The sequence below is a fragment of the Amblyomma mixtum genome, chromosome 10, assembly GCF_055824585.1.
Source record: "Amblyomma mixtum isolate Tamu chromosome 10, ASM5582458v1, whole genome shotgun sequence".
NCBI lineage: Eukaryota > Metazoa > Arthropoda > Arachnida > Ixodida > Ixodidae > Amblyomma > Amblyomma mixtum.
In genome coordinates this window covers 150506564-150650742 of record NC_143021.1, presented here as the reverse complement: position 1 = coordinate 150650742, position 144179 = coordinate 150506564, and the positions used below count along the sequence as shown (strand labels likewise).

General features: G+C 46.6%; 2 protein-coding genes across 2 annotated transcripts; both read left to right on the top strand.

Annotated features, from left to right (window-relative positions):
- Positions 1–38759: 38759 nt before the first annotated feature.
- LOC149327359 (synaptotagmin-5-like) lies at positions 38760–112538 on the top strand. Its single transcript, XM_089563815.1, has 7 exons — positions 38760–38863; positions 65954–66272; positions 79642–79815; positions 82555–82763; positions 88595–88714; positions 94535–94655; positions 102757–112538. Exons 1-7 carry the CDS (start codon positions 38804–38806, stop codon positions 103077–103079), a joined length of 1326 nt encoding a protein of 441 aa, XP_089419941.1. The 5' UTR covers positions 38760–38803; the 3' UTR covers positions 103080–112538.
- Positions 112539–126316: 13778 nt separating this feature from the next.
- On the top strand, positions 126317–138838 carry LOC149327358 (PI-stichotoxin-She2a-like). The gene is made up of 3 exons (XM_089563758.1): positions 126317–126406; positions 126917–127135; positions 138721–138838. The coding sequence occupies exons 1-3, from the start codon at positions 126361–126363 to the stop codon at positions 138723–138725; spliced, it is 270 nt and encodes an 89-aa protein (XP_089419884.1). The 5' UTR covers positions 126317–126360; the 3' UTR covers positions 138726–138838.
- The last annotated feature ends 5341 nt before the right edge of the window (positions 138839–144179 follow it).

Genomic DNA, 144179 nt, shown 5'->3' with positions numbered 1-144179 from the left:
CTAGTAATCTGTGTCAGTCGCCCCGAATGAGCAATAACAGTGGAACAGGTTCTGTTATGTCTTTCTGTCGCTTATTTCTTGGACTGAAGTTTTGCGCATACTTTTAAAGTGGTAGCTTCACTCTGCTTGGAAAAGCCGGTCATCGCCGTGTGTGGAACATGACCTTCGGGAGAGCTGGCCGGTGGCCCCTAAAAAGCAACCTAGGAGGTAGGTGGGAGCATAGAGTTTCGTACTGTTACCTAGAGGGAAAACTGGCGACCCGTCTATGGGAGTTTACATGGAGACCCCTCAATACCGCTTCAGCCACCATGAGCGCTCAATGCATCATGGGGCGGTGAGCTACCGACTGCAGAACTACAACTCTTGGCGAAAAAATAATAGAAAAATAAAGCTGTTCGATGACCACAAATATCCTAACATTCAATATCTTGTCTAATGATATCAACAAATGAGCAGGAAAACATTTAAGTGCAAAGTTTGTACAAAATAAGAGATGGCCAGCTCTCCTATTGGCCAAGTAATGAACAGTACAAAAACTAATATTTTGTAATTAACAGGCGCACTTTTAAAAGTAAATATGTTTTCAAAAAAAAAATGTTGCTTAAACACTTTAAGAGGATTTTAAAGGGATATCAGAAAAGTGAAACCTTTTATTGGCGTCGTGTGCTGTTGCGTTTTTATTACTATGCCTTTTGCACACTACGTTCGCGCGAAAGTCGTCTGCGCACACGCGAACAGCGTTTTTGGAATGAAATATCTTAGTAGTGCCACTCCGTGCTCCCCAAAAACAACGACTGTTCCGCAACAAGTAGCTCACCGGACCATGATCCTTTGAGCGTCCATGGTGGCGGAAGTGCAGCGCCGCCAGCTTTCCCGCTAGGTAATAGTAAGAAACTCTATGGGTGGTCCACCTCGGTCACGTGACCTTCCGGCGTCATGACAACCTGCCCACCGAATAGTGAGCATGTCCTCCGTGGCAGGTGACAGTTAATGATTGGTCTCAAGGGAAGAGCAAGCTGGGTCGCTCAAGGCTCACCGCTTGGAGCACCTGCCATCACATGGCTGTGGCGCACCGCTTACCCGGTGCACCACTGCCCCAGGAGAGATATGAGGGCTCCAAGGGATGTATGAATGTTAAGTAGACAATGACCTTCCGCATATATGGGAATTAGCCCATCACTCTATCGCGTCAGACCCTGAAGATGCAGCTATCTCTTTTTTTCTTCACATAAACAATGGTACAGCAGCAAAGATACAACTCACTGACTCACCAACAAAAGTAAAATGCAATCTTCTTCTTTATTCAATACTGCAAACCTTTTACAGGTCCAAGCAAGGTGGGTAAAATGGCAAAGAAAACCATAATAACAAAGTAAGTAAACATCAAAGTGTGGCGAAGGTAATAAAGAATCATTCCAGTCGGCTACAATGCAAGAAAAAAATGAAAACTTGAATAAATCTGTTCGTGCAAAATACGGCGTCAGAGAATTAGGATGATGGTGGCGTGTATACCTCGACGTTGAAAGCGACAGATATGGGGCAGGGTTAATAGCTAATTCTTGTTTTTAAAGCAAGTAAAGAAATTCCAAGCGCAAGTTTTTTCTTCTTTGTGCAAGACATTGAATACCATTAACCTGCACTATTTTAGAGGGTGAGTCATACGAGGGAAAACTGGATAACTGGAAACATTTCAAAAAATTATTTTAACCTATGCAGTTGAACCTTGTTAGATGAAACTGAAGGGGCCCGGCGATTACTTCGTCATAGTAGTATATTCATTCCGAGGGGAATCTTCCAAGGAGAATCTTCATTCCTTCGTTATATACATTATTTCGTCATAACGAAGTTCGACAGTAATTTAAACAAGTGATTAGAACTTGACCACGATTTCTATTTCAGTCGGTGTCAATTTCATCTGCTCCCCAGAAGTCAATAAGTGGTCCGCGTACTTATTAACCTTTTACTTGCCAATGTTACGATTTTTATAAGAAACTCCAATTTTATTTCCATTCAAAATACACCCTTCTTCACCAGGACGGCAAGCTTATGGTAGGGCGAGAGCGAACTTGCTACATACTTACAACATAAGACTTAAAACATGAGGGATAACTTACAACATACAATTTTAATTGGAGTGTTGCCTTAATTGTAAGACTGCTTAGAACGCATTGAATTTCCTTCCTATACTGGCGTGGGGTTTTGAAATAAAACCAAAGTTTAGAACTGCGTTCATCGTTTTTGTCGGCGTTGTTATCGAGGAGCTCTCTAACTCGTCATTCCTGGCATAATCATAATCTCCAGGCGACTCAAATACCAACCCATTTACCTTGCTGAAATATAATAATCCCCCGAACCTCTGTACCATATCCGCTGTGTGGACGAGTGACTCGAGGCGCGAGTTCACGCTGCGGTAGGCTGTGGGTTCCGGTCCCGGAATGGGGTGGTCGGCAACCGTGAGGATGTTAACCTGACGGCTGTCCCCACTTCCCCCGGGAACTCAGGTCCACGCCGGTGAGACACGCGTTGACGCCGGTCGGGTGCATAGCTCCAATGCGACCCCGGTTGGTCGCAGCTGGCACCCGACGGCTGAAACTCGGCACACTGTTGGTCGGCAGTGGTTGGCTGGGGAGAGGAGAGAAGTGTGCGGTGGAGGTGGAATGCGGTTCTGTTGTCTGTTTGTATTTCTTTTTGATGGCAGTTGCGAATCATGAGCGGTTATGGCTATGAAGCGCCAGCCGCCTAAGGGTAATGATACACATTATGACACATAACACCCCGTATATACAGCTATAGTAAATACAGTAAGTGTTTTGGTAGACTGGTAAATAGGTTTTTGACGAAAGGAAATGGCGTAGTATCTGTCTCACATATATCGGTGGACACCTGAACCGCGCCGTAAGGCAAGGGAGTAAGGTGGGCGTGGAAGAAGAAAGAGAGAAAGAGTGCCGTAGTGGAGGTCCCCGGAATAGTTTCGACCACCTGGGGATCTTTAACGAGCACTGACATCGCACAGCACACGGCCGCCTCTTGCGTTGCGCTTCCATCGAAACGCTGCCGCCGTGGTTGGGTTCGGACCCGGGTACTCCGGCTCGTTAGACGAGAGCCTTACCAGGAAGTGTTTTCAAATGCTATATTTTGATAAAAAAATTTCTTCGTTAAGAGCGTGAAATGAGTTGGCGCTAGTAGTCTGTGTCAGGCGCCCCGGATGAGCGATAACAGTGGAGCAGGTTCTGTTATGTCTTTCTGTCGCTTATTTCTTTGACTAAAGTTTTGCGCATGCTTTTAAAGCGATAGCTTAACTCTGCTGGGTAACGCCGGGCATCGCCGTGTGTGGAACATGGCCTTCGGGAGAGCAGGCCGGTGGCCCCTAAAGAGCAATCTAGGAGGCAGGTGGGAGACCCAGGCCACGTCACCTTCCGGTGTCATGACAACCTGCCCACCGAATAGTGAGCATGTCCACCGCGGCAGGTGACAGTTGATGATTGGTCTCAAGGGATGAGCAACCTGGGTCGCACAAGGCTCACCGCTGGGAGCACCTGCCATCACATGGCTGTGGCGCATCGATATCCGGTGCACCACTGCCCCAGGAGGTATATGAGGGCTCCAAGTGATGTATGAATGTAAAGTAGACAATGACCTTCTGCATATATGGGAATCAGACTATCACGCTATCGCGTCAGACCCTGAAGGTGTAGCTCTGTCTTTTTTTTCTTCACATAAACAATGTTACACCACAAAGATACAACGGATTGACTCACCAACAAAAGTAAAATGAAATCTTGGATAACAGGAAACATTAAAAAAAAATTATTTTAACAAATGCAGTTGAACCTCGTTTTCATGAAACTGAAGGGGCCCGGCGACTACTTCGTCATAGTAGTATATTCATTCCAAGAGGAATCTTCGAAGGAGAATCTTTATTCTTTAGTTATAACGAAGTTCGACAGTGATTTAAACGAGTAATTAGAAGTTGACTACGATTTCTATTTTAGTGGGTATTAATTTCATTTGCTCCCCAGTAGTGAATAAGTGGTCCCCGTACTCATTAAATTTTACTTCTCAATGTTACAAATTTTATAAGAAACTCTAATTTTGTTTCCATTCAGAATACACCCTTCTTCAATTTTTTTTATTTTCCAATACTGAATGTTGATTGTGGAAAAGATCGCGTTCACAATATTTACTATCGTGTTGTTGAAACAGTAAATTATTACTGGTAAACGGACATATACTTCCAACCAAAGTTGCTTGTAAGTTGCTTGTAAAAAATGTAAAAAAAAAGTGCTGTTATTGTTACTGTGCTTTATTGGGGCCCGTTATTTGGACCTTTAAGGTGACAAGAGAAAATTATATATTTGGTCCCCGTCACAGACGCCCGTTTGTGCAGCTGTTTCGCAGGCAGAAGAAGTAATGACATCAACCAAAAGAAAAAAGTAATGACAAATAGTTTATTGCCTTTGTCTCTTTCACTGACAGTGAGTTTCAGACAAGTGTTCCTGGGACAATGGCGTTTTGCAGTAGCGAAATCCATAAAGTGACGATACTCTTATCATAGTGTCCCCCTCTTCACGTCGGGTGGTGTAAACGCTGTCCAAGAAATGTGTTGGGCGCAGATTTGCGGATGATATGGGGTAGCGCATTCGTGGGTATTGTCCCAAGCTCCTGCAAGGTATGTGGGACACGCCGAATGTCTTCAGGCTTTCACCTCCAGCCTACGTGTGGCGTCTCAGAGGCGTTTCGAAGCGTATGGGGAGCTTCACGACCACGTGTCCCACCCAGATGACAGGAAATATTTTCCGAAGCAAGAGGTGGGGTGCATAGGGGCCCCCATACCCCCCACCTCCCACCCCCCTCCCCTGCGCCCACACTACCTGAAGACAAAGGAATAGCAAGGCACGTGCAGAGGGTAATCACGTGGTTAAGGAACGAAGGCACGCGTGGTCGCCTTAGAATGTGCGTTATCATATCTTTGCTGCAAAAAGCCATTGCTCAAGAAATGCATTCTTGCCTGCTTTTTCTTCCGAAGCACTGCGCGATGCAGCTCGCTTAATGATAGAAACATCATTCAAGCATAGTGGTCTTGTCCTTAATTTGCTAGCCATAGTATGCGAAGAGGGCGAAGGTTGTTTTTCATTAGCAGGAAGAAATTCACACTGCACAGACCAGAAGAAGTTAGTACTTTGTATTGGACAACCAACAACATTTCAAAAATCCACAGACTGCGACATGTTACTAGCGTTAAAATACACGCAAACAGAGAGCAGAAACAAATAGGACAGATCACAAGTCTGTCCAGAGAGACACAGGTCTGTCCTGTGCGTTTCTGCTCTCTGTCCTTTTTGTATATTTAAACGCTAGTAATGTGTCGCAGTCTGTGATTAAAAACACCAACTAGCCCAACTTTATTCTTTGATCACGTTTCAAAAATGCAACATGCTAGAAGCAATGCTTAGTCATTGTAATCTTGACCGCTTTTCCTTTCATCGTTATTTTAAAAAGTGCATGTGAATAATAAACATGATTTTTGTCTTTGAAACATTAGTTATTAGTGCGGCATTTAAAAATTTTAATTTATGCTCAGAAATAAAGCGCCGCCTTGTCTCGAGCTAGCTCCAACGCGCGCGAGCTCGAGCAAGTTGGCTTCCAGGAGCGGCAAAGACCAGACGGCTGGTTTTGTCCCTGCCCTTGTTTTGTAATGCAGACAACCGGCAATGCGGAAAATCAGCGCCAGTTAGCATGCGACAATGTCTACGCGCTGAATATCCCTGTTTACTACAGATCGATAGCTTCGGGTCGAGACGGGAGTCGTACTGACCAAGGTCAACCAACTCGACGACTGCATGTTTACATGCACTCGATTTTAGCGAGTCGAGATCGGTTCAAAAGCAGCGACACAAAGCTTTGAGCACCGCAATACGTGTGAGAAGTGGGCAGCCGCCCGGCCGGCCACCTCTGTCTCGGAGGCGCGACGGCGCAAACTACAAATAGGCTTTCATTTATCCTCTCCACTCCCGCTAGTCCCACTCTTCGACTCGACAGCGTTTACAAGTATGCACATCTAAGCAAGATCGAGTTGAGTCAACCTACCCCTAGCGGCGGAATTGACAGGGTCCGACTTGACTCTGGGGCCTTTACATGAACCCAGTAACCGACTTTTGACCCGATAAGTAGACTGAATCCGGCCCTGTCAAGTTCAGGTAAACGCCGCTAAAGATGCAGCCTGTTCGGGATGCCCGTGCAGTGTCCCTACGCCCCCTGCCGCTCTCCCATGGGCTCACTCGGCTGCAAGGGCAAGAAATGACTAAGAACATAAACACGCATTTCTAAGGAAGAAAGCAGTGCAAATAAGGACGGACAAAAAAAAGATGTCAGTATTTCTTCTTGTCCGTCGTATTTTTTGCACTCCTTTCTCTTTGCACTGCACAGTACGGGGGCTAACTCCCAACTAAGACTTTATTGACAAAGCTTAGCGTTTATGACGGAAGAATCGAAGGCATGACACAAGATCGTAGTAAAAACACACAAAGATTAAATGGGAAAAAGGTGCGCGCGATGCTTAAAAGCCTCGAGGAAACACGAGGCTAATGTACAATTTATTGACGCTGTTTGTTGATCCTCTGCGTTATGAAAGGCGTTTGAAAGTTCCCTCCTGGTCTTTAATTTGGGGTGTAAATTACCTGTGTGAGAACCCCCCCCCCCCCTCGGTCACGCTTTGGTGCCCAAATTTTTTAATACTACGACCATGATGACGGTAAGCAGGCTTCGCCCAGGAACCTGGTGCTACAAAAGTCTCTTCTTTATACCGGAGTCCTAAACGCGCTGCGGAACGTGGTTCCACGGTTAGTGTACGCAGCCGACGGTCCGTGTTTCTGCTTCGGCCGCGGCGGCCGCGTTTCAGTGGCGGAGATGCTTAAAAGGCGCCCGCGTGAAGTGCGATGTTAGCGCACGTTGAATCCCCAGGTGGTCTAAATTAATCCGTACACCTTCACTACGGCGTTCCTCATGGCGCCGTTTAGGACGTTACTAAATACCTTACAAAATACAATTTTTAACTGGAATGCTACCTTTATTGTAAGGCTTAGAACGCATTGAATGACATTCCTATACTGGCTTGGGGTTTCGAACAAAAAGCTGAGTTTAAAACTGCGTTTCTTGTTTTTGTCGGTGTTGTGATCGTGGCGTTCCCTAACTCGTCAATTCTGGCATAATCATAGATCTCCAGGCGACTCAAATATCAACCCATTTACCTTGCAGAAATATAATAACCCCTGAACCCCTGTACCATAACCACGGAGTGGACTAGTGACTCGAGGCGCGAGTGCACGCTGCGGTAGGCTGTGGGTTCCGGTCCCAGAGTGGGGTGGTCGGCAACCGTGAGGATGTTCACCTGACGGCTGTCCTCACTTCCCCCGGGAACTCAGGTCCACGCCGGTGGGACACGCGTTGACGCCGGTCGGGTGCATAGTTCTAATGCGGCCCCAGTTGGTCGCACCTGGCACCCGACGGCCGAAACTCGGCACACTGTCCGTCGGCAGTGGCTGGCTGGGGAGAGAAGTGTGCGGTGGAGGTGGAATGCGGTTCTACTTGTCTATTTGTATTTCTTTTTGATGGCAGTTGCGAATCATGAGCAGTTATGGCTAAGAAGCGCCAGCCGCCCAAGGGTAATGATACACATTATGGTACATAACGCCCCGTATATACAGTTATAGTAAATGTAGTAAGTGTTTCGGTAGATTGATAAATTGGTTGTTGTGGAAAGGAAATGGCGCAGTATCTGTCTCACATATATCGGTGGACACCTGAACCGCGCCGTAAGGTGAGAGTGGAAGAAGAAAGAGAGAAAGAGGTGCCGTAGTGGTGGTCTCCGGAATAATTTCGACCTCCTGGGGATCTTTAACGTGCACTGACATCGCACAGCAAACGGGCGCCGCATGCGTTTCGCCTCCATCGAAACGCGGCCGCCGCAGTGGGGTTCGAACCCGGGTACTCCGGCTCGGTAGACGAGCGCCTTACCAGTAAGTGTTTTCAAATGCTATATTTGGCTAAAAGATTTGCTTCGTTAAGAGCGTGAAATGTGTTGGCGCTAGTAATCTGTGTCAGTCGCCCCGAATGAGCGATAACGGTGGAACAGGTTCTTATATGTCTTTCTGTCGCTTATTTCATGGACTAAAGTTTTGAGCATACTTTTGAAGCGATAGCTTCACTCTGCTAGGTAAAGCCGGGCTTCGCCGTGTGTGGAACATGACCTTCGAAAAAGCTGGCCGGTGGTGCCTAAAGAGCAATCTAGGAGGCAGCTGGGATACCTCGGTCACGTGACCTTGCGGCGTCATGACAACCTGCCCACCGAATAGTGAGCACGTCTACCGTGGCAGGTGACAGTTAATGATCGGTCTCAAGGGAAGAGCAAACTGGGTCGCTCAAGGCTCACCGCTGGGAGCTCCTGCCATCACATGGCTGTGGCGCATCGCTTATCCGGTGCACCACTGCCCCAGGAGAGATATGAGGGCTCCAAGGGATGTATGAATGTAAAGTAGACAATGACTTTGGGCATATATGGGAATTAGCCCATCACACTATCGCGTCAGACCCTGAAGGTGTAGCTCTCTCTTTTTTTCTGCACATAAACAATGTTACAGCAGCAAAGATACAACGCATTGACTCACCAACAAAGTGAAATGCAATCTTGGATAACTGTAAATATTGAAAAAAATTATTTTAACAAATACAGTTGAACCTTGTTATGATGAAACTGAAGGGGCCCGGCGATTACTTCGTCATAGTAGTATATTCATTCCAAAGTGAATCTCCTTTCCTTCGTTATATCCATTATTTCGTTATAACGAAGTTCGACAGTAATTTAAACAAACAATGAAAAGTTGACCACGATTTCTATTTCAGTCGGTATTAATTTCATTTGCTTCCCAGAAGTGAATAAGTGGTTCCCGCACTCATTAACCTTTTACTTGCCAATGTTACGAATTTTATAAGAAACTCCATTTTTATTTCCGTTCAAAATACACCCTTATTCGATTTGTTTATTTTCGCATACTGAATGATGATTGTGGAAAAGATCGCGATCACGATATTTGGAATCGTGTTGTTGAAACAGTACATTATTACTGGTAAACGGACATATCCTACCAAGAAACGTTGCTATGGTCACGTGCTTATCAAAATTGATTGAAAATGTAAAAATAGTCCTGTTATTGTTGCTATGCTTTATTGGGGCCCGTTATTTGGGCTTTTGAGGTGATGAAACAAAATTGTATTTTTATTCCCTGTCACAGTCGCCCGTTTGTGGAGCTTTTTTGCAGGCAGGAGAAATAACGACATGAAGCAAGAGAAAAAAGTAATGAAAAATAGTTTATGCTTTCGTGAAAGAAAAATAAAGAACCATTGCCTTTGTGGCTTTACTGACAGTGAGTTTTAGACAAGTGTTCCTGGGACAATTGCGTTCTGTAGTAGCGAAATCCATAAAGTGACGATACTCCTATCATAGTGTCCCCCTATTCACGTCGGGTGGTGTAAACGCTGTCCAAGAAATGTGTTGGGCGCAGATTTGCGGATGATATGGGGTAGCGCATTCGTGGGTAGTGTCCCAAGCTCCTGCAAGGTATGTGGGACACGCCGAATGTCTTCAGGCTCTCACCTCCAGTCTACGTGTGGCGTCTGAGAGGCTTTTCGAAGCGTATAGGGAGCTTCACGACCACGTGTCCCACCCAGATGACAGCACATTTTTCGCGAAGCAAGAGGTGGGGTGCATAGGGGACCCCCATGCCACCCACCTCTCACCCTCCTCCCCAGCGCGCACACTACCTGAAGACAAAGGAATAGCAAGGCACGTGCAGAGGGTAGTCACGTGGTTAAGGAACGAAGGCACGCGTGGTCGCCTTAGAATGTGCGTTATCATATCTTTGCTGCAAAAAGCCATTGCTCAAGAAATGCTTTCTTGCCTACTATGGCTTCCGAAGCACTGCGCGATGCAGCTCGCTCAATGAAAGAAACATCATTCAAGCATAGTGGTCTTGTCTGTAATTTGCTAGGCATAGTATGCGAAGTGGGCGCAGGTTGTTTTCCAATAGTAGGAAGAAATGCACACTGCACAGACCAGAATACATTAGCACTTTGTATTGGACAACCGACAACATTTGAAAAATCCACAGACTGCGAAATATTACTAGCGTTAAAATAGAGACAAACGACAGAGAGCAGAAACAAATAGGACAGATCACAGGTCTGTCCTGTGTGTTTCTGCTCTGTGTCCTTTGGGTCTATTTTAACGCTAGTAATATATCGCAGTCTGTGGATTAAAAGCACCAACTAGCCCAACTTTATTCTTTAATCACGTTTCAAAAATGCAACATGCGAGAAGTTATGCTTAGTCATTGTAAACTTGACCGCTTTTCCATTCATGGTTATTTTGTAAAGTACATGTGAATAATAAACATGAATTTTTGTCTTTGAAACATTAGTTATTAGTGCGGCATTTAAAAATTTTAATTTATGCTGAGAAATAAAGCGAGGCCTTGTCTGGAGCTACCACCGACAGCGCGCGAGCTCGATCAAGTTGGTTTCCAGGAGCGGCAAAGAACAAACGGCTGGTTTTGTCCCTGGCCTTGATTTGCAATGCAGACAACTGGCAAAGCGGAAAATCAGTGCCAGTTAGCATGCGACAATGTCTACGCGCTGAACAGCCCTGTTTACAAGGGCCCAATAGCTTCGGTTCGAGACGGGGGTCAGGCTAAGCAAGGTCAACCGAACTCGACGACTGCATGTTTACATGAACTCGATTTTCGCGAGTCGAGATCGGTTCAAAAGCAGCGACACAAAGCTTTGAGCAGCGCAATAGGTGTGAGCAGTGGACATCCGCCCGGCCGGCCACCTCTGTCTCGGGGGCGCGACGGCGCAAACTACAAATAGGCTTTCATTTATCCTCTCCACTCCTGCAAGCCCGAGTCTTCGACTCGACAGCGTTTACAAGAATGCACATCTAAGCAGGATGGAGTTCAGTCAACCTACCCCTTGCGGCGGAATTTACGGGATCCGACCTGACTCTGCTGCCTTTACATGGACCCAGTAACCGACTTTCGACCCGATAAGTAGACTGAATCCGGCCCTGTCGAGTTCAGGTAAACCCCGCTAAAGATGCAGCCTGTTCGGGATGCCCGTGCAGTGTCCCTACACCCCCTTCCGCTCTCCCATGGACTCACTCGGCTGCAAGGGCAAGAAATGACTAAGAATATAAACACGCGTTTCTAAGGAAGAAAGCAGCGCAAAAAACGACGAACAAGAAAAGAGATGTCTGTATTTCTTCTTGTCCGTCGTTTGTTTGAACTGCTTTCTCTTTGCACTGCACAGTACGGGGGCTAGCTCCCAACTAAGACTTTATTGACAAAGCTTAGCGTTTATAAACAAAGAATCGAAGGCATGACACAAGATCGTAGTAAAAACATACAAAGATTAAATAGAACAAAGGTGCGCGCGATGCTTAAAAACGTCGAGGAAACACGAGGCTATTGTATAGTTTATTGACGCTGTTTGTTGATCCTCTGCGTTATGAAAGGCTTTTGCAAGTTCCCTCCTGGTCTTTAATTTGGGGGTGTAAATTACCTGTCTGAGAATCCCCCCCTCCCCTCCGGTCACGCTTAGGTGCCCAAATTTTTTATTACTACAACCATGATGACGGGAACCAGGCTTCGCCCAGGAACCTGGTGCTACTAAAGTTTCTTCTTTATACCGGAGTCCTAAACGCGCTGCGGAACGTGGTTCAACGGTGAATGTACAGAGCCGACGGTCCCTGTTTCTACTTCGGCCGCGGCGGGCGCGTTTTAGTGGCGGAGAAGCTTAAAAGCCGCCCGCGTGCAGTGCGATGTCAGCGCACGTTGAATCCCCAGGTGGTCTAAATTAATCCGTACACCTTCACTACGACGTTCCTCATAGCGCCGTTTAGGACGTTACTAGATATCTTACAACATACAATTTTTAACTGGAATGCTACCTTTATTGTCAGGCTTAGAACGCACTTAATTCCATTCCCATACTGGCGTGGGGTTTCGAATAAAAACCTGAATTTAAAACTGTGTCCTTGTTTTTTTCGGTGTTGTCATCGCGGCGTTCTATAACTAATCATTCCTGACACAATCATAGATCAGCAGGTGACTTCGATATCAACCCATTTACCTTGCAGAAAAATAATAACCCCTGAACCCCTGTAACATAACCGCGGAGTGGACTAGTGACTCGAGGCGCGAGGTCACGCTGCGGTAGGCTGTGGGTCCCGATCCCGGAATGGGGTGGTCGGCAACCGTGAGGATGTTCCCCTGACGGCTGTCCCCACTTCCCCCGGGAACTGAGGTCCACGCCGGTGGGACACGCGTTGACGCCGGTCGGGTGCATAGCTCTAATGCGGCCCCAGTTGGTCGCAGCTGGCACCCGACGGCCGAAACTCGGCACACTGTTGGTCGGCAGTGGTTGGCTGGGGAGAGGAGAGAAGTGCGCGGAGGAGGCGGAATGCGGTTCCGCTTCTTTTTATCTTTCTTTTTGATGGCAGTTGCGAATCATTAGCGGTTATGGCTAAGTGGCGCCAGCCGCCTGAAGGTAATGATTCACATTAGCATATATAACACTCTGTATATGCAGTGTTTTGAAATGCTATGTTTGGCTGAAACATTTTCTTCGTGAAGAGCGTGGAATGTGTTGGCGCAAGTAATCTGTGTCAGTCGCCACCGAATGAGCGATAACAGTGGGACAGGTTCTGTTATGTCTTTCTGTCGTTTATTTCTTTGACTAAAGCTTTGCGCATAAACTAAAGCGGTAGCTTCACTTTGGTGGGTAAAGCCGGGCATGGCCGTGTGTGGAACATGACCTTCGGGAGAGCTGACCGGTGGCCCCAGGTCATGTGACCTTGCGGAGTAATCACAACGTTCCCACCGGATAGCGAGCATGTCCACCGTGGCAGGTGACAGTTAAAGATGATTTTTCTCAAGAGAAGATAAACCTGTGTCGCATAAGGCTTAACGCTGGGAGCGCCTGCCAACGCAGGGCAGTGGCGCATCGCTTAACCGCTGCACCACTGCGCTATAGCAGGTGTATGAGGACTCCCAGGGATGTATGAATGTCAAGGAGACAATAACCTTTTGCATATGTGGGAATTATCCCATTACGCAATCGCGTCATACCCTTAAAGTGTAGCTATCTGGTTTTTTCCTCACATAAACAGTGCTACAGCAGCAAAGATACAAACGCACTGACTCACCAACAAAAGTAAGATGCAAGCTTGGATAACTGGAAACGTTTAAAAAAAATAAATCTTTTAACAAATACAGTTGAACCTCGTTATAACGTAGTTGAAGGGGCCCGACGGTTACTTCGTTATAGTAGTAGATTCATTATAGCCCGTGTTGACCGAGCTTCCAAAGGGAATCGTCATTTCTTCGTTATATACTTTATTTCGTTACAACGAAGTTCGACAGTAATAAAAAAAGTAATTAGAAGTTGACCACGATTTTTATTTCAGTTGGTATTAATTTCATCGCTCCTCAGAAGTGAATAAGTGGTCCCCGTACTCATTAACCTTTCACTTGCCAATGTTACGAAGTTTATAAAAAACTCCATTTTTATTTCCGTTCAGAATACACCCTTCTTCGGAATTTTTCCTTTCGCATACTGAACGATGATTGCTGAAAACATCGCGATCATGGTACTTATTATCGTTTTGTGAAACAGTAAATTATTACTGGTAAACAGACATATCCTTCCAAGCAACGTTGCTGTGGTCACGTACTTATTACAACCCGTTGAAAACGTAAAGGAAGCCCTATTACTGTTGCTATGCTTTATTGGGGCCCGTTATTTGGGCCTTTAATCTGATAAAACGTTATCATATATTTGGTCCCTGTCACCGACGACCGTTTGTGGAGCTTTTTCGCAGGCAGAAGAAATAATGGCATGAACCAAACAAAAAAAATTAATGACAAATAGTTTATGCTTTCGTGAATGAAAAATCAAGAATTATTGCCTTGGCGTCTTTAACTGACAGTGAGTTTTAGACATGTGTTCCTGGGACAATGGCGTTTTGCAGTAGCAAAATTCATAAAGTGACGATACTCCTATCATATTGCCACGTATCATTGTAGTGTTTGTTCGTTCACTGTCAAGGCTGCAGGAAAGGGTTGTTATCACTTTTGTTCGTGACGCGAGAAGCGACCGGACTAATCTCGATTGTTCACAGCCATGAACAGCTGCATCTACTTGTTTCTAGATTACTCTAGATGATCTCGACCTGTTATCTCGAAGTTTCCTTGCTGGCATTAAATTGAACGATGCCGCGAGCAGCGGGCATTCGTAGATCGACGATTGACAAGCACGCTTGTTGCTTACGCCGCCACCGAGTGATTCAGTTCTTTTGCGGGCGAAAGTCAGCCCTAATAAAGAGCTTCGTTTGCAAGTATTTCTGGTGTCTTCCTGACCGCTGGACTGCCGTCACTAAAACGTGACATCTGGTGGAGGTGCTGGGTTGCCTTCCATGTACCGGATACCCCCTACAAGCCGTGACGCCAGCCCTCTGAGTCATCAACCGCAGGACCTGAGTCCAGTCCACCGCGCTAGCCGACGCCTGCAAGGGGACGCACCAGAGTTTGGGAATCGTCCGGGCCCTACCCGGAAGCGGAAGCCAGCCGAAACGTCTACCATGAGCTTGCCCCAGACGACGACTCCAATCATTCTCCACCAGCCCCTGGTGCCACCAACCTTCGACGCTTCGCCTGGCGCCGACCCCGAAGAATGGCTGGAGCAGTTCGACCGTGTGGCTATCTTCAAGAACTGGGACGATGCCACGAAACTTAGGTACGTCTTCTTCGCCTTGGAGGGACCAGCAAAAGTCTGGTTTGAGAATGAGGAAGCTAACCTCACGAACTGGGAAACCTTCAAGGAGCAGCTTCTAAAGACCTTCACGAACGTCGTGCGAAAGGAGAGAGCCCAGCAGCTGCTACAGTCTCGCATACAACACCCTAACGAGACCGTTGCTGTGTACACTGAGGAAATGAAGCGTCTCTTCCGGCGTGCCGACGCGAGCATGAAGGAAGAAGAGAAGGTGAAGTTGCTTATGCGAGGAGTTAAAGAGCAACTATTTGCCGGCCTCGTTCGCAACCCACCGAAAACCGTCGCGGAATTCGTAGAAGAGGCATCCACAATGGAGAAAACTCTTGACGCCCGAGCCCGCCAGTATGACCGCCAGCAGCGCTTTTTGTCAGCAAGCTGCATGGACACCGCTAACAACGATAACCTGCGGGAGGTTATACGTGAAGTTGTGCGAGAGGAGCTCCGACGATTGCTGCCAACGGGAACGCAGCCGCACCTTTCATCGCTCACTGACGTCATCCGGGACGAGGTTCAACAGGCCTTGGGTGTGACGCCGACACCCACGCAGCCTCTGCAGCCCCCAGCCATGACAGTCCAGCGGCAGTCCAGCGGTCAGGAAGACACCAGAAATACTTGCAAACGAAGCTCTTTATTAGGGCTGACTTGCGCCCGGAAAAGAACTGAATCACTCGGTGGCGGCGTAAGCAAGAAGCGTGCTCATCAATCGTCGATCTACGAATGCCCGCTGCTCGCGGCATCGTTCAATTTAATGCCAGCAAGGAAACTTCGAGATAACAGGTCGAGATCATCTAGAGTAATCTAGAAACAAGTAGATGCAGCTGTTCATGGCTGTGAACAATCGAAATTAGTCCGGTCGCTTCTCGCGTCACGAACAAAAATAACAACCCTTTCCTGCAGCCTTGACAGTGAACGAACAAACACTACAATGATACGTGGCAATATCCTCTTTACGTCGGATGGTGTAAACGCTTTCCATGAAATGTTTTGGGCGTAGATTTGCGGATGATATCGGTTAAAGCGTTCGTGGACGGTGTCCGAAGCTTCTGCAAGGCATGTGGGAGCCGCCGAAAGTCTTCAAGGTCTCACCTCCAGTCTACGTGTGGCGTCTGAGAAGTGTTTCTAAGCGTATGGGGAGCTTCACTGCCACGTGTCCCACCCAGATGACAGCAAATATTTCACGAAGCGAGAGGTGTGGTGCATAGGGGACCCCCATTACCGCCCCCTCCCCTACGCGACCACTACCTCAAGACAAAGGAAGAGCAAGGCACGTGCAGAGGGTAGTCACGTGGTTAAGGAACGAAGACACGCGTGGTCGCCTAATACCCCTGTCAAGCACGTATGTTATGCGCACTTACGGGGAATGCGCTTCGGCATCCTGAGTGACACTTAAGGCTACGCGGTGCTAAACGGGAAATCAAAGTGCGGTCGTAGTGAAAAAAAATGGCGGCAGAAAATGACGGCAATTTCTGAAGAGTTCGATGGACAAGGAAAAGGACTCATAATAATTGATTGCTTAACGGGATAGCGCAAATATAACGAGGTTCAATAGTTTCTAACGATTAAAAAAAAAACGGAAATACAAGAAAAGCCAAGACTATCGAAAACTGTTCAGAATTTCGACAACAAACGATATGGTGGTGGGCAGCGATGTTGCGTCTCTTCGCGTTCCATTGTTTTGTTGCTTCGCCTGCAGCTATAACGAACGAATTTTTTCTAAAAACAGTGTTCTAGCATGTAAAATGAAGTTGTATGTACTTTTTATGCACTCTGCATATTTTGCCTTTGAAGTCGCTGCTGGCGAGGCTACGCACTCTCAGACTTCGAAGTGAATTATGTGAACGCACTCTAACTTGAATGCGCACTTTGGCGAGTGCACTTACGTTACGCCGTTTAGCTGTGCTAGAGTGCACTTTGAGCAAGTCACACTCTTTGTAAATGCACTTTATTTTGCGCGATTGACAGGGTATTAGAATGTGCGTTACCATAGCTTTGCTGCAAATAGCCATTGCTCAAGAAATGCTTTCTTGCCTACTTTGGCTTACGAAGCACTGGGCGATGGAGCTCGCACAATGAAAGAAACATTATTCAAGCATGTGGGTCTTGTCTGTAATTTGCTATCCATAGTATGCGAAGAGAGCACAGGTTGTTTTCAATTAGTAGGAAGAAATTCACACTGCACAGACCACAAGACATCCGCACTTTGTATATGACGACCGACAACTTTTCAAAAATTTAACATGTGAGAAACTATGCTTAGTCATTGTAAACTTGACTGCTTTTATTTTCATGGTTAATTCATAAAGTACATGCGAATGATAAACATCAATTTTTGTCTTTGAAACATTAGTTATTCGCGCGGCGTTTAAAAGCTTTAATTGTACTAAAGCACGTTTAAATCTAAAGCAGTCGAAAATATCCTCGCTAGCTCGTATTTCATCGCTTTCAAAGTTGTTTGTGCTTCGGTTGCTTAGCCGGACAGGGGCGTCAGGATTTCCCGATACACAAGTGCTCGTCTCATAATGGTAGGCTTTGTTTGAGCGAATAACATGTGCGCCTCTGTTGAAAAGAGGAGAGAGTTATCAGTGTTTTTAGCAAGGCCAGTGGAGCTGTATCGTGTTCAAGGCGTTTATGGTGTCCGTCTCTCTTCTGTCCTTGTCTTTAGCGCTAGTTACCATGTGCATTGCATCTAAAGACCACCAACTAGCGTAGCTTTCCGCTTCAAATGCTTTAAAAAAAAAGTATATTCTGAAGAAAAAAAGAAACTAGCTATAGAACAACCAGCCAGGTTCTACCTACAAAAGTTAGCGCAAAAGACGAGACAATCGCAAAAAAGGTGCACAAGACAACGCGCTGCGATGGCTGACACTTGTGAGAAAGGTGATGAAACACATAGAAAAGGGTTCATAGCATTGGAATAGTACTCAAGTAAAACTTCTTGTTGGGCCCTTTTCTATGTGTTGCATCATCTGCTTCAGTGTGAGTGTGCAGCTGCGGCGTCGGCGAGTCCCATGGCATGACATCACAGCCACATGCGGCGCGCCTCCCGTTAGAGGTCAAATCTAATAGCCAGTTGACCTTCAGGCTCAGCACGGAAGGAGTGGAGTTTTTCGCTCTAAATGTACCCAACTTTCGCGCGTGATTGTCGGGTCTATGCACCATCTATAAATGTATTATTTGGTTGAGGTGTTCATGACGACACACTCTAGTTATTAAGCGAGTTCATGTAGTCTCCTCAGAAGATCTTCTTAAAGTTTCTTAAAGTTTCTTTCTTAAAGTTTCAAAGCAACTTTAAGAAAGTTGCCGGCGCTTTTCACTTCCTCACAGTACGTCTACCTTAAAGTTACCTCTTCGGCCTCTACGCTAGATGCAGACAACAAAGGCGTCGATCAAGTTTTTATTCTCGGTGTCCTTAAACTGAACCTTTACCTCAGATTTCTTGACTGCTGTGTGCTAGAGGAATTTCAGCGGATGTGCACTCACTCTGCCGCAATATATTCCTCTTTAAGCTCCAATGCATTCCTCTTTAAGCACTTACCCGCTAGAACGTAGCTTCGCATTGTGTGTTTGCTCCTGACATGGTGGGACATACTACAGCGAACTATTGCGAAGGAAATGCAAATCACTACCACTATCACACTTTTGCCTGTTGGGAAAAACTCTGCAGTTATCTGTGATGATGGATCCGTTCAGTCCGTGGAAGAGCCGTATGATGGACCCTTATAAAGATCCACAGCGATCGACGAAAGTCGGCTCCGAAGGCAGTGGGATTTTGGTGTACATAGAGAGTTCGGCATAGGTGGAGCAGGAAGAACCCCCTCATAGGTTATCCTTTTCTTGTCGCATGTGCGTGGCTGTCATAATCTTGATGTCAGTGCTGGTTGCGGGACGAAGGGGTATTGCAGGGTCGCTTGAGCTGGTTGATATTTGTCCGATACTTTTGCCCGTGCAAATGCAGAAGACTGACTCGCTGGCAGAATAGTAGCTTATCTAACTTCACACCGCAAAGTTGTGTATTCGAATCACGTACAAGTTAATGCTATTTTTTTCATAATAGGCCTCTGAGAATTAGGTTTTGTAGCGATTGCTACGGGAAACCTATCGGCAATTCGGAGCGTTTTAACCCGATAGCTTTAAAGGCCTCGTTTCCCCAAAAATTTGGTTCCAGCGTTGTTAGCGTTGCGAGCGAAAAATCAAGAGCATGACTCTGGCAGGTACTGCCCAGAGAGAAAACTAGGAGTTCTGCTGCGCGGACGCGAGAACTCTGTCAGTGCGAGCAGCACTTTGCGGTCGCCGGAGGATGCTTAGAAATAAAGTGCCGCCTTGTCTCGAGCTTGCACCAACGCGCGCGGGGCTCCAGCAAGTTGTCTTCCAGGAGCGGCAAAAACCAGATAGCTGGTTCTCTATCTCCCCTTGTGCAATGCACGCAACTGGTAACGCGGAAAATCAGCGCCAGTAGCATGCGACATTGTCTATGCGCAGAATAGGCCTGTTTACGTGAGCCCGGTAGCTTCGGGTCGAGACGGGGGTCGGGCTGAGGAAGGTCAACCCAACTCGACGACTGCATATTTGCATGAACTCGATTTTAGCGAGTCGAGACCTGTTCAACAGCAGCAACACCAAGCGTTGAGTAGCGCAATACGTGCGAGAAGTGGGCAGCCTCCGACTACGGCCGGCCACCTCTGCCTCGGGGGCGTAACGGCGAAAACTACAAACAGGTTTGCATTTATCCTGTCCACTTCCGCTAGCTCGACTCTTCGACTCGACAGCGTTTACAAGTCAGCATATCGAGGAAGGGTCAAGTTGACTCAACCTACCCCTCACTTCGGAATTGATGGGATCCGACGCAACTCTGCGTGCGATAAGTGGACTGAACCCGGCCCTGCCGGGTTCAGGTAAACGCCGCTAATGATGCAGCCCGTTCGGGATGCCCGTGCAGTGTCCATGTAACCCCTGCCGCCCTCCCATGTCCTCGCTCGGCTGCAAGGGCGCGTAATGACTAAGAACACAAACACGTGTTTCTAAGGAATAAAGCAGTTCAAGAAACGACGGTCAAGATGAAAGAGAGACACAGGACGGTGGCTAACTCACAACTAAGACTTCATTGACAAAGCTTAGCATTTATGAGGGAAGAACCGAAGATATGACAAAATATCGTAGTAAAAACATACAAACATGAAATCGGACAAAGGTGCGCGCGACACTTAAAAACCGCCAGGAAACACGAGGCTAATGTATGGTTTATTGACGCTGTTTGTTCATCATTCGCGATATGAAAGCCTTTTTGCAAGTTCCCTCCTGGTCTTTAATTTGGGGGTTTAAATTACTTTTATGAGACCCCTCGGTTACGCTTTGCTGCACAAACTTTCGATACTACGACCAAGAAGATGAGAAGCAGGCTTCTCCCGGGAACCTGGTGCTACAAAAGCGTCCTCTTTATCCTGGAGTCCTAAACGCGCTGCGGAACGTGGTTCAACGGTTAGCGTACACAGCCGACGGGCTCGGTTTCTGCTTCGGCCGCGGCGGGCACGTTTCAGTGACGCAGATGCTTAAAAGGTGCCCGCGTAGAGTGCAATGGCAGCGCAGGTTGAATCCCGAGGTGGTTGAAATCAATCCGTACACCTTCACTGCGGCGTTCCTCATAGCGCCGTTTCGGACGTTACCAGATAACTTGTGAAAGGGAGTAATTACTCATTCACATCAACCCGAGCGCAGCCATACGGCTACAAAGGAAAGCTATGCAGGTTTCTCAAAAACTTCGCGGTTAAAGCAAAATTCATCCTGGTCCGGGCTCGAAACCGGGACCACTGCTTCACCGGGGCAGTCGCTCTACCAACTGGGCTAACCGGGACAGCAAGCTTATTTTAGGGCGAGAGCGAACTTACAACATACTTACAACATCATAATTAAAACATAAGAGATCATTTTCAATATACAATATTTAACAGGAGTGCTACTTTTATCGTAAAGCTTAGAACGCATTGAATTCCCTTCCTATACTTGCGCGGGGTTTCCAAATAAAATCTAAGTTTAAAACTGCGTTCCTTGTGTTTGTCGGTGTTGTTATCGCGGCGTTCTCTAACTCCTCCTTCCTGGCATAATCATAGACGTCCAGGCGACTCAGATATCAACCCATTTACCTTGCAGAAATATAATCAGCCCTAAACCCCTGTACCATAACCGCGGAGTGGACGAGTGACTCGAGGCGCCAGTTCACGCTGCGGTAGGCTGTGGGTTCTGATCCCGGAATGGGGTGGTCGGCAGCCGTGAGGATGTTCGCCTGACGGCTGTCCCCACTTCCCTCGGGAACTCAGGTCCACGCCGGTGGGATTCGTGTTAACGCCGGTAGGGTGCATAGCTCTATGCGACCAGCTGGCGCCCGACGGCCGAAACTCGGCACACTGTTGGTCGGCAGTGGTTGGCTGGGGAGAGGAGAGAAGTGCGCGGAGGAGGTGGAATGCGGTCCCGCTTCTTTTTAATCCTTCTTTGTGATGGCAGTTGCGAATCATGAGCGGTTATGGCTAAGAAGCGCCAGCCGCCTAAAGGTAAAGATGAACATTAGCATATTTTACACCCTTTATATACAGTTCTTGCAGATATACTGTTTAAAAATGCTATATTTTTTTTTAAACATTTGCTTCGTTAAGAGCGTGAAACGTGTTGACGCTAGAAATATGTGTCAGTCGCCCCGAATGAGTGATAACAGTGGAATAGGTTCTGTCTTTCTGTCGATTATTTCTTTCACTAAAGTTTTGCACATACCTTTGACACGATAGCTTCACTCTGCTAGGTAAAGCCGGGCATCGCCGTGTGTGGAACATGACCTTCGGGAGAGCTGGCCGGTGGTGCCTAAAGAGCAACCTAGCAGGCAGGTGGGAGACCTAGGCCACTTCACCTTCCGGCGTCATGACAACCTGCCCACCGAATAGTGAGCATGTCCTCCGTGGCAGGTGACAGTTAATGATTGGTCTCAAGGAAAGAGCAACCTGGGTCGCACAAGGCTTAACGCTGAGAGCACCTGCCAAAGCAGGGCAGTGGCGCATCTCTTACCCGGTGCACTACTGCCCCAGGAGGGATATGAGGGCTCCCAGGGATGTATGAATGTAAAGTAGACAATGACCTTCTGCATATATGGGAATTAGCCAATCGCGCTATCGCGTCAGACCCTGAAGATGCAGCTATCTCTTTTTTTCTTCACATAAACAAGGTTACAGCAGCAAAGATACAAGTGCACTGACTGACTAACAAAAGTAAGATCAAGCTTGGATAATTGGAAACGTCTAAAAAAATCATTATTTTAACAAATACAGTAGAACCTCGTTATAACGCAGTTGAAGGGGCCCGACGATTACTTGGTTATAGTAGTAAATTCATTATAGCCTGTGTTGACCGAAATTCCAAGGGGAATCGTCATTCCTTCGTTACATCCATTATTTCGTTATAACGAAGTACGACAGTAATTTAAGCTAGTAAGAAGAAGTTGACCACGATTTTTATTTCGGTTGGTATTAATTTCTTTCGCTCGCAGAAGTGAGTAAGTGGCCCCCGTTCTCGTTAACCTTTTACTTGCGAATGTTACGAATTTTACAAGAAACTCCATTTTTATTTCCGTTCAAAATACACCCTTCTTGGAAATTTTTCTTTTCGCATACGGAAGGATGATTGTGAAAAACATCGTGATCATGATATTTATATCGTGTTGTTGAAACAGTAAATTGTTACTGGTAAACAGACATTTCCTTCCTAGCAACGTTGCTATGGTCACGGGCTTACCACAATTCGTTGAAAATGTAAAAGAAAAGTCCTGTTATTGTTACTATGCTTTATTGGAGTCTGTTATTTGGGCATTTAAGGTGATAAAACGAAATGATATATTTGGTCCCTATCACAGACGACCGTTTGTGGAGATTTTTCGCAGGCAGAAGAAATAATGACATCAACCAAGAGAAAAAAAGTAATGACAAATAATTTATGCTTTCGCGAAAGAAAAATAAAGAACTATTGCCTTTGTGTCTTTGACTGACAGTGAGTTTTAGACAAGTGTTCCTGGAACAATGACGTTTTGCAGTAGCAAAATTCATAAAGTGAAGGTACTCCTATCCCAGGGACCCCCTCATTACGTCGGGTGGAGTAAGCGCTGTCTATGAAATGTGATGACGTCGGGTAGCGCATTCGTGGGCAGTGTCCCAAGCTCCTGCAAGGTATGTGGGACCCGTCGAATGCCTTCAAGGTCTCATCTCCCGTCTACGTGTGGCGTCTGAGAGGCGTTTTGAAGCGTATGGGGAGCTTTACGACCACGTGTCCCACCTAGATGAGAGCAAATATTTCCCGAAGCGATAGGTGGGGTGCATAGAAGACCCCCATACCCCCCCCCCCCCCCTCCCCTACGCGCGGACAACCTGAAGACAAAGGAAGATCAAGACACGTGCAGAGGGTATCCACGTGGTTAAGCAACGAGGAAACGCGTGGTCGTCTTAGGATGTGCGCTACCATAGCGTTGCTGCAAAAAGCCATTGCTCAAGAAATGCTTTCCTGCCTACTATGGCTTCCGAAACGCTGCGATGCAGCTCGCACAATGAAAGAAACATTATTCAAATAAAGTGGTCTTGTCTGTAATTTGCTGTATGCGAAGAGAACGCAGGTTGTTTTGAAATAGCAGGAATAAATTCACACATGCGCAGGCCAGACGACATTGACACTATGTATATGACAACCGAAAACCTTTCAAACATGCACCATGTGAGAAGCTGTGCTTAGTCATTGTAAACTTGACTGCTTTTCTTTTCATGGTTATTTTATAAAGTACATGTGAGTAATAAACATGAATTTTTGTCTTTGAACCATTAGTTATGAATGCGGCGTTTAAAAATTTTAATTTTACTAAAGCACGTTCAAATCTAAAGCAGTCAAAAATATCCTCGCTAGCTTGTATTTCATAGCTTTCACAGCTGGCCGTGCTTCTGGACAGGGGCGTCAGGATTTCCTGATACACAAGTGCTCGTCGATAATGACAGGCTTTGCATGAGAGAATAACATGGGCGCCCCTGTTGAAGAGAGCAAACAGTTATCAGTGTTTTTAGCAAAGCCAGTGAAGCTCTATCTTATTCAAGGTGTTCGTGGTGTCCGTATCTTTTCTGTCCTTGTCTTTAGCGCTAGTCACCATGTGCCTTAAATCTAAAGATCACCAACTAGCCTAACTTTCCGCTTTAAATGCTTTAAACGCGTTCCAAAAAAAGTATCTTATCAAGGAAAAAAAAGAAACTAGCTATAGAACAACCAGCCAGGTTCTACGTACAAAAGTTAGCGCAATAGACGAGACAGTCACAAGAAAGGTGGACAAGACAACGCGCTACGATGGCTGACACTTGTGAAGAAGGTGATGAAACACATAGAAAAGGGCCCATGGTATTGGAAAGGTACTCAAGTAACACTTGTTGTTGGGCCCTTTTCTATGTATTTCATTGCCTTCTTCACAAGGGCCAGCCATCGTAGCGCGTTGTCTTGTCCACCTTTCTTGTTATTCTTGTTTTTACGCTAACTTTTGTACGTATGACTATGGACCGACTAGTCCAACAACACGTGTTACTTGAGTACCTTTCCAACACTGTGTGCCCTTCTCTATGTGTTTCATCTGCTTCTTCACAAGTGCCAGCCATCGTAGCGCGTTGCCTTGTCCATCTTTCTTGTGACTGTCTCGTTTTTTGTACTTTTGTACATACACTATGCACCGACTAGCCCAACAACAAGCGTTATTTGAGAACAAGCCAGGCCTGATAAATCAAATCTCAAAGGCTTTTCTTGCTATCGGAGTGCCACCCCGACTCATTGGCCTCAAGATTTAAATGACTTATAAAATCCATCCTAATGTCCTGCTGCGGGTCTTCACAATGGGTTTGGATGTTGAGGCTCGTCCAGAGTCTTTTACAAGGAGTCACACAATCTTAATTCCAAAAAGTACCGGATAAAAGAGGTCTGAATAGCGCTGCGTTATGCTGGAATAGATGGGTCATGTGTGCCGCCTACATATGTTGGCTCAAGACAAGTGCGCACGTTACTGGAAGGAGCGGGTTCCGGTCGTCGAGCGTGATGGTCAGAGTTTTGCTCTCCATCGACTTTCAATTTCCGAACGTGCTCAGGCCCGCAGTTCTTTTTGGCTACAAATATTTATTGCGTACTCCAGGTCTTGCACTGCGATAGACATTACATCCAGCGTTTTCATCGGATGTTCGCGACTTTTATTTGGGTATCGAATTTCTAGCTGATGCAACGTGATAACCTTTTCAGGCGTGTTTGTGCAAGAGGGTTGAACTTAGTTCACCTCTATGCGAGAGAGTTAGCTGCCTGTTTCTTCTTTTTTTCGTGATTGTTCCCATCGAATTATTAGAGCATTCATGCACATTAATCTCATGACCGTGCTTCCAAACTTAGCGGTTTCTTCAAATTTTACTGAGCCCCCTCTTTATTTGTCTTTATGCAGGCAGATTGCGCTTCTGTGGGGTTTATGACAACACGATTTTCTATCGACTACTTATTTTGTTTCGCGAAAGAGTGTGTGCTGGTATTTGGTAGCGTTGCTCTTTCCGCCGCCATTGTGTCGTTCTGTGTATTTTGGCGTCAAGGGTCATGACAGGTTAATGCGAGTGTGAAAGATGCCGAACCCGTCTTGCACCGAAACGTTCTTGTACAAATTACACAACGAAGCACTAGCTATTTACTTGTGGCCCCATAGGAAAAACATGTTTCTACCTTCTGTTAATCGCTGTCTGTGCAGTGCACCTGAAACCACTGAACACTATTTTATTACCTACAAGGATGCGATTTTGGTTTGGGACGTGTTGCAGAAGACGCTAAAGAAAGACTGTTTTAAATTCCTACAGCCTTCGTTACCTTGCGGCTGCTCAACCTGATTACGAACCGTACGTCGTGTTTTTCCTTATTGGACTTCATAGCCTGTACTTGGACATGGACCTCCTCATTGGACTTCATAGCTAGACCTCACCGCTGAACCTCTTGTTTCAGCCGGAAGCCACTTCAGTCTAATGAGGCTCGAACTCAGGGACATATATAATGACATGGACTTTCTACGGGACTTGTTTCCTTGGTTGATACGGTGTCTATCATAATCGCCATTGTAGCTGTGTTTTCTGGCTAGATAGTGCAGTGACGTCACTAGCCGCGTGCTTTGTAAATAATCGGCGCACACACACACACACAAACACACACACACACACACACGCACGCGCACACACACACACACACACACACGCATATATATATATATATATATATATATATATATATATATATATATATATATATATATATATATATATTGTAGTGTACCAGCCGCGCTCGCTCACTGTGGTGAACTGTGGTAGTGAAAGAAGACGACGATCCTGAGGTTTGACGCTCTCTCGAAGCCTGCACCTTGGCTGAACGTCGCAAAGCGACTTAGGTTCTACTCGGCCACAACCCCCTCCTACATTTGGTGGAGGTTCTGGGTACTGGAGGTGCTGGGTGGGAGGTGCCGCGACTGCCTACAAGGCGCAGAATTCTTTTCCTCACTGGACCTCCGCTCCGGTTACTGGCAGGGGCCCATGACTGCTGCTGATCGGTCCAAGACGGCCTTTGTTACGCCCGACGGCCTCTACGAATTTAACGTCATGCCGTTCGGCTTATGCAATGCGCCGGCCACATTCGAGCGCATGATGGACACAGTTCTCAGCGGACTCAAGTGGCACACGTGTCTCTGCTACCTCGACGATATTGCCACGTATCATTGTATTGTTTGTTCGTTCACGCTCAAGGCTGCAGGAAAGGGCTGTTATAATTTTTGTTCGTGACGCGAGAAGCGACCGGACTTATCTCGATTGTTCACAGCCATGAACAGCTGCATCTACGTGTTTCTAGATTACTCTAGATGATCTCGACCTGTTATCTCGAAGTTTCCTTGCCGGCTTTAAATTGAACGATGCCGCGAGCGGCGGACATTCGTAGATCGACGATTGACGAGCACGCTTGTTGCTTACGCCGCCACCGAGTGATTCAGTTCTTTTGCGGGCGCAAGAAAGCCCAAATAAAGAGCTTCGTTTGCAAGTATTTCTGGCGTCTTCCTGACCGCTGGACTGCCGTCACTACAACGTGACATCTGGTGGAGGTGCTGGGTAGCCTCCCATGTTCCGGACACCCCCTACAAGCCGTGACGCCAGCCCTCTGAGTCATCAACCGCAGGACCTGAGTCCAGTCCACCGCGCTAGCCGACGTCTGCAAGGGGACGCACCAGAGTTCGGGAATCTGCCGGACCCTACCCGGAAGCGGAAGCCAGCCGCAACGCCTACCATGAGCTTGCCCCAGACGACGACTCCAATCATTCTTCACCAGCCCCGGGTGCCACCAACCTTCGACGCTTCGCCTGGCGCCGACCTCGAAGAATGGCTGGAGCAGTTCGACCGTGTGGCTATCTTCAACAACTGGGACGATGCCACGAAACTTAGGTACGTCTTCTTCGCCTTGGAGGGACCAGCAAAAGTCTGGTTTGAGAATGAGGAAGCTAACCTCACGAACTGGGAATCCTTCAAGGAGCAGCTTCTAAAGACCTTCACGAACGTCGTGCGAAAGGAGAGAGCCCAGCAGCTGCTACAGTCTCGCATACAACACCCAAACGAGACCATTGCTGTGTACACTGAGGAAATGAAGCGTCTCTTCCGGCGTGCCGACGCGAGCATGAAGGAAGAAGAAAAGGTCAAGCTGCTTATGCGAGGAGTTAAAGAACAACTCTTTGCCGGCCTCGTACGGAACCCACCGAAAACCGTGGCGGAATTCATAGAAGAGGCCTCCACGATGGAAAAAAACTCTTGACGCCCGAGCCCGCCAATATGAACGCCAGCAGCGCGTTTTTTCAGCAAACTGCCTGGACGCCGCTAACAACGATAACCTGCGGGAGGTTATACGCCAAATTGTACGAGAAGAGCTCCGACGATTGCTGCCAAATGGAACGCAGCCACAGGTTACATCACTTACTGACGTAATCCGGGACGAAGTTCAACAGGCCTTGGGTGTGACGCCGATCACCACGCAGCCTATGGAGCCCCCAGCCATGACTTACGCCGCAGCTGTGCGCCGTCCTGCACCTCGACGACGGGACCCAAGCCCCTATCGCCCACAGCCAGCTGCGTTGGACCGCCGCCCACTCGCCCCAACCCGCCCGTCCTACGAGCGACACGCGCAGCCGAGGAAATGCGACGAGTGGAGAACTCCCGACCAGCGCCGCCCACTATGCTTCCACTGTGGAGAAGCCGGTCACGTCCTCCGGCACTGCCCATACAGAAGACTGGGCATCCGAGGGTTCTCTTACGACGCTCCACGACCCCGACCCGGCCAGCGACCAGCCGAAATCGAGGAGTTTTTACGTCGGGAAGAATACTCATCGCCGAGCCGCCTATCACGTTCCCCGTCGCCATCGTCCCAGCGCTTTGTATCTCCTAGCCGAGGTTACGCCGTGCGTGGACGCTCCCCCAGCCCCCGAAGGTTAAACTAAATAAAGCAGCCTCTGGAGGTGAGGTTGCTTCTAAGCGCAATGACAAAGATCCTCCATCGACGAGTACTCAAGACCATGCCACGACGACGAGACCGACGACGACGACGACGACGCGGCCAGAATTGAAGCTTTTACCGCTGCCCAGTGAAGTAACGTCGCAGTACGCCCACCGCAGCCTCACTACTCGACGAAGCCGTGATCGGACACCGAAGACAACGTACAATACGAGAACGCGTACAAGTGACCTTGAAGTTACGGTCGACGGTCACGCGGTTACTGCCTTGGTGGACACGGGAGCTGACTACTCTGTCATGAGTGGCCCACTCGCTGTCCGACTCAGGAAGGTAACAACAACCTGGGATGGCCCGCTGATCCGCACCGCAGGTGGCAACCTGATTACGCCGTCAGGACGCTGCACCGCGAGAGCTACTGTAAATGGGAGAACCTATGCGACAACCTTCCTGATCCTACAGCAATGCTCGAGAGACGTGATTTTGGGAATGGACTTCCTGAACGAACATCGGGCGATCATCGACCTTCGATCTAAGTCGATCAAGCTTTCCACGGAAAAAGCCATACCTGTTGCGACGAGCGCGACTCATCACGTTGCCTTAAACGTCCTCGATGAAGCATTGAGCGTGCCACCCCGATCAAGTGTTCTCGTCGGCATAGGTACTGGAGACATCGAAAATGCCGAAGGCGTTATCGAGGGGAACACCCAGTTACTCCTGGATCGAGGATTGGGCGTCGCGAGGGGAGTCGCCGAAATCCGAAATGGCCAAGCCCAGCTGTTACTCACCAACTTCACCGAAGAATACCGGCATCTAAACAAAGGTACGACGATCGCTTTCCTCGACGAGCTGGCAGACATCAGAGACGTATTTGCCCTACCCGACCAACCCGCAGAACTATCTGACCAAGGCCATCAACCCACGTTCGACATCAACCCGGCATTACCCCGGAGCAGACAACACGAAATACGCAGTCTTCTTCAAAGGTACACCAATTGCTTCTCATCAGCATCGAATGTGCGACGAACCCGGCTTGCCAAGCACCGCATTGTCACAGACGAACACGCGCGACCACTGCGACAGAGCCCCTACCGCGTATCGCCGCTAGAACGCAAAGCTATCCGCAAGCAAGTTGAGGAAATGCTCCGTGACGACGTCATACAGCCATCGAGGAGCCCCTGGGCAGCACCGGTCGTCCTAGTGAAAAAGAAAGACGGCACCCTTCGCTTTTGCGTCGATTACCGCCGCCTGAACAACATTACGAAGAAGGATGTCTACCCCCTCCCCCGCATCGACGATACACTGGACCGGCTGTGCAACGCTAAGTACTTCTCATCGATGGACCTGAAGAGCGGCTACTGGCAAATTGAAGTCGACGAAAGAGATCGCGAGAAGACTGCGTTCATCACGCCAGACGGACTCTTCGAGTTCAAGGTGATGCCATTCGGCCTCTGCTCTGCCCCAGCGACGTTCCAGCGAGTAATGGATACGGTGCTCGCAAGTTTGAAGTGGCAGATTTGCCTAGTCTACTTAGATGACGTTGTTGTCTTCTCCTCAAGCTTTGAAGACCACCTCAGAAGGCTTCGGATAGTGCTGGAAACGATCAAGTCTTCAGGCCTGACACTGAAACCAGAGAAGTGCCACTTCGCCTACGAGGAGCTGCTGTTCCTTGGTCACGTCGTAAGCAAGGATGGAGTTCGCCCAGAGCCCCAGAAGACGGCTGCGATCGCAGAGTTTCCACAGCCTAATGACAAGAAGGCTATACGCAGATTCCTTGGATTGTGCGCTTATTACCGACGGTTCGTCAAGAACTTTTCGCGGATCGCTGAACCTTTGACTCAACTTACCAAGGCTGACGTGCCTTTTAAATGGGAAAGGCCACAAGAGGAAGCTTTCAACGAGCTGAAGCGCCGCTTACAGTCCCCTCCTGTGCTCGGGCACTTTGATGAAAACGCCGAAACCGAAGTTCATACCGATGCAAGCAGCGTGGGCTTAGGAGCGGTCCTCGTTCAGAAAAATGGCAGACAGGAGAAAGTTATCGCGTACGCTAGCCGTTCACTGTCGAGAGCCGAAGCCAACTATTCGACGACAGAGAAAGAATGCCTCGCCATTATTTGGGCCACGTCCAAATTTCGCCCCTACCTATACGGACGACCATTCAAGGTTGTGAGTGATCACCATGCTCTGTGCTGGCTAGCCAATTTGAAAGATCCCTCCGGCCGCCTTGCTCGTTGGAGCCTGCGTCTTCAAGAATTCGACATAACTGTAGTCTACAAATCTGGCCGCAAGCATTCCGATGCAGACTGCTTGTCACGAGCTCCTGTCGACGCAGCACCCGAAGAGGAAGACGACGACGCTTTCTTAGGACCGGTAAGCGCCAGCAGTTTCGCTCAGCAGCAGCACTCGGATCCTGATTTGCAAAGCCTATTTGATTATCTGAAAGGCAAGACCGCATCGCCTCCCCGAGGGTTCAAGCGGCAACTGTCGTCCTTCGTCCTTCACAATAATGTCCTCCTGAAGAAGAACTTCGCGCCGAACAGGACAGTGCATCTTCTTGTCGTGCCCAAAAATCTCAGGCAAGAAATTATGCAGGCATGTCATGATGAGCCGACTGCAGGACATCTCGGGATTGCTCGCACGTTGCACCGCATCCAGGAGAAGTACTATTGGCCACGGCTAGCTACCGACGTTTCCCATTACGTGAAAACGTGCCGTGAGTGTCAGCGACGCAAAACGCCTCCGACTAGACCAGCCGGACTGCTGAACCCCATACCACCGCCAACTAAGCCCTTTCAGCAAATAGGAATGGACCTCCTCGGCCCCTTTCCGACCTCTTCATCAGGAAACAAGTGGATCATCGTGGCCACCGACTACATGACCCGCTACGCCGAAGCAAAAGCGTTGCCTAGTGGTACCGCAACAGAAGTCGCAAAATTTTTTGTCGAACAAATTCTCCTGCGACACGGCGCCCCGGAAGTGCTCATCACAGACAGAGGAACGGCGTTTACAGCGGAGCTCACGCAAGCCATTTTAAACTACAGCCAGACAAGCCATCGGAGGACAACTGCCTATCATCCACAAACCAACGGACTCACAGAGCGTCTGAACAAGACCATCGCAGACATGCTCTCCATGTACATCGACGCCGAACACAAGACGTGGGACTCCATTCTGCCCTACGTGATCTTCGCTTATAATACTGCCGTCCAGGAGACTACCAGGTTTACCCCATTCCAGCAGGTGTACGGCAGGAAGCCCACGACAACACTCGACGCAATGCTCCCGCACGTTTCCGACGAAGACAATCTCGACGTCGCCGCCTACCTTCATCGCGCCGAGGAAGCCCGAAGACTTGCGCGGCTTCGCATTCAAGACCAGCAGCACACCGACGCCCGACGCTACAATCTGCGCCGACGAGACACGCATTACAAGCCAGGTGATCGGGTTTGGATATGGACGCCAGTTCGCCGCCGTGGATTGAGCGAAAAGTTGCTGCGACGCTACTTTGGCCCGTACAGGGCTCTCCGTCGGATCGGTGACCTCGACTACGAAGTCAACCCCGACGCCACGACAGCATCTCAGCGACGCCGCCCACGCCCGGAAGTCGTACATGTCGTACGCCTGAAGCCATATTATGAACGCTAAAGCACTTGAAGTGTCATTTTCCGTGTTTATTTTCATTTTAAAGCATCGAGACGATGCTTCTTTGGAAGGGGGGTAATGCCACGTATCATTGTATTGTTTGTTCGTTCACGCTCAAGGCTGCAGGAAAGGGCTGTTATCATTTTTGTTCGTGACGCGAGAAGCGACCGGACTTATCTCGATTGTTCACAGCCATGAACAGCTGCATCTACGTGTTTCTAGATTACTCTATATGATCTCGACCTGTTATCTCGAAGTTTCCTTGCCGGCTTTAAATTGAACGATGCCGCGAGCAGCGGGCATTCGTAGTTCAACGACCGAGGAGCACGTTTGTTGCTTACGCCGCCGCCGAGTGATTTAGTTCTTTTGCGGGCGCAAGTCAGCCCAAATAAAGAGCTTCGTTTGCAAGTATTTCTGGTGTCTTCCTGACCGCTGGACTGCCGTCACTACAACGTGACAATATCGTCGTCTTTTCTCGAGACTTTTCGTCCCACCTGGCCCGCCTTGAGCGTGTCCTGCAATGTTTGACCGACGCCGGCTTGCAACTGAATTTGAAGAAGTGCTGCTTTGCAGCCCGGCGGCTTACCATCTTGGGCCACGTCGTCTCCAAGGAAGGCGTCCTTCCCGATCCTGCAAAACTGCGTGCAGTCGCCGAGTTCCCCCGACCTACCTCCCTGAAAGAGCTGCGTAGCTTCATCGGGCTGTGCTCTTATTTTCGCCGCTTCGTACGCAATTTCGCTTCCATCCTGTCTCCCCTGACTGATCTGCTTGCCGGCGACACGAGCCTCTCGTCTTGGACACCAGACTGCGACGCGGCATTCACAACGCTTCGGCGCCTGCTTGTGTCCCCGCCGATCCTCCGCCATTTCGACCCCAGCCTGCACACTGAAATTCACACTGACGCCAGCGGCGTGGGCCTCGGCGCCGTGCTGGCTCAGCGCAAGCCCGGCAGCGCCGACCATGTTGTTGCGTATGCCAGCCGCACTTTGACAAAGGCCGAGCGCAATTATTCCGTGACAGAGAAGGAGTGCTTGGCAATAATTTGGGCTATTGGAAAGTTCCGACCTTACCTATATGGTCGCCCGTTCTCTGTCGTTACCGACCACCATGCCCTCTGCTGGCTGTCGTCCCTCAAAGACCCCTCAGGCCGTCTTGCTCGTTGGGCGTTGCGCTTACAAGAATACGACATTGAAGTAATCTATCGATCTGGCCGTAAGCATTCTGATGCCGACGCACTATCGCGGTCCCCGCTACCTTGTGACTTAGACTCCACATCTTTCGCCACCGCTGATGCCTCCTCCCTTGATATTGCCGACATGCCATTCGAACAACAACGGGACCCCTGGATCGCTTCCCTCCTCGCTCTCCTGTCTACACCATCTCAGCTACCTGCGACCCGCATTCTCCGTCGTCAAGCCTGCCACTTCGCAATACGGGACGGCCTCCTTTACCGCCGCAACTACCTTCCCGACGGTCGCAAATGGCTCCTTGTCATTCCTCGCCACCTGCATTCCGACATATGCGCCTCTTTCCACGCCGACCCTCAGTGTGCACACGCCGGTGTGGTGAAGACCTACACGCGCCTTCGACTCCGCTTCTAGTAGCGGGGAATGTACCGTTTCATCCGACAGTACGTTCGCTCCTGCCCGGAATGCCAACGCCACAAAACCCCTTCTCGCCGTTCCATTGCACCGATGCAGCCCTTGCCTTGCCCCATGCGCCCATTCGACCGCGTTGGCATCGATCTCTACGGACCCCTTCCCATAACTCCGGCTGGACACCGCTGGGTCATAGTGGCCGTCGACCACCTTACCCGCTACGTCGAAACGTCATCCTTGCCATCCGCGTCTGCGCCCGACGTTGCGTCCTTCATCCTGCATCATCTAGTTCTACGCCATGGTTCTCCTAAGGAGCTTCTGAGTGACCGCGCCCGTGTCTTCCTCTCAGACACCGTCGAAGCCCTCCTTCGCCAATGCCGCATTGTTCACCGCTCTACTACGGCCTACCACCCTCAAACTAACGGAATTACTGAACGTTTCAATCGCACATTGACCGACATGATCGCCAAGTATGTTGCCTCGGACGACTCAAACTGGGACCGCATTCTCCCATTTGTGACATATGCGTACAACACTGCCACACAGAGCACAACTGGCTTCTCTCCGCTCTTTCTTCTTTACGGCCGCGAGCCTTCCTGTACCATGGATACCATGCTTCCGTATCGCCCTGATATCTCCGAGTCTCTTACCCTTTCTCAAGCAGCCACCTATGCTGAAGAATGCCGCCAGCTTGCCCGCTCTTTTACAACGCAAGATCAGAATCGCCAGAAGCACCTTCGCGCCCTTACCAGTCCGCTTCCGTCCCATACCCCAGACTCGCTCGTGTGGCTTTGGGTTCCCTCAACCAGTCCCGGTCTCTCCACAAAACTCATTTCAAAGTACCACGGCCCCTACCGTGTCATCTGCCAGACCTCTCCAGTCAACTACATTATTGAACCGCTTTCGCCGCCGCAAGATGCGCGCCGTCGTGGCCGTGAAACAGTGCACGTTGACCGTCTCAAGCCGTTCTACGATCCGCCTACCATCTGTGCGCCCTAAGTCGGCAGGATGCCTCCTTTTTCGCCGGGGGATAATTGTAGTGTAGCAGCCGCGCTCGCTCACTGTGGTGAACTGTGGTAGTGAAAGAAGACGACGATCCTGAGGTTTGACGCTCGCTCGAAGCCCGAACGCTTGGCCTGCACCTTGGCTGAACGTCGCAAAGCGACCTAGGTTCTACTCGGCCACAACCCCCTCCTACAATATATATACATATATGGGCGTGTTCAGATAAGAACGGTAATCGAGGTCCCATGACCATTTTTTGTTTTCAATGAAATTTTTATATATGATGGACAAATGTGTCCAAACAAAGGAATGAACCTTAGTTTTGCAAGAAGCTTCGTAGTTTTCTCGGAAAAAAATTGCATGTCGTAAGAGATGGAGAATTTCATTTTTGGCATTTCGCAAAGTTGCAAGTTTGAAGACTCATTCCATGCATAAAGAATTTTTTCCGCGCATCAGGATTTTTTCAGAACTTCTTTACAACTTGTACAATCTGTGAAAATGAAAAAATGTTGTCTTGCTCTTTCAACCTTCTGAGTAAAAAAATTGCAAACTTCGCTTCTGGAGCTATGCGGTGCAAAAAAGGTACTTTTCAGGGCAGCCTTAGGGCAAGATGCCTAAAGATCTTCCCACTGAATATTTCTCTCAGTATTTTTCAGCTGTTTTTATTCACCTCAGGCAAGTTCTGTGGCTCTAGACTTGACAGATAGTTTTCAGTACGGTCTCAAAATTCGCCGAAGTTCAAAAACGCCAAAAAAGTGACCACTTTGACTTGGGTTCAAAAAAAAACATCATCATCGAATTTTGTTAAAATTCGCTTGAATAATCCTCAGTACATGATAATTTTAAGGCAATAGAAAAGTGGTGCATTATATTGTTTTAAAATACAAAAATAAACACAAAACTGAGTTCATGTTTTTGTTATATAGAATTGCTTATTACTGCCTCTTAGAAATAGTATTTTCAGAAATTTGATTTAGTACTCATTGAACGTGGTTACATTTTATTTACCTCAATATCCGAACCATTATCAATGCTTATAGAGCTTCTATTCGCTTGTTAGCGGCGCTCTTAATGCGTGAAAATGGGAATAAATTCGCTATTTTGCCTGATGTGATAAGAATTGGCGGGTGGCGGTCAAACGTTGTTTGTATTCTCTAATTTATTCGTCGTAAGGTCTATTGGTATATATAATTGATTCATTAAAGATATTAGATCATTTCTCGGTTCTTAGAAAAATTTTTATACATAAAAGTTAATATTAATGCGTTTCTGAAGTCGGCGTTTTCGAACCTGCGTCTATTTACCTCTGTGTTCAATGGTTCTACAAGGCACTGTCAGGAGACAAAACGTGGTCTCCTGAGGGGAACGAGCTATCTGCAAGGTTTTTAATCATGGAGAGTTTTAATCGGGAGGCAATTTAAAAATTTGATGCCGCTTCCTGTGCACATTGCAATTCACAAAATCGTAACACGAAATAAACGGCGGCAGTTGATTTCGGTTTTGCGCAGAGTATATTGTCCGGCAGGAAGCACTAACCAGATCACAGTCTCTTCCATTCCGAAGCAGCGGTGGAGGCCACGTAGGATGCACTGCCCTCAGTTGACTGAACCTACTTCCACAGGAGGAGCGTCTGAATTCCAGGCACTTTCTTTGGCAGTTTCCATTGTTCCTTCTTCACTTCGCGAAAGTCTGCAAGCTCCCTCTGTGGCATATACATATACACCGATCGTCTTCACTCTTGAAGAAGATCGGTCTTCCGATCTAAACGTCCAGTCGAATAAATATGTTTCCTTTAAAGAAGCGCATACTTCGCTATATACTCCTGTAAGCAGTCAAGTACTTCATGCCCTCGCAACCTATATATATATATATATATATATATATATATATATATATATATATATATATCTTTACATAACCTCGTGTAGTAAATACCAAGCTGAAAAAAAACCGGACTCGTTGTCGCAACGGCAACGCGTCTGACTCCATATCATGAGCTTGCGTGCTCGAATCACGTGCGTGTCACTACTGTTTTTTATTCTCTTATATGTCGTCTAAGTATACTGTTTGCGCTAATTACTAATAAAAACATAGCGACTATTTCTCACTGCCTAGGTTATGTTTTTGCCTCTCGGAACAGCCGATTTTAGGTCCATATAGAAATCTTCCCGTTATCAAATGCGATAGCAAAGCTGCCGCGGGAAAGTTTTACGAACTGACAGCTTCAGCGTCATTGTTACACTTGCAGCGTCCCTCCTATGACCGAAAACTCCATGTCGTCACCACGGCTGGTTCATATTAGCGATGACAACTGTGGTGTTTTCTTTACAGTGCTGTGATACGTGTTGTGGTTGGGGGAGATGCTCTTAATTTCAGTTCTTATTTGAGTGTAATGCGAAATAACAACCGAAGCATTAACTTTAGTACTGGCAGTGCTGCCTCAGCAACGCAGCAGGTGATGATTTCTGCCGAATATGAGATAGCTATCGACAACGGTTACTTTTTATTGAGCACATCGTTCAACATCTCGGTCTCCTCTGAGTATCGAGCTCGCAGTAGCCCGCCTGATGTTCAGTGCATGTACTTTTCCGATTTGCTTGGGTTATTTTTATAGAGCTTAGAATCTTTGCAACTTGGCCAGTTATTTCTCAGAAGTACGCTTTCTTTTTTTTCTGAGCGTCACGTAGTCATTTCTTCGCTCCGGCTGTATAGATCTTGTTACGCTCAGCTTAAATGACCCTCGATATCGGCAACTGATTTCGCTTAGCTGTCGTGCTTAAGTGCGGAACTACAGACGCATTCCTGACTAGTTGGCCAGTTTTGTCCCTATTTCGCAGTGCTGATACCTCGAGTATTCCAGTGCACTCTGAAAAAAAAGGGTTACCTTGATTTATTTACTCTTATCTACAATATTCGTCGCTTGATTGATTGTTTAAGGACTTATCAAGCGTGAGAGCTTGACACATAACACTGAGGCATAAGCGAGCGAAGAGAACATGCAAAACAATTGAAAACAAGAAACTAAGTGAAGGTACAGGCATTGGCGGCAGCTACTGTAATTCATATTTACGTTTTAATAACGAATTGTATAAATGAAAAAAGAAAGAAACGAAGAGAGAAAGGATATAACAACTGAAGAAAGAAAGAAAGAAAGAAAGAAAGGAAGAAAGAAAGAAAGAAAGAAAGGACGAAAGAATGAAAAGAAGAAAGAAAATACAAAGCGAGGAAGGAAGAACGACGGAAGGAAATATGGCAAGGAAAAGGAAAGAATGGAAGGAAGAAGGAAACGAAGAGAAGCGAGAAAGCAAGAAAGGAGGAGAGAAAGAACAAAGGAAAGAAGGGAAGAAAAGCAAAGAAAAGAAAGAAGGAAATAAAGAAGGACAGAAAGAAGAAAGGAAAGAAAGAACGAAGGAAAGAAAGAAAGAAAGAAAGAGAGGAAGGAAGAAGGAAAGAACAAAGGAAGGAAGGAAAGAAAGAAAGAAAGGAAGAAATAAAGGAAAGAAGAAAGAAAGAATAGAGTGAAACGATGAAGGGAAAAAGAAAGGAAGAAAGAAAGGGAAGAAGAAAAAAAAAATAGAGTGAAACGATCAAGGGAAAAAGAAAGGAAGAAAGAAAGGATGAAAAACGGAAAGAAAAAGCTCAGACCCCCACCTGGTAAAACAAAAATGGTCATCACGACTCCACCTCCCTTGTCGTCGAGATAAGCAGCGACGTAGGTAAATGTTGCTTCGGGCTTCGGATATTAAAGAAGGTGAGCTAACTATGCGTCCCAGAGAACGAAGGAAAATTCGAAGGGAAGTGCCCGTCGCCGACCCGCCTCAATCTTCATTTGCGCAACAGCAGTAGTAGGAGAATGAGTAGAAGAGGAATGAGAAAGAAAATCATAAATATCGGCAAATACCGCGGTACGTGCGGAGCAAGGGAAGGTGTCAGACGCGGGGCAAATGCACGCGGCCCCGGCCGCCGCTCTGACGGGAAAGGAAACGGGAAAAAAAGAGTAGCGCTCCAGGTTGCGGCGGCGGCGCTGCCGGCGCCGCTTTCCCCGCGGGTCGATCCGCGCATGCGCATCGGCTACCGCAACGGCGGCAACGGCGTCGTCAGCGTCCTCAGCGTCGCCGTCGTCAACGGGCACTATGGCGGCGCGCTCCAGGAGCTGGGGAAGCGACGGCCACTGGAAGCGGCTCGCCTTCAAGGTGAGTCGCAGTCCCTCGCGGCTGTGCTCCTTTCTTTCCCGACGTCGCTGGCAGGAGCCAGACTTTCTCAGCCGGGAAGTCCAGTCTGCCCGTGCATACTGGCCAGGATGGTGCGTCTCCTTTTCGCCGAATTTTCTTTCTCTTATTGTTTCTCACCGGGCAGCCGGCGCGCAGAAGCGTCTGGGCGAGGAGGTCGAGGGGGTTGACGGAGCAAGGAAAAGGTGACAGGTGGTCGACGGCTCGATGCGCGGTGCAAGGCACCGCGCTAGTGTGACAATGCGGACCCGGGCTGGCTGCCGCTCCTAGCGGGTGTTGCGCAATGGCTGTTAAAAGGCGGTTTCTGCTCTCTGCGCGAGGTCATCACAGGCGTTGTTATCCCGCCGATGCAGCTTTCCGCCGGGGTTACTAGTACGCGGCGACAGCGTGTCATGCCTGCGGTGTGAGACCCCGCACACGTCGTGAAGGCCGGGCTTGTCTGATGCGGCCCGGCGAACGCCGTCGACGAAGCCGCGTCCACCGCGCGAGTGCGATTAGGAGTCCCTGATTTAGGAAGCCACTACGCAGTGAGATTTCCAGCTGTAAGCAGCGGCGCGCTTGCTTGTAGCGACTGGGTTGATCGAGCACGGCCATGCTTGTAAGGCCCGCGCCATTGGAGCCGTAATGCAGGCACTTGTTGAGGATGTGCAACAGGCAACGTTTGAGATGCAGGCTGGCGGACTTGCACGAGAGCGGTTCGGCGCAGAATTGTGCAGATACAGAAAGAGAGGATGCCAGAATAACTTTGGTAACTGAAAAGTAGAGTGATGAAATGACCAGCCAGACGTGTCTCCCCTCCACCAGTTGATTGTGGTAAGCTGCGAAGAACAGCGCCGACATACGTAGTAGTTCACCCGCCACGTGCACTTCTTTGAAATGTTCTTTTAAAATGTGAACTAAAGTTAACGTATTTAGAACTTGCGTAATGTAGCCGCGACATCTGCGCTCCATCCTGCACTGCGGTTACAGAAAGTAGCTAAGTTCGCACGGCCTTTATCTTGGAATCACCGCGATAAACCGCAACACTGGCCTCGGGCCCTTTTGCAGAGGGCGTTTAGACGGAACAAAGGAGGAGTACGGGTTGAATTATGATTGTGGAAATGAAGTAGGACGATAGCCGCAATTAAATTCGTGCGCACCTAGGCTCAAAGCAGCGCAAAACGGTCAGAACTGCTGAAGCACATCGGTCGTTCGGTTGAAAAATTCATAGGTTAACTTTTTCACTTTGCATGAGATTACGATTTTCGACGTAGTTAAATTTTATTGCGGAAACTATTCAAACGACGTTTGCAGAGAAACAGTGCACGTTTATATTGATGGCGCCATTTAAATGCATTTCATTCTCCATCTGTTTGGCTTGCTCCTTCTACGCCTGAAGTTTGTACAGGTGGTGGTGATGAATTTCCAAGGCGCAAGGGCATCTTGAGCCAAATACCACCTTGAAATAAGTTGTTGTCGTCTACAAAAGGTGGGGTTAAATAATCTTAGTCCATGCATATCACCCCAGAAATTTGGAGCACGAAGAAAACGGTAGCTTGCATCCATTTTGAACCGCTGGGAACTCGGCGGCACTGCTGATCCAATCCCGCTTCTCCCAGATACGAGGCGGATTCTTAGACCACACGTGTGCACTGGTCTCACACTCAACACACAGACAGGCTTTACCTCAGTACAATGCTAGACGTTATCTGATGTAAAAAAAATCACTTTTCGAGAACTCGTTCGTTACACAAATTAGCGACGTCGGGAAGCACACTCACCAGGGTGTGTTGCTGTTAGTTTGTGAGCTGTAAAGCTTCGCAGCTTGACATGGGCTATAATTGTAGCCTTAATGAACGGCTATCCCTACATTTCGACCACCTGAATTTCTTCAACATGCACTTGCCGGCGAACAGCGCGCCACAGGGTTTGCGTTTCGCCTCCGTCGAAATGCGGTCACCACTGGCCGGATTTCGTCTCGAGATTCTGCCCCCCAGCCGAGCGCCACAACCACTGTGCTACCGAGACGAATGCTTAACGCGGGTTACTATAGTCTTGCCACATATTGGTCTCGCGTGGCACTCAGATGTGTTCGCAATAAAAGGATATCGACGGATTATCTCCCTTTGTTATTTTCTCTAGAATAGAATGAGCAGTTTGTTACATATGCCGGCATGAGCCAGCTGTTATCCTCAGGGGGAGCAGCCGCTGCACTGACGTTAGTGACTGTGGCAATATACTTAAAAAAAAAAACTGGGCGAGGGTTCGGCTCCCAGCAGGGACTAACATGTTTTGGCGTAGATGAAGCGCCGGAACTGCGCCGTCTACTGAGAGTTTGGTCCATGCGAAAGAAAAAAAAAAGCCCGGTAATCGAAATCCACTCAGGTGCCTCCACGACCGGGTGCCTCGTCGCTCAGGTGTTGTGGCCTTGGAACGAAAATAGCCACAGTATCGAACGTGGCGGTGGTGTGAACATGCAAGGTGTGCAGATAAAAGCACGCAGTCGCATTATAGCGGTGAGTGGGATAAATATGCTCCCGTTGGAACCAGGAGGAATATATACATGTGAACGCAAAAAATTGCGGCCAGAAGGATGCTGGGACTGCCTGCTAATTCCTGCCATTATAGTTGTTTTGTATCCATGAACTATATTCAGCATGGTTTTATCATCATCATCGGCCTGACTACGCCCACTGCAGGGCAAAGGTCTCTCCCATATCTCTCCAATTAACTCTGTCCTGCGCCAACGGCGGCCATCTTATCCACACAAACTTCCTAATCACATACGCCCACCAGATTTTGTGACGCTCCCTGCTGCGTTTGCGCTCTCTCGGAATGCATTCCATTGCCTTAAGGCCGTCACTTACTATGCCTTCACATAACATGGGCTTCCCATGCACATTACTTTCTCTCAGTTTCGACTAGGATATCTCTAAATCACATTGGTACCCTGACCCATCTGCTCACTGTCTATTAACGTTATACCTAACATTTTCCTCTCCATAGCTCACTCTGTTGTCCTCAGTTTAAATACAAATCTTTTAGTGAGGCACGATCTCACGTCATTATAGTTTATAATGTTACATGTTCAGAGAAACCACCTTTCGCGAGGATTCGCAATCGACATTGAAGAGCAGCAATAGGCATAGTGATCTCAACACCCGCTTAGTATGCGCAAAAGTACTTTGTTCGATCCAGCTCCGCCGAGCACCATCGGTTCGCAATGGATGCAAGCTTTTCTCGGACTGTTGATCGGTGTCGGTGGGATGAAATGAATTAATCCTCCTTTCTCCCGCAAACCAAAACATGCGCTGTGGTTCTCTTTGGCCAAGCTGCTGAAATGCCATTAAATCGGATCATCCTTCTTTCTTTCTTTCTTTCTTTCTTTCTTTCTTTCTTTCTTTCTTTCTTTCTTTCTTTCTTTCTTTCTTTCTTTCTTTCTTTCTTTCTTTCTTTCTTTCTTTCTTTCCTTCTTTCTTTCTTTCTTTCTTTCTTTCTTTCTTTCCTTCTTCCTTTCTTTATTTCTTTCTTTCTTTCTTTCTTTCCTTCTCTCTTTCTTTCTCTCTTTCTTCTTTCTTTATTTATTTCTTTCTTCCTTCCTTCCTTTCCTTCTTTCTTTCCTTCTTTCTTTCTTTCTTTTTCCTTCTTCCTTTCTTCCTTTGTTTCTTTGTTTCTTTCTTTCTTTCTTCTTTTATCTCCTCCATTCTACGTTTCTTTCTTTCTTTCCTTCTTTAATTCTTTCTTTCTCTCTTTATTCAGCACGTTCCGTTACAGAAATGTCTTACGGGACGACACAAGGCAGCACTCTTGCCTGACGGTTGCGCCTTCTTGGGTACTTAGGGCACACAACCCTGTAATTCAAGACAATAATACAATAAAAGAAGCACAGCTATACGCCATAGTATATTAGGGCATGGGATTAATACAAACTATTTAAAAAATAGGTTGGTTAAAACTTACATAATATTCGGATCAGTATTCATCTGAGTACACGTTTCAAACTTTCAGAGTGGAGGTAACGACCAGGAGTGCAAACAGTAAACTAGCCAATTGGCCTAGCATTGGATTTTTAGTTTTTATTTAGAAAAAACAAAGGACCTCGGCGTTCCTCTGAGTCGCTCCACCGAGGTGGCAGTAAAAAGTGTTTCAGCTATTTCAGGGCACTCGTTCTCCAAATCTGGTATTAGAAAGTTTAGTTTTTCTTTGCCGTATGCTCTGCAGGAACGCGTTCTTGGTATTAGGTTGGTTCGTGGAGTTATGGACTACACTGCGCATAGTATTCTGTTTAAAATGTTCTGTCTGTTAGGTTATGGTGCCAAATTTTCAGGTCTAGTCTATGTTTATACAATTTGCGGATGGGCAATATTTTATTTGAATTAAAGTGAGGTGTGGTGTCTTACTCAAGTCCTAAATTTCCTAATGCTGGCACTGCTGACTTTTGAAAAGAAAAACAACAATCTAATTTAGTGTTAGTCTTTGTTCACCATTCTAAAAACACAACAAAAATGGAAATGTAAGAGCGCCTAGTAGACTTGCCTTTTCACCTGATACGGAGCATGATATCTTATTTTATTCAAAATTCCGACAGCTCATCCGAGATAATTCCGGTGCGTTCAACTTTAGGCGTCCATGAAAAGTTTTCCTGAAATGTTACCCCAAAAATCTAACTGATGAGGACTGTTCGATAGTAATAGCGTGAAATTTTAAACATAAGTAGGTAGGCGGATGGATTGCTCACAGCCGGAGGAGTGAGAATTTAGTTTTACTGGTGTTTACCTGAAGTTTCTTTGAATGAAGCCAAGAATCGAGCCCTGTTGACCATTCGTTAGCTTCACGAAACACCCCTATTAAGTTAGTACCTGAGAACACATTCGTGTCGTCTGGATATAAAACAACTTTATGACATTCCTTAGAATTTGCAATATCGTTAATGTATAAGAAAAATAATGTCGGTCGAAGTAAGGATCCTTGAGGTACGCCATGTTTTACAATTCTAGTAATAGATTTGGCGCCATTTTGTGATGTGGACAGACGTACCTCTAGAGCTTAAGTAGCTTTTATTAATGACCATGCATTGCCCCGAATTTCATAATATGACAAGTTTCTTAAAAGCGCATCGTGCTGGACACAGTCAACATCCTTTCTAGAATCTCGAAATACACCCATTGTAAATATTTTCCTTTCAATGTTTTTCTAGAATATGTTCTTTTACCTCCAGAAGTGCCATTTAAAACGACTCATTGTTTCTGAACCTGAATTGTTGATTTGCTATTATATTATGTACCACCAGAAAGCCAACAACCTTTTCACGTGAAATATGTTCCGCTATATTCGCAAAGGTTAGAAGCCCAGATATTGGTCTGTAATTGTTCATATCGTTGAGAGAACCATCCTGTATCACAGCCACACGAGCAAGCTTCATTGCGTCCGAAAACACTGCGGCCGGAAGAATAGGTTGAGAATGTGCGTAAGGGGGATGCCAACTATTTCTGCGATGAACTATAACGAACTGGGTTTAATTTCGCCAGGTACTGAGGCAAAATTGTTTTTTTAAGCTGAAATAACGTCGCATATTTCATACTGATCACTATGCGAAATAAATGAAGACAGAATTTTGACAAGTGTTTTGGCGTTGCCGTCGTTTGGAATGGTTCAGAACACAAGTGCACAGGCGTACTTGAAGTTTTGCCTCTTGACACAACACCTTTATACTATGCTATGCCCAAGAAAAGGTAGCCTTCAAGGGAAAGCTTTAGAATGTTCTCTTTGAGAGAAGCATATACCACCTGTTTTGATAGCCCCCACAGGCCACCGTTCACTTCCGTCATCAGAGCACTGTTATTCGTCTAGAGTCGATTGTGTATGGCGGCGCTTGCGTTTTACCCCACTAGCCGTCTACTTAAACCTCAAGCTATTGAACTTTTGGTATAGCCTTGCAAGATGAAAAAGTAACTGAAACCTATGCGCTCTTCACGTCCTACCGAGAAACCATCGATGCAGTGAGCCGGTTGCGTCGTCAGCAGCTGCCCTCACTTTCACGACAGCTTGAAGTGCACTAGCCGAGCTTTCATAGAAAGACAGACAGACCTATCGGGCATCCCGCTTGAATTAGTCTAGTGGTGCGTGCTACAGTGCCTAGTTATTTCATACTTCTTCTCTCTTTGTCTACTGCTAATCTCGTTCTGGTGCGTCCCCATGTAAGTTTTTTCCTACGTTCCAAGCCAACTTATTTTGTCTTTGGCGACATTTCGTGCCATTAGATTTCGCAGCGTCATCTATCGGCTGCCAGTAGCGAACATCACTTCAATTGAATATTTTCTCTTTCATACGGCAGGTTCTCTCAGGTCATGAATGGTAGCTTACCAATATCCACCGAGAGGAAAGTATACAACAGCTGTATATTACCGCTACTCACCTACGAAGCAGAAACGCGGAGGCTAGCAAAGACGGTTCAGCTTAAGTTAAGGACAACGCAACGAGCTATGGAAAAAAAAATGATAGGTGTGATGTTAAGAGATCAGAGGCGGGCGGAGTGGGTGAGGGAACTAACGCGGGTTAATGACATCCTAGTCGAAATCATGAGGAAGAAATGGGCCTGGGCAGGGCATGTAATGCGAAGGCAAGATAACCGATGGTCGTTGAGGGTAACAGACTGGATTCCAAGAGAAGGCAAGCGTAGCAGGGGGCGGCAGAAAGTTATGTGGGCGGATGAGATTAAGAAGTTTGCGGGGATATGTTGGCTGCAGCTGGCAAAGCACATGGTTAATTGGAAGACATGGGAGAGGCCTTTGCCCTGCAGTGGGCGTGGTTAGGCTTCTAATAATGATGGTTGTTATGTAGCCGAAACTGTGCGGTTAGATGTCATTCGAACGTGTTGATTCTGATGGCGTACTCTTCGCAAACGCTGCAAATTTAACTAATGCGAATTTTACTGACTGCACAATGGTTGTTTCTGCCGTAATAATTACGACGTACGCGAAAAATCAATTGTGCGTGCAATATGTTAAAAATTCCCGCCCTGATTTAGAATGTTCACCGCCATGTGGCGCGGGGTGGCAGCTGCACAACCCAAAAGCATTTGTCACGATTTTGGCTCTGTTTTAGTGGATTGGCACTACCAAATTAGTCCTTAAAAGGTCAACCACCGCCCACCAAGAGGCGAATATAAGTGGCAGATGCGGACATGAAATGACAGTAAATGCTTAATGCCTTAAGGCTGCAATGCCGTTATTCTCCACCTTAGAATGCTACACGTCCAGATTTAATCTCGCTATACGTGCGCACGATGGCCATAATGCCTGCAAGCCAGTCATATTTTGCCTGATTGTCAGCAGTGCTCATAAGGACAAAATCTCGTTTAATGTTAAAAGTGTAGTAAAACAAAAGCCGATTTTACTTTATAATCCCAAAAAGTAGCAAAAAACTCGCGTGTCAGCACACAAGCCGAGAGAGACAGTCAAAAATGGTGGTAAAAATAGAGCCATTCGCGACAGAAATGCAACAGAGGCGCATTATGTTACGGAAAGTTACGAATAAAACAATTGCCACTTGATAGGACATTCTTTCCAACGAAATTGTATGCTCAATGGGCGAATGAATGAGGCCTAGAACAAGCATTTCCAAGGCGAATGAGTTCAGGTGAAGTCGGCACGTTGCAAAAGGAGTAAACCTAACGTCATGATCATCTGTGCGAGTGAAACACCTCAAATACCATTAAAACATATGACGTTAGGTACTGGAAGGCATTAAATTTTTTCTGTTTGGCATGGGTGTAACTACAAAGGAGTCTGCAGCCACACTTAGTCCGCCCAATTGATTAACCTTTTCAATGCAAGGCCAAAATGATGTATTTATTTCTATTTTACACTGTCTTCCTCAAAAGGCATCTTGTGGGGACTGCATCGAAAAACAATGTTTGTTGAACAGAGAAGAACTGAAACGATCGTTTGAACGCTTTTCAATACAGTTTGAACGACATTTATTACCGCAAGGCAATAATGAATAGGCTGAGCCCAGTAAGCTAAACAGAAACTAGTTCCTCTCGTTAAAGCAGCTTGGTGCAAGCAAGAGTGAAAACTCCGATAGGCATTGCATAGTTAGGTTGTAGCATGTTAAGCGCGGGGAGGAGCTCTGTTCGTCCTAATCTTATTCTAATCGCATCTCATGGCTGGCGTCTCCTAGTCACGTTTCGAGAATTATGGATGCAGCGTTGAGCTGTTGGATTTTAGGCGAATCTATTTTTGTTCTTTTAGTTAGTCCTGTATTCCAGTCATACGCACCCGGTTCACAGTTATCATGTACGAAAACTAGTTCACATACCGCTTATATCACGTGGAATAATATGCTTAAAATTGGGTTTGCTCGGAACAACTGTTATGCAGATTCAATATCACCGAAAATGCATTCTGTTTTCTGTAAACCGGGGCTTTAATAGACGTCTCCCGTTAACTTATGCTTACATGAATTGTTGGCGAAAACAATCCAAGTAATATCTTGTTACCGAAATGGCAAGATACTTTATACTGCAAAACAGACTGGAACAAAGTGGTAAACGGCAGACGAAATGAAAAGGTTGAAACTGAGCTTGAGAAGGCCCTAGAGAAAACCATATTTCTAAGCACGTTGTCTTTGGCGGAGCAACATTTTTTCTACAGCCGCATATTGGAGAGCATTCTTCTTCCCAGTCTTGCAGAAAATAGCTACAAAAACAGCCTCTTCGCGTTCATTCCTCGCATTTAAACGGCTCTCTCGGACCAGCGGTGCTTCACGCTGATTTCATCTGGCAGTTTAAAATTGCCGTGTCTCATAAGGTTTGTCTGTGTGTGTGTGTGCGGGGGGGGGGGCGGGGGGGGAGGAGGTTGCCTGTGTGTGGGGCTGCGTGTGCATGAGTGATTCTGCGTGCACATGAGTGATATAGTAATAGGATTGGTGTTGCTTGTTTCTCGTGAGTGAGATGCTCGTTTCTTTTGGCATTTCCTTTCTTCTTTCTTTACTTGAAAGATGAACGAAAGCTTGGCCAGCTTTATCGCGCACGCATTCGTTTAGTCTCAGTCGAGATGCTCCACCGACTACATAGGCCCGCTTTAAATCTAGGGCCACTGGTCTCTTAGTGTGGGGGATGCAATCGTCAGATGTTACATCCAAACAATAACTGTAAGGAAGAATCCGTCCTGCAGAGTGAATGCGCTCAAATCCCCTTACAACAAAATCACTCTTGAACACCTTTTCATTAATGCGAAATCATTAAATGGCTCGCCGACACGAAAAATGACGTAGCTCCGAACGCGGCGGAGTAAAAAAAAAAAACGAACTAGCGATTGGTCTAAACGGTGCAACGTCATCAGAGGCGGGAAAATACGAAATCGTAACCAGTAATCGTCAGTACTTGCACTTATAATCCCATCAAGCACGAAAGAATAGAATATAATTAGAATAAAATTGGAATTAATTAGGGTAGAATTGATATAGAAGAGGAATAGAATAAGAATAGAATTGTGATAGAACTGGAATGCAGGAATATTAAAGGGATGCTGAAAGGTTTCCCAAAAAAATTGAGTGAAGAGATACACTTTACAGTTTTCCACCCTCGGAATTCGAATTTCTCATCGAAATTAGGCAAAAGAAAGCGCAAACCTATTTTATTTTGGCGAAAAGTGCCGCAGCAGCCTCGAGCCAGCTCGCGCGCCTCGTTGCCGCCTGTGATTGGCAGGGCGCCTCGTGACGTAAACACTGGCGTTGGCTCGGTGAGCCCGGCTCGGTCGCCGCCGATGTAGTACATGAAGCGCGGCGCGCGGTGTTCCGGTTGTTGGTTTGATGCTTATATCACGATGGAACACATCAAAGATTACCAGGAGGATCTTGGCGTCATCCCCTACTTGTACGAACCAATCGCAAAGAGCAAACCGCTCCAAGGAAGCAATGATGCTGGCGCAAGCGGTGCTTTTGGCTTGAACGAAAGCGAAGCGTCAGCATCTCCACGTGTTGGAAATGTCCATTGGTAAGCATACTTTTCTAGCCAAACTTCATTCAGAGATACAATAAATTAATTTTGAAGCGAGCAAATGTAGTATAGCACTGCTCCACGAAATTTTCCTAATGCAATGTAAGCGGGATGCGATCGTCGGCATTGTTGTCTTGCCGCTTGTCGGTGCTGCCGCAAATCTGCTTGTAATCCACACAGACCATTAACAAGCGCAAGAAGTTATCAGGCTCTTTTTGCACGCAAATTTTATGCTGGCATCGCTTCATGGTCGCTGCGTGCCGGCTCGGTTCATAACACACGCGAAAGACAGAAGTTCGCGGCGCTTTGCGGCAGAACTCGTCGAGGTGACAAACGTGCGCCTTCCGTTCTGCGTGCCAAGATGGGATCTGGCAGTAAATTGAAATCCTTGTTTAGGCGAGTTGCTTCATACTGCAAGCCCTTGTAGGAATATCTCCATCCGTTTGCGGCCGCCTTTATAGCGCTGTTCTCGATGGCCTCGTGCTGCAACCAAGCAGGCCGAATCGCAAGGCTGGCTGTAGCACACGTGGCGCACAATTATATAATATTATTATAATGTATGAAGCCATGCTGCACTCGGCAATTTTTTACGACTACATGTGTTATTATAAACGTATTCCTGGCAGAACATTTTACTGGTATTGGCTGCATTAGAACTTGAACAGACTTGTCAGCCTTGTCATCACTTTTAGAAAAGTTCGATGGCAGGGTCCTCAGCAGCATCTGCCAGTGGCATTCGACTTGTTGCACAGTCCTGATTTGTATTGCCGTTTGGTGTGGATTCTTGACTGCCTGGTGGTGTGCAGCCTCCAGGTGTGATGTCATTTTCCATGCACTCTTCATTTGCACTCTCGTCTGGTGCGCAGTCTTGATCTTGCAGCCGTTCAGCAAGAAACTGAAAGGCATAAGCCACATGATGTTATTGTTCCAAACAGAACAAAAGTGTGCTTCAGTATGAGTAAAATCTTCTGGTTTATTTCATAAACCATTCTGTTGATTGGCGAGCTCCGTGCAAAGTGAGGTCATTTATTATATACCAGGTGTTTCTTTAGAAGGTCCAAAATTTATTTTAAAAAATGGGTAACTAACCTTGTATTAATTTTATCCCTGGGGATATATTGGGGGATATGGAAGACACCAGTAATAGGCAAAAGGCTTCCATTAGCTCACTAAACTGCGTATCTTAATTCAATTTTTATTTTCATATTATGTTGTATTTGCAGATTTGGAGCACCTCCTGCAAATACTATAGTCAAGCAAAAAATATCTCTTTAAAAACTTACACCCTGGCAGGCAACTTCACGCGCTAACACAGCGCCAGCGGGCGCGTCCGACGTAGATCGCTAAAAAAAAAAAGTGTGCGCTTTGGGGCCGGACTGCAAGCGCCATGACTGCGCACATTGGGCGCTGACGAGGCTGCTATCAGCCAGGCCCCAGGCGAAACCAAATTCAAAACGAAACGCCGCGCGCCCGTATACCAGAAACGTGCGAACAGTTTTCTCGGCGCTCCGACCACGAAGAAAAATGTGCCGCGTACTACTCCCTATGTTCTCGCCACTGAGGGCTACGCATGAATCCTAGAATATCTGAGCTCCAACATAATTGAGTAAAGAGTCTGCATATAACGTCTTTTCACGTGCTCGCTTACCGAACGAAGTTCTCTGCTCACGCGCGGCGCGCAGTCTCTGGTTGTGAGGCGCACTTCGCGTCGCTCCACCTCTTGCAGTATTAATAGCAGTTTAACGATTTTTACTCAGCCAAAAAATTTAGGGCCGAGTTCTGATATGAGTAATGCTGTACGAGATGCATGATGCATGCCTGCAAGCATAACAGCTAAGCACTTATTTTGTAAGCTGCAGTTTGCTGCCGTCCTGGCATTCTCATTCCAGCGCCGTTCATCTCACTACTACCGGAAGTCTTGCATCCACGAAATTACGCGCCATACACTACACAGAACACCGGTTCGCGCAGTCAAATTCTCATAGAGTTAATACACAAATTCTTACCTCGAGCTTCCTCCTTTTCGCGAAAGCTGGCCTCGGTGGCGGTGACGAGCTCCTGTGCGCAAAGACAGACGGTATTGCGCCGGGTTTCAGTCCAGCTGACTTTGTTGACAGGCCCAATGAACGCATTATCGACAGGCTATCATCAGACAGACAGTCTTCATCACGAAAGTGGTCAGAGCATAGCACTGTAGTCTTTGAGGGCTTGAAATCCCTTCGCTTCACAGCAGCGACCCACCTCGCGGAAAGCTTCTTATTTTGCGGGAAATTATGAAAGACTACATCGTCGCGGCCGCTGGTGTTAGTGCAGCCGAAGGCTGCGCAGAACGCCGGCATGATGGTCCACCGCTTCACTCGATACTGCCCACGTTTCTGTACGTCACCACAAACATAAAAAAGCACAAATACAGGAACACATGGCAGATCGAAGCAGCTTACGATGGCACGCACGCAGAAACAAGCACGGTCGCGGAGGCTGCGTGGCGACGGAACACCAATGTTTACGTCACCACCCCACGGTTTCCGGTTTCGGCTCGCATCGTCAGGGTCATCAGCAGCGCTCGGCGGACAGCGGGGGGCGGAGCTACCGCGCAATTTTAAACGGCGATTACGTCGCTCCTAAGTGATTAATCTGCAAAAAAATTTCACCCGCATGATTTTTAAGGTTCCCACATCCATACGTGAGCATCTTAATGAATTTGAAAATCTCTTCAGCTTCCCTTTAATCGAAGTGAAGATCGTTAAGTGCCTCTGGTAGTTTTTCTTGCTTCTTCGCCGTTTATTACAAAGTTGTTTCTTATTTTTACGTTACGTACGTTTTATTCAGGAATGATTCAAAACAAGAAAAATGAATGCGAGCTGTTCTGCAATGCCAAACGAAGCAGGCAAGAAGTTCTCCTTGGATTATCATTTTCTGAGTAAAATGAAATACAGCCAAGAACTGAATATGGAGAATTATTAACAGCTTCCTGGTGTCAAGAAAATGAAGCAAAGCCAAGCGCTTATTTTCCTATTTATATATTCGAGGCAGTAATACGCAGCGATTGTTTCGGGGGGCGGGTTGATTTGCAAGAAACTGCCACACGAGTTCACATTAGAGTGGGGCAAGCTAGAATTGTCACTCAAGCACAGGTCAAAACAGCACAATTTCTTATAAGCAGATCAAAGCGGAGAAGAAATGTATTTTTTCCTTTTATTTTTCTTATATGCCAAAATCTCTAAAAGCACAAAAAGCTAAATTAGGTTAAAAAAATCATTATTTTGTTCTCTTCGTGCTGTGTTGAGGCGCGTGTAGGATCTATCGCGCTCACGGACTGCTCATAAGACAGTCTGCCTTTGTTACCGGCAGTCTTCGGTACAGGAACCGGCAATGAGTATAAGCCGCATAATTTGGTACGAATGCGACGTTTATTCTGCAAACAATACTAGAGGCGATTGTTTCTTTTTAAAGAAAACAAGTAAGCGAAATGCGAGAGCAGAAATTATGCGACTTTTTTCCACAATAGTTCCTGCCTAAAGGGAAAAAACTAGCATGTCTCGAATAAAAAAACGAGCCAGGTAAAAGGCAAGTTTGAGTCCGTATGAGCCAAGTTAATGGAGCCAGTAGTAGGCGAACGAAGACGTCACGTGTGTGAACAAACCGCGTGTTGCGGTGACCCTTTCCCTTTCAGGCATACAGGGTTCTGAGCGTAACGGATTTTTCAATACGCTTTTGCGGGCCTCAGAAACAAACTACCAAGGCCGCACAAAGATTACTACTGAAGCAGCGCAAAACAACACATTAGTCAAGGGTTCGACAGAATCCTGTGTGGCGAAGGGAAAGCATAGTGGTTAAATAAATCATACACTTGCCAAAGATGGTTTTTAAAACATGAGGTTTCGGAACCCCTACGAGTCCCTTGTTCACAATGAATGATGGACAGAGTGGGCCGCTTCTTATGTGCCCATTTGACAGCGCAGTGAGTGGGAGTAGTTATGCGGGAGATTCCTGTTAATAACGTTCTCCCTAGTTTGTATATAAAAAAAGATTCTAAAAGCAGTCGTAACGATAAAGGTTTCATTTCATCTAAGATTGTGGCGTTCTCGCAGTCAGTGGTGTGCTTCATTTCTTGAGCATGCTGTGCCAAGGGGTGGGATGAGGTGTGACATTTTGCTCTCTTAATCTTCTTTTCGAATCGAATGACTCGCCCATGTATGAGGCATTGCATTTTTTGCAGTGGACTTTGTACACGACTCCGGGGTAACGTGGGCGCTCCAGACGGTCTTTAATGTGACAGAGGTGTTGTTTCAGCTTGCTGGACGGTACGTGCGCATTGCGCACGTCGTATTTTGTAAATATTTGTGCCAGAGCCTCACTTGTCCCTCGGGTGTAAGGAACGGTCCCGCGCTTCTCTTGTCCGATGAGGCAGGGCTCGGCAGGTTGCAGAGAGCGACGTTGTTCGTTTTGCAGCAGTGGTTGAGGATAACCATTCTTCTCGAGGGCGACGCGCACTTTTTTGTGCCCGGAACAGCCCAGACCGGGACTCGAGCAAAGGCGTGCTGCACGGTTGTATAGAGCGGGATTCACGGTACGTTTGTGGCCAATGGGGTGGGCGCGGATTGAAAAACCAATTACTTCCCAGTGTGTGTGGGTTCCCGAAAAACGGTAGTAGCAAGACCATCGGGGGTGCGCAGAACATGGGCATCAAGCAAAGCAATCCTTCCGGAAACTTCTTCTTCCATTGTGACTTGAACTGCTGTCTGAAAAGACTTTAGATTGTCCAGAAACAGTTTGGCGTCCTTGCGGTGAATTACGCAGAAACAATCGTCCACATACCGCAAGAAGAGCTTCGGTCGAGTATGGAACGATTGCAGGACCGAATGTTCAATAGATTTGAGCGCGATGTTCGCACAGGTTGCGGATACCAACACATCCATAGCCGTGCCAAAGACTGGCTTGTAGCGCTGTAAAATGAAATATGTGTTCTACAGAAAGAGTTTCAGGGGACCGCACAGATAAGCTGTTTCAAAGCATTCGGGATGGCAGTTATGTGTCTTCTTCTAGTACCCTCTCGCCGCATTCGACAGCGAATTGAACAGGAACGCATGTAAACGTGGATTTTGCATCGAAAGCGACCATGATGGCATCGTCGTCAACCGCCACATCCTTCAGCATAGGAACAAAATCAGCCGAATCTTTCACGTATGTCGGTGTTCGTCCAACGAGGGGCCTAAGGACTTGATGCGGATACTTGGACAGGTTAAGCAATGAGAAAGGCGTGAAATGTACAACTGGCCTGAGAGGCACGTAGTAGAATGGAAAGTTGGGCGAGTTGGTATACGTTCATTTTGGGTGGAAAAAACAGCGCGAAAGGGACGGAAGACAAAGATGAAGGAAACCACACGGACGAGCGCTGTGAAACACGTAAAAGAGCCCTGTGCACTAGAAATACACTGTAGTAGAATGGAAAGTTGGGCGAGTTGGTATACGTTCATTTTGGGTGGAAAAAACAGCGCAAAAGGGACGGAAGACAAAGATGAAGGAAACCACACGGACGAGAGGCACGTCCGGTTTATGAATCTTGGGTAAGCCGCACGTAGCGAGCGCTCAGCCGTTGTGGCATAACAACTTGTAGTAAATGTGCTTCTTTGTAGGAGGGACAAACATGAACACATCGGTTAGCAGTTTTTGAAGCTTTGCTTCTACTTTTTTCGTGGGATCCCGGTTCAGTTTGGCGTATACGTTAATCATAATGCAGCACGTCGGACATCTTTGATATGTTCTGAGAACCTTCTAATATCGCGGTTGCATTTCCTTTGTCGGGCCGAACGATCGCTATCTTTTTCATTGCTCTTAAGTGCCTTGAAGGCAAGCTTCTCAGAAGTAGGTTAAGTTCTGGGCAAAACTGAACGTTTTGCAAGTGCCCCAAAAGCACGCGGGCGTGCTTTTGATGAAACCGGATCTACTAGGCGGACTGCCTGCGTAACGGAAGAAGTCATTTGGCCTATCTTGCAAAACGAACAACGTCGATCTCTGCAACCTGCCGAGCCCGGACTCATCGGACAAGAGAAGCGCGCGAGCGTTCCTTACGCAGGCGTTCAAGAGAGGCTCTGGCCACGAATATTTGCAAAATACGACGTGCGCATTGCATGTATTGTCCAGCAAGCTAAAACAACAACTCTGTTTTAAAACAAGATTAAGAGAGCACAAGAACGACGCCAACAAATGTCGCACGTCATCCAAACCCCTGGCAGAACATGCTCAAGAAATGAAGCTCACCATTGACTGGAAGAGCGTCACAATCTTAGATGGAATGAAGCCATTATCGTCATGACTGCTTCTGGACAGACTACGGCGAGCGTTATTAACAGGACGAAGGGTAATCTCCCAGATAACTACGCCCACTCACTGTGCTCTCAAGCGCGCATATAAGAAGCGGCCCATTCCGTCCATCATTCACTGTGAACAAGGGACCCGTACGGGTCCCGAAACGTCATGTTTTAAAAACCATGTTTGGCGAGTGTATGTTTTATTTAACCACCAAAACAACAAATTATTTCATTCCAACCGTTTCTGTAACATTTGTATTCTGGAACTAGTAGCAGTTTAAGTGCGTACAGAACAGAGTTTGAATGTGCATACAATCCTTACCAGCGAAAGTTCGGCACTAATGAATGCATGAGGGGAATTGGCGGTTTCTCTTCTCGGTCTCATCTGCGGGCGTGCTAGGCGAGAAGACACAGAAGCCAAGCCAGGTACGGTTTTTCAGCATCTTTTAAAAATTGGCGGAGTTTCCTGGCACTAAAATGTTGAGCTCGCCTAGACTAAAGGATTCGTGGCAACGCCTAAGCATACTCTCAGATTGTAAATGCCTATTTTATTGAGAGAAAATACGTAGGCGCCACAAATATACGAAAGGTAATCAAAGAAACGAAGAAAAATACCACTGTAGATTCTCTAAAACAAAATACTCCAGAAAAAATGATCCATCTATGCCGCACAACTGTTGGAGCCAAATCCCATAATTAGGTACAGATTACTTGTGACTACAAATGAGCTCTGGCCTCTTTAGCAGCCTGGTTGTCCGCTGCTTGTCATCTTACATTCCTCACAAAAGAAAGAACCAAAAAAGCGAACCATTGAATAACTGGGAAGATCATTCATATTAAGCGCAACATCGCCAGATGCAGCAAACTCAAAAATAGATATCCACAGTCATACTTTAAAATCAGCAGTGAAACATTACAAATTTTGGTACTTCAAAAAAAAAGTAGCATCTCTATAAATACCGCACCAATGAAGTTTTAGTGACATATTACGACTAAGGAGGACAGTAAGATTTCTTTGCCGCCATCAGACATCACAGGAATTTAATAGATCCTTCCATCGTCGTCGTCATCAGCCTGACTACGACTACTGCAGGGCAAAGGTCTCTACCATGTCTCTCCTGTTAACCCTGCGCTTTGCCAGCTGCGGCCAACATGTCTGCGCAAACTTCTTAATCTCATCCGCCCACCTAACTTTCTGCCGCCCCCTGCTACGCTTGCCTACTCTTGGAATCCACTCCGTTACCTCTAAGGACCATCTTGCCGTCGCATTACATACCCTGCCCAAGCCCATTTCTTCCTCTTGATTTTTGATGTCATTAACCCTCGTTTGAGCCCTCACCCACTCCGCCTGCTTCCGGTCTATTAACGTTACACCTATCATTTTTCTTTGCATAGCTCGCTGCGTTGTCCTTAACTAAAGCTGAACCCTCTTTGTTAGCCTCCACTTTTCTGCCCCATAGGTCAGTACCGGTAAGATACAGCTGCTGTATACTTTTCTCTCGAAAGATATTGGTAAACTTCTATTCATGATCTGAAGGAACCTCTCATATGCGCTCCAATGAATTCTTATTCTTCTCGTTATTTTCCTCTCATGATCAGGACCAGTAGTCACTACCTGCCCTAGGTAGACGTATTCCATGACCAATTCCAGCAGCTGGAGACGAATTGCGAACTGCTGTTCCCTTGCTGGACAGTTGAACATTACTTTGGTTCTCTGCATGTTAAATTTTACACCCGTCGTTCTGCTCTGCTTGTCCAACTCATTGAATATGCTTTGTTTATCACCTCCTGAGTGACTTACCAAGGCAATGTCATCATCGAATCGCAGATTACGAAGGTATTCTTCATTATCCCCAACTATTCCCAATCCGAGCCTCTGAATACCTCCTCTAAACAGGCGGTGCATAACATTGTCGAGATCGTGTCTCCACACCTGACACTGTTCCTTATTAAAATTTTATCGAATTAGAGCAGTATGGACATGGGCACGGAAGTGAGGAAAAGCATGCTTTAGGTTATGTTTTAAGAGACCTAATCGCCGATTAGCAGATGCAAGCATAAGGTTAATATGGCGGTTCCATGTTAGGTCTGAATGAAGGTGAAGTCCGAGCTACTTATACGCGGTGACTAGCTCGAGTGAGCTATTATTTAAGGAGTATGCTGTTTGAATTCGAGACATTCGGTTAGTAAAAGACATCAATTTTGTTTTTGAATGATTAAGTTGCATAAGCCAGGTTGAGCACCATGCTGTTACTGAATCGGTGTTACTGTTACTGAATCGGTGAATCGGTGCATAAGTCTACAGGCCCACCGAGGAAGGAGGAAGCCTATGGAAAGCCAACCCCAAAACTGTGGCTTCGGCGGTTGTAGCATCGGCACAAGAAAAAGTCATCAGCCATCGCATTCACAAGGATGGGAGCCTGATGGTTACAGTATCGACGCTGCCCGCCGTCAACCGTCTGCTCACGGTAACTAAGGTGGCTGGAGTGGCCGTAGAGGCCCGAGTCCCATACTCTTATATGGCAAGCTATGGCACAATACAAGATGTACCTGTCACCTACACAGACGAAGATCTGAAGGAATATCTACGCGACCAAGGTGTCCTTTCAGCAAGGAGCCTAACCACCTACACTCCTGAGGATGGTGGAAAGATCAAAGAGGTACGCCGCCGCACAGTTATATTGGAATTCGCAAAAGATGCGCCGCTACCAAAAAGAGTAACGCTTGGGTTCTGTAGTTACCCTGTAACTGAATACGTCGGAGCAGCAACCCAGTGCTATAAATGTCAGAGGCATGGCCACATATCAGGACACTGTAACCGCCCCGTGCGCTGCAAAGTGTGTGCTGGCCCCCACTCACACAAAGAATGCACTTCGAGAGCACAACCTAAATGCGCTAACTGCGGTGGCCCACACCCTGCTTCCTATGGAGGGTGCTATAAAAAGAAAGCAGCCACAGTTGCTCGCACGGCAGAGCAAACACAAGAGAAACCCCCTAAGCGCCATGAAGCACCACCTAACCCCGACGTGGTTTTCACGACTACGGCAACTCTTTCCGAGAATCAGTCAACACAGCGTGGCAAAGCAGCTGACAAGACCTACGCAGATGCAGTAAAAAAGAAGCGTGGGAAGTCCGTTGGTTCTCCTTCATCAAAGCTGCTGCAGCGCACTGCACAAGACCCGACAAACAGCGTCGCTCGCTCTGAGCCTAAGGCGCCACAACATGACAGGAAGATCAGCGACAGGCAGCAAACCGGAAGCTCTGAACAAGATATCACAAGCCTACACATTCCGATGCTGTTTGCAGCCATCAAGGCTCTTATCCGTGCAAACCCCTCGTCAGGAGGACTCCCAGAAGTAGAAGCTGTCCTTGCAATGGAGCCGTTGGTGTCGGTCTCCTACGCTCCGCAGGGGCGTAATACCACACTTCAGTAATCATGGCTTCAACAGCGAGAACTTCCCCGCAGCTGACAATCCATAACATCTTTCGTACATGCACCATTTTCCAGTGGAACGCTCGCGGGCTACGCTCTAAACTCTCAGATTTCCGACAGCTCGTGCGAGCGTACCGCTTCCCCTTCATAGTCATCTGTGAATCACGCGTCGATGAAACTTTCCGAATCTACGGATACTATTTCCATCATTCACAACGACCAGATAACGTCAGCAGATTGCTGATAGGCTTTCGCGAGGATATCCCGGCCTCGTCGGTTGATGTCCCGCCTCACAGCGACAATGAATACGTGTGCGCTGTCACAGTTATTGCCGGACAACAGTACACTCTGATTGCAGTATATCTTGAGCCAGGCACGCCATTTGATGCTATGAGACTTGATAACTTGATAGCAAGCACGCCCTCACCGCATATTGTTTGCGGAGACTTCAATGCTCATAATGAAATTTGGGGCAGCTCACATACATGCGCCCGAGGTGCAAAGCTTGCAAAACCTCTCTCCAAGCATTCAGTTCAGCCATTAAATGCCGGCAGCATCACCTACCTCCGAGGCCCGACGACTACCAGCAGCATCGACGTGACATTTGTCACAAGTTCATTCGCCCACAACTTTGGCTGGTGCACTGATTTGAAGACACGCGGAAGCGACCATTACCCAATCCTCATATCGGCTTTCCATGCGCAGAAGAACCCAAAGAAATTCCTTACAAAATCTACAGACTGGGACGCATACAAGGGCGCTGTAAGCAGAGGAATTACTGCGGCAACTCGCAATGAGGAATTAGCATCGACAATGGCGTATTGCCTGAGAGCGAGTACACAAATTACAACTAAAAATGATAGCCTACCTTCAAATGATGACACATTTCAAAGGCTCTGCGCTATACGCAGGCGAGCTGAAAGGAAAGCTCTGCGCACAAAAACCCTCGATGACCTACGTGCATGCCGACGAGCACAACGTCACATTCGACGCTATATGGATAAACTCAGTCGGTAAAAGTGGCGTGACTTTTGTTCTACGCTGGATGTGCGCAAACCAGTAACCAATATTGGCGGATAGTTAGAGGTATGCGCACGCCACTTCAACAACTCCACCCCTTCGCTGCACTCCCCCTTCACGAACAAAAATCTATAAAAGAAGTTTCAGAAGAATACTGTAGGCTACTGTCGGCAGGGTCAGGGCATTCGACTCTCTCCGCGGATGGTCAATCAGGCATCCTAAAGGCGGCAGTGCCAGCGTTAGACTTGCCTTTCACAATGGAAGAACTATCCACAGCTATCGCGGAGACAACGTCTCCGGGTCATGATGAGGTGACCTATGAAGCCATTGCAAAGCTACCCCACACCTCCCGTCTTCGACTCCTGGAGTATTACAATTCTTCCTGGATGACTGGTGAGGTCCCCACGGAATGGAAGCTGGCGAAAATTGTTCCTGCTTTTAAACCCTGTAAGCAGCCAACAAGCTACCCATCATTCCGTCCCATTGCCCTACTGAGCTGCGTAGGTAAGCTCATGGAGCGCATGATCTGCAAACGCATAACTTGGTTCCTAGAAAGCCGAAATGAGTTTCCCCAACAAATGAACGGGTTCCGTCAAAACAGGTCTGCAACTGACCATATCATCGCCCTCGTCTCATCAATTGAGGAGTACCTTCATGCTGGGTACATCCCGACAGCCGTTTTCCTAAACATCAAGGCCGCCTTTGACTCTGTCTTTCACCATGCAATTCTCGCCTCCTTTGCCAGTCTTGGCCTTGGAGGAAAGCTATACAAATGGATTGGGCATTATTTGAAAGAACGGCAAATTTTTATGACCACTCCAAACGGTCCAACACGCTTTCACGCAGTGGAGAGGGGCGTACCACAGGGAGCGGTGCTCAGCCCTCTCCTGTTCAATATTGCCCTTATACACATACGAAGAAACCTTCCGCGAGGGGTCCGTATAACAATTTACGCTGATGATATCTGCATCTGGACCGCATCACGCTCGCGCTATATCACCCAGCAACGTCTACAGAGAGCGCTATTGCACATTTCGATATACCTGGCTTCCAGAGGTCTTCGTCTCTCGCCAGAAAAGAGTGTTGCAATGGCGTTTACAAGAAAAACGATGACCCGATATCCGCTGCTCATAGGCGGTCGATCGCTACCATATGTACGATCTGAGCGATTCCTGGGTGTTGTAATCGACTATAATCTGTCATGGACACCTCAGATCAAAAAACTCCGCGAGAGGATCACTGCAGCATTGCAAGTGTTTAGGTTCATGGCGGGAACAAGGTGGGGTAGCAACTGAAGATCAGTGCTTCTGCTTGAAAAAGCCTACGTTGAAGGAACCTTGCGCTACGGTCTACCAGTGTTTCAAAGATTATCTACATCAAGCAATAAGTCTCTCGGTGCAGCACGGAACAACTGCCTGCGAATATGCCTTGGCCTCCCAAAGGGTTCCTCTGCATCAGGAACAGTACCGGAGGCAGGATGTCTCTCACTAGACGTGATTGCCGCCCAGGAAACTATGCGTACCCATCTCCGCCATGTTCTTCAAGGGAAGAAGCACTTCCTGCACCGTGTCCACCTAACTCACAGCAACTCTAGCTTTGGCCAGGCAGTGCAGCTCCTGCTCATCCCTACTATCAATCAGCCACAGAAACTACTACCTCTGGCCTTTCCTCCATGGACACTCTCTTCTCTAAAGGTGAAGAAGTTTGTTCCAGGTGTGAATGCAAAGAGCCGCATGCCACAGGCAGCGCTTCTGTAAACTACTCTCGCCTACTTAACGGAGGAATATAGGTAGCACACCCATATCTTCACCGATAGTTCAACTACTAAAGAAACCTCTTCATGTGGCCTTTATGTGCCTTCAACAGGCCATGCCCTTTGATACCGGCTGCAGCGGAGGACATCCTCTACGACAGCTGAGCTTCACGGCATTAAGGAAGATGTTTCTTACATCCTGCGCCGAACTGCCGGCCGTTGGGTTATCTTCGCCGATTCGAAAGCATCTCTGCAGATCCTGGCCAACCTGCTGAAGAAAACGAATCACCAGCCAGTTTCCCTGGACATCGGATATCTACATCATTTAGCTATTGCCGCAGGCCACTGCATAACATTTCAATGGGTACCTGCTCACTGTGGCATTCAGGCTAATGAAAAAGCAGAGGAAGCGGCCCGTAAGGGCCATCAACATCGGAGATACATTAGAACTTTTTTTACGAAATCTGATGCGTCCCAGATGGCTAAAACTTTTGCTTCCGAAGAAACGTATCGGCTTTGGAGTTTGCCGACACATGAGTACCAATTTCTTCACTCAATCGACCCACATCTTAGATCAAGACTCTCACCCAGAATTCCTCGACATCTGGAAACACTTTATCATCGACTTCGTCTGAATGCTGCATATACAAACGGCCTACGATACCGTTTTAGACAAATGAACAGTCCGCACTGTGACAACTGTGCCGCGATAGAAACTGTGGAGCATATCTTGCTTGAGTGCCCTGCGTATGCTAACGAGCGTGCGTACTATGAACATTGCATGCAGAAGCTCTGCTCAGTGCCCCTAACAATGAACAAAGTTTTAGGTCCCTTAGCCTGCCTTAGGCAACAGAGACTTGCAATGAACTTTCTATTCACATATTTAAAAGACATTGGACGTCTCGATAAGCTTTAAATTCACTTGCACTTTACCTTCATGCATTCTTCATGCAGTGAACTTCGTCAGCCCATTTGACGGACTATGCACTCCATCATTCCATAGCTTACATCATTACTCGCCATTGCATCCTTAGTACCCATTTCATGGCCGCATTTTATCTTCGTTTTTTTTTGCCTTTTCCACTCTGCTCTCTTTCTGTCTTTATCTCCCAAATTCCCCTCCCTACGCAGAGTAGCATGCCAGCGATATTGAAACGCCGGCTAAATTCTCTGCTCTTCATTAAAGAGTCTCTCTCTCTCTCTCTCTCTCTATGCATGTTCTATGCGGGGCTCTTGCCTTGAAATTTTTCATCACTTGGACAAATAAAACTATCAGAGCTATTTGAAGAAAACATTTTCCCGCAATTTTTGCCCGATTATTCTGAAACTGTTTTTTTTTTGGCAGAACTTTCCAGGATCAAAAAGGAAGTTGCGCTTATTATTGCCGGCGTGTTTGCTTTTCTAAAACAAACACATCACTCGAGTTTTTACGTTGCAGCAAACACTGGAGTTTACTTTTTTTGCGAGTAAACAAGGATATGTTTGTTTACATTCTCTCATCCCGCGTCAGCGCGATGTTATCCGGTTTCCACAACGGAGCAGTGACGCGATTTTATATCGACCATCTGTTGCGATGCGTATGAGCTATATGTGAACCGTTGCGAACACTGCCGGGTAATCCAGAGGGTGCGGAGGTGCTGGAGGTTTTTAATCTGTATGCGCAACCAGCCTCGCATTAAGTATGTCGTCTATAATAAGACAGTCTTCTCTGTCCGAGAAGGCCGGTGTCTTCATGAAGACTTGGGAAACACAATGCGAGCGACGTTGTGCAATGGCACATATTTCTTGAAGATGCGCAGCAATATCTCAAGCCCATCACGAAAGCATGACCACAGTAGAAGGAAATGTTGCTCAAATTCCCCCAAAAATCACATTTCTGCCACGAAGTTGGTGTGAAACAGGGTAATCTTGTGTAATCATACCGCCGTGTAGGTGAATTTGGTGCGCAGGCGAAACAAAAGTGTATCTTCCTCTCTCGGCTCACACCCTATGACGCAACGAAGGTTAACAGGAGACCAAAGCGATGAATAAATACTCCGCCATGTGACACCGCACCAGAGGCAAACAACAGCTAACTAGTCTACTGAATACCCTTCTTCTTGGGCAGCCACTGGTGCTGGACAGAACAAAGCTTCTTGAACCGTCGCCATACGTGTTATAAGCGACTCCAATGTGAAAGGGAAGCCACTGGTACCACACCTTGTATCTTTTATTCCTGAGTTTCCTCCGCCACTTAATCGATCACAGCCATAACTTCTGCAAGGTAGTTCCGAATTGGAGGCACTCCAGGGCTGATCTGGAATCACAATCACGACGCTATGCTTGCGGAGCTGTTAAAATGATAGTTGAATGGACACATATTCAGCCGCAGTCAATGCAGCCCTCTTTGAAGTCTAAAAGCCCAACATATACAAACATGCGAATGCGTCAAAGTATAACTCCTCATTTTCACGGACAGAACAATTAGTGCGCACTTTCAAGTGGCCCTTCGAGGCACTCTTCAGACGCTCGAGCACCAGCAATCTTAGTCGAGCCGTGGACTTCAATCGTTTTGAGCATGGGTCCAGAATGAATAGGCAGCAATTAATGTCCTTGCATGCCCATTGAGTATTTTAGTGTCCTTCTGACACCTGTCTTCAACAGAAGGCCTGCCTAACGAGCGGAGTTTGTGAACAGCAACTAAGAAGCGACTTAGAGCTTTAAATCAACGTCGGCAAAGCAAATGTTTGAAAGACGGACGGCGATTTTTTGTACCGTCTTTGAGCGCTTGTAAGCTGCAGCCGCTTCGCCAGCTTGAAGAATCTTCCCTGATTTATTTCTTGTGGAACCTAGATTGGAGGTGAGCGTCCTGATTTCGACTTGTTTGCTTCTTGTTACTTTTGCAGTTCGTGTGATTGTAAGAGTTTTGTTTTTGTTGTTGCTTTATTTCCTTCACACAAAGCTGAATACACGCATTTTTCAGTCCCATTCCTACAACACCTCCCTGCGTGATGACAGCAGTATGTTGAAAGTTATTTGCAATAAATTTATGAATGTTGTTTCGAGATACTCAAATAAGCTTCGCGAAAATTTTGGTTTTATTTGATCCAATCCCCTGCCGTCTCCAGTGCTGGACAGCGTTGATAAATATTTCGCCAATTACACAAATATACTCACTGAAGCCGGCAAGAATCGTTATGTACGCATGGTTTTCAGCTCTCATGGTTCAAGCAACTTGATTAAAGTAATGAAAAACAAGATAACTATGAGTTGCCACTTTTCCCATGTCAAGGTCATCACAAGGAGGCATTCCACCGTTCCATCTCGTGGTCGTATTATTTGTAGCGGGTACAGACTGCACACAGATTCAGCGATGATTTGGTGTTTACAGGTGCACGTCGCTAGCAGTAGTTGTGCGCCTTAAATAGACTTCGTGTATTTACGTACCGTAATTTTCATTATACAGTTCACATCCGATGTACAGAATCCAGACCTGAACTTTGCTTGAAAAAAAAAACTTTTTTTGCCAGAACTTCCACACTCGTTGCTTACGGCGAGTGCAAATGCACCGAGTGCACATACACAAATTTGTGCACATACATTTTCGTTTTGCATTTCATGCAATATGTGACAATATTAAACAAACAAGATTTGTAGTCTGTACCTGGACAAAGTCAAGGAATCCGGGAATTCGAACATTCACACATGTTTAAACACATAACCCGAGGACTGGTCAGTGAGATTCTTGGATATGGAGTTGGATCAGTTAGTTCACCACGGGCTCATTTCAAACATTGCAGGAGACGGCGACAGCGATGGTTACGGGTGCTATGACCATACATCGCAATGTTCTCGTGCTGCGTGATCGTTTTTCTGCCCTGCGCTCTTTTCAGTCTACCTGGATATGTTCCCAATGAGCCTCTCTGGCCACCGCAGTGTTGCTCGTTAGACAGCTGTGTACATACGACGCAAGCACAAGGAGGCAGTAGCGGAATGTTCGCAGCAGCCCTAAAAGACATATCGAAATCAGCGCGTAGCCGATGTAAAGTTATCGGCTTTTATATCGATAAAGGTATGTGGACCTGGCCCATTGCCTCTTCTACTTCCCGGCTGCTCAGCTGTCCTACCCCCCACTTTCTCTATCCATCACCACCTGGCTCGACTGGCTTGGTGCTGAAGGGGAGGAAGAACAGCGACTTCTGAGTCGCTTCTCAGTTGTCTCACTTTTTCGTCTTTCGCCTTTCCCATTCTTGTTGCGCTGTGAACAAAATCATGAATACTTACCAAACTCGCCCAAATTTCCGGCTTGCTCAGCAACGTCTGGTCGCCCAGGCGGTTGACATGCTCAGCCTGTAAATTACGGTCGAATAAAGGTCTTTTACTACTACTATTACTACTACTGCAAGGTAAAGGCCCATAGACCTTTTCTCTGCCTTTCCTGGCCGTCGCCATGCTACTCGCTGGACTTCTCAGATGTACCCCCGATGCGAGCACGATGGGTGGTATAGCGTAGGCACTGTGCACCTGCCCTCCACAGGGCGGGTTTTGAGGCGCGTGTGTCGACCCGTGTGTGTCGCAGAACCTGTCCATCTTCCGGGACCGGGGCGAAGACGAAGAGGAGTGCAGTGGCTGCGTCCGCCTCTCGCTGCCGGACGTGCATATGGAGCACGAGGCGGAGGGCCCCGCCGCCGCCAGGCTGCGCCGGTCGCCGCTCGTCGCCCGCGCCAAGTCGGTGGACGCGAGGGCCATGCCGCTGCTCGTCCACCGGCTCTCCATATCGGGCGAGCGGCGCACGCCGTCGCCCGAGACGCTGCCGGAGCCGCCATCCCCGAGGCCGCGGTCCCTGTCGCCGCTGCTCTCGCCGGCGCCGCACGCCCAGGACCCCGCCAGCCCCATCGGTGAGTGCACTCCTCTCTGCCCCGTCTCGCGTCGCTCTCTCCGGCAGCATGCAACGAAGATAAGGCTTAGCATATGCCCAGTTTAAGCTTAAACGGTGTCTCGAGTAAGGTGCTGCACGAATCACTATCACTGTTTTACAGTTGCAGCTGTATTCGGGACTTCCTCCGAAACTGAAGTGAGGCTTCCCGCCTCGCGCTATCTCGTGCTAAGCCTCGCGCTACCTTTCTCGCCTTTCGGTACGCGCATACCCAACAATTCTGGACGAAACCATTCTTGGAGAGGAAAGAGTTTGCGAGAGCAATATTTGCATATACGAAATCTGTTAAAAAGGATCCGACCTTTTTCCGAAGAAAAAAAAACTGGCATAACTGGAGCGTTGGAAACCTAATCACCTTCAAAGTAGTCTCCTTGGGACTCCACACACTTCTCTCAGTGGTGCTACCATTGTTGGAAGTATTCCGAAAGGCCTCTTTCGGAATGGAGTTTAGCTCAGCTGTCGTCGCAGCCATAATGTACTCTCTTGTCTTAAATCGCGCTACTTTCAATGTCCCCTTGATTTTGGGAAACAGCCAAAAGTCGCAGGGGGCCATATCAGGAGAGTAAGGAGCCTGTTGAACTACGGGAGTCTGGAATTTCGCCAAAAAAGTCTGAATCAAGTGCTAGGAATGTGCAGGAGCATTGTCGTGATGGATGCGCCCATTTCCTGTTGACCTCAACTCCGGGCTCTTGCGCCGCACAGCACCATGTAGGCGACGGAGGACGTCCCTGTAGTACTCTTTGGTCATTGTTTGATCCTGTAGGGTGCGTACTCGTGGTGTTCCACACAGAAGGAGTCAAATAAAGCTGTCACCATCACTTTGACATCGCTGCGCACTTGGCAGGCCTTCTTTGGTCATGGTGACATGGAATGCTTGCACTGTGAAGACTGGGATTTGGTTTCCGGGTCGTACCCGTACACCCAAGACTCGTCACCAGCGATTATGGTGTTGATGAAGTCGGGGTCACTGTTTGTGCAATCTAGCCTGTCCTGTGAGACTTCAACGCGAAGCTGCTTTTGCTCCCCCGTGAGCAGCTTCGGCACGAATTTGGTCGCAACTCTCTCCATGGCGAAATCTTCGGTGATAATAGAATGTGCAGAAAGATTGCTGATGTTCACCTCTTCCGTAGTTTCTCAGATAGTCACACGACGGTCCCGCATCACCACAGCGTTCACTTCGGCAATGACCTGGCCATTTCGGCATGTTGTGGCCTACCGGAGCGTGGCTCGCTCTCCACCGATGTGCGTCCGTCTTTAAACCAATTGTATCACTGTTTAATTTGTGTGCTGCTCATAGCATCTTCACCGAAAGCCGTACTGAATATTCCGAACGGTTTCCACTTGGCTGTCGTCCAGTTTCTCGCAAAATTTGATGCAGTAGCGCTGCTCCTGTCGCTCCGCCATTTTCTTTGGAATAAAAAACCGACGAGAGCACTGCGCACTGCCTCACTCAAACGCTGCGTCCCAGCGACTGACGCTATAGGCAGGCCGGAAAAAAATTCGTGCATGCGCACGATGGTTCAAGGTTGGCTGGTACAAGAGCGCTTATTTTATATTCATCAGGTGTTCGCAAAAACAAAATAAAGTCGGATGCTTTTCTAATAGACCTCGTATTTTAAGATTTCACTATAGCAATCAACATATCCGCACATCTCCCTTCGGTAGACTTGCATTTTTTTGCTATTAACGTTTTCGTTACCGTCAAAAGCGTTCCACATTGGTTTTCTGCGGCAGTCTTAACAGCCGGGCGCAAGCGATGGAGGCGTTATAAAATAAATATTTTGCTACATGTCGGAAGACTAGATCGTTATGTTCAATATTCCTATAGCAGTATCTTACATTTTTCCAAACTTCAAAATTTTTCTCCAAGAACGTTCGACATGTGTTTACGCACTGCACACCATCCGTGCATCGCGCCTCCTGTAACCATTGTCATCGTGTGGGACGAGTTGTTGTAAGAAGCCGCCAAACCCTTCAAAACCCATCTGCAAAAAAGAGCTTCTGCGAAAGGGAAAGGCGCAGGTTAAAGGAAAGGCGCGGTAGCAAGCAAGCGGTGAATATACACAATTGCACTGTGAATTGGAAATATTAAGGCGAAAGCCTTTAATGCCTCATACTGTCGTTAGCAGACGCGTCGGCAGCCGTGTCGATAGACGCGTTGGTAGCCGTGTCGGCAGACGCGTCGGCAGCCGTGTCGGCAGATTTGTCCGCCTTTCGGCGTCACTGCTTAAGAAGAAACTGCGCCAAGGGTGTGAATCGAAGCAGGGCCTATGGCATTTGAAGCGGGGACGCTACCACTCCGCCACGAAGGCTCAAGGTTTGAGCATGAATAAAGGCGCATCCAGTGAATGCATGGGTTTCATAAATAAAATAAAAGGAATAAAGTCAAGAAAAGGAAAAATAAAAATGAGAAAATAAAGACACATGAAAAGAAAACAAAAATAAAACACGAAAATAAAAATAAAATACAATAAAAATAAGAAAAGGACAAAATGAAAAAAAAACACAAAATATGAAAAATAAAAAGCGAATAAAAACAAACAGCCGCTAGGAAACGCTTTCGCCTTGCAGCACTTTAGAGAGCCAAAGTGCCTCCTGAATTTTTGCATAAGAGGCGAAAGGGGCCCAGATTTTAAAAATCAGGTAGCGCTTGCGCTTATAGTGTGGCTGCCGCTCTTTGCGCTTTGTTGCCCTTGCGCAGTTAAAACTTATCATTATACGGCTGGAAGGGTTAGAAACCATGTATTTAATATTTATTTACAAATACTGGTATCCCAGTTGGCTCTTTAGCAGTGAGAAATACATAGATACGTTTGATAGGCAGCAAAAAAATATTCAAGTGCAACATGTAAACAATCATCAACACAAAGTACCAGGATGCACCAAAGCATCCTGAAAGAAAGAAAGGTTATGCGAAGTCTCTAAAATTGTGTCATTGGCCAGCTAATTCCATTTATTAAGATTTCGAAGAAAGAAAGAGAACATGAAATGATTATTGCGAGTTTAACAGGAAGTTATTTTTAGTGCGTGCCTCTGCCGTGCAGCCTCTTCTATATGAAAAAATAGAAATTTTGTGAGGAATATCCGCTTTTAATGCCTTTTAATTATTTGAAACAAAAACTTCAGGTACGAAACTTTTTTTGCGGTTAATGCAAGCAGTTTAGCTTTTGTTAAAAGATGTTGTTGAACTGCGTTCAAACCTTCTTTAAATAAAATGAGCGTTTCTTATAACATTTACAATCTTTTTAGTATGTTTCGGAGTGTAGGAGTACCCGATAACAGCCACACCAATTAATATTCGGTTGGTGTTTGCGCTCCTTTCTGTGAAAGCGAATATCAAATCATTCGACTGCGACATGGAATTCGCCCACGCACTGCAAGTAATTAATAATTCAATTTCAACTGCTATGTAATTTCGGTTTCGGTTTCAGCAGCCGAAAAGTGGTTTCTTCATCACAATTACGGTTGAGATCAAGTGAGGCATACACAACTGTAATACAAGAGCTGTTTTCAACTCGCTGTCATACGGCTTCTGAGGCACCTGGCATATCTGTTGCAATAATTGAAATGAGGTAGCAAGGAAGGTATACCAAAAAATAAAGCTACCACAACTGACGGGAAACATAAGCCGTAGTCAACAGAATGAGAATGGTTCCAAGGATAGCCCCCCCTCCTCCACAAAAAAATATATAATGAACAATTATAACGCTCTCCTTGAAGCTCGGAACGTCAGAAGCAGGGAACAGAAAACAACATGTAATATATCATAGTATCTTTGTTTTAATGTCCCCAAGGATGCATATGAGCTATGAGGGAGCCCACGGTGTAAAGAGAGAAAGGAATTTTTATGAGAAGAAAAGGTGGATATCTGTTACGCGCGTTGACATCGCCCCAATTTTGCAATTCCCTCCATCGAAATGGGGCCGCCGTGGGCGGGATTCAAACCCACGACCATCAGCACCGGACACACATTAGTAAGAGAAAAATTAGGAGTGTGGGGAGGCACCTTAGCTGGGAAGAAATGGTATCCAAGGCGAACACAAAAATGAATCCGTTGACTCGCTTTGAACGCGTTTTTTTGATAAAATGTGTGTAAGTGTCAATAGTGCCCCAAATTTTGCTCATTGTGTCAACAGTACACTTTTCGGTGCATTTGCATAAATTAAATCAAGAAATGAAGCGGTTTTAGTGCTGACACGGCAACTTCGTACCAGATTGTAGAGACTAATCAGGACAGTTGGGTGGTACTGAAGCACGCTGGCCTCACTCGCTCTCCTGTGCCACTCATTACGCCGTGCGTCTTCTTATGACTGCTCTTAGAGCACTGTTGAAGCACTGTGTTATTGGCTGAAAGAAAAATGATAACTACTTTTACTGAAAGTAAAGCCGTGTGAGCTGTTCCAATTCTTGACGTACAACCCAACCACGCCATGAAGAAAGGGTAGCAAGGAGGGAGTGAAAGAAGGAAGAAAGCAGCGCCTTAGTGGGGGGCTCCGGAATAATTTAGCCTATTATTCCATAATTCCTTGGAAGTTCTGGCTAGTAGAGAAGGTTCGCGGCAGGTGTTGTCGGACTAGCTGTAGAGTAGCGGTAACATTTATGAAGACAACCCTTGGAGAGAGCAAAGTATTGTTTGGACGTGTTGGTGAGACATGATATAAAGTTGAAGCGCACAACCAGACGAGGACGGTGAAAGAGACGAGAGACAAACGAGCGCCAACTTTCAACAGTTCATTGTGAACCGTGAAGCAGCATATAAAGGCTAATCGTGGTCGGTCATCACACATGCGCAGTCACACATAGTTGCGGACTGCGCATGTGTGATGAATAGCCACGATCAGCCTTTATATGCTGCGTCGCGGTTCACAACAAACTGTTGAAAGTTGGCGCTCGTTTGTCTCTCGTCTGTGCCGCCGCGGTGGCTCAGTGGTTATGGTGCTCGGCTGCTGACCCGAAAGACGCGGGTTCGATTCCGGCCGCGGCAGCTGAATTTCTTTGAAGGAGAAATTCTAGAAGCCCGTGTATTGTGCGATGTCTGTGGACGTTCAAGAACCGCAGGTGGTCGAAATTTCCGGAGCCCTCCACTACGGCGTCTCTCATAGCCTTAGTCGCTTCGGGACGTTAAACCCCATAAACTAAACTAAACTAAACTAAACTAAACTAAACTTGTATCTCGTCTCCTTCACCCTCCTCGTCTGGTTGTGCGCTTCAACTTTATATCTTGGAGAAAGCGGAAGAGAGAAAGCATTGAATCACAACACCATACACAATGCCTTACCCTCGAGCGTACCGGATGCTTGGAACAATTCTAACATGATACTATTGCATACAAAGAGGACGTCGCGGACTAGAAAAATTACACGCCGATCAGCTTACTATCCATTGCCCACAAGGTATTTACTAAGGTAATCGCTAATAGGGTCAGGACAACCTTATACTTCAATCAACCAAATGATAAGACTGGCCTCCATAAAGGCTATTCAACAATGGACCATACTTGCACTATCAATCAGGGGATAGAGAAATGCGCAAAATATAAACAACCGCTATATATAGCATTCCTAGGTTACAAGAAACCATTTCATCCAGTCTAAACGTCAGCTGTCGTGCAAGCTTTGCGGAATCAGGTTGTACATGAGCCTTACGTAAAATATTGAAAGGTATCTATAAAGGCTCCACAGTCTCCATAGCCCTCCATAAAGTCAACAACAAAATTTCAATAAGGAAGGCTTCCAGGCATGGAGACACGATCTCGCCAGTGCTATTCACCGCTTATTTACAGGAAGTATTCCGAGGCCTAGATTCGGAACAGTTGTGCATAAGAGTTAATGAAGAATACCTAAGTAATCTGCGATTCGCTGATGAGATTGCCTTGCTAAGTTACTAACGAGATGAGCTGCGAAGAATGGTCAATGAGTCAGACAGGAAGAGCAATAACCGTAGGTCTACATGCAGAAAACCAAGGTAATGTTTAACAGTCTCGTAAGGGAACAGCAGTTTATGATTGGTAGGGAGGCTTTGGAAGTGGTTAAGCAATACGTATACTTAGGGCAGGCAGTCACCGCATATCCGAATCACGAGAGCGAATAAACTAGAAGAATAAGAATTGGGCGGAGCGTATATGGCAGGTTCTCTCAGATAATGAACGGCAGTTAACCGATATCCCTCAAGAGGAAACTATATCACAGCTGTATTTTAGTGGTAATCACATATAGGGCAGAAACGTGGAGGCTAACGAAAAGGGTTGAATTCATACCAAGGACAATGAAACGAGCTATCTAAATAAATATGAAAGGTGTAGCCTTAAAAGAAAGGAAGAGGACAAAGGGGCTGAGGGAGCAAATTCTTGTGACTGACATCCAAGTCGAAATAAAGAGGAAGAAATGGGCTTGGGAAGGGCATGCAATGTGAGTGTAAAATAACCGACGGTCTTGGAGCGTAATGGTCTGCATTCCAAGCGAAGGCAAGCGTTGCAGGGGGCGGCAGTAAGTTAGGTGTACGGATGTTGTAAAGATTTTTGCAGTGATACGTGGCCGCTGCTGGCACACAGCAAGATTAATTGCAGGCATATGGGAGAGGCCTTTGTCCTGGAGTTGGCGCAGTCCGGCTGATGGTGGATGATGTAGCTAGACTGATGATAATGGTGATGCACACTTTCTTCGAGGTACAGGCTAAGTTTAACGACACGCAAACGTGACACGCTTTTAAACGGCGAGACATTTTTGTTCCCTTTTTGAGTTTCAAGGTCCAAACTCATGCCACTCACTCTATACGAAGGGAGTAAAAAGGGAATAAAGTTGTCCTATAGTGCACTCCCTTTTTTAAAAGAGACTGCACAAGAGGACAGCCTACTTATTTTTTACTCCCTTATAGGCGTATTCGTGTTTCGAGCGCGGCCAATTCTTTTAACGCGGGGTTTTGTACATCCAAAATAACTGCTCACATTCAAATATTCAAATCAAAACATTGTACATTGCTTCTTAAGCTCATCCCTCGCGTCTACTGAACGTTAAAAAAGGTGAAAAATGTCGTTGACCCATCCATGTAGCGTCGTTGGTTCTTGAATACAGTTGATATACGCCCTGCGCTCGTAATCTTCCTTTCTGGTGTCCTCGTTGAAGAGCACAGCGCACAGTGAAAACATGAACGGAAACCAGCTAGCCAAGTTTGTCTTAATATTAAATTTTTGGCTCACCTGGCTGCCGCCACCTTCGGCATTGTGCTGAACATCCAAAACTTCCGCTGCTTTTTAGAATGCTTGGGACACACACCACTCATTTTCTACGGCCATCGGAAATGTTTGGGGTGAATATGCATCGCAGTGCAGGCGCAGAAACTATTTGGAAGTAATGACTTGCAGCGCGCAGAAAGCAGGATCATTGTCGATATGTTCGCGCCGTACCACACTCCGCTGTGTAGTTTTCGCACATTTACAAGCGAAAATATTTCTACTGACCTAAGTGGTGGCTGCTGCAAGCGGTGGTAGTGGACAACATGTAGAACGAAAAACTTGTTCTCTATTGACCTCAACGATGTGCTGAAGGGAAGGAGCCAAAATCTCGAGAGACAGTTAGGAGTGGGGGTAGGTAAGCTTGTAGAGGCCTCTGAGAAGGGGCATGTGACCATAGACACAATCGCAGAGGGCCAAAGGCAGTTTAGCGGAATGGAAAGGAGGGTCGTTGAGCCTAACCATGTCATTTGAGTTAGGAGCCAACGACTTGGGTACGATGTAATAGACATTAACAGGCTCCTGTTAAAGTCAACACCAGGCCCGTTTCAACCTTTTGCAAAAGATGACATTCATTACAGCTTTGTCACTGGCAAGAGGGTTGTGGGTAGGATATGTCACTAGACAACGGCTTTTCCGGGGGGACCCAGAGCCCTGGGACACCAGTGTAGACAAAGACAGACCTAGGGAAGAATCTAGATCCAAGAAACGTAAGAGCCATGGGAGAATAAATATACGTAAGCGCAAATGCCAAATTAATTCGGACAGAGAGTATATTAGCATTTTAGGTGGCAGGAATAGATTTAAACGAGTGGAAATTGAAGAGCAGCTAAGGCTGAAGGAATTAATGGTATATGGGTTTGTAGAGTATGTCTTCGGGGCATGGAACAAGCACTGTGTAATCCTGACTATGCATGGGGATATTCCAATAGAACAGAGGGCAGCAGAAAGGGGGTGAAATGGACGCATTTATTCATAAAAATATGAATTGGCAAAGGGTTGAACAGGAATGCAAGGAACATTAAGCCTAAAAGGGAAAGTGTCAGGGGACTCAATACTCCTTAGCTTTGTCTACCTGCGCAAAGCAGCAGATGCCGAACAGGGATAAAAAAAATGTAGAATGTATCGCAAGCAAGAGTAATGTGCTAAAGGCAGAGGGCGAGAGAATTCTAATAGAAGAAATGAATGGGCGCCTAAAAGATATGGATAGGTGCACAGATCTGACAGCATGCTGCTGGGTATGTGTGAAAGGTATGGCTTAGTGGTATGCAACAGCACTGAGAAGTGAGAAGGACTCATAACTTCGGAGCCAGGCAGTCTGCACTCGACGATAGATTTTGTACTTATGTCACATAGAATTTATTATAGGCTTGGGGTAATGAACATAAATGAACATGGCTGTAGACGTCTAGGTATTCATCACAAGCGTATCCAGCAGAGTTTCAGAAGAGAAACCAATGCAGGAAAGAGGCAATATGGATAACAAGATGGGATCTTTTACTAGGCAAAGCTGTTCGAAGTAGTAATCAAACATAGTGAGGAAGTAATTTCTGCTGGTACTAAAACCAAATTGGCTTGGAGAAATTTAACTAGTTTGTTTGAGCTTGAACAGTGTTATTAATAAATTAAGAGAAGTACTACCTGCCCTACTTAATGAAACAACTGTTTTCCGGTATAGAATATTCACGCTTCAGTACAGGCTATATGATTGGGGACCCCGACGAAAACCGTTACCTGCAGTATCATAACTTTAGAGTGACGCAAAATACGCATAATTGAGAGCGCACCTTGTAGAGGGAACTCTACTCCGCTTTTCACGAAGAATAGAAAAACCTTATAAACAAACAAAAAACAAGCATCTTTATATTCTAAGGAATAAAGTTTAATAAAAACGACATTTTCAGAAAATGCCTTTCGAAAGAACAACAGAGAGAGAGAAAAAATTTTAATGAGAGGAAAAGGAAGAGAGGTCGACCGGTGGTCACATGGTCCCAAAATGACTCAGGCTATGAGGGACGCCGTAGTGAAGGGCTTCGGAAATTTCTACCACCTGCGGTTCTTTAACGTGCACTGACATCGCACAGCACACGGGCCTCGAATTTCTCCTCCAAAGAAATTCAACCGCCGCGGCCTGGATCGAACCCACGTCTTTCGGGTCAGCGGCCGAGCACCATAACCGCTGAGCCACCGTGGTGGCACCTTCCGAGAGAACACAGCTTACAACAATTGCAAGATACCCACAAACTATCGTATGCAAAACAACCATTTATTGTAGCAAATCTTTTAAGTCACCGCCCTACTGTCACCTCGGCATCCTTCTACGTCCTCCCTTCCTGATTCAGGCTCGCCCTCTCCGCTAACGACATATTCAGAAATATTGCAACATTTGCGCCTTGAAAGGCAGACACTCCCGAGGCCCGCTAAGGGTCTCAGTAAATCAGAGGAATGTCACCTTCGCAGGCTACAAACTATGTCTTTCAATAACCCAGCTACGCTTCACGCCATTGAGCCCGAGTCCTTTTCAGCACAGTGCAAATTTTGTGGCCAGAAGGCAAACTTGTACCACATGGTATGGGCTTGTCAGAAAAATGACAGCATTGACATCATAAATCAGCCAACGCGGGAGGGCTGGGAGGCGGCCCTGTCCAGCTCGGACCTCGAGGAACAACAAGCCCTTGTCGCCAGAGCACTGGCAGCGGCTTTCACCAACGGCGTCCCGGACTAGGGACCCGATATGCCTTCCCTTCAACTAAGGCATTGTGGCTTTAATAAACGTTTTCATCATCATCATTGTAAACGATTCAGCGTCCATAAAAATCTCCAAAAGCAGGTGAACGTGTATTTATAATTACTTTAGAAAACATTTAATTTCTTTATCGCTTTCCGTCTTCAGCGCCTGTAATCAATTTTTTTACGCTTTTATCGCGTTATGCTTTCCGTGCTTATGAGATATGCACCGCTTTTACTCTCTGTTTCAGCGTATGTTATTCCATTCATGTTGTTTTGGGTGTCATGTGGTTCAGGGATGGGGACTGACACTTGTCAGGCATTCCTGACTTTTTTGTTAGCCTCTTAAGCAGACATTCTTTTGTACCTTGTCAGCCTGAATAAACTTTCACCCTTCATTGATATAAGTGAAAGATGGACAAAGCTGACATTAACAACTACCGTCCCATTACAGTGACGCCAGTGGTTTACAGCGTGGTGATGCATATTATAACAGACGGCAGGCACGGATGCAGAACGAGGGCTTAAAGGATAATCTCTTCTCCTGATGCAGTGCAACGGGATTGCTGAAATGCAACACAGGCCCTTATGGCTATCATTTCTTGATATCAGGGGATCCAATGGCAATGTAATTGAAGACGATTTGTGGGACATACGGGCACATCAGGTATGGAAGATGGAGCAATTAATCTTTTAAAAGTTATCTGTAAAAGTATACAAAATGCTTAATAATGAGATAAAATGTACCATAGCCTATAGAGATGAAGAGGGGGCTTCGGGAAGGATGTCCTCTGTCATTTTTCTTGTTCATGTTATACCTATAATGATTAGTGACCAGATTAGGCAAAAGCGGATTTGGCTTCAACCTTTATTTTTTCAAGGAAGGGGAATGGATTGAAGAGTTATTGCCAGGACTGATCTACGCGGATGATATAGTACCAACGGATGACAACAAAAAAGATATGCAAACGTTGATAGGCATCTGCGGTACAGAGGGAGATAGACTAGCTCTGAAGATTAGCAACTAAAAATGGGCAGTCGTGAATTTTAATAATAATGACGCCGGCAAACATATGATGCAGGATATCACGCTAGAGGTTGCGGGTAAGTGCAGATACCATGGGGTTAGGATAAATAACGGTGCTGAGCATCTAACGGAGCATGAAAAATATGCAATGAATAAAGGAAGCAGAATTGTAGCTTTTATAAATATAGGGTATTGTAAAGCTACAACAGGCACGAAGTGATAAGAGGGACCTGGAAAGGGGTGACAGTTCCTAGTCTGACTTTCGGCATTTCGGTCCTGTGAATGAGTCCAGAAGTTCAAGCAAAGTTACAATGAAACAACACATGACAGTATGCCACATCAGGCGGTCCAATGTCATTCGGGATGGCCATCATTTGAGAGTAGGGAAGCTGGCAGTAAGAGTTTGAGGAGCGATTGAAAAAAAAATTGGGCAAAGCAGTCAACTAAGGAAGTTTTCTGTTACTTGTACACGAGGAATGTCCACACAAAATTGCAAACTCGAACTAGAAAATTCACAAGCGAATATCTGGACAGCAAGGGGAGGGTTTGGGCGCAAATCAGGAATTATAGCTTCAAAAAAGGTCTTAAGAAACAGAGAAGGGTCTGTAGAAAACAAGGATGCAGCGAAATCGGCACAAGGAACATACAGAACGTTTAAGGAGGAGATTGCCAAAGGAAATATCTATGATAATTCTTCAGGACGCTGAGTGTTATTTGAAGCCAGGACTGGAGTATTGTGGACTAAGACATTTGAGTCAGGTACCACGAGATATACACGTTATGCGGTGTCTGTGGAGAGGAGGTTGAAATGGCTAACACTTGATACTTTTCTGCAAAGAGCTTCACCCTATAGTACAAAGCAGCGGGGCTGATTTATATAAAGTGTTCGGGTTTAAGGACAGTGTCTAAATTGGTAGAAATAACCAAGCACAGTTAATCCGATTGTTGACGAAAGTCAAGGTAAGATTAAAAAAACTATGAGGACACTTTTGCAGCCCAAAATGCCCTAGGTGAAAGTTTTTGTTGCGCTACTTCGACTGCCAATGACTGCCTATGTTTGTTACGGCTGCACGGCTTGGGAGCCATCCTCCTCCCCTAGCTGCCGCACACCAACTGACGATGGAGCAGTGCTCGACGCCGCCGCGCCGAGAGCTCCACCTGTCGGTGAAGATGACGTCACCTATTGGCAGCTGCGCCCGTCGATGAGTCACCCCAGGCGCTGGATGTAACGCCGGACGGACGGACGGGAGAATGAGCCATTAGAGGCTTTCACCTTAATATCAGCCACACTCTGCAGGACGTCGTGGAATGCCTTGCCCTAAAGGCGAAGTGGAACGTTCGCCGTCTCTAAATGTACAACATAAATTTCGATTCACGGCTAGGTGGCATGAGCCGCTGCCCTATTTAGAGCGTTAAGCCTTGTCCATCCATCGAAGTCGAGCATATGTAGTAACTGCACTGTGCACGAAAACTTGATACTTTCTAGCTCTCGCTCACGCAGAAGCGGACGTGCTAGCTACGCAGTAAACGGGGTCCCTTTTAAAGGCAGGTCTCTTTGAAACGCTTGGCTGCCTGAGCAGAAACTTTTCACATTGTCCTAGCGCACTAAAACTTCTCCTTTACAAAACTTTGGTTCGTCCGAAACTGGAGTGTGCAGCTCCTGTCTGGGACCCGAGCGTCGTTTCACTCCTTACCGAGGTAGAAAGTGTGCAGAATTGCGATTCTCGCTTTATTTTGTCTATCGTCGCACTTGTAGCGTGACTGCCATGAAAGCTTCCCTGTCATTACCTCTTCAAAAGGAACGCAGAAAGGTATTTCGGCCATGTTTGTTTCATAAGATTTTTCACTATAATACATATCTCAGACAGAAACTTCTAACACAACCGTCCTACACTTTATCACGCATTGATCACCGTCACAAGGTAGGAATTCTATTATGTCGCACCAAATACTGCCATGTCTCCTTCATTCCAAGCACTTCTAAGAGTTGGAATTGCCTTTCTCATGCCATTGCTGAAATTACAGAAGTCATTGCTTTTCGTAGAGCTGTTACTAACCTTTTTTTGCTCCAATGTTTAACTTATATTTGCTGTCGTTTTTCTGTGCTTTTGGTTTTTGACAACTACTGGTTGGTTGTGTTGCTGCTGATTTTGACTTTGTATTTTGAATCTTGCTGCACAGTCGTTAACATTTATTGTATAATTACCACTTCTTTCTGTGTTATCTTTTTTGCTGCATTATGTTTTCCTTTGTTTTGTTTCACCCTCGCTCCCCCCTGTAATGCCCGTGGGCTCTGAGGGTAAATAAGAAAGTAAATAAATAAAGGGAACGATACCCGCGCGACCGCAGGTGGCATCCAGCCGGACCTGTACCGCAAGAAGGAGGCCGTGTTCTTCCAGTCACGCGACGTCTCGTCCAACTCCGCCTCGGCCAACTCTTCGGCTCCGGCGCACGCCGGAAGGCTCCACTTCCGCCTCAAGTACGACTTCGACAAGTCCGACCTGGTGGTGCACGTCATCGAAGGTGAGACAGCTGCTGCCCTCCTTCCCTTTAGCTACCACGCGGCTTATTCCTGGCTCTCAAACGCGGCAGGTCCCAAATAAGAGCTTGTGAGAGTGTGGGGAGTGGCGCGTCTTATGCCTTGCCCCGCAACGCTGAAGTGAACTTGGATTGCCCTGTGTCTAGAAACTGTGGGGCCGGGCAGAGCAGTAGGCAACCAGCACAAGTGCTGTGCACCACCTGCATAATTGTGGCTACCTGGTAGAGTTGGCAACGGTTCCTTCAAAAAGAAACACATGAGCGCAGAAACTGGACAGAAGCAGAATACATACAAAGCGCTACATTAGAAGCTGAAATGTCGGAAACAAAAGAATGCGAATGTTAGATGCATTCATGCTTTGACGTTTCTTAATTAGATCTTCCGTCTCCTGAGATAGCTCGCCAGTATCCTGTCAAGCCAACCTACCGCGTTCTTCTACTTAATATTCCGTAATGATAGGTGCAAGACTATCGTTCATTATTTGAACATTAAGATCGTCGTCCTCAGTTAAAGCCAAATATCTGTTCTGCCACGATATTCTGAGTTTCTCTACATTCCCCCTAACCTCTAACTCATACATCCGACCTATATACGAGTAAATACAATATATAAATATAGAAACTATGATGAGATGTTCGCTCCTACCGCGTCGTTTAATTAAAGTGTCTCCAAACGCGTTACGAAAAACGAAAAATTACTGGCAACGCAAACACCTTAGAGCGCAGCTATTCTCGTGAAGTATGCATATAGGTACGAGCCGGGTATGATCCCCGAGATTCAGCTTTGGTTATTACCGGGCATGAAATGCGGCGCGTCGCGGGAGTCAAATGCAGGCCCCCACGCCTCTATATGATTACGAAGTCCTGAATACAGAAATGAAGCGGACAGACGCCGAATTCAGTTTCCGGAAACAGTTGCGCATGACAACTTTCGTCAGGCCCGCGGCAGCAGCGTGTTTGCTTTCGCTGGTCGATGAGGATCGGGTCGCTCTGTGGCGGACTCGGACGCTTCTGCATGAATTTGATGTCTCGCGCCACATCGACCAGTTTGAACAGACTGACGGAAAGAAATAAGAGTAGTAGTGTCATCGTGGCATGGACGCATTCGTACACTCCTCCCACATTTCGAGCAGTTTCATTGAATAGCCCCGTCGGAGTGACACTGACACCAGGAACCATTCGTGCGCATAGTGACAGGCCGTGCTCAGACTTTGCGTTTTGTGAAGGCGCTTGACGCTGCTGGAATGAAGGCATGCATGACTACAACCATGCGGTGCCCTCATTTTGCGAGCTTTCTCTTTAGACCAGCACGCAAATGCACCTCTTTCTAAGCGCCACATGCCTTCGCCTTTTTTTAATAATATAAGCATAAGTAAACAGTTCAGAATAAAAAAATACTTAATAGAAAATAAAACAGAAATAAAAAGAAATAAAATAAAGCAAAGAACAGTGGCCGTGTCTGCAAAGTGATTTCTGAAGGTGCCCCGAGGCCCTTGAAGGTACCCATTAACGATATCACTTCAAACCTTAACGCGGAGCTTAATGTCCCCAAATTTTTTTAAACGGGGATGGAAGCCTCATTACTACAGGACTGGCCTTAGCATTTCTCCTCCATATCTACTTGATTACGCCTCCCCTCTCTGGAACCAACACAGACAACGCGAAATTAATCAAATCGAGGCAGTGCAGAAGAAAGCCCTTCGCTTCATATGCCGCCCGTTTGGTAGGAATTTTGCGCCTTGCACCGCACTTTCATCACTGGGTCTGCAACCACTCTCATCTTGACGAAGGACCGAGTCTTTAAAATTTCTGTATTGCATTATTAACTTTTCCTGCCGCACCTCAGCAAATGATTACCTAATCCCTGCTATACAGTCTAAAACTAGAAGTCACCGCAGCCTAAACATCGCGCCTTATTTTGCCCGCATGGACACATTTAAACACACAGTTTTTTTCCGCGTGTAATGTAATGTTGGAATTCTTTAGCTGGTTCTACTCACTCCCTATCTTTAGAGCTGTTTTTAGCGGCTGTTGAGTAGTTTTGCTGGTTTTCTCGTATTTCACACCTATTTTTTCAGATGTTTGCCATTGTTGTGCTCCATGTTTCTCTGCACTTTTGTCATGCGAGATTGGTTAAATCGTCATCCAACCTTCATGACAATTGTAAATCAATCATCGTCTATAGGGGTTTTCAAAAAGGAGTTGAATGCCGACTTAATGTTATTGTAGAAAGGACTTGACTTGGTACATTTCTTGCTTTTTGAGTGCCAATTTCTCATCTTTGCATCACGTTTTGTATCGCTGCCTGTTTTTCGTTTTTTTTTTGTCTATCCTTCAGTGCCTGCAACCGTTTTCATGTCCACATTTTCCTTTTTTTTCACCTTATGCTGAGGTGTTGTGTGTATTGAGAGGCTGACACTCGTCAGGCATCCGTGCCTTTTTGTCAGCCTCTTATACATACCTGTACACTTCTATCTCGTCTGCCTGAAATAAACTTTCAACTTTCAACATTGTTTTGTGGGCACCCATCCCTGCAATAGCCCAATAGGGGTGGAGTATAAATAAATAAATAAATAAATAAATAAATAAATAAATAAATAAAAGGAGCCGCAGTGGTCGGGAACCCGCGACGTGACACTTGTAGGCCGGCCAGGTCCACCGCGGGTCACTGAGGCGGGTTTGTAGCCACATGCCCTAACACCCGGCGTGCCCCTTCCGCCGCAGCCATGGATCTCGGCGGACCCCGGCAGGACCAGCAGCTCGGAGGAGGCGGCTTCGGCGAGCCGTGCGTCCGAGTCACGCTACTGCCCGAGGTGGACAGCAAGCAGCGGCAGGCCCTGATGCGGCGTCGCTCCACCGACCCGCTCTTCGACGAGACCTTCAAGTTCCCCGTCTCGTTCGACGACGTGCCCTCCAGGACGTTGCTGTTCCAGGCACGTCACCCGACACTTTTTTAATGCTGTTGTTTTTTAAAAAAGTTTTAATGCTGTTGTTGCTCGCAAGGTCCGTTGTGCTCTGGAACACCTTGATCCTCGCCTTTTCACAGAGGCCAAGATCCTCGGTCCGTAGATACAACAGCGGACTACCATCAACGCTTACAAGGCGTTAATTTCTTTTTTGAGAAACTCTGCCTTGATGCACAAATTGTGACTGTTTCCCGTTCGTTCTCTCTTCCCTCTTTAATACCCTCACTCCCTTCCCCTGTGCAGGGTAGCCAACCGGAATCCTTTCTGGTTAACATCCTTGCCTTTCCCCTCTCTCTGTATCTATCTATCTCTGTTGTTGTTGTTTTTGTTGCCTCTGAAGCGATGGCCCATATCCACGGGTAGTATTAAGGGTCCCCTGTCGCATTAAAGGTGCCATTGTCGTCGTTGTCATGGTTGTTGGTGCCGGAATCGGCGTCGATGGCCATGAGCGAAAAATCTCGATGGAAGCATAGAATAAAATTCAACAATAGGTCAAATAGTGTCCGTACTGACGCCAGATTTCTAAAGGTAATCGCTGTAACAAAAAATTCAGGGGGGCACTTTGTTGACCTAAAGTGCGGTGAGGCGAAATCTTTTGCGCTTGGGAGGCATCCGTCTGATTCGACTCCTTTCTGTAAACACTTTCCAGCGTCCTAGACGAGCACAACTACATATGCGTTGGCAGGAAGTAGCGTAGCATTAGCACGCTCAGCTGCGGAACGAAAGGTTGGTCGTTCAAATCCCATCGTGCACAAAGATTTTTTTTTCTGGTCTGACTAGAACAGCGTGAACACCACTGCTGACAACCTGCTGTAGACAACGATGAGGCATTAAAGGCTTTCGCCTTAAAAGAAAGCAATTGAGGTTTAACAAAAACGGGGCTTATTTGGGTGGAAAGCAACACCAGGACATTAGGATTGAGAAACGGGCACGCCTCCCATGCGCCACATTCATGAAGGCTCATCGTGGTCCTTGACTTAGTGAACTGGATTAGAGACACGTGCTGGTGCATTCATGTTAACTATGACTATGCTAATTAGGAATTAGGTCATTGTGTGAGTGCTTAGTGGGCGATGCGAACGGGTCCCGCTAACACTATCGCGTTCTCCTCTTAAAGGAGTAGCATAAGCTTCCCCCAAGTTTCTCGCTGCTTCTGTCCTCGCTTCTTTCTAGCAGTCCCACTTCGACACATGACAGCTGGTTGTCTGGGCTGCGCTGTACCTGTTTGAATCTCGGCCTTTTACAGAAGCCGTGCATATTCAAAACGACGGTCAAACTTAACAAGCCTTCCACTTTGGTGTGACATCTAGTATAGTTTATTGTGCTACAGTTTACCTGCAAGAAAGGAACACAACGGGCCGGACAGGTATCTAATCGTTTAATCCTCTTTTACATGAATACCTATTTAGGGAACCTCTGCGGGGGGGGGGGGGGGGGGGGTGAAAGAAAAGAAAAAGTTTGAAAACAAGCAACATATAGAATGGTCGAGGTTGCACTCTTGCGAAGCGTCTTGGACACATGGGCGGCAAGGTAAGTACTGGGGATCTTTCCTCGTTGGCGTTGCATACGCCTCCTCGCAGCGCCGCCCCTCCTCCTCCGCTCTAAGAGTGTGTTCGTCGTATTTTGCCGTTTTCGATTGTTTACTGGATGTTTCTATTGCAGTGATCTGTGCACAATGTTTGAATTATTCGTAGCGGCGACTTGGGTTTTCCCGCGTTGAACTTACATTGATACCGCGAAAACGTTACCACGGTCAGGAATTGCCGGGTAAGTGTTGTAATTGGCATTCGAGGGAAAAGGAAAGCAATTAATTTAAGATTTGAGCAAATGCAGCGGGAATGAAACAAACTATACGCAGCATCACTATTCTCTCTGTAGACTTTCTGAGAGCTCGATGCATTCCTTCTAGGAATGTGGCAAGCAGTAGGTCAACTGCACACAAATTTATTTCCCTCTGGTGCAAAGTAAGGAGCGCAGTCACCGCTACGAATAATTCAAACAAGGGGCCCAGATCAGTGCAATAGAAACACCCAATAAACAATCGAAAAAGGGAAAATACGGCTAACACACTCTTAGAGCAGAGGAGGAGGGGCGGCGCTGCGAGGACGGTTATGCGACGCCAACGAGGAAAGAGCCAGCACTGGAGCCCGGCTTCTTCGTTAATCAAACACACTGACGGCGCACTTACACATCCGCCATGTTTTCCAGACGACATGAGTTAGCCTTACGTAATCCCTAATTTAATTTGAGGATTATATCTCGCCAAAGTACTAGTCATCATGATGGTGAGCACCTGTTAAGTCCCTAGTGTTCCTTCGTAAACTGTAGCGGAACAACCTCTACAGGATGATTACTCTTACCATTCCCAGCTTTGCGCCACCGCCACCGCTCCCAACCAAAGGCCTGTTCCGCCGATTGCGTGTGATTATTCCACTTAATTTTATTGCTTAGTACCGCGCCCACAAGTGCGTTGCCAGACGGAGAACCCAAAACTGGGCGGAGGGAGGGCGGGGAAGCAAGGGGGTCGGCTCCCCAACATTTCTGCAGCGTTTCTCCGGCCCGCCCCCCTCCCCCTCCTGTTTCCAAGTGCTGACACTTAGGACATATTTCTTAGAAACGCTTCAATTCTAGGCCGCAAAGAAGTAAAGCACAGCAGAACTGAGGTGGTTGGCTTCATAGCCAATCGTAAAGCATTTCTTTTGATAACCTAAACTAATCATGTCCCAACAGAAGTTGTTGATTGTTTGACCCTAGCTAATGAGCAAGAGAGAGAGATAAGCTTAATAATAAGGAGGGCAAAGAGCTCGACTGCAAAGAGGGATATCTTGCCTGGTACTCTTCACTGGGGAAGGGGAAGAGGAGGAGAGGGTCGTGATGGTTGACGATGCGCACACTTCCTCAATGCAATCGATCACTTCTTGTGTGTACACTTTATAAAGCTGCCCATTTCAATTCAAGTTTTCTATAGATGAACCGATACACCTTGGAGCACTGCAAAATAAAAAATAGTTACAAAAATAAAACTTACTACTTCATTAATACATGAAATAAATAGATGAAAAAAAACCCGAAGTCTCTCTCCCGCACTAAAAAAAGTTCCGCAGTCCTTGTGAGTCACTGCTATTCGTCCGGCATGCAGCACCTAATGGGCGCCGCGCAGCGTCTGGGGAAAAAGGAGGTGCTAAGAACACAAAAATAAGCGTCCACAGTGTGAAAGAACGCCGGATCGACGTAATAAATTTTTATTTTCAACGCGGAATCTAGGACTGCGTCTATTATAAATAGCGAGACAGGAGTGCAGCAGGGGACGAGGACACACGAAGAAGAAACGAACACCACGAGCGCTTGTCCACTGCTGTGCTATAGTCTCGCGATGAATAAGCCCCAACAAAGCCAAAAACCGCGCTGTTGAACTCTATTATAGAGTTTAAAGTTGACCACTGCCAGACAGCTGCATGGCCAATACGGTAAGGCGTTGCCTCGGCATCGCTACCAAGTTTCCGGCCAGCTAAGATCGGCAGTAGTGTCAGCGGCAAGGAGCATGATTGTACGCTACCGTAGTTAATATTTTACCGTACGATGGTAAGGAAGCTCTCTACTGGCAGCAGTAAACCATCATTCTTGGTTGCCGCATAAACGCCCTTTGGCTGCTGGCTACATGATTAACTTGATTAGAAAACAGCGCGCATAAACGGAGCACAAACAGAGGCAGATGCTGTTCCCAAATCATATTCTCCAGTCCCCAACTATCGCAACCATATAATGTATGATCATTCAGTGCTGATGTTACCAAGTATTTGGTCTACTGATGGCAAAATATGGTACTTAAGTGACGCCCTGCGAAATTGGAATGGTTAGTTTAGCTGGCCGTTGAGCTGAGCCCTAGCAACGGCGACTTTTTGGCAGTGAAGTTCTATTGTCGTCGCTGTGTAAGGCGAAGTGCGAACGCGAAGACCTAGTCGCTACATTTACCGGTGACGGGAAAGAACCATATTGAGCCCTTTCACCTATTGCCCTTTGCACGCGATATCGAGGGCGGGTGGCAACCACCCGGCGCGTCCTCCGCAGTTGTTTTCGACAAGGAATGCAATGCAGTTCTCCTCACACTAACTCCTTTTTGTGGGCATAGAGGAAGTGCAAACGGACTTCGTTAACGCGTTTTTTTTGTTCGAAAACATTTTTCTGCAAGTCAGCGTTACCGCAGTTTTGCAACTTTTCAACCATTTTTATTATAAATGGGGAGTTTAGGAGGCTTCAGAACACCTGATATATTCAACACGTAGTTCTTAAAGAAGGAGAAGAAATACATTTTTTTTGCAATAAACAATAACATTATCATAAAAAACGTTATTGTGAAGTAGCAAGAAGGAAATAAGAATACAAAATTAACTAATAGCAACACTAAAATAAAATCGAAAAATACATTCTGGCCTTGCCCCCTCTGCCCCCCTCCCACTCAAAAATGCTCCGGATTTCCTGTTGTCAGAGCTCTGAGATCACACCAATTTGAAAACTACGCTTCCCAAAAAGAATAGCCGCAGTGGCCACATCGCGGGGAACGGACGGATGGACTGACGGATAAAGGAGTGGGTGGGTGGGTTGCGTGCATTCCGTGGGTGCATGCGCGCATTTAACAGAATTCCGGGTGGGATCATTCGCGCGTGCTTTCGCATTCCCACATGTGGACGCTCTTAAGTGTATCTGCCGAATTTTTTCTTTATATTTCTTCGTCGGTCTTATAAGTCCACTAAACCGTTCTATAGATTGCTCATTTTCTTTAAATATAAGTTTAATCCTGCACCTGTAACATTACGTCACATCACTGATTTTTGGCCATCAATCTTCGAATCGCTTTTTTCTGACTTCTGCCGCCGATTAAGTCACATGACCATTCTTATCGCTAAACCCAATGGCTTTATCATACAATTTTCTCAAGCGTTCTTCATTTAATACTTCATTCCGAGCTCCCCGTGCTAACGATGCCCAGCCCATGTCTTCTTGTACTGCCTCGTTTGTGGTTTTACCGTGGGCCCCTAGTGCTAATATTCCAGCAGCTCTCATATTTAGTCTCAAACGAACTGCTGGCCTTAAGTACAGAACTGTATTCCGAAAATAAGTCCTGCAGCATTACTTTCTTCCAGTACCTCTCAGTAGTTCATATTTCTTGTACTCCCATAACGCCCTATATTTCATTACTGTGGCATCTCTCCGCCTTTTCGCCGCAAGAGTCTGTTCATGCTTTTCCGTGTATATCTTTCCCGTAGCCCGAGGTACTCGTACTTTTATTCTGCCAGTCTGAATATTTTATGCCCGTTTGTTCTGAGGACCTGAACAATGGAAATGTTGAAAACCATCAGACTTGATTTAATGGCGCTAAACGTGAATCCTAGAGTGCCTCCATCGTCTCCACAAGAATTAACTAGGGTCTGTAAATCTACCTGGTTATCAGCCGGTTTGTGCACCATCGTCTGCATCAAGATCAGGTAGTTTGGTGCTTTGGTTCTGATACCTCTACCAGCAGTGCTACAAGTCTTGTCTGCATGTCTTTATCTTCCCATCTCGTGCAACGTCTTCTGCGCTACATAAAACGGGATCACGAACAAAAGAGAAACGGAGGATCAAGCATCTTGCATAGTGTTTCCTTGCTATCTGTGATCGTATACTGGTGCAGCATTGTACTATGTTTCGTGCAGCATGCTGTATAGCTCGTGCAATCTTGCGCGACATCCAGTGCTTACGTCACACAGCTCCTCATTAATACGAGACCATCAGGCTAACTCTTGTTCCCATGCGCGCAGGTGTTCGACTACGACCGATTCTCGAGAAACGACGTGACAGGAGAGGTTCGAGTACCGCTGGCCGACGTCGACGTCACGACTGAGACCGAGGTGTGGTGCGACATTGACAGGACCGAGAAGGTGAGAGGCCTTACCGACATTTGCAAGTGTGGTCCGTGTCAGTAGCAGCACGGCAGTGAACACACTTAGCACTTAGGGAAAGCACTCTACAAATCAACTCCTATACGCGGACTGAGTTGACATGTCCCAAAGGCTTTCAATGGTTTTCAATGGTTGTCTGCATAACAAATTATCTTGGCCTCTTCTCTTCCTATTCAAATCTATAGTGAAATGTTTTACATGTCTGGCCCTGGTAATCGCCATGAAGCAGTACTTTCATTCCGTACCCGAGCGTGTTTTCAATAGCTCAAGGTAATGAATTCGCATGCTTTTAAAACCTGCTGGCTTTAAAACTGACATTAAAGACCACCAGCCATTTTGTGATGCGGCGTCGTTCTCTATCCCAGATAATGCCTTATCTTGTATTTTATGTTGTTTTACCTTATATTGCAATTTTCTTGCCTTATTTGCACGCATTAAACCATTGTGTTTTTATATAATAATGTGTAAGTAGATGACCTCTCCTTTCGCTGGATTTTCTGTATCATTTCATTACTATCATGACGTTATGATATGCAAAAAATAAATTTGATAAACGTTGAAGTGCTGCCTGCAAGTGAGGGTCATAATCTTACAAAAATGCTGCGAAGCTGGACGACACATGCCACACAGGCTCCTTCAAGCCTCTGTAGTATATTAACAGAGACTGGGCTATATATAGAAAAAGTCAAATGGTTGGAGCGCTCGTGCAGCTGCGATAAAAAAAATATAAATCCGAAGCTAAAAACAAACCCAGGAGTAAAGACAAATGAAGCATTTAATCGAAGAGAAAAGCTAGAGCTTCTGTTTTCAAAAATCAGCACGCACACCTAAGGTCAGGCATACAAAGCAACCTAACGGAAAGACATTGAAGAAACACCGCGTGCTATTTCGCCCGAGGAAATGAGATCAAAAGGCCCTGCAACAGCCCAAGGAAATCTCATCACTATCTAAATCTTATCATTAGTGAGAGTAAGTTCCGAATCCGGTGGCCTGCAGCGCCGTTCCCGTTCGTTTTCGTCCTCTTTTGTCATTTTGGTTTGTTTTGACAATTGTTATTATAACTCTACACGTGAACTTGCCTTTCGTGTCTTTCACCTATGAATAGCGCTGATTCATTCAGTAGCCCTCAGCAGCCGATCAGGACCTGTGTCGCTGAGTCCTGCCCAATTTTTGGGATGCATTCATTCCAGTACAATCGCAAACCAATGAGCCCGTCAACGCGCCTCATGGTTGCTCATCATATCGGGCGCATCATTGCGTAGAATGATTTCCTGATTTGGCGGCGCCTTATCCTTTTTTGACTGGCTCTCGTTACTCACGTACACACGAGCTCTGGCTAGTTACGTCATCAGTCGACCATTGATATGCAAAGACACACTGAAATTGTTTTCATGAATATCCTTATTTCTTTTCCTCCCAAAAGTCGTGACGCGTGAACCAGGAAGATTTTTATGAGGTAGGAAATATCTATAGCGAGCAGCAGTTCACACTTTGGTGATGATGAAGCTGATGATAAAAAATATTCCGTTATGTTGTAGCGTAAGGACTCTGAAATAATGGGTTCCGGAAACTGTGCATAATTTGCTCTAATTACCTCATGCTCGTAGGTTTATGATATTGATCTTTGATTCTACTGTCGTCGCGTCAGCGACCGTTGCTGCAGTTCGCAGACCGCTGGCGTAGTGCTCATGTAAGCCAGGTTGTTTGGGTAGTGCCCTGTGTTTTATGTGGCCTCAGTCAGTATAAAGATTTATAAATGTGTTTCATGACCTATGTCCTCATAAGACCGTTGAATGTGAAATGTAGACTCTATAATGTGGCTTGTGAAAATTTTGCTGTGTGCTAGTTCTTCAGGGCTGGAAAACCTTGGGTAGCTTCTTAACCACATTCTTAAAAAAAATTGCTTCAGCATTTAGGTTGCCTGCTTTTGAGTGTCCAACGATCACGCGATTTTCCCGTGAAAACTCTTGCCGGAACCGGTTCCATTGCCCTTATATGGTATCGATCAGTAATTACCTCCTGAGTAATACTTGTTGGGGGGCTAGTTGGTGCCTGTTTCCAGAAATGAGTTGTAGCGCCTGTCCCCTCTACCTTTCTGTGTGTTGTCTGCACCGGCTCTACAACCCTTTTCTGGAAACATTACCTCCTAGGATGTTGAGTACCTTTCAATGAAATATCATATGCGATATATTAATCCGACCCACTTATCCACATTAATCCATTTTACAGAGTGGGTGTACTGATGAAAATTTGATTACCTTTACGGATTTTGGATGCTGGGCCATTATCCAAATTTTGGAAGTCCTCATATTGTCATCTATGGTGGTGCCCTATGATTTGTCCACGGGGGTTTACATGATGTTTATGACGTCGTGACCATAGCAGTCGCATTCATACTTTGGTGCGAATCCTCATACCACACCTCGCACAGTGTTGCAGCGGTTAAGCGATACGCAACTGCACCCCCCCCCCCCCCCCCTTACAAGAAGTTTTAGACAATGCGCTGTGTGTCTTAGGAGTGCGCTGTGTTTTTCCTCAAGATGAACTACTAACTAGCCCGTTCTTCCACCCTTGCGTTTTAGACAGTGTATGGAGTGTCTATAGACTTCTGTCTATAATTTCTATAGACTGTCTATAGACAAATTCTAGAGAACAGTCTATAGACAATCCAAATGCCATAGACACTCTATAGACAATCTATAGATTTATGGGCGTACACGTTTAGTAGACTTTTGTCTATATATAGACTATGAATAGACAAAAAGCAATATCTGTACGAAAGCAATAGAGTCAATAAGATGTTTATAGACTGTCTATAGACCATTTTTATAAGGGCCAGCAGGTGGCTGTTTAAAACAGAGCCACCGGTTGGACCTATGAGACCCAGGTTGCTCGTCCCAAGCTCCCTTAAGGCTCATTCACAGCGCCATGGTGGGCACGTAACAACTGCATTGAATTTGGCAACGGTGGGCAGTCTGCTCCCAACCTGATGGGAAGGTTGTGATGACGTCACAAAGTCACGTTATAATCTCGTGAGGAATTTAAAATTTCGTGATGCTCTGCATTGGTCAGTTGGGGGCACGTAACCCCGATGACGTTATCAGGGAATTTCGTTACGAAGAAGGAGGTAACTGCATGAGGACAGCATAAGTGCTATCGCATTATTATCCTTTAAAAATATTCTAACATCCAACAAAACTGTCGCGTTACGCCCCAGCATTTAGCAGTAGTATCTACGGGCGAAGCTGACGCAAAAGGCTAAGTTCGAAAAGCAGGTGGAGGAGGTTATGAAGAAGTGAATGGAGAGGTCTGCTTTTGACTGGGTGAATACCTGAACCGTGCTTTGAGGGGGGGGGGGGGGGGGGGGGGGGGAGATAAAGTCAGTGAAAAGATGGAGATATCAAAAACAGAGCCGCATACACCGCACCATTAAGTGCAATGACACCGAATTTCACAGCGATAGTTTTCTTTTTCTGCATAATTTCGCCCAACAATTTAAGAAACATTAATTACTACGGGACAGTGCCTATGCCCAGCAAATAACTTCTCAATAACTTCTGATTGAATTTCTTTCCAATCATGGCTTAGGTTTCGCTTCTAGCAGAAAAACCATAAAAAAGACGCACAAGCAGACTTAAGGTTGCTTGAGGCCGGACACTGCGATATGCAGTGAAGTGCTGCTTGGACGAACGTAAGCTGAATGAACTTCTCAGGGAAACGAACTTTTCAGTATTCCACGTCAAAAGTTTGTTTTCCGAAATGAGAATTTTTTTCTGTTGAACCAGTTTTAGGATATCGCGACTTTAAGTTAAGCTAAAATTTTGCAAAACAGTGACGTCCTACTTGTAGGTTGCGAAGTATTATTTTCGTCGACATGCAGAAATTTTCGTCTGCGAAACTTCGAACACTGCAAGTTTCAAACTTTAAAGCGCCACACTTTCACTTGACAATCTTCGTCATTCCATATCTGCTTCAGCTTCGTACTGCTACGCAGATGGTTTATAGCCTGAGAAGCATCCGGAAGTACTGTCTAGTAAGCTTGATCCGCCATCAGTCTCCAGAAGTCGAGAAAGTACCTGTTTTTGAATAAAATGACACGGGAACTCCAGCGAGAAAAGCACTGATGTGTAATTTTTTATTTATTTATTTCATATTGCAGACTATGTTAGAGATCCAACCGGAACAAATACAGAAATTTAGCAGATTCAAGGGCAGTAAATAAAATAAACAACTAAAGGAAAAGCATACCGACTCATTATGCGCTGTCATTCATTGTGTCGGTTAATTCCACTCTCTTGTGGTATGCTAGAAAAAGAAAACTTTCAGTGTATAGGTTCGAGAAAAGTAACGGATAAATGAGCCGAGATGATAACGTGTGAGGCCTGTGGCTAAAAATGATACTTGTAGCACCAATTTGTTATTTACAATAAGGGAAAGGAGTTCTCGACGAATATTTGTTATTCTTGCCTCAAGGGGTTGAGTATGATGAAGTGCGTAGTATGATTGACGATGAGGATTATGGACCTTGTATCTCAGCAGAACTAATCGCACTGTTTAACTATTTAGGTGGTGTCTCTCGTCAAGACTGTGTTGAACAAAGAAGTGATCAGCAAGTCATGGTCATTGAACAATTCAATTAGCCAGACAGCATTTGCAGAATTCTTCAGGAGAGTTGTTACTGTCTGCACGCACGTTGAGAAGTTTTTGTAGCGTGATGAAAATCTAAAAATCCTTAGCGAAAAATACCTTATTCGCAACCATAGGACTCTAATTACTCAATCTAGCCGGTCTCATGGTATTCACATTTAGTCTCTCTTGAAGCAAGGAGGGCCTCTTAAAAAGTGACGGGTTAGATTTTAGCGAGAGTGTGAAGGGTCTGCATTGAATTCAGAGTAAGATTGATGAGATTCACTGGTCACTGACCATGGTCAAACAAAAATGACAAAGAAGCCGTAGCGCTCCCGACACGTCATTTTTGTTTGACCATGGTCAGTGACCAGTGAATCTCATCAAGCCATGATTCCTGACCAGACGGTATGCCGTCGAACCCTCGACTAGAGTAAGCTTGCCTTGACACGCTTTTCCTTCCGCCATTTTAAATACACTATAAAACGGTTTCGAAGAATGACGGGAGATGTGTTGAGAGCATAGAAAGAATCCCTTTGAGCCTTCACGCCGAACACGAATCCTGAATGGAAGCTGCTATCTAATAATAATTTGTAAACTCTGTGGTTTTAAAAATTCGCGGGCGAGTGGTTTTTGGAACAGTTTATCTACAGTGTGTAAGTCATGAGTCCGGGAGATGTCATGACGAGTGACACGGAGGCCGGAGCTGGACGCGCTGCAGGTATGACGTCACGGCTACTCTTCCGGTATAGGGACAGTCGTCTGCGGTCGTCCTCCTAACCGTCGGGTGCGGCCGGACTATGGGAACTATGGTCACCATCGGTCGTCTCGTGCACCCGGCGAGTACCGTGAACAAGCTATGAGTCGTTGCTGCCGCCACTGGCGTTCAGCTGTTGGTTTCTTCGCGTTCTGTGCTTTTTTTAGCATTCAAAGCCCATTGCAATGGCGAAGCGAAAAAATTGCGTTCTAAACTCTTTCCCATTCAAGAATTATTTTGTCCGTAATTGTTGGGTGTGAAGACTCTGTCGCTGCTACATCTAAGTGATGAAACTGGTTTGCGCTAAATGCTCAGCGTGAAAGCTCAGTGTTCTGGTGCGGTTCGTAGTGACGAGAATGGAGTGCGCGTGAGTAGCTCCTTCTCCATAATCTAAATGCGGCCTTTTTTCTCGGCAGGCGAAGCGCGACTGGCCCGAGTTGCTGCTCTCGCTGAGCTACCTGCCATCAGCAGGAAGGCTCACCGTAGTGGTGCTCAAGGCGGCCAACCTGGTGCCCGAATCGGACAAGGACAAACCTGGTGAGTTTAACCTCCTTAGCCGAGACCTTGGGAGATTCCCTTAAACATTTGACCAATACTGTTCCCACTTGCAGCTACTGATCAATTCGCTCTCACCCTACATGTACTAGCCGTCTCGGTTAGTTCAGGATATATATACATATGTGCGCGCGCACACGCGCGCGCGCACGCACACGCACACACACACACACACACACACACACACACACACACACACACACACACACACACACACACACACACACACACACACACACACACACACACACACACACACACACACACGCACGCACGCACGCACGCATGCACACACACACACACAAAACTATTTACAGAGCACCTAGGTAGGCGCTACGTGGCACAAACATGATAGTAAACATTAGAACTAAAAGGCCGGTAAGGATATACAGCGCATCAGGAGAGGAAACCAATCCGGTAAAAAGTCCAATTCTTTGAAAATGTTCGTTACCTGCAGGAACATTCAAGAAAATTTAATTCTGGGCAAAACAACAGTTCACCGTTGCGGTCTTGCATCCGCGTTTTCCAAAGGCTATGAAGGTCAATCAGAAGAACCAACACCATGTAAATAAATACCATGGAAGAAAGAAAAAAAAAGTCCCGGTTAGTTAAATTGGTAGAGCGACTGTTCCGGTCAACCCGGGCTCGAAATTCGAACCAGGACGACTTTTTCTTTAACTGCGAAGTTTCTAGGGAAGCTGAATAGTTTTCCTTTGCAGCCTTACGGCTGCGTTTTGGTGGACATCAGTGAGCAAGTACTCCCTCTGTAGAAGAAGGACGTCGGGGACGGCGTCGAGGTCGGCGATGGAGCGGGGCGACCAAGACCAACACGATCTGCGCGATGGCAATCCCACAACCGCTTCTTCTTCATCGGCGTCCAGCGAAGGGGTCCATCTTCTTCTTCACAATGCCCCCAAGAGAAAAAGGAGCCATCCTGGCGACTTAAGGGGACGAAGATACGATGGGGTCGTAGAACGGCTTAAGGCGCTGCACATGTACAGTTTCACGGCCACGGCGCCGAAGATCAGAAGGTGGTGTAAGAGGCTCAACAATGTAATTGACTGGCGAGGTGCGCTCGACGACACGGTAGGGCCCATGGTACTTGGAGAGCAGTTTTGTTGAGAGGCCGGGACTGCTGGATGGAACCCATAGCCACACGAGCGAGCCGGGCTCGAAGTGTAGTGCATTCCTCTGAGTGGTGTCATGGTGATGTTTTTGGCGCCATTGAGAGTCGGTCGTGAACGATCGGGGAATCTGGCGGCATTCTTCGGCGTGCCGTGCAGCTTCGGTAACGGTGGTACATTCAGAGGCATCAGGGTTGTAGGGCAGCACTGTGTCAAGGGGAGCAGATGGATGCCGACCGTAAAGCAAAAAGAACGGAGAGAAACCCGTGCTGGATTGCGTAGTAGTGTTGTATGCATAGGTGATATAAGGCAGCACAATGTCCCAGTCGGTGTGATCGGATCCAACGCACTTCACGAACATGTCACCGAGGGTGCGATTAAATCGTTCAGTAAGACCATTTGTTTGCGGATGGTAAGCGGTGCAAGTGCGATGAATGATTTTGCACTGAGCGAGCAGGGCTTGAACGACGTCAGATAAGAAAGCACGGCCTCTGTCGCTGAGCAATTCGCCAGGAGCACCGTGACGAAGAATGAAGTGCGTCAATAAGAAACCGGCCACATCACGGGCTGTTGCAGCTGGGAGCGCGGCGGTTTCGGCATATCTCGTCAGATGGTCGACCGCGACAATGACCCAACGATTGCCGGCAGCTGTGTACGGAAGAGGGCCGTAGAAGTCAATGCCAATGCGGTCGAAGGGTCTAAGCGGACATACGAGAGGCTGTAACTCACCAGCCGAACGGTGAGAGGCAGGTTTGCGGCGTTGGCAAGCCAGGCACGATCAGACGTACCGAAGAACCGAGTTGTATATACCGCGCCAATAGCAGCGAAGACGGATTCGAGTGTACGTCTTGAAAACTCCGGGGTGACCGCACTGCGGATCGGCGTGGAAAGCTGTACATACTTCGGTCCGTAGATGGCGCGGGATCACGAGGAGCCATTTCCGTCCAGTTGAATTGTAGTTGCGCCGGTAAAGGAGATGATCCCGAATCTCGTAGTGGGAAGCTTGGCGGCGAACGTCGCGTGAAGGGGTAACTTGCGAATGGTTGGAGAGGTAGTCAATAAGGGAGGCGATCCATGGGTCCTTTCGTTGTTCGGCGGGCATGTCACTGACGTCGAGCGTAAACACCACGGGGGTCCAAGGAAGAGAGGCTGGCAAGGTCGGCTGGAAGCGGCGAGCGAGACAAAGCGTCGGCGTCGGTATGCTTGCGACCAGATCGGTAAACGACACAGATATCATATTCTTGGAGACGAAAAGCCCATCGTGCCAACCGGCCGGAGGGATCTTTGAGCGATGAAAGCCAGCAGAGGGCATGATGGTCAGTGACTACATCAAAAGGACGGCCGTAAAGGTAAGGTCGAAACTTTGTGAGTGCCCAGACAACGGCCAAGCACTCCTTTTCCGTTACTGAGTAGTTAGTTTCAGCTTTCGTGAGAGTACGGCTGGCATAAGCGACGACGTATTCGCCGAAGCCAGAGGGGCGCTGAGCAAGCACAGCGCCGAGGCCGACACCACTGGCGTCTGCGTGCACTTCGGTGGGCGCCTGGGGGTCGAAATGGCGATGGGCGGAGCTGTGAGGAGGCGGCGCAAGGTATTGTAGGCGGTGTCGCATGCTGGTGACCACAGCGAAAAGTCTGAGTTATGGCCAAGGAGCTGAGTCAGCGGGGCGACAATGGAAGCAAAGTTCCGTATAAAACGCCGAAAGTATGAGCACAAGCCCAAGAAGCTCCCGAGTTGCTTAATGGTAGTAGGTTTCGGGAAGGCAGTCACAGCTCGAAGTTTGGCGGGATCAGGGCGGATACCCTCCTTGGACAAAACGTGGCCTAAAATAGTCAGCTCACGAGCAGCGAAACGACACTTCTTCAAGTTGAGCTGCAGACCGGTATTCGCAAGACATCTCAAGATCTGCTTCAGGCGAGAGAGGTGGGTCGCAAAGTCCGGCGAGAACATCACGAGGTCGTCAAGGTAACACAGGCACGTCTTCCACTTCAAGCCACGCAGAATAGTGTCCATCATACGCTCGAATGTAGCAGGAGCATTACAAAGACCGAAAGGCATGACGGTAAATTCAAAGAGGCCATCGGGGGTGACAAATGCGGTTTTAGGGCGATCTTCCGCAGCCATGGGTACCTGCCAGTAACCGGAGCGTAAATCGAGCGAAGAAAAGAGTTCAGCGCCTTGTAAACAGTCCAATGCATCATCTATACGCGGTAGAGGGTACACATCTTTCCGCGTGATTTTATTTAGGCGACGGTAGTCAACGCAGAAGCGAATAGAACCGTCTTTCTTCCTCACCAGAACTACAGGAGAGGCCCACGGACTGCTAGAAGGCTCGATCACGCCATTCTGAAGCATAGTATCAACTTGGTCTTCAATAACTCGGCGCTCGGTGGCAGAAACACGATAGGGGCGCTGACACAGAGGAGCATGAGAACAGGTGTCAATGTGGTGGGCGACAGTTGATGTGCGGCTCAAAGCAGGCTGATGAAAGTCGAATGAAGAACGGAACTGATGAAGCAGTGCGAGAAGTTCAGTTCGTTGAGGACCAGGAAGATTGGCGTCGATGGAGCGGAGGAAAACGTCAGGAGACGACTGGTCCGGCGCAAGAACAGGTGTTGTGAGTGCAGCCAAGTCACCAGGCTGCGAAGCGGTGGTTGCGTCAGCGGTGAGAATGGAATCAATGAGTTGTACGGTGCCGAAGCATTCGCCACGACGCAGGGAGACGGGAAAGAAGAACGGATTAGAAATCCAGAGCGCGGTGAGGCCAGCTGATATAGAAAGTACGGCATAAGGCAGGGGAAGACTTTTGCGGTTTATAAAGATGGGCGAGGGTGTGAAAAGGACATCGGCACTGCGGGGAAAATCACAAGCGGTGGGCACAAGGACGAAAGAGCACACAGGAAGGTCAATATCTTCTGCAACGACGACTTTCGGAGAAGGAACGTTCGGCAACGGTACGTCAAGCGCAAAAAACTCCAGTTCTGCACGAGCACAGTTGATCACCGCATTATTTCGCGACAGAAAATCCCAGCCCAAGATAAGATCATGAGAGCAGGAAGGCAAAACGACGAACTCTATTGCGTACACAACTTCCTGAATGACGACTCGTGCTGTGCACACCGCTATAGGGTTGACAGGCTGGGCACTTGCCGTGCAAAGTGAGAATCCGGAAATAGGTGTCGTTACTTTGCGCAATGAACGGCAAAGACTTGGAGCCATGGCAGAAACAGCAGCGCCGGTGTCGACCAGAGCCAGTACTATAACGCCGTCAACAGAAACTTCAAGTAGATTCGCGGGAGATACGTGAGGCCTTTGACAGTTCGCTCGTTGCGCAGTTCTCGCCTCAGGAACTGCGGCAATCAGTTTTCCTCTTGCGCCAGATTGGGACGCCGTCGCAGCGGAGATAGGGAGCGGCGACGCGGCGAGGTTGAGCGGCGAGGAGAAAAGGAGCCACGGTCATTCGCGACGGAACTTGCAGATGGATCGGCGGCTGCCTACTGATTTCGGGGCGGCTGCCAGGAAGCTGACATTTGGTGCGGTACAAAATCGTCGTGAGTGCGATTTCTGCAGTACCGGGCAACATGGCCAGCAAACCCACAGGAATAACAGATGGGACGGTTGTCACTTGTTCGCCATGGATTGCGGCGCTGCGGAGGAGGTGGAATAAAAGGCTGTGGCGCCGGAATAAATTGCTGTACAGGTCCTGGAGGCGTAGCGTAGACCAAAGGGTAGCTAGCTGGCCGTGGTCGGGCAGCGACGGCAGCGTACGTCAGTGGTGCGACAGGAGCGGGCGTCATTGGTGAAGCGGCAGGGACGTCGGCGTATGTGAGGGGCTCAAAGGCTGGTGCGGGCTGAGGCATGGGAGCTGGTGGAGCGACAGAGGGAAGAGCCTCTGCCACGCGGTCGGCAATGACCTGTCGAAGGGGCGCCAAATTTTTGTACAGCTCGCAGTTCGTCGGAAGTAAAGATATCTGGCGAGCAACTTCCTCCCGGATGAAGTCTTTGAGCTGCTGCAGCAGCGTGGAGCTCCCACATGTAGAGGAGAGACCAGAAAGTGGTTCCACAGGCCCGGAAGGTGGTGGAGTGATGAGGCGCTGCTTGCGCAACTCAGCGTAGCTCTGGCAAAGGTTGACATCTTGGGAAACCGTAGTCAAATCCCGGGACGTTAACATTTGAAAGGCGTCATGTTCGATGCCCTTCGGGATGTGCTTGATCTTGTCTTTTTCGGACATCTGTGCGTTGACGCGACTGCAGAGATGGACCACATCTTCAATATAACTTGTGAATGTTTCGCCGAGCCGCTGTGATCGATCGTGCAGGCGTTGTTCGGCGCGGAGCTTGCGTACAGCGGGACGACCAAACACGGTGATAAGGTTAGTCTTGAATGTGTCCCATGTCGTGATATCGGCTTCGTGGTTACGATACCACAAGTTGGCAACGCCGGTCAAATAAAAGATGACATTTGTTAGCTTAGTGACGTCGTCTCACTTATTGTAGGAACTCACTCGCTCGTATGAAGCAAGCCAGTCGTCGCAGTCTGTGTCGTCGGTGCCGCTAAAGAGCGCAGGGTCGCGCTGGCGTAAGGAGCCAGAGCAGAAAACCGGCTGGGGCATCGGGGCGGCCGGTGGGTGTTCGTCTTCGGCCATACGAGCTCGTCTTGCCATACGTGAGGCAAGGAGGTCAGGCAGCACCTCCACCAATTGTAGAAGAAGGACGTCGGGGACGGCGTCGAGGTCGGCGATGGAGCGGGGCGACCAAGACCAACACGATCTGCGCGATGGCAATCCCACAACCGCTTCTTTTTCATCGGCGTCCAGCGAAGGGGTCCATCTTCTTCTTCACACCTCATTAAAAATCTACTCAACCTTGAGGGATTCCCCTTAACTTTTTACTGGCCGGGACTAGTGCCCTGGAATAGGCAAACTGAAAAGTAAAAGTTGCAAGGTACTGCCTGAACTCACCTGTTCATTTACTTGCACAGTGACAAGCATAGTACTAAAGACCATCTGTTCTATTAGGCTGACAGCCGCAGATTTGTCTCCTTCATCGTGCGCTCAAGGCAAGCTTAACCATTTACTGTCTAATGTCGCGAATTCCCGATATACCGCTTGTACTCCGTGTACTCATACGTGGAGCTTAAATGCGAAATTTGATGTCTACAAGCCCCCGGAACACGTAATTTGCTATTAAAATATCTGGTGTCAGTAGGAGCAAGCTTTTTCAAGGAAAAGGTTTTGTGGGTGTGCAACTTCCATCCAGCATCCAACATTTCCTCCTCTCTAATTTTCTAGTAAATATTGCACGAAAAATAGGATCGCATCTTCTGGATAAAAATTCTTTGGTGCCTCGGGGTCTTAGCGCTAGTTCCAAGCCCTCGTTTTAGACTTTCCCACAACTCAATGAGTAATTACTATTTTATTATAAATCTACTCTACCTTGGGGGATTCGCCTAAACCTTTGATCAATTCTATTGAAGTTTAGCTCCTAAATTTCGATTCTCCACCTTCTTGCGTCTTGGTGTGTATTCGTTCTGCTGCACAAGGAGTATATGTAAGAACGTTCCGAGTTCACACAAATCTGTATTTTTCCACCACTAAGGGCTCGTGGAATTCATGGTGACGTCGAGAAAATTATCGAATCAATGATCGCGAGTGGATGACGATGTGGTGTAGCCACAGAGATCTGGATAAAAAAGAAAATTATTATTAAAATCATAGCCAGAAATCACGGTATACGGCAGCGATAGCAGGATTTAATTCTTTGGCCTTTTCTTGCTTATAAGAGCTCCATTTTCACTGAAAGTATCCTGTTTGTCATTTGAATACGGTAAGGAATCGATGCAGGTCATCATCAGTTTGTCCGCTGTGTCCCTTATTCAGCAACGTGCACGTGAAATGCATGTAGTCAATGATGTTGATCAAGCAAACATTCCTTTAGTGCGTCTTTCAAATAGGGTTCACCCGCGCAATGTAAACATTTCGAAATCTGCACAGTTGCATGGCCTGATCGTTTTGTTTCTGTGTTCCTGTATTGTGACTGTATCGAGAGCGTCTTATATACCTGTGACTACGTTGCCATTGTAGCCTATGATTTCACTATTTTTAGTATGGCTCCTAATAATGCCCGCACGAATTTTCTTTATTGTTTGTGCTAAACTTGTGGTATCATTGCAGCACGTTATTCATTATAGTGTCAGTACATATACTCTGAGTGAACGCATGTATATGCGCATATGTATTTATATGCAGCTTGTCTTATTCATCAGCGCAGGTCGTCTCCCGCACTGGTTTTTTTCGCTGACGAAAATTATATGTGTGTCTGCTACCGACTTCTGCCTTTACGAAAAGGCCTCACGGCCGCGTCAAGCTGCTTGCGGCGCATTTATTACCCCCATGAACTGAAGTGGCTGTTCGGGCTTGTTGGTCAGTGATCATGATTAAAGAATGCAGCGCGAAAAGACAAGAAAAAGCGAAGGAGTGGATAGGACTAGGACGGGGACATGACTGGCTATCAGCGCCAGTCCTGTCCACTTCTTCGTTTATTTATTTATTTATTGGAAATACCTGCAGCGCTCGTAGGCATTATTTCAAGGGTGGGGGGGTACATAACAAAAGAATAGGCCAGAAAAAAGAAAAAAAAGGGAAAAAAGAAATACAACAAGGCATGACACAGCAAGTACACAATGAATAAATATGAAGAAACAACAAGGCATGACAAGAAAGGAAAAAAAAAGCCAACTGCGCACTCATACATCCGATAGCAACGCCCGGAACATAGGTTCGGAACAGCACTCAACAATTTCATGTTGCAGGCGATTCCAGTCATGAATGGTGCATTTTATTTCGCGCTGCATTCTTTAACCACGAATTATTACCCCCGGCCCTCCATTGTCTTAAATATCCGTATAAACCTCTTCTTTATTCTGAAATCCTCGAGGCTTATCCCGCGCCTGCACTCGCAGACACGTACGTCAAGGTGAGCCTCAGCTGCGGCGAGCGCAAGCCCAAGAAGCGCAAGACGAGCGTGAAGAAGGGCAGCGCCCAGCCGGCCTGGAACGAGGCGCTCAGCTTCGACGTGTCCGAGGAGCACCTGGCCCGCGCCCAGCTCTGCGTCGCCGTGTGGCGGCACGGCTCGTCGGGCGTCTCCTGCTCGTCGTCGCTGGGCGGCTTCCAGCTGGGACCCGGGGGGGATGCCACCGAGGAAGGCCAGCGCCACTGGCGAGACATGCTGGCCAACCCGCGTCGCGCCGTGGCTCGCTGGCACGCCCTCCAGCCCAGTCCGTAGCCAAAGCCCCAGCCGTGTGGGCACGGGCTAACTCTGACTGGCCGCCAGTGGCAGATACCGAAATGGCGAACCTCGCACGAATCGTAGCTGTTCGGTATTGCGACACCCATGTTTTCGATACCGCTGCATGGAAGTGCAGGGGCCTTTGCTTTCTGCGCCCACGGGGTACTTACTGTTCGATGAGAGGTTTAAGAGAAGTAGCGTCGGATGAAAAAAAAGTCCATGCGACCCTGGGGCACAGTAAGGGTCCTAACGTGGCTCCCCACAAGCTGCAGCGAACAGTTAAAAAGAATATCGACAAGTAATCTGTGGTTCAAGGTTTTATCCCACCAACCCGTAATCTTAAAGAATGGCACTAAGTATTTATTGGCACCTTTTGTGATGCCCTCCCTTACCGCTAATCCACGGGCTGTACCCCTCTTCTTTCACCTCAGACTGCCTCAGTCGGTCTTGCGGTGCACTTTTGTATAGTACATATTTTCTATCCGAGATACTGTTTGCCTCAAAGAACCGATGAGTTGCGGTGTGTACCAGGTCAGACCCTACACATTTTGTGAACAGGCTGTCACGATACCAAGTGGTTGCGATAAGTTATCGCACGTGCGCATAACATGCCTCTGTCGTCATCTTGAAGGAAAGCAACTGTGCGAACCGTGACATTTGCAAAGAAGGAAAAAAGTAGAAAGAAAAAGGAAGATGCAGGCCATAGTTGCTTTGTTCACTTTTTCAAGGCTGCGTAGTCGCTTGAGGACAACTTGCTTGTGGTCAAATTTTTGCGTTGAGTCTAAGGTGGTAAAAAGTGTGTCGCGCCCTCAGCGATAATAGTTTAATAAATATTGAAGTACAAACCTTTAGAGAGATGTCCCTTGCCGCTAAATGGCAAGTTAGGACTGAATATTAGAGCTTAAATTAAGAAAAAGTCACCCTGGAGATTTCGCGTGTAATCGTTTAAAGATATATGTATGGAAGGTTCTCGAAAGGGATATCCCTGATTTGATGTCCTCCACACTCAGGTTGGACACGCCTGTTGCCATCGGACCTAGAGATAAGGGAACAGCTTGTTCTGTAGTGAGATAGGTTTAGTATCAGCTTGTGAGAATGTTTCAGATCGGAGCCTTTTCGAGATATGTTCAACCATATGTTCACTCATTCGTGTTACTTTAAAGGAGAGGCCACTGTATCATGGTTGTTATGCGTAATGTTTTGAAAGTCTCTAACTCTCTAACGTTTCTGATATCTTGAAATAAGATAACATGACATATATTTAATAGAATATATATTAAAGCAATCAAGCTCAAGGTTAAGCTTAAGCAGAAGTTCTCACCGACCAAACACCACTGTGAAAAAGCCTCAAGGTTCAGGAACTCATTTGGTAACTTACTTCAGCTACCGCCGAAGTTCAGACTCATTCACGTTCATTCGTTAACGCTGGTAATTTCAGAAAAGAAAACTGAGAGCATCTTAAATTTGCCGTAACCAGGCATTTCTAAAGTAGTTTTAAAGTGAACAGCAGGTTCGGAATGAGTGTATTATTGGAAGCTATAATAAGGAAAGCGTCATGGTTTGTCTCCAATACATCTTTAGAACCCCCCGCCCAAGGTAGAGTCGAATCACGGGGACTTGGCAGAGTTTTACGCTTCGAAGAAGTTGTTTGCGCTTGTGTTCAAGATTTACTTTTCTTAGCCGAGACATCAGACATTTTGTTTAAATGGCAGTTTTCCGGATACCCTCTTCAATGCTCCGTACTTTATCGCATTTTCAATCTCGTGGCTTGTTTTACTCGCAACACGAACTTTATATTCTTTTGGCATGCCAGATATCTGAGCTGTTTGATGGTATGCCTGTCTCGTGGCTTGCACCACAACGGCTAAACACAGGAAATGAACCGAGTACTTTCGGCTAGCGCGAGGAAAGGTTTCATGGTAATTGCTGAATTCGTTCCAGATTCTGTTCGTGAATTGAAGAGCTGTTTGTGCCAGGCATCAGCAAAATTCTTACGTGCACTCAGATTTAGTTTTGCTCTAAAGGGGTTGTTTATGGCTGAAGGCGTAATTGACGTGATATTTCGAGGAGAAAGCAATGGACTCATTGCCTATCTTATTTCTAAAGGGCTACTTTAAGCACACTCTTGGCATATGACCAGCGACATTCTTCCATAAGAAAAAGGCACGTTTCACGGTTCTGAGCTGATAATAATCTACAGAAGAGCGCTTGTGCAGCTGACCTTGTCTTTGGTTAAGCACAGGGGCAATAAGTTGGACGTGTAGTTCATAGTCCTCGGAGGGTGCTCCAAACCCACTTCTTCAGTACCGCTGTTCAGTCGACTTATTCTAGCGATTTTTTCACTGATGACGGAGTATAAAATGCATGGACCTGCTGTGCAAGAAACTCTTTTTAACCGCTTTAATTCAGGCGACAGTTGATTTATGACTACCGTATATATATCGAGGGCCAGAGCGCGAGTACGGACCTCACGATATCAGCCTGCATTCCTCACGCAACATTTATTACATTGACGTCATAAACCTCTTTCTTGGGAGATAAATGAATCTTGCTGAATGCTAAGGTCACAACTCGCCATGTGAAACGGCCGGCTAGTGAAACTGATGAATTCATTTCAGTGGCGTTGCAGAACACATCTCTGCCATGGTGTCTTGCGTTCGAGCAATAGAAACTGCAACGATCGACTCGCGCCTAGTTTAAAAGACAACAGAACCTTGCCCAAAATACGACAGAATGATCTGTCGTCTTGTTGTGATGAGAACTTTTTTCGTAGTATTGTATTTTTATGTAGTATGTTCCTGCAGTTCTGTCACTACAAGAAGAGACAGCACACATCTACAGAAAATTGTGTCACCGCAAGTTAATGGTCAGAAATACCGGAAAACATCTGTTTTGACGAAAAAAAAAGTTTTCTGCTCTCTTTTTCGACAATTTTAGAGAACCTGCTTACATACCTCTTTTTCTTTCGAACAATAAGCTCAGTTGCCTGCATTCGCGAAGGCTCGGATGTTTCAGATTTTTCGACTTCAACAGCGCAGTCAGGAGAGGCAGATGGTTAAGCGCGTAAGGTTGATTTATAGTATCCAGAAAGCATTGTACGGGATTGCGACAAGAAGGTCTTCCAACCCATAAGTTCGCATCAGTCGACTGCTGAAAACCGAACTGTAGAATTCTATATGTGACTTCTAAAGTACGTTTAGCTTTCATACTAAAGGCCTGCATTCACGCTTAATAAGTGGTTCCAAACTAACAGCCGGACAGCGGTAAAGTAATGAACTAGAAGTGATAACGTAATGTCAGGGTAAGAGTAAGAATTGCGCAGGGATGCGACGTTCCCCAAAAATATTTTTTCTCTGCAGAACCTTCGCGTTCGTTTGGTACCGTTTCTTACTGCTCTCTTCTCACTATATATGCGCAAAGGTATGTAACCTTGCTTTGTCGAAGTAAACTGGCCGCAGTTGCAGCGGTAGCTTGCAGGGACATCGCGCGTGGTAGCTTCGTGCCAAATCTGCTGTTTCGAGGTGCCAGCTAGGAAAGCATTCTCCTCTTGCTGCTGACAAGGTACATAAAATAGTGTGGGCAGATAAAAAGAAACAAAAATATTTCCCAAATACTGAAGGGATTCAGAAGAGGGTTCGATTCCTGACGCTGGAGGAGTGCAGCTTGCTTATTTGTTCTCTCGTGACGTGACAAAGACGTGAATAGTCGGGTCACTCTTGAGAAGCAGTGCACATTATTGGCAAAACAATGTGAATTAGTGATACACGTGCATTATTACAATAAAGTGGATAATGGCTAGCAACGCCATCCCAAATGACAGACTACTCAGAGATGCAGGCAACAACACGAAGACAGTGTGATATGGCGAGGTGGCTAAGTAGGTGACGTCAGGTGATGTTCCCAGCATCGGGAGGGATACTTAAAACAGCCTCACTCTCGTATCGCTGTTCTTACTGGCCACTCTCATTACCTGACTGCATCGTCATCGTGCTGTTGGCTATATTTTTATCATCCATAGTTATTTAACCAGAATAGTACCAAAATCTTCGCGTGTTTACGGAATTGAAGCTGTATTTTTCAACAAGACGGAGAGGTAAAGTGCGGAAACATTCAAGCCGATGCTTGTGACTACAGTCTATCTCTTCAGAAACCGAACGTCTCGGCACGGTACGAGTGTGAGACCGATTGTAGGCGGCGAGGAACAGTGTCCGCTTTCCGATACTGGAATAGATCATTTCTACCAGTCACACAACCACGGTGCAAAAGTGCTGGCGCAAAGTCCTTGTAGTGAAAGGGAAGATAAGGAAAGTGGTCACTCGAAATGCACTTTGCGAGATCCAGTGAGACCGAAGTGTAGCTCTCACAAAAGCCTTGGCATATTCGGGAACGCACAGCAGGAAGGCGGAAGACTCAGGCAGAAGACGAGGCATCTCTAGGACGTCACAGGTGTCTAACATGCATTCCCTAACATGCCACCGTATTAACTAGCCCAATTGTCTGTACTCGTGCAAACCTCGGAGCCAGCCACGCCTGGTGTCCTCGCTTCATGGCGAAGGACGTGAAGCAACTCTGCTGACGCGTGTATTCGCCGCGACCTCTAAACGTGTTGTTGAAGTCCCAAGTTGAGAAAGCTTCCTAAGGCTCAGTGGGGGGCAAGATGCAACGGCACACGATTTCAAATCTATGCCTTCGGCTAAAACCTACTAAAGTGAAGGTCACGGACAAGGTTTTCAGCCATGTTTTCAGCCAAATGTGTGATGCCCGTTTTGAGACGGGACGAAAGTGTTCCTGAAGCTCACAGTTACTGTTCTCGTTCAGCGTGAGAGTCACTGTTGCCGCGAAATTGGAGGAGTTTATCTTTCAAACTCGCTAAAGCGTGTTAAGGATAAGGCCTTACAACAGAGTTTTACATTCACCAGCACCTCACAAATCTGTAAAGTTGCCCGTTTTTCGAAATAGTTTGTCCGTGCTTGGTGCGTCGAGTCAGCTTAGGCACTTGTTGGACTCGATGTGAAACCGAAGCAGCATAAAACCACTGATCCTGTTTTGTTTACGTGTCCCGTCCAACAGTTTTCACTTCGAGTCAGTGGACTTGATGCGTTTAGACTATGGTGCCGAAACGGCGACACAGTTCTTCGAGTCAAAGGGATGCTCGCCGAAGCATCGATGGGTAATTCAGAATTGTTGTAGTGAAGAGTTGAAAGGAGTGTAGGAATGATGCTGCGTCTGCGGGCAGCATGCAGTCATTGTGTCTGTGCACGCATGGTGAGTGATGTACACTGAACAGTGTTACTGTTGGTGGCATCTGTACCAGACAAGAAGCGTCTGGAGTTGCCTGTCGGGGATGTGGAGTCGCCGTGTCATTTCACTTTGGGGTCTCCCGATTTGAATGACTGTAAGATAGCAATGAAGCTAAACTTGTGCTAAAAACTGTTTGTTTTATATATGGTGCCCAAAAGTGCACAAGAAACAAGGCAGTTGGCCTAGAACACTAGAGTTTGCAAAGATGAAGTTACGACTTCATATGAGTTTATGGGCATAAACTACCCGAATTAATAGCAAAAAAGAAACTTGCCCAACCTAATATTAAATTGCCGTTCTATTTTGTTGTAGTCTTGCTGCCTGGATATGGGCACTCTGAAAGAGTGACACTGTTTTCCACTTGGGAAGCAGGTCTACCTGAACCATTGCTAAGACAGGCAAATAGTTTTTCCTGAAAAGCAGATCTAAAGGAGGAGTTCTTGAGGTAGTTGCTCTGCAATGACCGACGGAAATGCGGGTACTTAGTGAATAGACAGAGGCGACCTCCTTTCAAATGATTGGAGTAAGTTTGGAAGAGGTGCTCCTACTTCGCAACCCTGGTGTGACTTGCGACCCCGCATGGCGCTGATCCGTTAATATCCACTCAGCGCATGTGTAATTGTTTTGCCACCCAGCGATGTCACCCGCGGAGAACTCTGTTGTCAGCCATGAACAACTGCGTCATCGTGGTGGAAGATGTTGTCGAGTAATCAGGGTCCCACTTCCTTTTTACCACAGGGTGTGACGACGTTTCATTTCAGCCATCCACTTGCTCATTTGCTATGAATGGCTGCAGGGCGCACAGTGAATCCTGTTGAGTTCAGAGCGCACATTCGCTCTCACTAGCGGCCACGGGAATTGGGGTCTGTCCGTTGTATCACTGGTATCTACCTCGATCGACGGTGATGTCGAAAGTCTTTAGGCCAAAATTTTGACGGTAAATAAGAAAAAGCTAGTTGCTTTAAATGCATACAAACTACGCTAGTTCGGATGGAGTCGATGAAGGACGACGGGTATTGTATTCAAGTGTTGAAACTTATGACCTCACCGTTTGCGAAAAGCACGTACCCTTTTAACTAAAACGCGTACCTTACTTATTATCTAATAGAATCCTCTCATGTCGCCTCGACGGATTTCTCTCTCGTCACCAACAACTTCCGGTAGAAGTTTGTAAGGCCAACTCAGAGAAGCTGTTGTGGTAGAGCTAGCAGTGGTAGCTGGGCTGGCGTGAATCTCACTCAAGCAGACATTCGTACCCCAAAGATGTCATTGCCGAGGCTCACTATTAATTGTGCACGTATCCGTCCAAACTCCTCAGTTATTCAGCACCATGAATTCTGCATCAATTATACAAGTAGCTTCTTTTCCACTCTAACCACCCATATGACAGTGACCGCTGTGCCTCAACGTCTTTTGAAGAAAAAAAGAATAGGAACCGTCAGCGGGCAGTAGAGTACATGGCTGAACTAATAAAGCCTACTAATCGCGACGCTTAAACAGGTTTCAATCTCTCACAGCCAACACTTTTGGTGGAGCCGATCTGCGTATTATACAGCAATTGTACTAGGCCGAAGAAGGTTAAGGAAAGTTCTTAGAGTGCTGCTCACGTTAAGAAAATCATTGTTCAGACATGATCGCTCCATGAAGTTGTGATACTCTTTGTTGCTAGATCTCAGATTGTGACGAAGTGTCGCCACTGGTGCAAGGAAGGAACAGGGTACTCCCGCTTTCCGTGGCCGCGAGTGTTGGCGAATGGACGCCCAGCAGTGGTGGCCACCGCCATTGCGCAAAGTTGTCAGTGCCCTGCTCGTGTGTCGTGTCCCTCCCGTCCCCGGGGACGCCTCCTTGTGATACGCGCGCACTCCCGCCGCGCACTTTCTTTGCGGTCCACGCTCTCGTTTTTTCTGGTGTCCTTCGCATACATATCAGAAACATATGTACAGTGTCAAAGTTTTTCCGAGTGTTTTTATGCAAAGCGTTGCTGCTGCTGCTACTGCTGTGCTGCTGGCGTTGTGCGTTTCTCGTTGAGTGTCTGCCTCTGTGTACGCACGAGGGCGCGGACGGAGCACGGCGCCCGCCTTCAGCCGACTCCCCGAGGCTCGCTATTGCCTTTACAGCCCAGTTTAGGCCTACCGTGACACACAGCAGGAGATTCGAGCACGTGCTTCACGATTTATTGGCTCGTTACCACAACTGCTTACGGTGCTGTGCGGGTGTTCACAGTTTTCTTCCTTACGGTTGTTGTGCAACCTCTCAAGCGTCCACCATGAACTCGCTGTTATTGGCTATTTGCACGGAACTTAAGTCGCACGCTGAAAGTATTCTTGGCTGAATTCATCATGTTGCCAAAACGTCAATATTTTATTTGAAAAGCTTATATGGGTGACGTAGAGCGCGCATGCTCTTGCGTTTAATGAGTGTACGTTTGTACCATTTCCATTCATCAAAAACAAGGAGAACAAAGAGTAGCGATTTGCATCGGGCGTTGGTCAGAGCGTAGATGGTGGACGTTGTGAGCTTCATTTCGGTTTACATGAGTGCATAGGAATATATCTGATGTTGGATGCACTAAATCAGCTGGAAAACTATGCTACAACCAAAAATATACGAGTACATGCTTCGATATACTTGAGCTCTATGCTGTGCTTGTCATTGCACATGTTCCGTTACTGGTTCCTGTTGACGTTAACAGCTGGCACAAGAAATAACACAAGATCACCTCGTACCTCATCCCTTTAATCTGCTTTTTTTAGTAATCTTAGGAAAAGGAAACGTCGACATGTCACAACAGCATCCGTATCTTTTCCCTCGTTCCCCGTCGGGGCTAAAGTGGATAAAGCGGGTCCGCCCAGAAAAAGGCTGATCGTGCGCGGTGTGCTCCGTCCACAGTCGTGGGAGAGGCTCTCCTGGGCGCCGCGACTCATCGTTGAGATTTCTAAATACTATTACTATTACTATTAGGTGTGCTCTTTCTATGTACAGGCGTCGGAAACAGTGGGATACGCCACCAATGCATGACTACCTTGTGCAGTCACTGCGCCGGTGGCCGGTGCTGTCGTCATTCTGGACGCGTCAATTGACAGTCTTAGCCAACCTCACAAATAAAACTTTGCTGCACGTGGCAAAGACTTTCTAAGCAGAGAACTATTAATTCGACCATATTTAGTGCAGTTGCCAAAAGAACAATATGAAAATACGGTGCTTGCGTCGAGAGATACCAACCATATTGACCTACGTTCAAAAGGAAGCCTTCGACTGAAAATACAATATCTTAAAGTAATTCTCCGAAGTAACATTTGCGCACTACCAAGAGCTTCTTATGTCATTAAAAAGAGCTTATATGTGGAGAGTAAATGATGTATCGATGCCACATTCCTATGCTTGCAGGCTGGAAACATGGCATCGACCGCTTTGTCACAGATAAAATAAATTTTTTCAGGTCTTCTCAAGAGGTCTGCAAGATTCCTGACCTTTTTTTCTTTCAATAATTCAGTATACTCGGAAAGGCAAGAAACCTGCCTGTGACTGGGCAGCTATAGACACCTGAATAAATTGTTTCGTCATCTTACGTCTTTTTCACCCAAAAACCCTAAAAATTGTACGGAGGAATGTCAAATAATAAGGTTAACCGCTAACCAAAGAGCACAATCCCATTCATAATTTCTCTTTTCATACTGTTTGCCTTTGTATCCTTTTCATCTTTAGATAAATCTCGTGGTGGTAGCTCACGAACACCTACTACTTGCAGAGCAGTTCGAAGCTACCTGCGTGAGGCATCGGTTTCCAGGCGGGTGTGATTTTCTCGTGAGCGCATGAGAACAGTACACTTACGTCACATCAGGCTCCTAGCATCTACACCACTGCTGTAAGTGGTGAGGAGGAGAATAAGACACCCTTTCACCCACCTCGGCGTGAAAAAGAAGCACCACGTGATGTTCTTGGATAGGGACTGCGTGAGTTTCAGCCCTAGCGAGGGTCGGGAAGTGTCGTGGCGCCCAGAGGAGCCTCTCCTATCTCCTTGACTGCCGGCGGCCCCCGGCAAAGTGCTTTAGGTGCTGCTCGAGGCACGCGTTGCTCAGCCTGCCCCATCTCTCTCTCTCTTTCTCTCTCTCCCGTCTCCGGACTCCTCGTGGGGAAGAGCTGTACACGTTTGAAATATATGATATGACCTGTTTCCGAATGTCTGCCGCCTCGTTCACTTCTCCGAGGGCCTGACGCCCACTAGGAGCTTCGTGGGATTTCAGTGAAGAAGCAAAAGGAGCAACGGTTTTAGTGCGATTGCATAAAGTTACGACACCCAAATCGCGCCAGTGTCCGGTGTCACAAAATTTGCTAATTGGTCGAGAGAGGTCAGGCTACCTTGTTGCTTCATCACAACCTACCCTCATGGGCCACTCTGATTGGTCGAGAGCGCTCACGTAACATCTGACGTCATTACAACCTGCTCACCGGGTTGTCAGTAACCTAGTTTCTAGACAGCAACCTAGATATAGAAACGACATAAAAAAAAATGAGAAGAAATGTGATGTATTGAAATGCCGGCATCGCCATAGCATAGAGCATGCCTGCAAGTGCAGCCAGCAGTCGTCGCAATATTGCATTTGATGGACCTACTATTGCAAAGAACCTGATGACGCACGCTGAAGTGGCAAAAGAAGCTGCGACCAATGTAAATTCGAATGCTATCGCACTGCGCTCTTCAGGTGACATGAGCATCTCTATTGTTGTTTAACGAAGGGTTCGACTCCACCACAGGGAGTCGGTTAATGCAGAATTGCTAGGGCTTTCAGAGTGCGTGAATCTCTTATTTTAAATGCGATGTGCTTTTGGAAACAAAACCTGGCGCAATGCTAGATACATGCTCAAGAAAATAAACAGTGTGATTTAGAACATAATGCTGTAGCTGTGCGCGGCTTTCGCCAGGTGTTTGTAAAGTGCATGATATTGGAGAATGCAAGCACCATGCATCATGTTAAGAACATGAAGTGGTTGTAATAGGAGTGTGCACGGCACACCTTCTCTTGGGCTAGATGCAGTGTACTATTAGGAACAGAAGTCTCCTGGCTGCACCCAAAGACTATACAGTTGTTAATAAACAGGGCCCGGAAATTTAGGCATTTGCCTAAACATGCCTATAAATGCCTAAACTGAGGATTTTTGCACTTGCCTGCCTTTTTGTAATATTTAGGAAATACTACCTATTTAACCGCACTTTTTGCCTATAAATGCCAAAATCCGGCACTTCGGTCCTCGGTGCCGTTTTTGAATTTTGAAACATCTTAAGTATGGCGAGTCGAGCACGCTACCACTCCGCTATGCCAGCGAGGGCCAAGGCAGCGGCGGAGGCCAACGGTATCCTGGACTAGGGAAGATCGACCACTGTAGCTCCACATCTATCTATCCCCATCCCCCTACTCACTAACTCTTCCTTTTGAAAAAAAAAATAAATAAATAAATGTTTTTACTACTACTACTACTTAAGTATGGCGAAAGGCGCGCGCCGATGCACGCACAAAAGACGCGGGTCTCGCCGAACGTTTTTCTCGAATTGTAACTTGAACGTAGTGTAACGAAATGTTTATTTCGAAGTGGAGCAAGAGGCTAGTTTGGAAAGACCTGACATAGATTAGTGCAAACTTCTCAACGTTGACGGAAAGGATTACAAAGTTGAAAAAGGCTGGACTCTCAATAGATGAATCGTTGAAGGTAGTGGCAGAAGTACCAGCAGCACTTCGGAGACTGTAAGGGAAAGGCGCTACTCCTTCTACGTAGATGCAACAATTGGTAGAAAAAAAAATTGATTCTTAGAAACAGTTTCCGAAATCGGAGACTTCCTACGTGGAGACGATACGGCCACATCACCTGAAGGCCTTTATCAACACTCATAATTTAGGTTCGCGCCACTAAGTTCATGTGATGTCAAAAGAAGCCTTTTAAAGTACAAAGCTATGCTTAGCGAAAAACGAAGGAACTTCAAGATCGAAAACTTGAGAATGCGCTTTATTGCTTCAGTTGAGGACTGCGTGCGCTCCAGGCTTGACTTACAAATCTTGCACGTATGAATAAAGATTATTATTAAAAGTGCCTATTTTTGCTTTACAGCGCCTATTTCAATATTTTTTAGAGCCTAGATGCCTGCCTATTTCGGGGCTCTTTAGTGCCTAAATTTCCGGGCCCTATAATAATAAATGCTGGTGCCAGACCACGCTTGCTAGGATGAAACTAGGAGTAACGAGCTTTAGTGTGTGACAACGAAATTAGGTGACTACTGAAGAACATGACACCTATGCTCGAAAATCACTTTTCGCGCGTCCGACTGACTTCTGTCTCCCACAGTACACTGCACGCGTAAATTCCTTTGTTTTCTAGGTTTAGTGCGAATGCATTATTCAGATGGGTAAACCCAGAGCAGGATCTTGCGGTGTGTGTGGGTTTGTGCCATCACTGCCGACGGTGCCGCTATTAACTGTACAGCGGCAATAAGTCCCGCAACATCGTTTACACTCCAGCGCCGCCGCTTTACCGATACTCCTGCCCACACTGCGGCGCTTCAATTGTGATGACGTCATCCATCGGTATAAAAACGGCAGCCATCGCAGTGAAACAAGAGACGCGCGGCGCAATATCCGCGTCCGCTGAAGCGAAGACGCTGGCTGAAACAACAGATCTTCAATAAAACTTGGGTTGGGCCTAGTTGGTACATGACGTTGTGAAGGTGTAGGTTGCGCAACCACGGGACGAACCACGAAGGAAAGCCACAGACACACACACTAGCGCACTAGTGTGCGCTAGTGTGTGTCTCGGTCTTTTCTTCGTGGTTCGTCCGTGGTTGCGCAACCTACACCTTCGAAACAACAGATACCCCAAGATCCAATGTGAAACTGGGGTCTTAGGGTATCTGTTTTGTGAGGCAGCGTCTTGGCTTTGGCGGACGCGGAATGTTGCGACGCGCGTCTCTCCTTCATTCTTTCCTCTTATCTTATAACTCTCCACTATCTGCACTAGGCCGCGGTGGTGGCTCGGGTCGAGCCAGTAGGCAGGCCCGTGCACTTTCCTTTTCATCCTTCTCTCAGTCGCAGCAAGAACACACGCACGTGTGCCTCATGTCGACAAAAGCATGCCTACACAGTGATAGGACGACACGAAAAAGAAGCAGGATAAGCCAACATTAGAATGCCACCAGTAAAATAACAGGACAAGTCAACTTTAATGCAATTCTGCTTTTACATGTTTATAGAATTTAGGGAAAAATTGTCTCATTTGTTTTTTCGGAATTCGGGCCTTATAGCTTATCGAATTCAAATTCGGATACAACTCGGCTTGTCCAACAAAGAGGTTCACAAGTGGGGCTTATTTTTCGAGCATGCTAGTTACCAGTTGAGCACGTTTTTATGCGACAAATGAACGTTTTTTTCTCTTAATGTAAAAAAAACAAACACAGAATTGAATGAGAGGTTGCATAAAGAAACTCTTAATGAAAACAGGTATTTCTCTCTTTTCTCGTCATTTACTGCAGTTAGTTCGCAGCGTTCATTACCATACCCATGTGCAGCACCTCCCACCTATGCTAGACCTGGCTGCTTTGTTAGCGCAGTCAGTGCGAAAACTCCCGCTCAACACCAAAGCGGCCAGCCTTGGAGTCCCTTCATGGCGTCCGTCTCTCCCTCTCCCGCTATTTCCCAAAGCCTTAGAGCGGGACGTCGTTTATTATTTATTTACAGATACTGTGTATCGTCTACGGTCGTACGGGCTGCAGGAGTAGCAACAACATCCGAATTGGGTCGCCGCGACGGGAAAGAGAGGTGGCTCTATTTTGACAGTCTGTATGTAACTTGCTTGTTGAGAAATGGACATGACTGGTTAGAAAAGCGCAGACTCCGCTACATCCCCGTTTCCTTAGGAAAGACTGCCACTCTCAGATTACTGCCACTTGTCTGAAAGAACCATTATAAGTTATGGCATGGACGATGTCTCCTTGAAGAACGTCGTGGGCCTACGTACAGTACTGAATGTGACGTCAATGGGCACAGTGCATCACTCTCTTGTGGATTTATTGGTGGGCTGGGATCCAGGGCTTCTCATTATGCGGACAGTAGTGCTGACTCAACCGGTGCTGCATGAGTGTCTTGTATGACGATGGAAATCTCGGCTAGGACATGTTCCCGCTGATACCTTTCTTGCGAGAGCTGAAGATGTCGATTTCTGCTCAGCTCTCTGCCATCCCCTGCGACGTCATGGTAAGAGCGTGGCGCGACCATGCTTTGAACCTGTGCCTTGCTGTTCCGTGAGCGGTTATCCCTGATGCGGACTCAGACTCCAGAACGCAGTGGTGTCAGAGGTGATCCAGAGTAGGCTGGCTGACACTTTTGAAGTTGCTCTGGTCATATAATAGTGAGGTCCGGAAGAGAGGTGCGCAGTCTTTGACCCATGAGCAGCTCACTGGGTGATCTCCAATGAGCTGTAGAAGCTCAGTAGTTCAAGTGACTCAAACATAAGTTTTCAATACGGTACTTGCTTTTATTTAGGATGCCTTTTTCAGTTTGGGCACCGTTTTCGGCAAGACCATTACAGCGTGGAGTGCTTGGGCAAGATGCAATGTGGTCAAAATGCAGTCTCTTGCAAATACTAGACATTGGCTGGACGTAAACTGGGCCCATTATCAAAGCATTCTTCGACTGGGATCGTCTGGCGTGCAAAAATGGAAGTTAGGTGGGATATTACTCCTCGAGAACTGCCACCCTTCAGGTATTCGACCTCTGGGTAATTGGAGAATAGGTCAAACATTACGATGTATGATTTGTCGGCGTACTGGAAAACGTCTACACCTACCCGAAACCAAGAGTGTCATAGCGGCGGTCTCATCATGAATGCTTCAACAGGCTGGCGGTAGGTGTCCCCTACAAGCGGGCACAGTTTAATCATGCCTTCAATGTTCCCTGCCATCCCAGGTCAAAACATTAATTGGCGTACTGATTGCATTTGTTTATTCCCATATGGCCGCCATGCAACTTAACCAGCATTTCCGACCGATGGTTTTGAGGTATAACAACTTTTGAGCTTTTGAAGAGCAACATCCGACTCGTATGGCTCAAGCTCTTTTCGCACAGCCTCAACCCTAAAACATATCATCACTAGGGCCCGGAAATTTAGGCATTTGCCTAAACATGCCTATAAATGCCTAAACTGGGGATTTTTGCACTTGCCTGCCTTTTTGTAATATTTAGGAAATACTACCTATTTAAACGCACTTTTTGCCTATAAATGCCTAAATCCGGCACTTCGGTCCTCGGTGCCATTTTTGAATTTTGAAACATCTTAAGTCTGGCGAAAGGCGCGCGCCGATGCACGCAGAAAAGACGCAGGTCTCGCCGAACATTTTGCCGAATTGTAACTTGAACGTAGTGTTTATTTCGAAGTGGAGCAAGAGGCTAGTTTGGAAAGACCTGACATAGATTAGTGCAAACTTCTCAACATTGACGGAAAGGATTACAAAGTTGAAAAAGGCTGGACTCTCAATAGATGAATCGTTGAAGGTAGTGGCAGAAGTACCAGCAGCACTTCGGAGACTGTAAGGGAAGGGCGCTACTGCTTCTAGTAGATGCAAGAATTGGTAGAAAAAAAAATTGATTCTTAGAAACAGTTTCCGAAATCGGAGACTTCCTACGTGGAGACGATACGGCCACATCACCTGAAGGCCTTTATCAACACTCATAATTTCGGTTCGCGCCACTAAGTTCATGTGATGTCAAAAGAAGCCTTTTAAAGTACAAAGCTATGCTTACCGAAAAACGAAGGAACTTCAAGATCGAAAACTTGAGAATGCGCTTTATTGCTTCAGTTGAGGACTGCGTGCGCTCCAGGCTTGACTTCCAATTCTTGCAGTTATGAATAAAGATTATTATTAAAAGTGCCCATTTTTGCTTTACAGCGCTTATTTCAATATTTTTTAGAGCCTAGATGCCTGCCTATTTCGGGGCTCTTTAGTGCCTAGATTTCCGGGCCCTAATCATCACACACCGACATATTGCATTTTCTGCTAACAGTCGATGATATGCTGGTTCTGTGACCGTATCAAACAGGACTGAGACAGCGTGAACCTCGGCGTCGTCAGGTATGGATGATACGGGTGATGAAGCGCTCAAGCTATCCGCAAGCACAATATACTTACGAGGAATGTACCTACTTAAAGGTATAGCTGTGCTCCTTGAAACAAAGAAAAAAAATTGAGGGGGGACTTTGATGACCTAACTTGCGGTGAGGTGAAAGCCTTTAGCGCGGTGTTGTTGCTTGTGTCACTCTGATATATGGTTAAGATGTTTGTACACAATTGTTTGTTAATCTCAAATGCTGGAGACACTGGAGGGCGTTTGGGAGGCAGCCGTCTGATTTGACGCCTTTCTGCAAACACTCTCCAGCGTCCTAGACAAGGAGAACTACTTATGCGTTGGCAGGAAGTAGCGTAGCATTAGCGCGCTCGGCTGCGGACCGGAAGGATGGTGGTTGAAATCTCTACGTGCACAAATGTTTTTTTTTTTTGGTCTGACTAGAAAAAGCGTGACACCTCTGCGGACAACCTTCTGTCAACAACGATGAGGCATTAAAGGCTTTCGCCTGAAAAACATTGGACACGTCGAGGCATGTTGCCAGTATTGCAACAGTCGGCGCTTGCTGGAGCGCCGACTGTTGCACAGACGCATCTGGATGACAGGACCACAAGGTTATGTCGTCGGCATACGCAAGAACGCGTACAGAAGGCATTTTCTCTGGGGCTCTGACAAGAGGAATAAAAGTTACATTAAATAATGTGGGGGCGAGGACGGAGCCCTGGGGTACACCGCGGTTGGAGGTACAGTGACCAAAAGGCTTCCCAAGGGCACTTACACTGGAGGTTCTGCTTGTTAAAAATGAGTGAATTGAGAGGAGAAACCAATGCGGGAGACCGAGATCTTGAAGGGCGCCAAGAATTGCAAAGTAAAGGACGTTGTCATATGCCTTTGTGATGTCAGTAGCGATCACCGTACGAATAAGATGCCATAGGGGAGAATGGTTAGTACGCCCGCAGCCAAAACAGCAAGACTATCTTCTGTTCCAATTTGAAGGCGGAACTCATTTTGAGATTCTCAATAACAATCATTCGATTCCAGCCACGACGACAAGGGAGTTTCTAGATTGTGTTCATAAAGCTTGCAGGTAGTAGGCATAAGTGAAATAGGGTGGAGGGCCGAAAGGAGAAACTGGCGGCTGACCTGATTTGGGTATCGGTACAACAGTAGAATATTTCCAATCTGTAGGAACAGTTCCTGAATGCCACACCTCATTGAATGTATCAAGGAGGGATTGTAGAGCAGGGCCTTCCAAATTGCGAAAAAATAAGTGCGCCGTCGTGTTCGGGAGCAGCGTTTGTTTTGAGGTGATCTATGGAGGCCAGGAGTTATGCCATGGTATAACGTGTAGTAACCTCATGGTGTAGTAGCCGAGGTTCAAGTTGTCGTGGAATGACGATGAAGCGAAGCGAAATGTTGTCCTCGAGAGCGTTAAAAGCGAGCTTTCGAGATTTTCTCGGCTTGCAGGCATCCAGACAGCGACCAGCCTCAGCTCCACCACAACAGAGGATGACTTCTTCGGGAACTCCTCGACATCGTGGTCAAGTGAAGGTGACGAACTGTCTCGATACCTTTTGGTGCCGCGAAACTTTGCGCTGAGTGGGCTGAAGGAAAACTTTCCACGCGTTCACCAGCTCTTCCTGAAAGAGCAAGTTGCTGGGCTAGTTGGTGCTGTTGCATCGTGGTGGAGCAGCGCAAAGGACGTGTACGTCTGTGTACGTCTTTCCTTGTTTCTTGTGTCCCGTCCTTTGCGCTGCTCCACCACGATCTTCCTGAAAGTCTATACAGGAGTACCATACAGTGCGTTCATCGAGCGCCTATTTAGCGTACGTGCGGACTTATTCACTAAGAAGCGAGGCAAGCTATCCGATGAGAGCTTTAAAATGCAGCTGTTGCTTAAATTTAACAGCAAGTTGTAACTATTAGAAAGTTCTCGTTGTTTATCAACATTGTTTTCAAAATAAATTTTGCTTATTTCTGTCGGCGACTGCGGCTACGTTTCTGGTTATTGAGTTCCCAAGCGAGCGAGGCTGACCTTGAACACCTTGACATAAACACTCGCATTTTTGTGATAATTATGCACGTTAAAGTGAAAAAAAATGTTTATCTGCGCAAATATATTTTTCCCGGACTATGCCATTTAAGCATTTCTTTATTGATACAAAATTTCCGCGTAATTTCGCAAGCAGAAGAACACCAGAATTGAAGCTGAAGTTGAAAGTTTATTGAGGAATTCAATCAAATTTACAGTTGTATACAGCGAGAGGTGCCATGGTACAAGACCTCGGGCGGGACCTCCGATGGAAATAAATTTCAATATACAACAAAATACAAAATACACGACACATTAATTAGCGACGCACAGCATAAATATAGGTACATAGTGTAATATGATTTACTGATATATTTAAATGCAAACAATGTAATGCAGGAAAATGTACAATAAAACAGAGATGGCGCGATGCATAGGATCAATAACAAAAAAAAAATCACACATTAAGAAGGAAACGCTTTATTTTGACCTTGAATAAAGAAAGCGTATTAGTTTGTTTGATGTCTAAGTCCAAAGAGTTCCAAAATGATAGGGATGAAAAATGAAGTCATTGTTTCCCGTAGTTAGTTCTGACCTTAGGTAGTAAAAAGTTATTACGTAGCGCAAAACGTGTGACGATGTTGCTCATGATTGTGCCGGGAGAAAGTATGCTTAGCGGGAGATGATGATGAAGAATCTTAAAGAATAGGATACCAATCTTGTAAAAATAAAGGGCCGAGATAGGTAGGACGTTTAAATCAATGAACAAAATGTGGGAGGGTGACAGTCAAGGCGTCTAGGTTATGATGCGCATGGCTTGCTTTTGCAGTTTTATTAAAGGCCAGAGATGAATATGAAAGGCGTTACCCCAAGATGAGATACCGTAGTTTAGTTTAAGTGGCTGTGGATGAATGCGTAGTAAAGAGATAATAAAGTTTGGACTGGGAAATAGCTTCGGGCTTTGATTAGTGCGTATAACCCATAAGAAATTTTCTTTCACGTTTCAGCTACATGATGACGGAATTTTAAGTGAGGGTCAATGATAACACCCAGAAAAGAAACTCGATCTTACGACGAAATAGCAGCAGAATTGAGGTATAGAAGTGGTGTGATGGGCAATGACTTGTGAGGGGAATGGAAAATCTGAAAACAAGTTTTAGTTGCGTTCACGGACAGGCGGTTAATGTGGCACCAGCGCTCAAGAGAATTAAGATCATTCTGTAGGTTATGTATCAGCTGATTAATGTCCTGTTGCGATGATATCATGGTAGAGTCATCTGCGTATAGTATACTATTGCAATTCTTTAAACAGGATGGTAAATCATTAATGTAGAGTAAAAACAATACAGGGCCAAGAATTGAGCATTGTGGAACACCCTTGTTAATTAGAGCTATGTTAGATGTATGGTCATTAATATAGACTATGTGCTCTCGGTCACAGAGAAAGCTCTTCAAGACCATTAGGGGAGATCCAGCGATACTATAGGATCCCAATTTGTGAAACAAGACGGAGTGATCAATGGAATCAAATGCTTTGCTAAATTCTATGTAAACTGCTCCTGAGAAAATTCCTTTATCAATTGCCAGCCTAACGAAATCTATGACAGACGCTATTGCACTATCTGTAGATAGTCCGCGCCGAAAGCCATGTTGGCTGTCTGTCAATATGTTGAATTTTTTATTATAACTAGACAACCTTAATTCAATTAGTTTGTCTAACATTTTGTGAAAAAAGGGAAGAATTGAAATCGGTCGATAATTATTTGTCAGAGCTGGATAACCTATTTTGAAGACCGGTATTATTTTCCCTATATTGAGCTGCTTGGGATAACTGCCAGATTTAAAAACGAGATTGCAGATGTGGTTGAGGACTGGTGCAAGCAATGATCGGATACTTCAATTTCAATTTCAATTTCAATTTATTTTCCAGAAGGTTCTGGTCGGCTGACTGGGCTAAAAGCTGTGCGTAAACAGCTTGACGAGGCCCTAGCCAGCCGTTACAAGGCATAACAGCACACATTAAAAGAATATTCATATACATAGAGAAGCAAATAGTTGTTACAACAAGGAAACAAAAGAGTATCATGGATTCAAATAAAGGCAGTGAACATATAGTTATATTAAGAGGACACGAAAAATATAAATTTGGCAAATAACACTAACTGCAAGGAAATATGCATACAATCAACTCAATAAATGACAGCAAATCTTACACACTTTATTAACGCTTTAAACTAGAAATTTGTTAAACAAACTGAGGAAAATTGGAGAGAAATTTTCAGCTAAGAGAAAGAACATCAGGTTACATCATTACAAAATAATGACGTAGTGCAGCTTTGGTAGATTTATTCGTGTCTTTGTATTTGTTGAGAATTGTGGGAAGATTGTATTCTAGTGTCTGTAGCCTGTAGTCTGTTCGAAAAAAGGGTACTAGCCATTTGTCTGTGTTGCGTGTGTTTACTGGATGGCTATTTTCTTTTAGCAGTGTGGTACCTTCTACCATTCATCTGAAGCTGGAAGGGAAATAGTATGACAACATAATTCGCAATTCGTACATATTTTGAATCCTTACAACATTATGCGCCTGGAGAGCTTGTCGAGTATGACCTAAGTAATCAAGATTCGCAATATGACGAATGGCTTTCTTTTGGAGCAGTGAAATTTTTTCTATATTTGTTTTAGTAGTTGTGAGCCAAACTAAGGAACAGTAATTGATGCGTGAGGCAAATAGCGCATTATATATCTGAAGTTTTATTTTACAAGGAAGAAAAGTGCGGCAGCGGCAGATTGCGCCTGTCACTGACGAGAGACTATTAGTTAACTTTTGAACGTGTGAATCCCAAGTAAGGTTAGAAGAAAATGTTACCCCAAGTATGGTGTGTTCATGAACGATTTCAATTTTCTCACCAGCACAGGTAATAACACCTTCAAACCTGATAGCCTTGTTTTTTGGTCGAAATACCATCACTTTTGATTTTGTAGGATTGATTTTGAGTATATTAGCACCACACCACTTCTGAAGGGTATCAAGCAATTGGTTACATTTGATCATTAGTTTAGTTACATCTACACCAGAGAATAGTACTGTGCAATCATCAGCATATATAACTTTTCACATGCTTTCCATGGATATTGTGAACGTCGGGGCCGGTCGTCTTTAAATTAGCGATTACTGATAGAACTTCGTCTGGAAACGTGGGGGTAAGAAAAAAAGAGTGAGGGCAGCGCTCGAGAGAAGGTGTGCACAACGAAGAGAAAGGATAATTCGGTGAATTGAAAAATTAATTGCTAAATGTATTCGCCATTTCCTCAGGATCGGTTAAAATAACACCACCGTGAAAAATAGATTTAACAACATTAGGTGACTTACGAATATTCAGAAATTCATCAAGCAGCTGATATTTTCGTTTTGAACTGTTAGTATGTCTGCATAACTGGTTTTCATAATAACATCGTTTAGCTTTTTTTAGAAGCGATGTTAGTACACTGAAATACCTTTTATATCTCAATTTAAGATGCAGATTGAACGGCTGGTGTTTAGTTTTCTTATACATGTTTTCTTTTTTCTTCAGAGAGTTTAACAGAGCAGTAGTTATCCATGGGGAAATGGGGGTAACATATTTTCTCGTGCATGATTGCAGCGATGTGCATTTATTGATTGCTGATGAAATTATTTTCGACAGCTCATGTACAGCCACTTCTGGGTTCGAGAGATCCAAAATGTATGAAAGATCAGTATTAGACATGGCTTCAAAATATTTTCCGCTATCAAGAACTGACTTCCTTGTAGACATGTTGTTACTACAGCGAAATGATAGTGAGGAAAGAAATACCGGAAAATCATCAGTGACATCACATTCTATCACGCCAACCGGAGGAGCAGTGGGAAAATTCGAAAGAATATGATGAAGTAATGAATGCGAGCCACGGTCAGTACAACGCGTAGGGGTGCTACTTAAATTTGCAAAACCATAGCTGTAGAAACAGGTCATGTAGTCGACGCAGATGGGATTAGTCATGTCTAGCTTATTGATATTAAAATCTCCCATAATGAAGAGATTTTTATTTTCGAGTGATAGTTTATGGAATGTTAGTTCCAAATCCCGGCAAAATTCAGATGCATCATTTGAAGAAGACCTATACATAGCGCCGCATAAAACCTTCTCTGCATCACCAGTAGATCGGCAATCATTTTCTATCCAAACCGATTCGCATTTATTCATATTAAAACACAAATTAAGACGTCTTTTGTAATCAATGTGCTTTGAAATGTTTAAAGACGGTCGAACATCCGTGGAGAAAGAGCCACGCTCCGGTCGGCCACCAACATGCCAAAATGACCAGGTAATTGCCGAAGGGAACGCTGTGGTGATGCGGGACTGTTGTGTGACTATCCGAGAAATTGCGGAAGAGGTGGACATCAGCAATTTTTCTGCACATTCCATTATCACCGAAGATTTGGCCATGGAGAGAGTTGCGGCGAAATTCGTGCCGAAGCTGCGGATGGTGGAGAAAAAGCAGCTTCGTGTTGAAGTCTCACAGGAGATGCTGGATTCCACAAACAGTTACCCTGACTTCATCGACGCCGTAATCACTAGTGACGAGTCTTGGGTGTACGGGTACGACCCGTAAACCAAATCCCAGTCGTCACAGAGGACGCATTCCACGTCACCAAGACCAAAGACGGCCCGCCAAGTGCGCAGAAATGTCAAAGTGATGCTGACTGCTTTTTTGACTCCCTCTGTGTGGCACACCACGAGTACGCACCCCACAGGGTCAAAGAATGACTAAAGAGTGCTACAGAGATGTCCTCCATCACCTACGTGGTGCTGTGCGGCGCAAGAGACCGGAATTGAGGTCAACAAGAAATTGGCGCATCCCTCGCGGCATTGCTCCTGAACATTCCTCGCATTTGATTCAGACTTTTCTGGCGAAAAACCAGACTCCTGTAGCTCAACAGGCTCCTTACTATCCTGATATGTCCCCCTACGACTTCTGGCTGTTTCCTAAAATCAAGAGGCCATTGAAAGGAGCGCGATTTCAGAAAAGAAATGACATTATGGCTGCAACGACAGCAGAGCTAAATTCCATTCCGAAAAGGGCCTTTTCGAAATGCTTCCAACAATGGCAGCACCGCTGGGAGATGTATATGGAGCCCCAAGGAGACTACTTTGAAGGTTATTAGGTTTCTAATACTCCAGTTATGCCAGTTTCTTTTCTTCGGCCAAAGGTCGGATACTTTTCTAACAGACCTCGTATACCGGAAGAATCGCTCGTATGAAGGCTTATTTTATTTTATTGTATTTCTAACAAAGATTTCAAAACCTTCTAATTTTGAATGCACACACGTAATCATTGGCCTCAGTAGGTGTTAGTCAGTTCATGTCACCGCTGGTAATGAATCAGAGTTTAATTTTACTATTTATCAACTGATGTTCCCAGTTAACTTCTCCGTAGCTCACAGTAGAACTATAGCCCATCGAAGAAGCAATGTAAAAAAATGAACTTCTGTGGAACCTTGCCCACCTGTCTACCGCTGAACTAATTAGCTGTACACCTGTCCTACGCGTACCTTTACTGTCCCTATCGTGCACCTTGCACGCTACCTCATTCTCACCAGATTGTGCGTTGTGTACATCTTCAATGGGCTGTCAATACGACTTACCTGCCCAAGCGCTTATCTGCCGCCTCTGCGCTCATCGTGGTTGCAGCTGGCTGGATTCTCAGGATGTCGGACGTATCTCGGAGAATATATATAACGGCACACCGGCAGACTCAGAAGCACATACTGGGGAGGCATTTTACCATCTTCGGTCGTGTGTTTTCTCTGGGCAACAACAAGATGAAGAAGACTGCGCAGCTCTGCTTCCTGGCCTGCGTTGTTTTCGGTAAGCCATGCTGCTGCTTATCGGCTTCTTACCTAATAAAATCACTTTTTTCAAATTTTAGCCTTCTAATACCTTGCCTCTCCCGTAAAATACACAGTATACAAACATTAATAGTTCTTATTCCTTCTATGAAATGAATACCCACGCAATTTTCGGAAAATACCAGTCGAATTTTCAGCTGCTAGAGATGCCGCAATCCCGATGTAAAGGTTGCTCACTGGAACACCTAGTCATCCATGCGAAAGAACATGAAATTTCAGTGAGCTTGACATAGTCTGGTTGAAGTTACACAATTGCATGTTCCAGAGCGTATGCGCCGTTTTTTATTTTGTTCTCCTCGGGCGTTCAGAAAATAGCTTAATTGCTCACGGGGTGTATAAGATACCGTAAATAACTCTTCTTCCCGTGCGGACCCCAAACCACAGGCAATTTCACAAGCAGGCCAATATGGCAACTCTTGTGCAAGCACGCCAAAACATTAAGATCACCTTTTTGCTTTACATCCTCCAGCAATGGCAGCAGCGCAGGCTGACGTCCAGGACTGGTACCAGGGCGTAGACTTTGACGTGGGCTGCAGGCCTGCCCCGGTGACCGGTCTGTGCAAGGCGTACTTTCAGCGCTGGTACTTCGACATGGGCGCCGGCGCCTGCAAGCCATTCGTCTACGGGGGATGTGGCGGCAACGCCAACCGGTACAACACCCAGAGGGAGTGCGAGATCGCCTGTCTCCGTGAGTTTTTCAACACATGGCTCCGTGCAAGTCACGTCTGGGTGAAGCGCATGGAGCCACAGAGCCACGCAAAAGCCAGAATACATTTTTTTTAAATTTTCCCAGGTAGTCTGACACTGACAGGTAGCAGGTTCAGTAAAGAGATGCAAGGCGGCCTACTCGATTACTGTCGAAGTGGCTTCCATTTATTGTGTCATAAAAGCGACCTCAGTGGTCATTTATGGCTCATTGTTGTGAAATTACGGTTGTCCACCTATGCTAAACTGAAACCACCACTGCTACATAGTGCTAGGTTTTCATATATATAATTATGGCAGACCACCCTATTGAAAATATTGAGCGCGGATTCTGAGTGGTTATCTGTGCGTGTTTATTGCCATGCAAAATGTGAGGATTGAGCTGGGCTTGCAGACCACGCATAATATGCGCAAGCCGAGCGAGGCTCGCACAACGCGAATACATACTGGCATAATATGCGCAAGCCGAGTGAGACTCCCATAACGCAAGACATCCTCGCATAATATGCGCAAGCGGAGCGAGGCTCCCAGAATGTGCGAGAGCCGAGTCGGGCTCACAGAGCACTAGACAGTGCCAAATGGAGTTACCATCATGATACCGATAATACCTTGCATAGCTGCAAGGCTCCTAGATCACTGCTCAACACGTTACGCTAATGTCCTGCCTTAAGGCCTCCTCATCTGTCGGTCATTACCTCATTCAGCATGCATGTTGTGAGATAACAAGCTTTGCAGAAATGGTGCTTCGTGGGATGGCTCTCATGTGTGTAGCATGCTTGCAATAGGACATAGATAAGGTCCCCTTAAGTGGCTTTATTAATGCCACATCCCTCATCATGGTGCAAGAGAGTTATCATTTCGCGGTTCCAGATTCCTCGAAGCAGTCTTCGAGCGAGGGCGTTGGCGCTGCTCTTCCAGTGTGCAATGCACCAAAACTTTAGCGCGCACGCAGTTTTCTTCAAAAAAAAAATGCTAAACATCATTGTTTTTCACCACGGACATTCTAACTTAAGTGTAAATATTCCATTACTTTGGTAAAACACCACCTGATGCAGCTATTTGCCAGTAGGGGCACCAACAAGGTCAAGGCGGCGTTCCGGATGAATGGATGGAAGATAGGAGCGTCCCCTTTGAAACGGGGTGGTGGCAGTTTATTTATGCATTTCATTTATATTTACTGCAGCCCCTTTATGGGGCTATTATAGGAGTTTGTTACACAAATCTATAGAAAACTTTATACAAGGCAACAAATAATGAAAAAGGAAATTGTCAACAAGTAAGCACAACAGTTAAATAGCAACACAGATAAAACATAGTAGCAAAGCAATGATGCAGTAGCGAAAAGTAAAGGCAGCAATACACTGTAACACCAACAAACAAAGCACAAAATCAGGTGGAACTAATTTCTAACAGGAAGGAGTTTAATGGCAGTGACCCAATGGTTCCGGGTTTAAAGTGGGATTTATTCGGAGAAGCTTCTTAAAGAGAGCAGGGCCAACAGCACTCCGAGTTCAGCTAGTCCAGCGAAGAGTGTGCACCAGGCGATGGCCTTGCGGCTCGAACGTACCCGTTTTCTTCCTTGCAATGGCCCCCGAACAGAAGAGGAGCCATCCTGGCGACTTAAGGGGCGGACAAGACAGCGGGGTCGTAGTATGTATTGAGGCGCTGGATATGGACAGGCTCACGGCCGCGGCGTCTGAGACCGGGTGACGACGTGAGGGGCTCAACAATATAGTTGACTGGAGATGTTTGCTTCAAGATGCGATAGGGCCCTTTATATTTAGCGAGCAGTTTCAGGGAGAAGCCCGGAGTACGGGGAGGTATCCAAAACCAGAAAAGAAAGCTGGGCTAGAAATTCTGGGGAGGTCAGTCTTCATCGTGGCTGGTTTTTTGAAGGGACTGGGTAGCTGTCGTGAGCGACCGGGTGGTCTGCCGGCAATCTTCGGCATGCCTGGTGACTTCGGAAACGGTGGTGCACTCAGATGTGTCAGGGTGGTAGGGGAGAGCAGTATCAATGGGAATAAGTGGTGTCGGCCATAAAAGAGGAAGAAAGGAGAAAACTCTGTTGTAGACTGCGTAGTAGTATTCTACGCGAACGTAATATACGGGAGAATTAAATTCCAGTTAGTGGGATTCGAACCGACGTACATAGCCAGCATGTCCCCAGAGTGCGGTTAGAGCGTTCAGTGAGGCCGTTTGTCTTAGAGTGGTAAGCGGTGCAAGTCCGGTGGATGACGTTGCATTCACGGAGGAGAGCTTTGTTGACGTCAGATAAGAAGTAGCGGCCTCGGTCGCCGAGGAGTTCATGAGGTACACCGTGTCGAAGGATGAACCGACGCAGAAGAAAGCATGCTGCATCCTTTGCGTCGATGGCAATCGAAGGAGGAATGAAACTTCTCATGAAGCGCAAGAAGCTGGGTTCGCTGAGTTGACGGAAGAGTGGCGTCAATAGAGCGAAGGAATAGGTCGGTAGACAACGGGGCCGGCGCAGGGGTAGGTGAGCTGAGGGCGTCCATGGCGACCGGCGGTGATTCGGAGGCAGCGTCGGGGTGGTTTAAAACATAATAAATGGGCGGCAGGGTTCGACGCATTCCCGCGGCGCAATGCGAAGGGGCTTGAAAACTGGTTGAAGACCCACAGTGCGGTGACGCCGGCGGATAAAGTGAGCAGGGCATAAGGCAGCGGCAGACAGAAGATAGGAAAAGCATAAGATGGCGTGTAGATGACACTGGCATTGCGAACACAGTCACAGGAGAGAGGCACAAACACAGAAGAGCATGCAGTAATATCGGCACTGTCGGCGAGAAAAGCTTTGGCAGAAACAGGGGCACCACAAACTTCAGTCTCTGGCACGGGATTCGGCAAAGTAGAAAGCGCTACTTGAGCCCCAGCATAGTCGATGACCGCGTTGTGGAGCAATAAGAAGTCCCAGCCTAAGATGATTGAATGCGAACATGACGGCAGAGCGATGAACTCGACCAAGTATAAAATGTCTTCTATGACTACTCGAGCAGTAAACGCTGCTAACGGCTGGAAGAGGTGCGCACTTGCAGTTCGTAACGACAGGCCAGAAAGGGGTCTCTTCACTTTCCTCAAAGAGCGGCAAAGGGCTGCATCCATAACAGAAACCGCAGCACCGGTGTCGACAAGCGCCATCCCAGATACACCCTCTACAAAAACTTTAATTAAATTAGTGGCAGACAAACGAGCCCTTTCAAATTTCGACGACTGCACAGTTCTCGCCTCAGGAACTGCGGCCCCTAGTTTTCCTCTTGAGTGGTCGAGGGACGCCGTCGCATCGGAGAGCTGGAGCGCCGACGCGGAGAAGGCGAACGGCGTCCAGAGAAGGCGGTGTGCTCAGGAGACAGAGAACGGCTTAGGGGCGGCTCAGCAGGAGGCGAATACTGTCGCTGCGACCAGTAACCTGAAACTTCAGGAGGTGGTCGTGAGACGTTCATGCGCCGACGGCAAAGCCGCGCCACATGACCTGGCAAGCCACAGAAGTAGCAGATCAGGCGGGTGTCAGGAGTGCGCCAGGAGTTTCAAAGTTGAGCATGCGGCCGAATATTATCAGGCGTGCCCCAGGAGGTTCGCAGATGAGCAGGCGGTGGAGTAAAAACAGCGGGCTCTCGAACGGTACCAGGAGGTGGAGCATAGGTAGGTGGGCGAGGTAGAGCAGCAACGTCGGCATATGTCAGCGGTGCTGCGAGAGGTGTGGCTGAGGGGCTTGCGGGAGAGCCTCAGCGACCTTTTCGTGTATGATGTGCCGCAGATTCGGAGTTATGTGTGGTGATGGCTCTTGATGGCTTGAAATAAGTGAGGGCTGTCGAGCAACTTCTTCACGGATGAAGCTCTTGATGTGCGGCAGGAGCGATGACTGGTCCCTTGCATCCTCCAGGCCAACAAGCGAGTCGATGCTCGTGGTGTGTTCCCCTGTCAGAGCCCTCTGCTTGCGTAGTTCGTCGAAGCTCTGACATAGGGTGACGACTTCCGCGACGGTGCGCAGGTCTCGAGCCAACAACATCTGAAAGGCGTAGTCATCAATGCCCTTGAGAATCTGCCTGAGCTTATCAGCTTCGGACATCTGTGCGTTCACCCTCTTGCAATAGTCTACAACATCCTCGATGTAACTCGTGAAATTCTCGCCTACCTGCCGTGACCGCGCACGCAAGTGCTGTTCGGCACAGAGGTTTCTGACAGCCGGGCAGCTGAGAAGTTTGCTTTGAAAACGGACCATGATATAATGTCCGCCTCGTGGTTCCGATACCACAGATTTGCCACACCCGTCAGATAGAAAATCACATTGTTCAATTTGGTTTCCGCGCCCCACTTGCTATATGCGCTCACCCGCTAATACGATGTGAGCCAATCCTCAACATCACGGTCGTCTGTGCCGCTGAAGATAGCGCGGTCTCTCTGGTGGAGAGAACCAGCACAGACGACGGTGGCCGGGCTAATTTCTACGGCTTGGTGGTTCGAAACCATCCCGGTATAGTGTAGCGTTCGGCTGCGGGGTTTCATGGCGAGAGGATATACCACGCACTTCCACCAAATGTAAGGCGGGATTTATTCGGAGAAGCTTCTTAACGGGAGCAGTGCCAACAGCAGTCCGAGGTCAGCTAGTCCAATCAGGATCGTTCAGCAGGCGATGGCCATGCGGCTCGCACGTATACCCGTCGTCTTCCTTGCACAGGGATTAAGTTCCAATATTGAATAGTTCGCGGAAAAAAACTGTACTTGAAATTATCAGTGCGAACAAAATAATGTTACGGTTATGGTGACTCCCAGTCGATCGGGGAATATGTAGAGGAATATACACGTGGTGTGAGACAGGGTAAGAATTCACATTGCACTCAATTTATTTCCCTCACCCCCACCCTCTCTGCACGGCTTTTTCTTTATTTTTGTTTAAATTTGTTGTAAAATGAACTTAAAATTCGCCATTTCATTTAAATACGCTTTCCTACATTTCAAACCTATGTCACCTACATGATTTTGGGCCACCAACCTTCGAATCGATTTTTGCCAACTTCCACCGGAGATTTTTTTGCATGACCATTGTTATCTCTAAACCCTAGGTCCTCAGGGAGCGTGACTCTGCCTGCATCGAAATCCGGATGGGTAGTGTTACATTTAAGTATGAGGTGTTCAATTGTTTCTACATATCTACCACACACAGCACGCGTCATGTTCTTCGTTAACTTTCTAAGACACCTTCGCCCAGCTTCAAAGAGTAGGCACTGCCTATTCAGTTACCACAGAATAATTACCTCCTGATCTTCCTTTTCCAGTGTCGATATAGTTCAAGACTATGCTTCTTTTCTATTGAATTAATATAATTTTAACTTTCGAGTATCGATAGAGTTCTACACTATGCTTCGTTTCCATAGAATTAATCCTGCTTTTAGCTTCCGCGTTTTTTGCCAGTCGTTTGATGCATTCATTTCTCCATTCTCGTTTCCAGCATACTTACTGGTTAATTTCTCAGTTCTTTTACGTCACTGTGAGTCGGCGTTCTTTCTTTGTAAGTATTTAAATACCTTATCTGCCCAGCTGTTATCGTCCAATTTCCTGAGGCGATCCTCATACAGTGTTTTATTCTGAGCTTCCCGCGCTTCGAACGATGCCCTGCCCATATCCCCTTGTACAGCCTCGTTTGTGGTTTTCCCGTGGGCACCTAGTGCTAGTCTTCCAACAGCTCTCTGATTTACGTCTAATCTCGACTGAACTTCTGCCCTTAAGCACAGAACCGCATTCCCGAAAGTAAGCCCCTGCACCATTATTCCTTTCCAAATACCTCTCAGTACTTCATACCTGTACCCCCCCGCCCCCCAATGACATATGTTTCATCATCTCTTCGTCTTTCACCTTAAGAGACTGCACGTGCTTTTCCGTATATATCTGCCCTTTGTTTAACCATATCCTAAGATATTTGTATTCAGCCACTCTGGGTATTTCATGGCCTTGTTTTGTAAACACTTGATCAGTGGTGTATCATAAAATATCATCACACCTGCCTTAGATGCGCTAAAACAAACCTAGAGCGGCGTCTTCTACGTCTCCCCAACAATTAACCAGTGTTCAAATCTTCCTGGCTATCTGCTAATAACACAATATCGTCAGAATATATTAAAACGGGGACCAGTTATTTAATGACCTTTCCGGCTAATCTGAATGACAGGTTATAACCCAGATTTCTTTTTTCTAGCCTTCTTTCCTTATTTATCATATCAAGCATGAACAGCATCGTGACAGTGATCCACTTTGCCTTAACCGTTTGCGTACCTTGACAGTTTTTGAACCCATTCTAAAGTTCTCCGAGTATCCTAATACTTTGTACCGATGACCGCGTTTTTAATTTCATCGCCTGCATTGACTGTGTATGAGAGATGTTATCGTAATCGGCCGGAAAGATTTCATGTATTTCATGTCTTAATGATTTTATACCTTATCTCCTTTCCTTTTACAGATCAAATTAATTTTACTCTGCGTCCCGCTTCGCGGAGTTTGCTTATTTGTTATGACTGTCTCCTATGCTTTTATCTGCTTTTCCTTGCTTCTTGGGCCAACTTCATGAATCAACTTGATTGGATTTTCGTCTATCCCCGGGGAAGTGGATTTGGGAATATTTGCTCTCGCCGTTTTCCAGTTAAGAATAGTCAATTCTAAGCTGTGTTCTATTGTGCTGTGCTGTGCTGTGTTACTCCCTCATTTAGTGAGATTCCCCTATCGTCGTTCCTCAACGACGCAGCTACAACTAACGTAATGTAGTTCACAGCGACGTCTCCCTCAACATTTCCCCTCGCCATCTTGAATCTGTTCTTGCTTTTTTTGATTCGTTTTACACAGCCAGCTTATATGGTAGCCGGGTTTTCTTGGACCCCCTTTAGTTCTATCGCGAACTTCAGCCAGCCAGTGATCAAATGACTCTTTATTTTAGTCTGGATGAAGACCTGGACTTGCTATCTTTTTTTGGCGATATAATTCCCATTTCTAGCCTATTTGCCATTCAGATAACTGCGACCTCTTTGCTTCACTGTATTCCCTTGGAGACTCCCGTCGTTGTTTGATTCCCTCGTTAATTTCCTTATTCCACCAGCTTCGTGGCTTCGTCTTTCCTCTCCAGCGGTTTACTCCTTTTACTTATTTTTTTTTGCACTGATGAGCAGTTCTGATTGATTATAATCCCACTTTTCCATGGGGCTTTTCTCTGTTTTTTTTGTCCATCCCAGCTGCTCTTAACGCTATTTGTTCGTTGTTTAATTTCGCGTTCTCTTTTTGACTTTTCTGTCTTTCTCTTTTGATGACGCTTCTCAGCTGTAGGTTAATACGCTTATGATCACTTCCCAGGCTGTACTGCCCCTCTTTGTCTGTTCCCATTATTGCGAGCTTGGTTAGATCCCCTGCGGCATTAGGCAGTATTCAATGGTCGTGTGCTTGTTGCAGAATTCCCAAGTAATTTGTCTCTCACATTTAGTTTCTCCATTTACAATAACTAGGTTGTGCCGCATTCACTTCCCGTTACAATATGTGTATCCATCCAGGCCCTCGATGTGGCCATCTATGTCACCCAGCAAAATAATATGGGCTCCGTCTCTAAACTGTTTTATACCGGCAATATCCTTGCTTTCTTGCCTGCATTTGTCCCCGGTCCCTAAATACACTACCACTAGCCATGCCCTTTTACTGGCAATTGTACCTGATACGCGAGATGTTCTTTTCAAGTTGATTTTGTTCTTTACCATTTTGTCACCAACCTCTCCCGCCTCCCTTCTTCTCGGTTGTTGTTCTGTTGCTCCGTTCCCAGACGTAGCGATCAATAAAAAGTGGATCTTCTGGGCCCTCGAGATGTGTCTCGCATATCGCGTACGCACCTATTTCTTCGTCCTTCAACTGCTGTTCTATTTCAAATCATTTTGCTCTCTTTCTACACCCTAGCAGGTTCATGCAACTGATCCCGGCGTTAAATTTCTTTTTGTAGATTTCTTCTTGGACCTACTAGAGGCCATTTTGTTGGGCTCAGCCGCCATTGTTACACTTTATACTTCGCTTCTACCTACCCCTACGCCCTGAGCCACCGTGGACCCACTAAAAAAGCTACTGGCCGGCCTGCCAGACGGGAGCTGATCTCTGCTCTGACTCTTCCACTGAAATGTATGCAATCTCGTTTAAAGCCTCTGCCAAAGTAAGTATGCACTCCCCTGGTTATATCTGTAACTTCAAGGCTTTTCTCCAGGCTTAACTTCCTTATCGCTCGATTAACAGTCAACACGTCTTTGGCAACCTCTTCGCTCCGTGTTTGCACCTGCGGTGCTGTGCACATCACATTTTGCACTTGCTGAGCTGTTGCTGTTACATCGTCAACTCCCTCAGGTAATCTTTCCACTACTTGCGGCATGACCATTCAGGACATCATTCAGCCCCGCCGCTAGCACTACCAAATTTCGCCCTGCAATATTCTCAGAAAGTTCACGTTTTGTCTCTCTCGGCACGGTGTCCATTGTCCTCCACGTTAATGTCCTGGCTGCTGCCCACTTATCACCCTTTAAAAGCTCCATTATAGCTCTTTTGCGCCTCCTCATGTTTGAGTCGCCAGTGATAAGCACTTGGGTACTCTCTTCCTCCCTCTTAACTTTGGAACTCTGCTTCTTCTTCTCGGTGACTGTGACTTCATTTCATGGGTTTACCTTGTTCCCCTCTCTCCACCGCCTCCAGACTTTTTATCTGCCACCTGTGCATAGCTGTACCTGTCTGAACTTGCCTGACCTACTTTCTTATCGCTGTCCATGCCAGTGCAGGCCCCATCCACGTGGCTGACACTGGAATGTCTGCCATTGCGGCTTCCGATTTGGGTTTCAGCCATTTATGCTTCCAGTTGACGAATCTGTTCTTGAAATTTTCGATTCTCTGCCCTCCTCTAGCCCTCATTATAGAGCAGCATTGGGTGTTCTCTCGGCCAACCCTGTCAGGGCGTGCGCTTCACTTGCCCATAAAGTCTGTAACATGTAAACACACATGTGTCATCCTCTTCGTTAAATTTCTTTTTGTAGCTGCGCGTTCTAAGACACCATGACCTTGCTTCAAAAAGTAGGGCACTGCCTCTTGAGTTATCATAGCAAAATGTTTTCCTGAGCTCCCTTTCCAGTATCGAAATAGTTGTACACTATGCTTCTCTTCCATTGAATTAATCCAATTGTTAACTTCCTTGTTTTTGACCTGTCGTTTAATGCTCTTTCTTTCTCTATCCTCGTGACCGGCATACTTACTGATTAGATTGGTAGTTCTTTTCCGCCACTGTGAGTCAATGCTCTTTCTGTATAAGTATTTAAATACCTTAGCTGCCCACCTGTTATCGTCTAATTTCCTCGGGCGTTCTTCATATAGCATTTTGCCGTGCTTCGCCGTGCTTCGAACGATGCCCAGCCCATATCCTCTTGTACTGCCTCGTTTGTGGTTTTGCCGTGGGCGCCTAGTGCTAATCTTCCAACAGCTCTCTGATTTACGTCTAAGCGCCCTCTATGGCGGGAGCTTCAAGAATTGAGCGCAGCGTTGGCTGAGTCGCTAATGCGCAAGACGGTTCTCACACAAAAATGAATGTCTCGTTTCGCGATTAGGACGTCTAGGCTCAACGTAGTGTTTTCCGTTCCGGTTCAAGAAACTCAGCAACTTTGACGGACAACATCGTAAAGGGCATCATAAGGGATAGCGGTTGGTGTCTGCTGTTTAGGATGTCGAGCAAATTGCGCAGTATGCCGGTGACGTTTCCGCTAAAGCGAAGTGGGCGTCACAGGTGAACATTGCGCCGCCAACAATTTTCTTTGCAGGTGCTATCCTCCATAAAGCAAACGTAATAATAAAATAACATAGAACCCCTATCAAGCTTAAAAATCAGCGCTCTAGGGTAACTGAAAAAAAAGGCCGACAAAAAACTTCGCTAAACGAAAGGTGGGCGTGACAGTTAAAAAATGGCTGGTGGTCTAGCATTGCTAAGCACTAAATATTGTGCGAAAGTACATTGTTTTTCAGGCAGACACCGTCGCCACGTATCTGAAAGCGTGATTGAGGTGTCGACTGCAGGGAGCCACTTATGCGCGTATTCAACTTTTTCTTCATCAATGCCAGTCCACCCAATGTACGCCGACGGCCTATGCTCCAATCACAGAGTTCATATACCAATGCTGCGTTTCTGCAGCAGTGTTTTCAACGCCAACGCGTATTGCTTCAGTACCATGTTTCTGCCACAGTGTTGTCCACGCCAACACATGCAGCGCACATCTCTCTGTCACTAACTTCACAGAGCTCGAAGAGTGAATATTAGTTTGATGGTAGTATTAGATGATGAAGAAGACGATGTTCAATGCACAGCGCGAGACTGTGTTGCAGTTCAACACGTGGCCACTCCCCCTTAGCGGGTATATGTGCCATTTTATTTGAGGCCAACCAACCAACACGTGGCGTGTTCGGCTGCGGCGGTAGCGTTCTGCTCTCGAGCAGCGGCTAGCGAGGCTGATCTGTTTGCGCCGCCGCGGGTTCGAATCCATGTCTCGGACGCTTGTTTGATTTGTTTAAATATATTTCTTTCACTTGGCACAAACCTACAAACAGTGCAATCATGCAGACATCACAAACTCTTGCTTGGGGTTTCCCCGTCGGAATAGTGCTTGCACACTAAAATCGGCCGTCCGTACTGCCGCCCGCGAAGTCAAAGCGAATGCTCGAGCGCGTAGCTTTGACTGACACCAATATCGGAGAAGACTGGCCGCTGGGTCCGAAACTTGTTGCCTGGTGTATTTGCGGCGGCTGACAATGGCGGGTGTCCGGTTTGTGTTGAGTGCCTTTAAAGCGTTAGCATTCGAAGCCCCATCACGAATAAAAGCTGGTGCCCGCCATATGTGGGTGAGTGTGTATGCATTTTGTCACCCTGTTTCAATAAATAGTCTTATACTCAAAGTCGCGAGCGGGATTCGAGCCCTCACCCCCGCGAAAAGATCAGCTTCGCTGGCCGCTACTTTGGACCACTGTGGGATCGCTGCAGCCTTCCTTCGCATGTACTAAACTGCCAAGCTCTTGCACTATGTTCACGCCGTAAGCAGTAGTTTGAGCACTCGCAGAGAAAGGGCACCGCAGATTCATTGGCCACGCGCTCGTTTGCGTCTGGAAGGTGTCTGGAGCGGTTTGCAAGTGGTTACGCCAGTGATTTGCCTTACGTAGTGTGAGAGTTTAACTGCTTTGCGAAGGCACACATCCACGACCTTCTACTATGCATATCAGATGCAAAGCGACAGCAAAAGAAAGCATGCAGAAGTAATGAGGCAATAACTTTAACGCATTCCGATCTCACAGCGGGTATTATGTAACCCAATAACTTTGTTTATGACGCACTCCGCTGCGGAGATTCTGTTTATATGCACTTGTGAACAACAAATTCTTTAAGCTTGAGTGCCAGACAAGGATCGCACAAAGCAGGCCATAAGGAACGCCGAATAATCTTTGAGCTAGAAATTAGGCGAAAAAGACCTCTCACGACGACTTGGTGTACTGATAATGCTGCTTGTGGCTTTTATGCAGGCTGATCGACTTCTGGAGGTTTACGAAAGCCACGGACGACCTCACGAGGAAGATATTTTGCAAGAACCACAAAACCCTTGATTTCGGAATAAAGTGAATTCGTGAAGTAATTTTGGAATATTATCGTTTCCCCGTTTTTTTTTCTGTTTGTTACATGTTGGCATTATGCACTCACCCATTAACCAATTAGGCTACGTGTGCCAAATAAAATATCAGCTGCAATGAAAATGTCTATTTTTCCTGCAGCCATGCGTCATTCTTGCTTCAATTTAGGCTTTTGAATATAATTCGCGTCGAAATGGGAATAACATGAAACCGGTAATGAAAGAGACTACAGTAAAGTATTCCTCGAATGAACTTCAAGGGGCCTAAAGAAAATCTTCGCTTAGCGAAAGTACTGTGAACTCAGTTTGCATACAGCTGTTTTTTTTTACCAGTGGGAGTAACTAAGGTGCATATAAATGTTTCAAAGAGCAATTTATTCTTGAGTACTAAACTCTACGCATGTGTACATAGCACTTTTAATAAAATTCTGTAATTTTATGCCGAACTTTCGCACTCTATGTTTGCCACTGTCGTGAACTGAGCGAGCTCGTGTGGTGTTTTATGCAGCTCGTCTCGTATGAAATGCCTGCCATACAGTAAATGCTTACTTCTCAAGACACATTAGTACATCACTTTCGTAATGCTTGTGTCACTTTCCTTCACTGCGACAAGCCAGCTGCATATCAATACCTGCCCAAAGCAGATACGGGATCCCCTAGTATCGAACACGGGAATATGGCGCTGCTATCGCCAAACTAACCACTTTTGAAGTAGTGGTGGAAACGGTTTCGCTAGAGACAGTCGTTGGATGTCTTCCAGACACACTGCATCCTTCCGCATTATCCCCTGGTCGAAAGTTGCAATGCGCTGAGCTTCGTTCAGCTGAGAGCAATTTTTAATGCATTCAATAGCAATTCGGCGGGGAAATGTGGAAAAGTTCGTTAATCTGAAATGTTCATTGAAGCTGCCTTTTGCTGAAGTGATATTTCACCATATATGCTCATGCCGGATGTAGAACCAAACCAAACGAAGAAATAGAATATGAAAGAAAAATAAATCGTATTGCTTTGCGCTAATGGGCACTTACCCGCAAGGCCATTTCTTTGTTCTGCAAACATACTACATGTCTCACCCGAAAAAAAAAAGTGTAGAGTCAAAGGTGATTACTTGCTGGAACGTTTTTCTTTGGTAATATAACGTGATTTGCACGTTAGCTTGAGACTCATCAGGGTGAAAATTTGGGCAGGTCGGTAATGATCCATAACATAAGAGTAGCGCAAAATAAGGACGACGGACAAAAGGGGAGAGAACACACACCCACAACACAGGCGCTAACTTCCGACTGACAAAGAAAGCCAAAACCAACCAAGTGAACGGAACCTGAGCAAAAGTAGCGCATGCGCTGACCTAAGAAAAAAAAATAAATCGAAAAAAGATGCCATAAAAATTGGGAGATCACGGATGTTTTGAACCCAAGAAGGCCAGCTCTCGTTTAGACAAGGAAATGGTCGGTGTACTAACACAGTTATCTTGTAAGGCAGCAATCTGTGCAGCTTCCACAATTTCGCGAGTTAGCGTATCTCTACTCTTGGCAACGAATGTGTATTTGTCCAAAAAAGGCACGCACTTGCAATCTTTGCAATGCAAAGCTAGATTGCTACCGGTAAATGTCTTCATGTTGTTATTGTGCTCCCGAATCCTATCGTTCAGGTACCTACCAGATTGTCCAATATACTGCCTGCCGCTCTCTTGCTCCGACCTTAGTTTCCTGGGGGAAAACGCTTTCAATATGCCGTTCCTCTGTCTGTAAACTCTATACTGGCTGCTAACGTCGTCTTAAATGAAAGAAAAGTTTTTGCTACAGCTAGTGTTCCAAGAGAGGGAATAAATCGAATGTGCTTTGTTGACAAGTGCATTTTAAGTTGAGCGTGTTTTGCTGCGTCTTTGGAAAATCAAAATTTCTATAAAACAAGCCGAATATTACAACCAGTGATTCTTAGCGAGCGCTTTCATACAACTTGGGGTAAAAATAGATACGGGAGCTGTCTGAGCAATTCGTATACGTGTTTTCTTCATATACACTCGTTATAACATTTTCTGATTACATTACATTATTTGTCATTACATTATTTGTGATTCATTAGTATATTTTGTGGTTACATTTTTGATAGCATCAAGTGCATGACGCGTCACTCTGTCATAACGCGCACCGATAGCAGCAGCGGATAAGCAACCGCTGCTTATAAAAGAAGCGTCAGACGAATAAACGCTTATTCCTTGTCCTGCACCGGTCTTCGCTGGTTCTTTGGTGCGGCCGCTCGGCTGCCGCTCGCTACTACATTTCACTGGCGACGAGGATGGGATCGAGGCGGCTGACTACTTTCTTCGGTTGCTGCTGAAGACGACTGCCTGGCGGATGCTGCAATGGCGAAGGTGGGAAAAATTGATACTTTTTGACGAAACGAGCGACAGCTTCGAGTCCTACTGGGAAAGATTTGAGCTTTACGTCTTGGCAAAAGGTGTGGCTGAAGGCAAGAAGCTAGCCGTATTCCTGGCTGTAGTAGGACCTCGAGTGTATGAAGTATTGAAGAACCTGGTAGTTCCGAATTCCCCTTCCAGCAAAACGTATGACGAGGTCACGGCGCTACTGAAAACCCACTACAGTCCCCGAAAGGCCGTGATTGTGGAAATATGCCGATTTAACCGAAGATTGCAATTTGAGCTAAAGACTGTAGCCGAATTCATTGTGCAGCTGAAGCACCTGGCCAGAACTTGTGAGTTCCACAAATTTCTCGACGAAGCGCTTAGAATATAAGAATATAATATTAGAATATAACTAGCCCGACAACACGCTCTTCTGAAGCGCTTAGAGACAGGCTAGTCGCCGGGCTACGCTGCGTCGACACTCAGCGTGAGTTGTTTGCAGCTGAAAAGCTGTCGTTCGAATAACCGTGCAAAATTGCGTTAAATCGTGAACTAGCCACCACCCAGACTCAACAAGTAAAGCTAGAAGAGCTGCAAAGTATACCACGATGGCGCTCAGGACTAGAAGTTGATGTTCTGAGCCAGGGCGACCGTGCTAAGGACAACTATCGAAGCAAGACTGAGCCAGTATAGTGCTTCCGTTGCGGTAAATGCCTTGCGGCTAATAATTGCCGATATCGCAAGTACAAGTGTCATAACTGCGGAGAGCAAGGTCACTTGAAATCAAAGTGCAGGCAGCGCACAGGCAAACCGAAGGCGCTGAATGCGATCGGTAGCTCGGCTGATGAGTCAGACGAAGAGCAAGAAATATAGAGTATGACAACAAATAGGTCGGCATATTATGTCACAGTTCTGGTGGATGGACAGGCCGTAAGGATGCAAATAGACGCAGGGGCGTCCGTCACCGTCATGCCGAAGTCAGTTTTTCATCGCAAGTTTCCCCATCTGACAGTAACGACGGCTACGCTTTCTTTACGAACGTACACAGGAGAACTAGCGCCGGTCGTAGCTTCGGCTCATGTGCGTTTTGAGCACGCTAATCAAACTGACGTTTTACCTGTTCTGATAGTAGATGACGGTGGGAAAGCGTTGCCGTGTCTGCTCGGCCGGAACTGGCTGAGGAAGCTGAAATTAAACTGGCAGGAAGTTCAAGCCATACAACAAGACGACACCGTGGAGGAACTTAAGAAGTTTGAGGCTTTGTTTTCACCGCAGATGGGGCTGATAACGGGCTACAAAGCACAGGTCCTCTTGAAGCCAGAGAGCAAGCCAGTATTTTGCAGGACCCGTCCCGTGTCTTTTGCATTGAAGCAAGCTGTGTCCGAAGAGATAGCCTCCTTGGAACGGGCGGGGGTACTGAAAAGAGTCACCAGAAGCGATTGGGCGACTCCTTTGGTAGTGGTACCGAAAGATGGAGGAGTAAAAGTGCGGTTGTGAGGTGACTACAAAGCCACGGTGGACCCTGTACGGCCGAATGAGCACTACCCTCTTCCCTTGCCAGAAGATTTGTTCACAACATTGGCACGCTCATAAGTGCTCTGCGTCCTAGACCTTGCCGCCGCTTACCAGCAAGTGGAACTTACCGAAGATGCAAAGGCGATTTTAACTATAAACACCCACCAAGGCCTTTACCAGTATCAGCGGCTCCCTTACGGCATCGCAAGTGCTCCTGCTATATTCCAGTCGCTCATGGACGGGCTTCTCAAGGGTATCCCTCAAGTAGGGTGTTATATTGATGATGTCATAATTGTAGGTTCAAGTGCGAATGAATGTCGGCAAAGGCTGGAAGAAGTTTTGACACGGTTGCAGGAGCACAATGTGACGCTGCGCATGGAAAAATGCAAGCTCTTTTGCAGTGAAGTCCGCTATCTGGGCCACATAATTTCAGCGGATGGAATAAAGCCACTGGGATCGAAGACAAGGGCAATAGAGCATGCACCGGAGCCTACGAATGGTACCGAACTAAAGTCTTTCCTGGGAATAGTAACATTCTACTCCAAGTTCCTATCGAACCTAGCGACTGTGGCTGCGCCGCTCTACGAGCTCCGGAAGAAGGGCACGCGTCTGTAAAAGTTTATTTTCCTAGCCTCTTCACTAGGGTATCAAAGAGAGAATCGGCCCCGTCGCAGCTTCGGTGTTGCTCTTGACTCATAGCGATTTGTGCTGTGCTTTGCTGACGATTGGTGCTGTGTGCCGGTTTTCTGTTTTTATTTTGCTCTATTTTGTCGACACTTCCTTTTAGTACCTCTACGTACTATCGCGCTCAATATGAGTTGAAACGCGCGGTCATCGACCGGGGCTCGTTCCGTGGTGTGCCTCCTCCAAACAGTCGCTCGGAATTCTGGGAGAAACTTTTTCCTGAGCGGGGGTGCTGTTGTTTCCTGGAACAGCAGTTTCTCCCAGAATTCCGAGCGACTGTTTGGAGGAGGCGCACCACGGAACGAGCCCCGGTCGATGACCGCGCGTTGCAACTCATATTGAGCGTTATAGTACAGCAATAAACGTTCTGTTGTGAGTTAGCGCTCGTCCTTGTGCATTGATCTTCTTCTTTTCTTGCGCTATAGCCTGCCATGCGTTTTAAATCATTTCTTCGGCGCGGGCAAAACGCCGCACACATTTCTCCATGCAATTCAGCATGCATGCTAATGTAATAGGAACCATAGCAAAGCATAAAATGCAAGCAAAAATATAGTGTCCATATTCCTTCAGGCCGCGAATGTCTCTACCTTGCTGCCTTTTACGTTAAAGAAGGAGCTTCGCCTGTCACCGCGAAAGAATGGAGCAGTTCTACACAGAAAACCTTGATTAAGAGAGAATCTTCTGGCGTTATTAAGAACAAAAACCAGAGCTGCACAGGACAAGAGAGAGACGACGCAACTACCGCATTTTGTGCTCCTCTATAGTCTAGTGTTGACTATAACTTAATACAA

Bases quoted from the DNA above. Each gene is read 5' to 3' on its own strand.
- LOC149327359 (XM_089563815.1), top strand. From the start codon at position 38,804: ATGGCGGCGCGCTCCAGGAGCTGGGGAAGCGACGGCCACTGGAAGCGG. The intron at 66,273-79,641 runs GTGAGTGCACTC...GCGCGACCGCAG, and splicing joins GGACCCCGCCAGCCCCATCG to GTGGCATCCAGCCGGACCTG. The intron at 88,715-94,534 runs GTGAGAGGCCTT...TTTTCTCGGCAG, and splicing joins ACATTGACAGGACCGAGAAG to GCGAAGCGCGACTGGCCCGA.
- LOC149327358 (XM_089563758.1), top strand. From the start codon at position 126,361: ATGAAGAAGACTGCGCAGCTCTGCTTCCTGGCCTGCGTTGTTTTCG. The intron at 126,407-126,916 runs GTAAGCCATGCT...TACATCCTCCAG, and splicing joins CCTGGCCTGCGTTGTTTTCG to CAATGGCAGCAGCGCAGGCT.